The 139005-nt window shown below is 41.1% G+C and overlaps 2 protein-coding genes across 8 annotated transcripts; one reads left to right on the forward strand and one right to left on the reverse strand.

Annotated features, from left to right (window-relative positions):
• The first annotated feature begins 2269 nt into the window (after positions 1–2269).
• Positions 2270–85910, forward strand: COL8A1 (collagen type VIII alpha 1 chain). Of its 3 annotated transcripts, none has more exons than XM_061366582.1 (6): positions 2270–2392; positions 17750–17871; positions 20696–20824; positions 52239–52351; positions 82123–82438; positions 83880–85910. In XM_061366582.1, the coding sequence occupies exons 5-6, from the start codon at positions 82126–82128 to the stop codon at positions 85784–85786; spliced, it is 2220 nt and encodes a 739-aa protein (XP_061222566.1). In that variant the 5' UTR covers positions 2270–2392; positions 17750–17871; positions 20696–20824; positions 52239–52351; positions 82123–82125; the 3' UTR covers positions 85787–85910. The 3 variants fall into 3 exon arrangements, with proteins under 3 accessions (XP_061222566.1, XP_061222568.1, XP_061222567.1); XM_061366584.1 differs by lacking the exon at positions 2270–2392 and adding an exon at positions 4873–5391; XM_061366583.1 differs by lacking the exon at positions 2270–2392 and adding an exon at positions 13194–13215.
• Positions 85911–91903: 5993 nt separating this feature from the next.
• ST3GAL6 (ST3 beta-galactoside alpha-2,3-sialyltransferase 6) lies at positions 91904–137939 on the reverse strand. Of its 5 annotated transcripts, none has more exons than XM_061366595.1 (11): positions 137427–137939; positions 116143–116242; positions 115309–115377; positions 113946–114023; positions 111015–111118; positions 109617–109680; positions 102963–103058; positions 100714–100900; positions 98613–98750; positions 94926–95078; positions 91904–93276 (listed from the first exon to the last, which is right to left on the reverse strand). In XM_061366595.1, the coding sequence occupies exons 2-11, from the start codon at positions 116229–116231 to the stop codon at positions 93196–93198; spliced, it is 1059 nt and encodes a 352-aa protein (XP_061222579.1). In that variant the 5' UTR covers positions 116232–116242; positions 137427–137939; the 3' UTR covers positions 91904–93195. The 5 variants fall into 5 exon arrangements, with proteins under 5 accessions (XP_061222579.1, XP_061222583.1, XP_061222580.1 ...); XM_061366599.1 differs by lacking the exon at positions 137427–137939 and adding an exon at positions 136341–136520; XM_061366596.1 differs by lacking the exon at positions 115309–115377.
• Between the last annotated feature and the right edge of the window lie 1066 nt (positions 137940–139005).

Below are 139005 nucleotides of genomic sequence, written 5' to 3' on the forward strand. Positions count from 1 at the left end.
CTGGGGCAAGAATAGAGCAAGAGAGCTAGAGCACTTAAGTGTCGCTTGAAAAAATAACTTTATTTTTAATAGGCAGATGGAAATTGAAAGGTTGGTCATTGTTTCTAGTCATAGGAATATGAAAACCCTTCCTGCCACACTATCCACACTGAATTTACTGTCCAGCCTGGCACTGTGCCCTGAAATCCAGTTAATCCTATGTTGACCTAATCGAATTTCCCACAGATATTTTGGCAAAGTTTTCATCCACTAAAAATCTCATTAGAGAAGATAACTAGAAAATCACAGGTGCTTTAATAAGTATTAGCATAGGTCTAATACTTTTTATCTGTTTTATGTATTGGTAGGTTTATTTAATACTTGTAATAAAGTGCTTTAACATTCACTGAAGGAAAGAACTAAAGAAAAACTTCTTTAATTCTCTTATTCTAGAAGCATAAAAGGTAAGGCTACCCTTGAGTCTGCAGTACAGTAGGACACATGATCAGTGCACACAGCTTGATCTTTAGAAGAGACTGAGTTTATAGAAGTAGTCACTGATTTTTAAAAGGAACCTACAGATAGCTCAGTAATTTTGAGAGAGTAAGAACAGTTTAATCATCACATAAGGACATGGGTGCTATTCACTTTCTAATTTCTGAAAATCTTGACCTAGCTTTCTCTAAATACAAACCCATCTGATTGTTTAGATGTTAGCTGAGTAGAATTCCAGTTTGCATTCATCTTTTAATCAAATGAACCATTACAATGTGCCATAACTAAACCAAAAGACAAAGCCAAATAAAGTTGCATGCTACTAAGTATCTGGGGAGTTGACACTAGATGATCTTTAAGGTCCCCTCCAACCCAAAACATTTTATGATTCTGGTCAACTCAGTACTACATTTAAAAAAAAAAAAACACAACAAAACAAAACCCAAACCAAAACAAAAAAAAACACTCGTGGTAAAGAGAATAGGAGAAAATAAGGAAGGAAATGTTACTCTGAATCTTAAGACTTCATTAGCTTTCCCATCATAAATATCTTGTGACTTGAGACCTATTTACAGTGATCATAGCATATATATCCAGATATTAAAATATTGAAACAAGAGTCTAGCACTGAGAGTCAAGTCAGGATATTGACAGAAGTTCCCAGATTTTATAAGGATCTTACACCTCTGTATCCAGTGACCAGTTTGGCCCTTTAGTGCAAGAAGCAGTATATATCATATCATCTCTCTGTTACCTTCACTACAAACTTGCTTGTCTCAACTCTGTGAACTCAGGTTCTCACTCATTTTTCTGTCTGGTCTTTCCCAGATTTTAAATCAGTATGTACCTCTAATCTCACCCTTGATTTCATACCAGTCCTCGCCCCCTTCCTGTTCTTTCTAACTTTCTCCACTCACTAATGTTCCAATATGATATAGGTTTTACTCATATATTATGACAAAAAAATACAGGCCAGATGCTTTGTGTAGGGACACACAGAAATACAGAATTAGTGTATTCCAGATGGGTACAACTGTCTCTCTCACCTGCAGGAGCCAGTGTCTGGACACTGTGCCATCCACTCTCAGTGCCCTGAAAGCAATGAATGAGTTAAAATGAACAATGAGTAATTTTACACAGAAACCACGAGGAATGCATATTTCTACTGGTTTGCCTTTTTGGATACATTTGCCTTTTGAGAATACCAGTTGGGAAAATTGCTTAGAACTCAGAGACAGGGAACAATAAAACTGCTCTAAACTAAACTGCTAGAAAGTCAGTGTGTAGATGGAACATGTTACAGCTGCATCAACGAAAAGCTGGGTAGCTCAGCACAATGGAAACTTAGGAGGATTCCAGAGCTGAGATCTAGTAGACATTTGGAATATAAAGGAAGTTCAATCCCTGAGTAAACAGACAACTTCTATGATCAAGGGCTGCTTCTTCATAGCTCTCCCTTCTTAGAAAATGAAACAGCAGCCTTTGTATCTCACTGCTGTAAAAATTCTTCCAAAAGACAAAGTGAGACCTAGTAGTAATTAATGTAACAGTGGCTGTACAGTAACTATGACTGTAATTGGAATAATTCAGAGATTCAGGAACACACACAGTAGAAAAATCTTAACTAAATATTTAAAGAAAAACCCCAACAAATAAATCCTTCACTATTTCTCCTGTAAACACGATCCAGCTTGCTTTTTTCTCTGTGTCTCTGACCCAAAGAGCAAAAACCCACTCTACAATGCCTTCTGAAAGCTGTCTGCCTGCTATCTTCACTGCCCACCTACCGTAAGGAGCAGCTCCTCCCACCTGCACATAAAAGCCAAGTGCATGCTACCAGCAGCAGATCAGAGCACTTTCTCAGTCCTCCACTGTTTTGAGCCAGTGATCTTCTCTCCTTGGATCTTGTATACTCAAGGTAAGATTACTGCTACTTCAGGTTTCTGATCTAACCAGCTATTGTGAGGAAGTCTCAGTGAACTCTAGCACTGCCTTGCTGAGTGGTGCTGGCTTCCCCCCCCCCCCTTTCTTTTTCAGATGTAGTGTCATCTGACATTTAAGTTAGTAATACTCTGTTGGTTTAGCTATGAAATAAAAACAGACCTTGCTGGGAAACTGTGTGGCTGGAAAAAGGTTTCTCCATTTCTGACTGATTTTGAAGAAATCAGTATACCCAGATCAATTCTAACAATTCATTACCCCTCTTAGTAGTCTCCTTCTCAGTCCAGCCAAAGTTATCAAATAAACTACACTCTAAAGCTTCCTTAAATTCTGTTTGAGGGGAGGAGAAAAAAAGGGAGAAAGAGAAAAAAAAAACCAAACCAACAAACTTACAACTAATTTAAGGAAGGAATTGGTTTCTGTTACTATTTACTAGGCAGATTGAGAGAATTTGGGGACTGAAGTGAATCTTCACATGTTTCATTGCCTTCATGAAAAATCTGATGGAACTTAAGCCCTCACAGAAGCACAGTAATTAGGCTGATGTAATTCACTATCTGGCACCAAACAGTCTTAAAGTACACGTTTCACAAGCAAAGTTCTGTTTCTTGGAATAACAGACCTCGTGTGTCTATGAAATTTCTAGATCAGTTTGAATTATATTTTATCTACAGTTGCCTACATAGGCATTTTTAATGCTAGAGGAAGGAATAGTTAAGTGCCTCAGAGACAGCTACTGGAACAGTTGAAACAAATTGTGATTTCATAACTGTATTTGCACTTACCTCTATTCATCTGTCCATCCTCAGAGATTAATCTACTTGTGACTAGTCCCAGTTTCTCACATTGTGTGTCACTGCACTTTTAACACACAGTCACCTGTTTAAAGAAATTCCACTACAGAAATCCTAATCCTAGAATGCCTCTCTCCAGTGCTCAGAGAGGAGGAAAAGTATGAACTACTAAAAGCAAGTAGTGAATGCTGTCTCTAAATTGTTATTTTGTACACTATGTAATACATTCTGCAGTTGAGTGATATTTTCTTCTTGGTAGACAAACAATGCTCTTTCTAAATTGACTTTTTTTTGTTCTTTCCCCAAATATTTTCTAAAAATAAATTATGTCCACATATAGCTATACTCACATCAGCTGCAACATTTTAAGCTACAGTACTGTATAACAGCAAAATGCTGCTCAAAGCGCCTTTTCCTGCTTATTGTATCTAAATTTTTTTCTTTATTTTGCATGTTATCTATTGTAAATAATGAGGGAAAGAAAACACTGAAAACGCTGCCTTCAGCTAATTTCCTGGAAGCTTACATAAGTATCTTAAGAAAAAAAAAAAAAAACAAAACCCCCAACACAACAAACCACCACAAATGCAACTATTAAAGAAAAAGTGCAGTGATTTCTAAAGCAGGCTTACAATAAAACTATTTTTGCATCCAGGTAAACCATATAAACTGACCTTAAGAGACTGGAATAGCGCTCAATTGTTTTCCTCCTAACTCTTGTTTTACCTCTAAGCTACAAAATTTCATTCCTTAGTTAATATCTTATTTTCATAGCAAACCTCCCTTCCATCTTCATAAAGACCCCTCTTGTAAAACACAGATACGTGATTTTAAAGTGTAATGCATACAGAATTTAAGTCTACAATCTGGCAATAAGGCCTCATTGTTCACACAGAATTTTAATCTATCAGATAAATCAAAATCTCCAACAGAGCAACTTTCAAGGAAAGAAAAACCCCAACACATTAAAAATTTCAAGAAATGTGTATATAGCAAAATACCTTTTATTAAAGCCTGCTGTGAAATTTTATGTTTTGGCATCTGAAAAATGGATTGCAGGACATATTAAGAAAACCTTATCCAAAGGAATGTGTTTAATTTAGATCAGAATCTCCTCTGAGCAATTTCTCTCTTAGGCTGAGTAGATAATTCAGTTTAGCATCACTCTGCAGCAGGGGATGAAGGGAAACTGCACCCAGCAGGTCTCCAAGAGAACTTAGATGTCTAGGAATGCATTTATTGACTTCTGTGCTGATCTGTAACTCCTTTTCATAAGATCAAAGCATACAGATATTAAGATAAAAATACTGTCATCTTAAAATAGTGCTACAACTGCAATAAGAAAAAACAAAACAGCTGAAGAACAAGGAATTTAGATTTTTTTGAGTAATGACCATAACACTTTAAAAAAGCAAAATAAAGGTAAAGAGACTGTATTACTATTTCAGCCACAGACCAGTTCACAATTAAGCAGGTATGCTCAGCCATTTCTCCTGGCAGTTGCACGTAGGTTCTTTTAAGTGTTCATTTAGCCACTTAAGTTACACTGGTGGCACTTAAGCCACTAGTACAACTGCTGTCAAAAGTGTTAGACTAGGTTATTTAGATACACAGGGTAAACACATCACTGTCTGCTTATCTCTCCACGGCCTCTGATCTTCATGAATTTATTTGCCTCTCTGTGTTGCAAAAATACATTTTCCTCTGACCATACTGATATTAAATACATGGACAGTTTTTCTTACGGTCACAGTGAAAATACATGGTAGAGAGTTAGATTTAGCTTCCAGTTTTCAGTCCAGCACTTCAATCCATGCTTCATTTTGTATTCAGCCTTATAAAGCACACCCTTTGCAGCTGATCTGTCTTTGCATGACTCTTTAGGGCTGAAGGAGCAGGGAGAATTCCAGTGCCAAATCTTGAGAGGTAATTTCCTCCTAACACTTTTGAACTTCCTGTGAAACCCTTTACAAACCCATAATAGGATTTGCAAATCATTCTTGGAGGTGGTAAATAATCAATCAATCAACCAACCAACCAACCAACCAACCAAATGACCACCTCTTTTTTATCCTGTGTGGTTAAAGGAGACCAATCCACTCTTGGCAGGATAAACAAGCTGAGATCCACTGCTATGAACCAGAAACAGTGGGCAACATCTGACTGTAAGAATTCAGTCTTGGTAACTCAGTAGCAGCAAAGAGCTCAAAGAGAATCTCTTTACTGCTTAAGCAAAGTTATTCATGTAGGTCTTGTATGAAACTTTGAATAGATTCTAAAAATTATCCTGTCACTACCTACCATAGAAGGTAGGACAACTTTTATACATCCGTGAGCATATCTACAAGGCAGAATTTTCTGCCTGTTTATTCTATGTCTTTCTATACATCTCAGGGAAGGAAAGATTAAATTTTATCCTTGACACTTTAAAATATTGCTATATTTTCCCTTGTTATTTTTGCCTTTCAGTTATTCTAAGCTGAGCATTCTTTCCTTCTACAAGGAGATAATTTTTAATTTTCACTAGTGACATATTGCTAAAAGAGCAGTGGTTCAATTGAGTTATTGTAGCAAGGAACAAGAAAATACAAAAAGCGTTAGAGATGGCTTGTTCTGTCTGATTAAAACCAACAAGTACCTGTATTTGAATGTACACAAGTTTCTTACTTTTGCCATTTACACTTTCTAGAGTTTTGTGCAAGTGATGTTTTTTTGTGGCATTCTGTCCAGAAAGTGAGATCTATTCTTTATACTAACAGAATTCTCCTTCAGCAAAAGTTGTGGAGTGATGTGTGTTTAAAAATATGTTGATGCGTCCTGGTTCTGAAGCTTTTTGTGGGTCTTGAGCAATAACTCTGCCTATTCTCTGTACACATCAGTAAACAATTGTGTTCGGTCTCTCTGTACTCCTGAAATGTTGGATGTGTTTCTGTAATTGTCTTGGTGTGTGATGAATTTAATGTCTCATAATTGCACTGCAGGGGATTAATACCATGATGCAGTCTAGGGGCATCTTTTGGTGATTAAAACAACTTCATGCAAGTCCGTATTTTATAGCAAAAGCAAGATGAATGTAAGCATGTTGGTTCTTGAATGGCAGGTGAAACTGTTGAAGGGTGACTTTGTAACAGACCCTTTTCAAAAGTGAGTGAGAGTCAGTGCCCTCTCTTGGTTAGAAAAACATACATAAAGCAGCCCTATGAGAGTGTTTATCAGTTCCCTCTGCTGGCTACAAAGCCCATAGCCAGATGAGCAGCTGTGTTTGCGGAGGCGAAGGTCTTAAATTCTATTCCCAGTGCTGCGTGCATGCGGTAAACTGATGACTGTGGTGTCTGTGCACGTAAGTGGACATCATTCTTTATAGGGTCTCATCAACAATTACACTGAGTTCAACATGAGGGCATTCCAAAATAATATGGAGTTCCTGGGAGGTAAGAAACTTTCCACTTAAGATTTAAGAAGCATGCTAGCAGCTATGCCATTCATAATACCAAGCAGCTAGAGTATCCTTCTGTTACACACCATATGCACATCTTGGGCTTTACACCTCTCCAAGTAAGGTGTGTATGTGTTCATTACACTTAGTTTAAGAGACAACTGGCCAGTTATGACAATATTCTTGGCAATCCCAAATTGTAACACTTCAGAATGTCAGCTTCTGAGAACTCCACATTTACAAAAAAAAATCAGATCAATAGTTCCAACAAGAACACATCAACCCAAAAAACCACCACAAAATCCCCTAAAAAAAAAAAAAATCACAAACCAAAACAAAAAGAACCTAAAAATGTTCTTTTCCATTCTTGTAGGGAAAGGCCTATATAATCTGGTTATGCAGCTGGAGAAACAGGTCATACAATTTATGCAGTTATTCTGAAATAAAGCTGAGATGAAAAAAAGATACTACAAATTTAAGAAAGACTTTCTATTTTAAATAGATATCCATAGTACTGAAAATAGCATACTCCTGGATCACAGGTATGCTAGTTCACTTCAGTTCCTAAGTATCCATCACAGCAACATATAGGATACACATAACCTATTCTACTAAAGGGAGAATGAGTCATAACTAACAGCTTGACATACTAGATATCAAAGCTATATTAAAAGCCAGATTTCTGAAACATCTGCAGCATATGTTTCCTGCTGACTAAAAAAAGCAACTACTCTTTCCAGACCAATATGCTGCTGCATTCTTCTCTCTGAAAAGAAAGAAAGAAGTGGACAGTAGCTCACTGTGGGCTTGCCTAGGGAACTTCAAGCAATGCATTTGGCCTTTTTCACAATTTAAAATTCCAGACAGCAAAACAAGTTTCTATCAGTGTTATGATGTGAAACGACACCATATATATATATATAATACACTACAGCCCCTGAAATGGAGATGCTTACACTCTCTCTTAATTACTTGACATAATTTCCAATGGGACAGATTGGAAGATGGCAAAGCCCCAGGGAAGCTCACACCAAATACAATCAACCACTGGCAGATTTCTTCAGTCAAGTCTGCTTATCCCAGCACATGACTTACCTCTGTTTTGCCCTTCCATTCTTCCCACCATGTGTGGAGCTCCAGTGAATGCAGAATATCACAACAAGGCTCTTCTGTGTGGCTTAGAAACCAGAAACTCTTCCAGCATGCCTTAAAAAAATAATAAAAAAAAAGAAAAAAGAAAAAAACACCACCAAAAAAAAAAAGTTCAGCTATTTCCCAGAATTTCTTTGTAAATGAATTAGGTGATCTTAGAACAACTCTCAGTTGATGAACAGTAATATAAAACACATAACTAGGACCCTTGTTGGCAAATCTCAGCAAAAAGTCAAGAGGTAGTTACTTAAGGTCAAGGTTGAGCAATAAAAGCAGGCTTGTAAGGAAAGTTTATGTTGCCAACATTGATATATTTATCACACTTTAGATAAAAAAGCAAATAAGTGAAGAGTAGTTAAGCAACTACATCCCACAAGCACTAGCATTCACACAAAACGCATTTTAGAAAATGAAGGAAAAAAGAGAACTCTCAGTATTTATTTCCTTTCAGTCAGTGGCTTGAACTGAATTTACCATAGTAGCACATCACATTGTTTGCTGCAGAAAAATGCAAAGCTTAGGCCTTTAGGAGTAAGTCTCTTGTGCTTTACTGGTTCCAAAGATGTCAGTGCCTGTCAAAAGTGTTTTTGAAATAAAATCAAAACCATGTTAATAAAATGAACTTTCCAAGACAATGCTGGCCAAAACTGATTCTAAGATTTCTTTTCAGTAATAAACTGCCTCTGTGGTTGCCGAGTTGATAGGGAGAAGGATTTAAAGGGCCAAAGCCAAGTTCTGGTGAACTTAGGATAAAAAAAAGAGCTCTCAAACAGAGCACAAGCTCTCTAATGAATGGAAAGACTTTTGCTGGGGGTGGGCAGAGCTCAGCAAAATCCAGCTGTGTCTTCAAAAACAACTGTAATTATTATTAGGCTTCACTCACTCAAATGTATTCCAAGACTGGAATACTTATTGTGGGTACAATTTTTGATATGCTGCTGTAGATTACTGGACAAGACTCAGTACTTTAATACAGAATTCACAGGCTGAATATCAGTTCACAAGAGCTACCCTGCCTATTTATTAAGTTGGAATTCTCAACACAAATAAACAAGGCAACAACTGGAAGGATTCTGTCCCATTCTATCCCAGCCTTCTGGATGAATAGCTCCAAAAATATGCTCTGGTGATGGATGAAGGTGCTTATGATATTACTGAGTTCTTACTCTGCATACAAGTTACATGCAAGTCTGGGCAGTAAGATCTCCAGAGTGATTTTCTGTACGTGCATATAGGTGAAGACGCAGCAGCGATTTCTGTCTTCCACAAAAGAAAAGGTGCAGTAGTTGGATGTTCCATGCCTGCTACAGGAATTCCTGCTCTTCTCCAGTTCCAACCAGCATAGCTCAGTTTAGGAGGTCTATGCAGTACAGTCCAAGCAGGGGGTTTCTTAGTTCTTATGCTTAGGAACTCCTACAGGCTATTATTATCCTTTGGAGATCTGGGCATAACTTATTACATCAGGAAACATGGAAAGTTTTACAACTGTTCCTTGAGCTTGCGTTACTAGCCTCAGCTAAAATCACTGTTCATACTATCCTGGAAATAAAGAAAACTGTTTAACATTAAAGATTGCTACTAAGACTCATTTCAGCAGTATTTTTTTTTATTTTGGTACTACTATAAAATTATCAGATGGCTTTAAAGTTGTAGTTTAAAGTAATTCCACTTGGCTCAGTTGTCTTTTGTAATATCACCTTCATTATATTTCACTTCTAGATTGCTCTTAAGCAAGTTGCAATACTCAGTATCTAAAATCCAAGCTACCAATTAGTTTTGGCATGTGATTCTTATGGCATTATCTCTGTTCCACAGTCAGGGCAAGACAGCTCTTAGATTCAGGTTTCAAGAACAAAATCCAGCCCTACACTGAGTTTAGAATTCACTTGCAATGAGTATCTTACTCTTTTTGAAACACCTTTTTTTCAGTATCACATCTGTCACTCATATGCTGAATGCTCTCAAGAACTCAATACAAAAGGACTATGAAACACAAGCAAAACAAATTCAATTTGTGACTGCTGAGAAACATTTTCTCTGCTACATGCGATTTTGACTTTCTACTGTTTATCTCATGAAAATCAGTGTTTAAAAAATAAGTGAACAGAAACCTTTTTGGAGAGGCACTGGCACAGGGTGCCCAGAGAAGCTGTGGCTGCCCCATCCCTGGCAGTGTTCAAGGCCAGGTTGGACGGAGTTTAAGAAACCTGGTCTAGTGGAAGGTGTCCCTGCTCATGGCAGGGGGTTGGAACTGGGTGATCTTAAGGTCCTTTCCAACCCAGGCAGTTCTGTAATTTTGTGATTCAATACTCCATCAACCATATTTTGAGAGCTGAAATTTTAACTTGATGGACACTCAAAACACACAGCCTTACCCTTCAAAATGACTGCATCCATGACACTGATAGCTGCTCCCTCAGCTCCCACCAGAGCTGAAGCCGAGTAACTTGGTGTTTTCAGGGGCACTCAACACCACAGACCACCACAGGTTTTGCTGCTCATGACACAACAACACGTCCTTCCTGCCACCAAAGATGATGTGGGAAAATATTTTTGCTTGCTCAAATGCTTGTAAGTCTGAGACCAGAAAAACATGAACTGTTGTACCTGATGCCCAAAAGCTGTCAAGATACCAGGGGTTTGTGTCAGTGGATTCAATTTAGTTGTAATGTTGTATTCTACTTTATAAAAAAAAAGAAGAAACAAAACAAAACAAAACCCAAAACAACAAAACCCCTTTTTTTTTTTTTTGTTTAGAACGCTGTAAAAGAAGTGGCTGTTGGACGTCCAACAGGTCCTACATCGCGTATAAATGCCTGAAGCGGCCGCACCTCATTCCCTCAGCCGTGGGGCACATGCAGGGCTCGGCTCCGCCCCGCTCGGCAGCCGTTTACCTGACAGTAACGGCCACGGCGCGAGCCCGCGCCCGGGCCCAGGGCAGCTGTGTTTAGAGGCTCCTTGCCAGTCAAGCAGGGTCCCTCATTTTGTGGCTTCACTAACGCTAATACCATTTCTCCACATAGGGAATCAGAAAGTTGACTGAAAGTCTGCACCTCTCATTCCCAAAGGGGAGACAAGGGTTGAGAAGAGCAGAAGCTCCCCATAGCCCAGTCAGCTGAGGAGTATTTACGGAAACACAATGTGTTTGAGGTTTCTTGGGTTTCAGAGATACAGCCTGGGGGCTTTGCTTCTGCGTGCCAGCCCTCAGTGCCCGTTTGAGAAGGATCTGGGTAGCATTAGCTTGCACAGATGTGGACAGTGCTGGAAGGCCAAAAAGGGGGGCGGGAGGGGGGGAGGGAAGAGGGGGAGCCCCCACTCTCAGCTGGAATGAAAATGTCGCATCATGTGAGGGGAGTCTGCTTAGAAAGAGAAGGAAGGCTGCTCCAGTATGCACCATGGGAGGCTTGGGACCTTTCAGATTTCCCCATCTGGAAGCAAAGTTGAGGCCACTGTAAGTTAAATATATATAAAAATGCCCATTTTGAAGTTAGTGTTCCTTGGTCTTAAAACAAATACAACCCCAAACACCTGCAAAAAAAACATTACTGTATGTGGCTATCTAGTATAAGAAGAGTAACCACTCTTGTGAAGTTGAAATTCTAACTGTCTAAAACTGCCCCAAAATACCTAGTGCCTTAGTGGGAATGGAAAGGAATACCATGTGAGGAAAGAAAATTATAAAATTACTCAACAGGCAGGGAGTTCAGAAGGCAAAGAGCTGAATGGAACAGCTTTATCATTTTTTTTTTTCAATATATTCTCCCTGTCCCACTTTGTTTAACACAAAGGTTTTTCAGGGTGAGTCTTTTTGATCCGTTACATCCCCTAGCATGGCAGAGCCCTGACTCATGAACAAGGGTTTAAGACAACGAGCAGCAGCTCTTGAACCTGAAGACTTGCAAACTGTACATAGGGTGAAGCTGACTCTTGCTTGGACTCCTACTCCAGTCCCTTTAACACACTCTTGCTTACACAGATGATTGGTATGTCTGGAAAGATGTTGTACTACAAACGCATCACCTCCCTCTCCTGGCTGCAGAAGCATCCAAGTACATCACATACAGTAGATTAATGAATTTATCCTTGCAAGCACTCTGGCAACATCACTTTCATTTTAGAGGAAATTAAGGCACAGAGAAAGTTGCTGGTGTAGCATTTCAAGAGATTGCTTCTGGCCAGATTCTCAAGTGTCTTCCCATCATGATGGGGGCTAGTTGGAGAGCTTGGTTCCCATCTGGGCACCTTAATGAGAACCAGATTTTCATGACTCCTCAGCACCCAGTAGCGCTGTCAGTGACACCAGCAGCCAAATTTTCAGAAAAGTTCCTTTGATCATCTGGTCACTGCCTCAGTGGAAGCAGAGAGCTTTTGAATAATCTGATCCTGTCTGTGGGTGCTGAGCACTTTTCAAAATTCTTAAGTGACCTGGCCAAGGATGCAGACTAAAATCTAAGCAGTACCCACTTTGTCTAATCCCTAGGCCAGTGATTTAACCACAGGCGTATCCTTCCATCTTTGGCAAAGAAAGAACAGACACTAGTTGGGTCAGGAATCAAAATGCATATAACTGCCAGTACCCCTGCCTGCCAAGAAAAATGCCCGGATACTTGTGGGCAAACCAGACAGCCACATTTTGGTACTTTCCCGAGAAAGGATTATTTCTCATAGCAGTGCCAGAGTCTGGCAACCTGGATTACACTCTTTCCAGATGTACCTATTTCTTTCTGGGCTAAAACTCTTGTGAACATGCCCTCACACAGGCACACCTTCCCAACTTTTCAGAAAAAACAGCAGCTATCCAAACACTGTACTGTCTCCATTATCCTTAGAGAGCCAGGCATGCTTGGGGAAGACAAGGATATTTTGTGTAACGATTAAGCAGCAGTGGTCGCGTCAGTAAAGATTCTTGTTTTAATTGAATGTTTCATTCATTTCTGAACATAAGCAACCAGTTAGCTGCAGTTGTGCTAGATGCAGAGGAGGAAATACATGCTATTCTTGGCTGGACTTCACCTCTGTGGGAAGCAGCAGCCTCCTTGCAGCAGCCTCTGTAGGCAGCATGATTTAGCTCCATTAGAGATTGTCCTAAAGCTCAAGTAAGGACCTGCCTGTAGATTCCGAGTAATCCAAATTACTAGAATGTGTACAAGACCCCCAAAACCCAGGCTGGATCCTTGTATTTTGTGCTCTGTTTGCAGGAGCTCTATTTGCAAACAACAGTTTCCAAAGCCGTGAGCTTAAGGCCAGCTTAGAAGTTACTCTCCAGGCTGACCATATCTTCAGCTGCCACTCGATATGCTGACCTCTGTTGCTCAGCATCAACTTGTCAGACTATCACAGGACTCTCAGCTTGGAATCCAGTTTTCATTAAGTGATCTCTGTCTCACCTCTGTCCCCAGCTTTCAGACCACCTCCTGAGTTAGTATCTGACCAGTCTGGTAATGGGAAGATAAGGCACCCAGTCACTAGTGTGTTGTAAGGAAGCACAGATATCACGTGATAACTATAGAAAAAAAATGTTTACAGAAAAATAGTTTTGCAAAACGTCTCAGACTAAGCTGTTGCTGAGGGTTGAGCTCAAGCTATATAAGCCAAAAAATGCAGCTGTATCTTTTCTAGCTACAGCTAGAAACAGCTATATGAACTTTGACTGGGGGGTGGGGGGTGAGGAGCAGAGAAGATACTCTCCAAACGTGGTTTACATCTAGAAGCAAGTGTGAAATCTGTTTTCTGCTCTATTGGGTCTATACCTGTAGTAACACAAGGCAAGTGATGGCTGTGGTTTGTGTTTCAGTAGTTGAATGACAGTGCTTTCACTTGATTCTGACATCTGCTGCAGTAATTACTGGAATAACAACTCTAGTCAGAAGCTGGATTTCAGAGCAATACTCCTGTCAAATATTACAGCCTCAGCTTTATAAACAGAAAAACTGAGGCAGAAAGGGATGAGATCATGCAGCTTGTTTATGCAGATAGTTAATTGCACATGCTTTAGTGTTCCTTGTGACCTAAAAAGTAATAGGGAATATCACTGAAAGAACTTGTCCTGTCCTTGGAAGAAGCCAAGGCATCTCTATGAAAAAGCTAGGTTCGGCTGAGGGCCCAGGTCAAGAAGTCTGTCTTGGGTGTCACCTCCTCTGAACTCAAGGTCTTCGTTTGCAGAGTAGCAAGGTGATCAGGACACAGCCTGCTAGTAAAGGACTAGGAGATGTGGCGCTGGAGTAGAGGTATCAGAAGAGCCCCATGGTAGAGTCTAGCGTGCTGAACAGTCCAGCCTGATATGCCTTTGAAGCAGAGCTAATGGGCATTCCAGAGCTGGCAGGAAAGCGTGTAGACATTATCAAAGGTTGATATGCAAAAGATCAAGCCTTCTATACAGCTGGTTTACACTGGAGCCAAGGTCTTCTATTGTGGGGCTGTTGCATTTTCCTTCTAGGCTTAGATACCCTAACACTAATTTCTCCTCCTGGTCTTAAGGGTAGTTTAGGGCTTATGTCTTTGGTATTAATGAGATAGCACAGAGACTTAAAGGTGGGATACTCAACTCCCAGGTAATCAATCTCATTATGAGATACTGTTACTCTGGTAAGGTTATGTTTCTGTCTAATTTTGTCTAGAAATGCACTCCTAGAAATGAGAGATGTTTTCTTTTACAACTAATACTTGTATTTCTGCCAAAGAGCTGTAGCTTTGAATCAGCATATTCTGAGAAAAAGCTTTGCTTAGAAATTACTGCTTATTTCTTTGGGAAATAATTGGAATCACTTATTAAGTATAAAGACTTAGAAGTGGGGAGAAAAAAAAAAAAAAAAACACCATGTTCAGGAGAGGACAGTCAGTACTTCCCAAATCATTCTTCTCTTTGTTCCCATGAAAATGGTCACTTGAAATCACTGCCTACTGACATAGGTCTTATAAGAACTTGGGTATCATTCTTAGACAAGCGTTAGAGAAAACTGTACTTCTGGAAACTACACAATTCAGTCTCCCTAAACAGAAAAGTTTTATGATCTTTACAGATTCATCAGTGACAAAGCAAAACAGCTTTCAAGCCCAACTGAATTCACACAGCTAAATATATCATGTTTTAAGTGTTTAAATGTCACTGTGAAAGTGAAGAGATGAAATGTGCTGTATATCATCTCTACACAACCAAAAGCAGTTATATTATAAATAAACAGAGTTTGCTTGGTATTAGGGACATAGGAAATTCCATTCAAGAACAGACAAATGGCACATCTTGTCTGGTATCCTGCATCTGGCACAGGACTATAACAGATGCTTAAAATACTTGGCTCTCTTGGTCTCCCCTGTTCCACCTACCACCGATGTTATAAGTCACAGTTTTCCTAACCTCTGGTGAGAGTCTCTTTCCTGCTTGCTTGTATAATGTGGGAGGTGGAAGCGCAGGCCAGGGGAATACATATTTGCTCTATGTGATACTACAGTGGCTGGTACTGAATTTGCTTGAACTGTGGTTCTAGCTGTTTCAGAATGTATATGAAATTACTGACTGTATTGTCTGTGTAGGCTGTGTAGCCTAGGACTATGCTTAGCTATAGAGAAAGGAGGGAGCAAACCCCTTCTTACCCTCATTTTCATGTAGCCAGCAAGTCTGCCTAGCACTAGGCTATTATTAATCAGTTGCCTTCCTAATTGTTCCCTACTACTCAACGACATACATACCCTGGTATGGCTTTTTTAGTACTTCTGTAATTCAGTGCATGATGAATGAAAATAAAAGAGTTTATCATTTATCAAGCAGAGTTCACTTTCATCCTTATCAAAAGGTGTTATCAAAACATGCTTCCCACAGACCATGTCCCTTTATTTTTTTACAGTCTCATTCATGACAGACATTAAATTTAAGGGTACAACTGTTAAGGGCCTATAAAACACACAAATGAAAAATCCAAACTTTTCCATTTGAAAAGTTAAAGTGTAATTACATTACACCTTCTCTGTGTTCCCCTGTGAAATATAACAGCATTTTTAAAAGGCTAGAGAAAACCTATGACTATAGGCAACTACCATATAAGGTCCTTTAACATGGCATCTTAAAGGAACAAAAGAAAGACAGGAAGCTGTAGAAAATATGATACCTCATGTCTAAACTATATTGTTAAAAATTTGAATTTGAAGGGAAAAAAATTGTGTCACTCAGTTTAAGCATATCATCTCTACAGTTGCTGAGCACTGCTCTTGAAGAATGACCTAATACATCTTTACATATTAATAAGGGAAAACTGAATCCTGATGGTGTGCCTAGGTTGTTGGAATATAGTTGCAGATGTCAGCTTTCTCCATTCTCAAGATTTTTTTGATTTTGGTTCCATCGTACTGAATATAACATTGAAAGGTCTGAATCTAGAGCAGACCTTTGATCTAGTACCCTAATTTGTACCCACAAAGAACAAGATTTTGCAATATCAATCTGCTTGAAAGAATGGACACATTAAAGCTACTGTAGTACCTAGTAGAAGTTTGCATCTTTTAACATTTTCCGAATCAGCCATACATTCAGTGATGGCCAGGCTCAGTACTAGCAGAAGCTGTGACTTTTTGTACTTCTCTGCTGTTGTACAAGAGGAATCACTCTCAGAATATCCATCTTATTTCAGTCAGGAACAGAAGTAGAGGTTTTTCAGGGCAGACTAATGAGTCAGCCACTTGTTCCAAATAAATGGAAATGGTGTTCCAAGTTTCCTAGACAGCTTTAAAAGCTACACAGAGCAATTCAGCTGCTTAATATATTGTGTTCTACACCTCACATTTAAGAGGACACAAAATCACATGCTTTTTATTCCAGATACAAGTTGCTGTACACAGCAGTCCAAAACCATCTCATTTTGTCTCTGTCCTTGACATGCATGCTACTCATCTTGCTTGTGCCATTCCTAAGGACAAAAGCAGCACTCTCCAGAGTAAAGAGCAGCAGCTGAGGTTCCCAGACTGCCACAAATATCCTAAATAATACTGCCTGAATGTCTGATTGCATTTGCCCTTTTGTATACGAGGATGTTAATATTTTGCTTTCTGAGGAGAAATGTGATAAACTTTGATTAATATATCAGTGGCAAAAAGAAGGCGTGAGTTTCAAGTTTAACTGTACAGTAAAATATAACATCTATATGGATAAACAACTAGAATTAGATATATAAAACTGTAAAAATAATTTCCTTATTGCACACCTTGCCTTAACAAGAAACATGACTCCTTCCTCCCTCAGGAAAGCTGAATACACTGACTCATGTCTTTGTTTAAGTGTCATGGTAAATTTGTTCTTTTATAACATGTAGTAGTCTAGCTTTGAACTTTTGATTTTTGGAAAATGCAGAGTGGAAAAATGTTTTCATGGGAGAAGAGTGCACATTCCAGAGCTGCCGACTGTTACTCGTTAATGGGGAGGGGGAGGAGAGGAGAACTGGACAACTTAGGTTTTAGGCTTTGGTTGATGCAACTTGTTGTCTGGTATTTTGTGATCAACCAAAGAGTTCACACTGTACAATGAAATATTTGAATTCTCTCTCATTTTTTCCAGTTTTTGCATATTCAAAACTCTCAACAAGCTTGAAACAGGGGAGAGAAAAATTAGCCTTGTGTGAATAGACATAGTGATCCTTTGTAATATAAAGTAGTCCAAAGAGAAAATAATTCAGTTTACTGTAAATTACAGAGCTATGCAGACAATGTTACTCATAAAAATAAACCAGAACAAAATGTGAGCCCTTCATGATGCCTTTGCAACCTAAGCAACAGTTTTAAACACAATTTTCTTGCGCTGTTTCATGTTTATTTCATGTATTGACATTTGATTATGTAAAAAAATAATAAAATAGGATAATAAAATAAACTTTATGTAGCTTATTTAATCATGTAAAGGGAAAAATATGTCCTGAATATTTTGAAGAGTGTTAACACACATGCTTTTTTCCTTTCTCTTCCTACAAAGAGAAGAAAACGCATATCGTCAGAACCCATTTGATACTCAGCACTGTTATGATTTCTTCATTACTGGATGTTGAATTTGGATGTCAGAACTGGTACAGTGAAGTACTCTCCTATTAAGCTGAGGTAATTTTCTTCATACAGTTGAATTGTTTAAAGCATTACAAAAGATGGCCTTCCACTCCCCTATTCCAATAAAAACATTTCTGGGCAGAACATTATATCTTGCAATATAGAGTCACTTGATGTGAAACACATGAGAACTGATGCTTTTGTTAACAGTCGGAGAGATTCATGAAGCATTCATTACTATAAATTTAGCAAGAGCACATTATTTAAGATGACCACACTTCACTAGGTTTGGAAAGCAATTGCAAGTGTCAGCTCCTTTCACTTCATAGTGGGAATAGTGACATGATAGATGCAACATCCTGGATTCATGGCCTACGGAAAGACAACCATTATAGATATGTCAAAGATTACGTTCTTTGCTGCACTGGCATTAAGAGTTAAAGTCTTTGAGGACAAGAGAGTATAATTAATGAGAATGTCTAATGCTGAAACAATGCAAATTAACAAGTCTTTCAAAGTTTCATTTTATGGGGAAAAAATGCCATTGAAAAGGATCCATTATGTAAAAAATTTTAACAGACAAAGGCTAGAAACTACATGAAAATACTAGCCTGAAGCCCGAGACGAGGAGTGAACTCCACTCACAAAGCCAGAAGATGTCAGGGTGTTATTCTGAGAAAGCAAATATGACGAGGACACCAACTACTTTCAGACACACTGAGATAAGTTTCTACTTAGTGGAATGGGTTATTTCATAAATAGTATTCACTCAGCATGAAAAATTGCATTTATGAAAGCCTACCAGTCACAGATTAATAGGGTTCATGTTTTCCCTCAAGAGCAGAGCTTCACACAGTGCAGGCCTAATGTAGCCATATTATGTTAAAGGATGCAGATGGGAAGACAGTCAGTTGCAGAATTGTATTCAGAAGAAAAAAAATAAAGTAAGTGGCCCTCAGCCTGGCCACTGCCCATAAGGATGCAGAGATGCAATCAAGTTCAGAGCTAAGCTACACAGAAAACATTTTAAGAAAGCTTTCTACTGTCGCCTGGCTTTAATGCATCTCCACCTTTGCTAGTTACATCAGTAATCAAGGTACTGTCAGTTTTCTGTCCATTCCTCTAATAGAAGTGCAAACCGTTTACAGTATATTAACATTCCTTTTCCCTCAATTAAAAAAAGAAAAAAGCTTCTAGAAATACACATCAATACAGCTGAAACAGAAAACCTCAGTTACTGTAAAGAATTAATTGCTTTAGATAAAAGATTTAAGTGGGTTATCATATAATCACTGTTGCAGAGAATAAAGAATATAGAGATGGGTGCACCAGGAGATCAGCTAGAGGATAGCTACCTAAAGCCAGAAACCTGTTTTCAATACTTTCCTGTTACTAATATTCCTTAAGTTACATTTCATCTTCCCATCAAGGTTTGCTGCAGCAGTTTCTCTTTTGATGCAAGTCAACTGTACAGTACCTTGGATTTCAGCTAGAATGCATACCATGTCATATGAACAGTAAAAAAACAATAGCTCAATTTTCCCAAAGTAGGTTAAATCAGGAGTTTCATGGATAATCAAAACCATACTTTTACTAGCAAACAGAGCCAATAAGTCATTGAAGCTATATAAATACAGTCATACCAACATTGCACTTCATTAGAAAAAGAATCTCGCAACAGGAACACAAAAATTCTTGCTATGGAATACTAAATAATTTTGGATCAAATAAATGGAAGAATACATTGATCTTTGAATGAGACTGTAAAGGGGATCCCAGTAAAACAAGCTGAATCTTCAGACTTTTATAAATGTTTTATGACTTTCTTATCAGACATTAGAGACTTGAAGGACTTTGAACAGAGCAGTGTTACTTACAGGCGAAGTACATACTGGTTGTATTCTTTAAGTGAAACTTATGCATGATTTCATATACCTATACAGGCAAGTGTACAAGTGCATATATGTTTTTTGCAGTCTGTTACTAAATATTTTGGACCATCCTTCAGTGATGCCAATAGTTCGGTCCCACTCAATTTGGTATTTTATATCAGCAAGTTATGCTACATGTGACAATATTTTTTAATAGTTTTCTTTTCACTGCTAACTTAAAAAGGCCAATTGATCAATAAGTGGAAGTTATCTGACCAGCAGCCAATGTAGAACACAGAGTCAACAGCAATGATACATGGAATTCTTACAGTTTGTTGTGAGGCTTGTTTTTTCTAGGAAAGAAACTAATTTCCCATACTGTGGAATGGAAATATTGCTCACCCCCTTTTAGAATATAAAGCTGAGAAATTAAATTGATTTAGTCAAAACTAAACACTGTCCTCATCTCAGAAAGGCAGCACTGTGCAATCCAGCCAAATTGTGTCTACCTGAAAAAGGGAAGAATTTGATCATCTGTAGCTGAAATCACACCTTTTTTAAGTTATTCTAACTAATGTGTAGGCACAACTAAACTGAATGGTTTCACCATGCTGAGTTATTTCCCACGTTCCTTTATTACTCCATCAATGTCAAAAAATGCAGGAACTGGGGAGTCATATGATCCATAGAAAAGAGAATATTGTGGTTTGTAAGAAAAAATATTTATTACCAAGCAAGCTATTTTGATTTATTAAATGGTAGCTTCCCATCATAGTGTTGTTTTTGTTATGGTGCTTGAAACCACAATGGTTGTGTAACGCCAAGACTTTATTTGTTTAAAGGCATCCAGTAGTGTTTTTCTTAATAGAAATATCAGTTCACAACATTGCCAGGTTCATAGAAGCTCATCCAGGAACGCACTCTTTAAAAATTTTTTTTCCTAGAGTGTCTATTCAGCCAGTGCAGGCACTGTGTCTCACTGCTGGTCTTCTGCATTAGATTTATAGGATATTATAATTAACAACAGGTGATGGGCAGCACTACATGAACAGCAGGTTAAGTGAAAAGACTGGCAACTCAAGAGCCACTTGTGAATCATCAGAACTTTTCCCTGGATAAACTCAATAGTAATCGTGGTAGGTTTTCTGGCAATTGTTAGTTGTTTTTTTTTTTTTTTGTTCTGTTTTGCATGGTCTGCTTTGTTTTTTTGTTGGTTTTGTGGTGGTTTTTTTTTCCCCACTAGCACCACCCTGCTTTCTTCTTTCTCATGTCAAAGATTAGGGGCCATCTGTCTGCTTTTACCGTTATGTAGCTTTTCCTATGTTTACCTATCTACAAAAGGAGACAAATCATGCCTAGTCACAGAAGACTTCTTGGAGGATTACAGACAAGTGCACACACAAAATGTTGAAGTTACGCAGATTTTTAAGAGACGCTTGTGTCTCCATTATTCCAGCTGTCTCAAACTCTCATTCTGTACAAATAAACCAAAGGAAGCAATTCAAAACATGTACAGCTTTCACATCAGTTTTAAGAAATGCTGTTCTTCAGCTTAAGACTGAAAAGGAGGAAGACACTGAAAAACATCAATCAGCAAAACAAAAATATGTTCCAAATGAGTTTTCATTTGCATAGTCAAACTAATACCATTCTTTGTATTGTTTTCCTCTTTTAGGAGGCAAGGTATGTTGGGAAAGGCAATGATTTGTTCAGCTAAGTGAAGGTCTTGTATCTACCAATAGATGAAAGTTTCATGAATCATTTCCAATGTACTAACCTCATGTTATAATGATATTCATGAGTTAATTACAGGTCATAACAGAATGATTATAACAAAGGAGTGGTTTGGGTTTTTTTTCCCTAAGTGAAAATCACACCTTTGTTCTTGGTAATTGCCTCCATATCCTCATTGACATAAATACTTTAAATGCATTAACTGGTAGGATGATGTAAATAGGAATATTAAAAAAAAAAGAAGTTATTTGTACTATAGACAGGATTAGAGGTATTTTTTTACATTCCAAACTCCTGCCAATATGGTTCCCCACATTCCTCTAAAAATAACTGCAATACGTGAAATTAATTTCTGTTAAAGCCTCCCCACCCCAAAATACACTTGAATCAGTAACTGTGAAGTTCTTAGAATTACTATATTATAGAGCAATGACTATTATTTTAGCTTTATGTTACCAGGCTGCCAACAAGAATGCAAGAACAAATGTGGCTTGAAGTTTGAGTTCATTACAATACAGTGAGCTAATGTTCTCTTATAACTCCTTTTACATTGACTGTAGAAAAACATGTTCATTTTTTCCTGAGCTTATGGGATCACTGTAGGCATAGACTGGATATTGGTACTAGAGAACTTACACTGTGACCACACATAGGCTTGTATATACTAACTCACATATGTGCACTTCCGTAATGGAAAGTAATCAGTTTTAATGCCTGTTCTTTGCTTGTGATTGTACAATTGGACTACTTGTCTCAAATCCACCAGTGAACACCAAGTCGTATGTTTACTCTGCACAATCGAAAACAGTACTTACTTTTTAGATAATGTTCTGTTAACTTCATTGTGAACAGGAATCTCAACTGGTTCCATTATACTGCTTCATTGTATTGTGGTGAATTTATCCTGCTAGTTGCAGAATTTGTGCTTCATTAAAATTCACATAGCAGTACTTATCTATAGCTGAGACGTAAAGTTGCCCAAGGGAACACTTGTTAATCTGGGTAATTAATCAGAGGTGATGGGAAATTTTCCTTCATGCTCTTGCTGACCTCTAGGGCACCATCCAACTGTGAAATTTTGGCCTCACTGAAGTGGAAAGCAAGTTTCAGTAACAAGAATAGGCCAAGGCATTTCTTACAAAGCACTTAATGATCTGGTGTCATCTGGCAAAGTTTCTCTATGCAGTCTTTTTTCAGAGCTGAAGAAATAGTTTGTTCAGTATTTCATATGCATATGATACATAAACAAGTCCCTTATATTTGTAATCTTATGCACATTTTAAGGAAGGTTCTACATTTCTTTGGGGTAAATACATTCATAAAGGGTTTGAATCATCTATAACTCAAAGTCTCTCAGCTAAGTGAACTTTAAATCAATAGAAAATTTCTGGGTTTACATGGGCAGGGAGAAAATATATGATTGTCAAAATGTTTGGAGATTCAAGCACATAGCTTGAAATGGCCTCAAGACTTCTACTTTGTAGAGAGGCTAGTCTCAAAGATAATTTTATTTTTATTTTAAAAAAGAAACACTCTTTCCATCAGATGCCCAGATTTAGAGATCTGTTACTCAAAATAATAATAATTTTAAAACCCACAAACCTTCATCCAATAACATTTTATTTTTTTGGTGGCTAGGCATAGATTTTAAAATTTGTATATGTAGAAACCAATTTGAGATGTGTTATTGAAATGCTTCAGAACAGTTAATATAGTAGTAGGAATTTTAAAAAGACTGAACACATTTCCAAATCAAAAAAAGAATCCTCCCCAACACAAAGCACAAAACAGAGACAGTTTTCTAAGAAAAAATTTCACTGATTTAGATAAATATTAAACCTAGTTGAAACTGACTCAGCAATTTCATTTTAGGTATTCAACTCTTTCAGATGTGACTTTATTAATACTGAGTCTGAAAGATGAGTTAGCACTTATTTCATTTTTTTATTAACGACTCATTAGTTTAGCCTAGAAACAATATTTTTGCCTAGCTACATCTATTCAAAACAACATTATGTTAAGAGAGACAAAATACACAAAACAAACGAATAATGAAAAGTTACAGCATATAGAACAGCAGTTTATAGGCTAAATTTGAATTTGACTGATTTTCGTGACAAGGTTGGATGAGGCCTTGGGCTACATGGTCTAGTGGGAAGTATCCCTGCATATGGCAGGGGATTGGAACTAGATATCTTAAAGGCCTTTTCTAACCCAAACCATTCTGTGATTTAAGTGTTTCTACAACACACAAAACTGCTGAACATAGATATTAATGGACAGGTTTACACAAGCTCACAAAGAAAGCTGCAAGCTTCCTATTCCTTTTTTTTTTATTGACCCCCTGGCTCACAGTAAATTTGTTTTGATTAAGAACATACTGTGTTATTGCTGAATGCTCTTGTTTTGAGTGCATCATAGTAGTTTCACTGTACCAGGAGCTAACTGAATGTTTATTTTCTCAAATAAATTCATAGCATCATGAATTCTAGCAAGGTTTATTTCTTACTGTTATGACTAACTCAAGTCTCTATAGTAGATTCACAAAGGCATTAGTAAGTTTATGAGTTTAGCAAAAGTAACTGGCTTTCAGCATTAATTTCAGCCTTGAAAGTCTATCATAACAAGTTGTTGTAATATCTTGGGTCTGAAAGAGAACTGTTCTTTAGAGGTGGTTACTTAGACGGATGTACTTTCTTTATACTATTTCTTCTAAATGAAAGTTAGTGCTAGTATTTTTCTTATACTGAGATATCTTATTTGCTGAGTAATTTATAAAATAAGACATTCTGGGGTCAAGTTACCACATGTACCAAGAAGGTCTACATTTCAGTGCAGGCCTTGGATGCAGGATTTGTACCCACATTATTCAGCCACATAAATTCCACTGAATACTTCCACTGAACAGGAGTCAGGCCACCCACTGCTTGTATTAAGTCTGAGTACAAGTTTTATTTGTGTGCTTCAATTCATGTTTCTGAAAACATGCTGATGATATACTTCTTTACATTGGAGTTAGGATGATAAAGTGCTTGTGAAGTAATGACATGCTGAAGACTACCTAGCAATACTCACTGAACTCAGCAATAGAGCTATATGAATCCTATCATAAAGAACTTAAAATCTTGCTGCTCAACTGTAGGAGACATTCACACTGCCTACGGATCTGTTTATGTGTCCTATCGTGCTCATGCAAAGCAGCTACAGCTACCTCAGTCAGTGGAGTGACTGCAGTTAAAGTGAATATTTTGTGTAATACCTTTCACACTGGGGACAGAATTAAGTACCTGTTGATACTGCATCTTTGATTTGTCAATCTGAATCTTTTGTTTATGCAGGTGTACACGTGTGTGTACACATACTCATATGTAAAAGTTTCTTTTTGGGGAAAGGTGCTATAAAACATTTCAGGTAAAATCAAAAGTCATATAGAAACAATACAAACTATGCTGTATTTGGGCTGTAGGAATAAGGGATAGGAAAGAAGAAAGCTCTTTGCACAAGTAAGTATCTTAAACCTTGTATGTGAGTGGTACAACACAAAACCCATAAGATTTAGAATTCCGCAAAAATACCACCTATGTTTCTGTTCCCTTATTAAATGAATGAATAATACCAAGTCTGCTCAAGACACAGATGGTGTATGCTTGCCTTTAGCAAACTCTGCTCACACCGACTCACATCCATAGGGATACTGGCACATTTATCATTTTATCAGGAAAAAAAGTCTGTGGTTGCAAGGGAATAAAGGAATTTACGACATCAAGGCTTTTCAGAGATTATTATCCAACCTTTACAGGTTTACTTGCAGAGAATTACTAATACCAGACCACTAGAAACTTACATATGACTGCTCCCAAAACTCTGCAGACGTACACTATAGTAACCAGCTGTAACTATTTATCTTTGCCTGAGCTTAGCTCTACACCTCACATATTACAATTCTGGAAAGTAGAACAGGTTACAGGAAAGGTCAGAATTTGTTAATTACTGATGGATTAGAAGTAATAATTACTAATATTCATTTTAAAAGGAATTATTCCCAACTTACAATACTTTAGAAATTAGTAAGAAAAATAGCATCTAGAGAGATCTGGATCATTCATAGACCTAGCCAAGTTAAAGATGGAAAATAATTAGATCATCGAGCCCACTTTCCTGCTAATGCAGTACTTTTCCCAACAGTACATTTTCTAGTGCTTAGTTTCTGAAGTCCCTTGAGAAGGGAGATTCCATGTTTCCTTTGAACACATCCTGGCACACTCTGTCAGGGAGGTTTTTTCTCCCTCTATTCAGTCAAGCATTTCTTGTCTTCTTATTTCCTCTTCCACTCAAGAATTGTTATTCTGGTTGGTGCCAGGGCCCTTCAGGAATCCAGAAGGGACATTGCCAACAGGAACAGATATTTCAGAGTATGGAAGTCTGTAGCAGACAGTTCTAGGAGAAAATTGTAGTAGCCTCCTTTTATTTATAGTACTTTGTGTGCCAAAGGGAAAGAGTGCACCTGAAAGTTGCTTAGCTATCTTCAAACACTTTTAATATGATAATTCTTCAGTATGAACTTCAGGTAGAGTATCTGTTAAAACCAAACCTTGACTGACACAGATCAGGTTAGAAGGACTGCTGAAAGAATGTCCTGCAATAACAAGAAATTAACTATATACCATGTCACTAGTGATTTGTCTCTTTAAATAAGTGGACATAAGAAGGAATCTTGAAGAAAGAGCAGAAAAACATTCGGACAAGTTTTTGACCCAGTGGTGACTGCATACAAAACTAATCATCTATGCTGTACGAATGTACTCAGGATGGTATCACATGTAGGTACAATATTCTCATGCAGTAATGACAGTCATGCTATAGATGCAGCAGCCCACAACAGCTCATTCCATACAGTTGTCTTACTGACAGAGCAGTTGTGGGAAAAAAAATACTTTCTTTCAATAGGCTGTGTGCAAACTCAGCATCGTGAAATCCTTATGTGTGTTTGTGAAGAGATCCCTCCTCAGTTCCTGAAAAGCTGCGGCTCATAAAGAATCATTCAAGAAGAAGAAAAGCAGAACAAAAGTCCTGTGAAATGCAAGGTGTTTGTCCTGAGCTACAGAAAGCTGAATAATCATCAATTGACAGCAAATTTTTTTAATTTTATTTTTTTTTAAGATATATTAGCCTTAAAAAGGGGCCTTTTTATTTGTGACACAAGTAGAAAAATACATACTTGTTGCTTTTAAGAGTGGGAAAAGTCTTTCAGAATGTTTGGCAATGCGGAACATAGGGGCATTCACAAATTAGAAACATTGTAATCATTGCTAGAGGCCCATTGGGCACATCTGTGCTGCTACACTTGGCAGTAAATTTAGGCTTTCCATGAATTCTTTCATGCTAAAACATGGAAAGGCAGTGCTTGGGAATGCACTGGAAAGCTTGTCCCATTTGAGTGGGATTTGATAGCATTTCATCCATGCTACAGGTGTTTCTGACAGCGAATGATAAGGTATCCTAAACTAAGTTTCAGTCTTGCCTCACAAGCAGCCAAGTAAAGAACAACCATTGACTTCCAGAGAAGGTTATGTTTATGGATAGGACTGTAGTTTGGGCAAGCCTCCTGCTACAGCCTGAGGTAGCTTCAGGGTGAAGACAGCACAATAATACTGCAAGGTCTTTAAGATCTATGCAATATTCTCTATTTGCAATGCTTTATCCTAAGTTTGAAAGAAAATAATACTTTCTATTGAATCAACAGTCACAGCAACTGGGAAAAAAATAAGAAAAAGGAATACTCTTTTCTTTAGAGCTATGCATGTAAGTTAGCTTCTGTAATATTTCTATCAGTCACATGCACAGTCAATCAGAAAACTTGGTAAGAGAAGCACAATTCCCCTGAAAATTCAGAAGGGAGAGAAATCAGGTTTGAGAGCTTTTTCTCCTCTGTAAGCACCAGAACAGTCAGATATTTGTTTTAGCTTGTGCAAGGCACACAAAATTGGAAAGAGGAGGATTTTTTTTGGCACTTGCATCAATTCCCATCCACAAAACCCAAAAGCTTCTTTTTTTCTGCATTCTAGACCTTTATGCTCACAATATTCAAGTAACTTTTGTTTCTGCTCATTTAGTTCATCATCAGAAAAAAAAAAAAATAAAAGTCAGCCCCCCAAAAAAAACCCAGATACCACACATCCCCAAACACACCATTTGGCAATTATAAAAGAGAGATATGGGTGAGCAACATAACACTGCTTAAAGCTACCTGATTTGTACCCTCGCACATCCAAAATAGATGGAGCCTGTTTAAAAGGTAACCCATCACCTCTTAGAACAGAAGGAACCCTTTCTTAAGGTACATTTCCTGTTTTCCTCTCATTATACTTTAGACTAGAGAGGGATTGAGCTTTCTGCTTAAATTGGGACAGATAATTTAACAGCCTACGCTACTATTTTAATAAAAGCAGAGGGGGGAAAAAAGCTTCCTAAGTCCAAATTCCCATGAATCAGGACATCAAGCATCTTAACACATACTTTGCAACAGCTTCCAAACTCATTGCTGGCACTGCCTTGAAACAGTCCAGTGAATAGAATGAAATCAAGTAAATATAACTAACTGCACTTTTTATGTTGTTCCTGGAAATGCACATCGCAAAGCCAGATTACGAGCTGGTTCACTCCCTTTCCAGCCAGTAAAAGAATCTTTATTCACCAGCCAGAACACTTGCAAGGTGCTCACTTGTGAGCAGCTTCAGGAGCTTCATGACTCTGTATTCACACACGTGCAATCCACCTTCTTTAGTAAGCCTTGGGAATTTTACACTGAAAAGAGCGATTGAAAATCTCTGTGGCTCAGCAGTTGTTAGCATGACTGCTAACAGAAGATGGCTTGACATAAATCATTTCCATTTAAGCTTCAGTTGATACTCCATGACATTTATTTCATAGCTGCTACCTCATCCGAGCTCCTTTAGCTGCTCTACGTCATGGAAACAAACTTAGTAGAAGTGCAGTTTTGTGGAAAGCAGGAGAAGCTATGAAAGCTACTGAAAATTTCACTGTTATTTGTGCTGTCCATTGCAGCACCAGCTCAGCCCAAAGAGCTTTTTCAGATATTTTAGTAATGCTACTAAGACCATAGCTCTAACAACTCTGTATACAGCAACACAAACACTGTCATTCTTTGGGTGTAAAATTATTTATGACAGCACCTAACTGTGAGGAGCTGAGGGCAATTTTTTGTGGAGCTCTTAGCCAAGTCCTCTAACAAAAAAATCCAGTGACTTTTTAACTCCCACACAAAGCAAATGTAGTATTATTTGCTAGTAACACCTGGTCTCCCTCCTCTGTCAGACCTGACACTTAAGCTCTGCCAGCCACCTAATTGCAAAAATAAATACACAGTGCAACTAGTGAGTACTGTTTCCACTTCTGCTCCACCCCCATTCATGCTATCAAGACAGAGTTTCTCCAAAAGAAAGAGGAAAAAAAACCCTATAGCTTTTTTAACAGAGAAGGAAGACCTCAATTTTGTATCTACTTTCACTAATTTACCAAAGCTTACACAGAATGTAGTAATACTGTCCAGTTATTTTGCCTTGAGTGACACAGTCTCTGCAGAATAAAGTTATTTCGTGAGACAGCAGTGTGTTTGGGTACATGATGTTTAGACTCCCTCTTTGTGTTGTCTGTTTGACATGAACACTCACTTGAATGTTCATCAGAAGGACATATTTATCAGGTACACTGCTTTATTTTCTGTAAGAGTATTTTGAGATGTCAATTCTCTAAAAAGCATAGCAAAATAAAAACATACAGAAGTGAATTCCGAACCTGTTCTTACACAAAGTTGTCATCTTTCTTTCTTTCCTTCCTTTTAAAGTTATCTTGGATTTATCTTAAGACTTCATGTCAAAGTTTTATAGGGGTCATCTATTGTGGAGATAGGACATACGGTTTCTTGAAGTAGGTTCCCACTTCCATGGTAAGGTCTAGTGAACACTTCAAATGAAGTGTTTCGCTTAAACTATGTTTAAATTAATTTGTGATAGTCCACATTTGTTTTATTGGTTTTGTAGGGGAAATCGGATTCTGCTCTTCTTACGAGCATCCAATGGGAAGTTTCCCATGCAGAAACACAGATAAAGCAGCAATGAGAAGGCTTTATTATTTTGTAATTTATTTCCTGCAATTAATTCCTTAGCTGATTTATCAGATTTCTGACCAATTTCACAGGTCACTGGGCTTGCCAACACATTTATCCTTAGAGTTGCTTCCTTGGGGAGGGGTGGGGAATCTTCAAAAGGGAACAAGCTTGTCTATCTGCCTCCACTGCTGAATGCAGAACAGAGCACGAAATGTTTATAAGAGGCAACAAAAAGAGCATATGTAATTTCTGTGCACATGAACATTATCTTCCATGAAGGAGAATTTAATTCATTAAATTCTAGGAAATATTTCAAAACCAGTAATACTTGACTCTTCAGTCATGGATCAATACATCTTTACAGCATTAGCTCAAAGGCTGCTTTCTTATTATACATTTAGACTAAATCCTTTAGCTCTCCATAAGATGCCAGTGTAATTCACAAACCTGTCAATGTTACAACCCACCTTGAAAGTAAGGACAAGTGGTTTTGAATTTTAAACAAAATAACCTGTTAGCAGATACTCAGGTAATTTCCTAATATAACTAGCAAAAAAATAGAACAGTGCAGCTCCCACTTTGACAGAAACAATTAGAGGGCTGGAACACCTCTCCTGTGAGGACTGAGAGAGCTGAGGTTGTTCAGCCTAGAGAAGAGAAAGCTTTGAGGGGACCTTATAGCAGCCTTCCAGTAGCTAAAGGGGGACTACAGGAAAGCTGAAGAGGGACTTCTTACCAAGGCCCATCCTGATAGGGCCAAGAACTAATGGTTTTAAAATTTTAAGAGGATAGGTTTAGTTTGGACATAAAGAAGAAAAGTTTTACAATAAGTTTTACAATAAGGGTGGTGAGACACAGGAACAGTTTGCCCAGAGAACTTGTAGATGCCCCATCACTGGATGTTTTCAAGGTCAGGTTAGATGGGGCTTATACCAGACTGATCTAGTGAAAGATGTTCCTGCCCACGCAGGGCAGGGGCCTGAACTAGATGATCTTTGAAGGTCCCTTCCAACCCAAACCATTCTGTGATTCTGTGAAGTGCTCCCTGAGAGAAGGCAAACGTCATCTTCGTAACATGATAGCTGCAGATTAGACAATGGTTTTCACATCATTTGTTGGGGCAATGTTTGTTTTTTACAGATATGAGCCTTTGAAAATGTTAGCATTTTTTTATTTCTACCCAGACTTCAGTTTGGTCTGCTCATAAACCAGACTGGTTTATTGGCATCCGTAAGATCTTAAATTTATTAAAGGATAAATCTATGGTGAGTTTAAATGCTAACTCAATTAGGGTGCTTACGTGGGGTCTTTGCACAATGTTTATTAGATGAAGTTTGAAGTAAAACCCAGACATGTTCTGTTTCTGCTTTGTACCCACAAAGACTGCAGTACAGCTAGGAAACATACTTCAGTGAGTCACATCTTGGAAAAGAAAATGGTAGATGGCTAAAAATGCAATAATAGTAGGATATCAGGAAATAAACACCAACTGTAGTCATTCTTGCAATCACTTCTAGTGTTCTTCAGCTACCAGAAAGAGATAATTGCTTCTCTTTATAACATTACATCCATTCCCAAGGCAAAAAGCAACAGAATTCATTCATGTTGCCATCCTGTATTCTGATGAGTAAGGATCCCAAAACTGACACTCCAGAAAGACATTTGCCATCAAGTGGGCTGATCAATAGCCCTTAACATTTTATTTCTGAGATCCTTGGCAAACATAATGAACATCTACCACTGCTTTAGTCCTGAAAGATAAATAGCATTACACCAGCTTCCCCAGAAAGCTGGGGAATTGAAGCTGGAATTGAAAGGGTCTAACTCCCTACAGCATATTCATGCTTATATACTTACAGTAACAGAAGCAGAAAGGATAAGCACCAGCAATTCTACTGGTATCATTATACACCTACAGCATTTTTATTTGCCCAGATGTTATCATTACACATTTATACATACATACCAAAAGGAGAAAAGGTTAGTCATGAAATGCTATTTAGTTGTCAAAATTAAGACCCTTGATGGGTTCAAAATCTTTGTCTTGTGATTTTAACTTTTTACTTCATCCCTACTTTTTGGCCAGGGTAAGAATGGTGTAGGAAGTCACAGTCCAGTGCCTTTGTAAAGCAGAGGTAAGTAAATAAGTTAGGTTCTGCAAGTAACTCACTGGCAGTGTTAGGTTCTGAATGTCTCTCGTTCCCCTAAATACATTCCCACAATTGGAAGATTTTGAGTTGTGACAGAAGTTAAGTCCTAAGAAACACTGCCTTTACTCATCACCTGTACCTCAAGGCAGTGGTTTCCTATCTTGCAGAGGTGGAATAAGAAACAGGACTAAAATGATCCTTACCTGAAACAACCTTTAAAAGTATGCTAATAGAACAGCTGTTTGTTGCATCCATTGCATTCGTAAGCATATACTGTCATCTTTTTTAAGTCACTAGGAATTTATTTTGAAGCAGAAGCAAAGGGAAAGATCTCCAACAAGTCATACGATTTATTGCAGTAACCCTCATATATGCAGTGTTAAAGTGATCATATGGTTGGCTGCAGAAATGCTAAGATTTTCAGTTCAGTGGAAAGGTCTAAAGGAATATGTGATACACATATGCTTTTGTAATTACATCAGTATGTTTAAGAAAAATAGCTTTAAAAAATGTGCTAAATCACTGTATAGTATATGCAAGCAAAGCCAAGAGCTTACTTTAGGGAAAAAAGTGAAATGATGCATCCTCCAGCCTAGATAGCAAAAATTTTGGCACTTCTGAGGATCTGGAATGCTTCTACATGTAGGTGTGATTCAAAACAGTATACACACATTTCCAACAGCAAGATCTGTAATTCCTCACCATCCTACCAAAAATGCTAAAGGAGGCTTAGTTCATATGCTACCTTGGCTGAGCCCATGTGTTCACTGGTGCCACATACCATTCCTAGTGTTTGCAGCCTTCTACATGGATTGCAGGACTTTTTATCCGAGAAGTCCCTAATGCTGCTGCAAACAATGTTATTCTTGAGAAGTACCACATGCAGGGCTTACCTTTATTGTTTTTTATGGAAAGCAGAGTTTATCTCAGTATTATCCTTCTATGTTTATGAATCTCTTCCTCCCCCTCCCCGATTAGCTTTTGGCCTTGCTGGGCAATTTGAAAGTCTTAGACTCTAAGAAAAGATTAATACCCTTGCACAAGTTCCTGAAAATAAGTGTGTGAGCAGTGGGTAGAGACACAACTTGGCATCCTCACAGTGGGAAAGGCAGACAAGATTCATCTGTTAGTCATTCAGTTTGGCCTCAGGAAAGCAAAGAATGAAAATCCAGAAGAAATCAAAACTCACACATTTTGCTGCTAACATAGCAACTTGGACAATCCAGTTGGTTTTTACAGTAAAGGAACCTGCTCCCTCATTATCAATTGAGGTAGGAAGAGAGCCTCAGTGGAAATACGATGAGGCAAGACAGTTTAAGAGCTTGTTCTCACATTCTTCTCCCACACCATATCTACCAAACGCCAGTGTGTTAGGTTTTTGTGATTTGTTGTTGAATTTTTGAAGTGTCACAGGGCAGTTACAAGTTCCAGAATAACACAATGTTACTCAGGGAATACCTGCTTTAAAAGGCTACCTCTCAAGGACCTAGTTTAGACTAGTGATACTGAATAGCAACGGTAAGCACATAATTCAGTTTTAGCAAGCATTCAACTCTGGGGTGATCTAAACAGAAAAAAAAAAAAATTATTTACATCAATTTTCATGGCCCTAACATCATGTAAAATCATGCCAGGATTCTTTTATTGGCTAATTCAGACTACTGCTGTTGGGGTGTCATCTAAAGGTAACTTTCATTAACAAAGCAGACATTTCTCCAGGTAGACACTAGACTGAGCAAAGGAGAGGTGGGAAATGGAGTTAGGAATGGGCTTGTCTTAAGGGAAAAAAATCCAGGAACAGTCTAGTTTGAAAACAAAACAAAAAAAAATAATCAGACAGGAATAGGAGCTCATATTTTGTTTTGAAACTACCTTTTGCTAATATCATTGGCTCACAAATTGGTTTAAGCTTTTAGGCACATGGATGTTACATTGGTTTTGAGTATGACAGAGGAATTCACCAGCTTCAGTCCACTACACCTAGTTTTGACTCTATATTATTTTACTTGAGGAAAGATGAAACCTATGACCTATAGCAACTTGTGTCCTATGGGTAAAGGAGAAGTGCTCAAAGCTGCCTTACTGATCAGAATTTCCTAAACTTTTTCTAGGTCTATTACATTCTGCGTAAATGCTTTGACAAAATAGGAATCCCGTAAAAAAATCCTAGCTAGAAAAAGGGGAAAGTTTTCCCCTTCACATGTACTAGATTATCTGCTACTGCTAACAAAGTGTTTGCAATCAGTATGCAATCAGAATTTTAAGTAGTGTTCAGTCATCAGCATGTTCACGATTTGTTCTTTCTGATAATTTGCTTTCAAAATACGAGTTGTCTTTATGGCATACATTTATTTCAAAGATAATTTCTTTTTGACGCAGTAAGGGAATGCTTAGCCTTTCATTTGAAGGGCCAGAAGTTGCGCTTACAGGTTTAAAAGATTGCTTTTAGCTGGAACTGGCTGCTATGAAGAACACATCCACTAAACACATTTGTTTTTTAGAACTTAAGCAAAGAAGCCAAAAGACACTCAAAGAATTCAGATGAACAGTTCTAGGATGTTTGGTGGTTGTTTTTCTTTCCATAGACTAGTTAATAGAATAGTGAAATATTAAGTCAGATATGACAGGGAGAAAAAACAAACCAACCTATTCAGAGAGACAGATGTACCAGGGTGGCTGAATAAAAAATCCTGGTTGTCATGTAAAGAATACCACTGAAAATGGTATATCCAACATAAATACCACACTGTTGCTATTGTTCTGAAATAGCCACGTTCCTGTCTAGCTTCACTTCCTATGAACTGTCTGCATCCAGCCTCAATGGCATGCAAACCCCCCTGAAGAGGTATGGGGAAATAGTAATTATTCAGATCCTCATAATTATTTTTTTCTTCTGCAGTGCACATACTAGCGCCTGGTCCCTCACTCATTATTAGCTATGAGATTCAGCTACTTTTCCATACACAAAGTCCTTTGAATATTGCCCTCATCATCACCACAGCAAATCATAGAATCATAGAATAGTTAGGGTTGGAAAGGACCTTAAGATCATCAAGTTCCAACCCCCCTGCTATGGGCAGGGACACCTCGCTCTAAACCATATCACCCAAGGCCTCGTCAAACCTGGCCTTGAACACTGCCAGGGTTGGAGCATTCACAACCTCCTTGGGCAACCTATTCCAGTGCCTTACCACCCTAACAGGAAAGAATTTCCTCCTTATATCCAATCTAAACTTCCCCTGTTTAAGTTTTAACCCATTACCCCTTGTCCTGTCACTACAGTCCCTAATGAAGAGTCCCTCCGCAGCATCCCTATAGGCCCCCTTCAGATACTTGAAGGCTGCTCTGAGGTCTCCACACAGCCTTCTCTTCCCCAGGCTGAACAGCCCCAACTTTCTCAGCCTATCTTCACACAGGAGGTGCTCCAGTCCCCTGATCATCCTCATGGCCCTCCTCTGGACTTGTTCCAACAGTTCCATGTCCTTTTTATGTTGAGGACACCAGAACTGCACACAATACTCCAAGTGAGGTCTCACGAGAGCGAAGTAGAGGGGCAGGATCACCTCCTTCGACCTGCTGGTCACACTCCTTTTGATGCAGCCCAGGATACGGTTGGCTTTCTGGGCTGCAAGCGCACACTGCTGGCTCATGTTCATTTTCTCATCGATCAGCACCCCCAAGTCCTTCTCTGCAGGGCTGCTCTGAATCTCTTCTCTGCCCAACCTGTAGCTGTGCCTGGGATTGCTCCGACCCAGGTGTAGGACCTTGTACTTGGCATGGTTAAACTTCATGAGGTTGGCATCAGCCCACCTTACAAGCGTGTCAAGGTCCCTCTGGATGGCATTCCTTCCCTCCAGCGTATCAACCGAACCACACAGCTTGGTGTCATCATCAAATTTGCTGAGGGCACACTCAATCCCACTGCCCATGTCACCAACAAAGATGCTGAACAAGACCGGTCCCAACACCAATCCCTGAGGGTCACCAGTCATTACTGGTCTCCAGCTGGACATTGAGCCATTGACCACAACTCTTTTCGTGTGGCCATCCAGCCAGTTCTTTATCCACCAAGTGGTCCACCTATCAAATTGATGTCTCTCCAATTTAGAGACAAGGATGTCATGTGGGACAGTGTCGAAAGCTTTACAAAAGTCCAGGTAGATGACATAAACTGCTCTACCACTGCCCATCAGTTCTGTAGCCCCATCACAGAAGGCCACCAAATTGGTCAGGCAGGATTTCCCCTTAGTGAAGCCATGCTGGCTGTCACCAAGCACCTTGTTGATTTTCATGTGCCTTAGCATGCCTTCCAGGAGAATCTGCTCCAAGATTTTGCCAGGCACAGAGGTGAGACTGACTGGTCTGTAGTTCCCCAGGTCATCGCTTTTCCCCTTCTTGAAAACGGGGGTTATATTTCCCTTTTTCCAATCTTTGGGAACTTCACCTGACTGCCATGATTTTTTAAATATGATGGCCAGCAGCTTAGCAACTTCTTTCACCAGCTCCTTCAGGACCCGCGGATGGATTTCGTCAGGACCCATGGACTTGTGCACGTTCAGATTTTTAAGATAGTCTCGAACCAATTCCTCTCCTACAGTGGGCCCAAGGTCTTCATTTTCACAGTCCCTGCCTTCCAGGACTTGGGTGGTGTGGTCATAGCCTTTGCCAGTGAAGACCGAGGTAAAGAAGTCATTCAGAACCTCAGCCTTCTTCAAATCCTGTGTAGCTAGTTCTCCTGAGAGCTTCCTGAGGGGGCCTATGTTCTCCCTAGTCTGTTTTTTATTTGCTATGTACCTGTAGAATCCCTTCCTGTTATCCTTAATATCCCTAGCCAAGTTTAATTCTAACTGGGCCTTAGCTTTCCTAACCTGGTCCCTAGCTTCCCAGACAACCTCCCTGTACTCTTCCCAGGCCACCTGTCATTGCTTCCACTTTCTATAAGATTCTTTTTTCATTTGAATTTTCCTCATCAGCTCCTTATCCATCCAAGGAGGTCTCCTGGCCCTCCTGCTGCACTTCCTTCCAGTTGGGATGCAACACTCCTGAGCTTGTAGCAGGGACACATGTCGCCTGGGTACATGTCCGATGTTAATATAAAGATGTCTGATGTTAATACAGAATTTGTGGAAGCAGAGCAACCTGATATTTTGCCTTTTTAAAAGCAGAATCAGTCCTTTCCACTGCTCATTTGGTATTCCTCCTGCACAACCTTCCATGTAATAACACATTCTAATCTGCAGACAATTTAAAGCACTTTGGATTTGGAATGAACCAGATAAGAAATCAGAGCAAATGTCAGTCTAGGCTACACATATGCCACTGTAACAGTTGCCAGTATCAACCATTGTCCAACAAGATGATTGTGTACTATTTCACTTGAAAGAACACATGCCGGAATCATTGCTCTGTTGCCAAAGACAGACTTGCCAAAAAAGCATTGTACAGGTAGTATAAACCTGAAAGTTTTATCATTCAATCAACTATATTTACTACTATTAAAATACCAGATTCTGTGTTGTTGTTTTTTTTTTTTTATTCCGTTTTACTCATACATCTTGGGGATTAAGCAAAATGAGTTAGTAACAGAATGCCTTATAAAATAGTAAAACATCCCTTAAAATGTTAAAGTCCACAAATTTGGAGATAAATAATTGCCAGAGAGTTTAGCCAGACTGCAGGAAAAAGATGAAGTGGTCTTCAGACTGTCATGAGCAGTATTGCCTTTATTTTAACATAATGTCAGAGTCCCTTCTGTCCAATCTTTATGGCCTATGATCTAAACCAGATCCACCACAGGCACGTTTCAGAATTTTCAGACATTTGTATCAAGTCCTTATGCTTTCGCTAACATATGAAAACCATCCACATAGGGCACAGTTTAACACTTAGCGTTCAGGTAACACTCCTATTTACTTGGTGGGGCTTTGCTTAAGATGAACAGTGGGGTACAGACACCTTTCACAATATCCACAAGTGCTGTCCCACCTGAGGTTATTGTCAGGTACACAATCTCAGTCCATACAGCAATATTAAGAGGATGAAAACAAAAACAGGGAACTGCACACTTTAAACTAACTCTTTAAAAACAGAAACATTACAGTTATGAATGTTTTATTCTTCATCACAGTATTTGCTGTTATTAAATGAGAAAAGGAAGGAGGCAGGTGGCAGCAAATCAAGGTGTTTCAAAAGTCTTTAGCGCAACATGACTCTTCATGTTTTGTAAATCCACCTCTGCAGCCTAGAAAACCATGAGAAATATCGGGTACATTACTTTGCACAAAGGTTAGGAAGAGATCCATCAGAGTAGGAGCACAAGCTACTTTTCTGCCCAACCCTGGCAAAAGACAGACACCGCAAGTAAGCACAACAGGTTTTAGCTCTCTGTGCTCTACCCTCACCTGCTGAAGTAGCACTGGTAATGTCTGTGAAGTTTGTATGTCATCAAAATGTATAAAGCTCTTGGTCATTTTCAAAGTTGTTGTTCTAACCTACTCAAAGACTATTGCATTTGGGTTACAGTTCATATTTTTCAGGGTTATTTAAGGCCTTCCTGAAATGTGAGGTTCATAAGCATATTTACTAAATAAGATGTAGAATTCCAATGTAATTCCAGGAAATGGGGAGCTAAGCAATACCTTTGTAACATCTCTGCTTTCATTTTATCAACAGGTACGGGGGGGAGGGAAGGGGGGGTCTACACATGTATGTGTGCATGGAGTAGAGAACAGTAAAGTTGGTAAGTAAATTCAGAAATGGTTAACTGCTCTTGCTGACCCACCCCACTCCCCCTTCTCCCTGTACCCCCCAAGCAAAAATAAACCCACAGCCAAGAACCAACAAAGTCACAGAACTTTTTAGTAGGCTAAAGATATAGAAAAAGCAAAGGGGGGGGGGGGAAGGGGAGGAAGGTTAACTATCAACATTTTGGAAAACCTGTAAATAAATCCTGAGAGATTTAAAAGCATTTTTAAACTCAAGTAAATAATTTTTTTTTCATTCCCTTTTATTCATACACATCTAAGTCCCGAGTAACCAAAGTTCATTTCATAGGCACAGATACAATATATATTTCCAAGTATTAAAAGAAAATCTTTCCTCAGTTAGTGGGTTTTTTTCCAAGCTGTGGTATGGCAGAAAACATTAACAGCATGAATCTTTAGAACTATTTTTATGTATATGTGAGCTCATTATTACTTTTCCCAGGAAGAGTTACACTTAACAAATACAAACCCACTTCAAAAGCCTTAGGATTCCTTCTGGTTCAGAAATTCAGATATGGCATTTTTTATTAAGAGCTAGGGGTTCTCAACAGACTATCTGATTTTTTGCATTTATAAACAGAAAAACAAAAAGAACCAAGATATTTTAGATTAAAACATATTTACATAGAAATAAAAGCACACGGGCTCAAATAATCCTACAGCATCAGGCTTCCAAATCACTTTAACACAAAGTGAAGGCAACAACCTACCACAGAACATCAGCTGTAGGTAGGGTTAAATGAGACCAGGTGTATCTCATTACAAAGGCTTAGGTTTGCACTGAGGAGTTAGCAAGTGTTTTCTATCACCACAATACCCAGTTTCTTCCTGTATCTTTGTTTTTTTCTGGGTTGTTTTATTACATTCAGTATCAAAACCAGTTTTTTAGCATTTTTCAAATGCTTACAAGTTCAAACACAGTAGTAAACATAGGATACTTTCTCAGAAAAAAATAAAAAAAAGAAAAAGAGGAATAATTACCTTTGATTTTATTTTTGAAAGATAGGAGTAGATAAAAGTGTATTTTAATGGGCATTGTAAATAAAAGTGTCAGATTATCTTACAAAAAGTTATCAATTTGCTTATCAGAGAATAAAATGAGGCTTAGATGCAACATGAATGCTTTTGACTGAAACAGCAATTCTGAAAACCACCCCTGAGCTGCTACACTGAACTCAGGACATACCTAAGCATAGGAGGTCCTAAATTTCATACATGTGTTCTAGATCTTTTTCCAGTGATGAGGCCACTTCACTGGTAAAACATTAAAGACAAACAAATTAATTACCAGATTAGTGAAGTTGACTGAAAGTAAGAACCTATGTCTGAAGAAAGACCATTCCAAGGTGCTTACTCCTACTTTGTGACTTAGAGAGGATGTTCTTTTTAGGTAATACAAGAACTCTTCCAAGACAGCAGGGCTCAGGCCGGGCATTGGCAGTCACTCCTTCTGCCACCACAAATGAAATCATGCCACCACTGAAGTACTCCTGTCCTTATGCATGAACTCATTCCTGAAAGGTAATTAGCACCTACTGTTTCCTCTGAAGACAGTCAAAATGTAAAGTACCTGCAAGACAAACTAGCCTTATCCACAGATAGTATGTCCATAGAGTATTACTGTTATCATCATAGAATCATAGAATAGTTAGGGTTGGAAAGGACCTTAAGATCATCTAGTTCCAACTCCCCTGTCATGGGCAGGGACACCTCGCACTAAACTATCTCACCCAAGGTTTTGTCCAACCTGGCCTTGAACACTGCCAGGGATGGAGCATTCACAACTTCCCTGGACAACCCATTCCAATGCCTCACCACCCTAACAGGAAAGAATTTCCTCCTTATATCCAATCTAAACTTCCCCTGTTTAAGTTTTAACCCCTTACGCCTTGTCCTGTCACTACAGTCCTTAACGAAGAGTCCCTCCCCAGCATCCCTATAGGCCCCCTTCAGATACTGGAAGGCTGCTATGAGGCCTCCACGCAGCCTTCTTTCCTCCAGGCTGAACAGTCCCAACTTTCTCAGCCTATTTTCATATGGGAGGTGCAAAGGTACCCATAGCTGATGTTATTTGTTTCTTTGTGTTATGTTTTTAAGCATCACAAGTTTTGGTTTTCCCACTCTATGGATTAAATACACAAAGTCCTTTATAACACACCTCATGGCTCAAATTATGCATTTGCCAACATGATAGGCAGCACTGTGAAGAATGGAAGAGGTTTTAGAGCAATTATTAGACAATCAAAAACATTTTTAGAAGAATTGTTAAAAAAGGAAAAAGCTCAGACACTAATGTACCCTATTTACTTGAGATTTGACTTGTTTCTCTTTAGCAGCAAATGGTTCTTTTGTTTAAAATTTGTAGGCATTGTTTTTGCAAAAGCAGAGATATCCCTTTACCCATCGTAGTTTTCACTAGGTTTTTTTCACTCAAGATAGTATTTTTTTCTTGACCACTTGTCACAGTCTTGGTGACAGTGATAATAAAACTGATTGCATTTGTTAAATGCAGAATTATGTTTACAGAGTTCCTCACCAATCTTTTATTTAGTTTAGTTTCCAACCTCAAAATGTAACTTATTTTTCATTTGAACAATCAGTGATAATGTATAAAACTGATTTCCGGTTTTGTTCAGTCAGTCATTCACAGTTTGTAGGCACAAATTTAGCTGCTTTGAATTCCACACATATCTGATGACTGGTATACACATTCAGAGGAGAGAGTGATTTTGAATATTTGGCTTTCCAAGTTGCCAACTGGAGACAGCACAGCAAGGCCAACCTTCACCAAGTGCTGACCACCCATTTCTGAGGACAAGATTGCCTTGAAGTGTCTCAAATTGAGGATTAGATGCTTTTTAAAACTGTCATGTCATCATCATATATATCAGGTGTTATACTGTAGTTGCTGTTAAAAACAAAACCCCAAAAACAGTAAGAAAGGTGAGACATAAATATTCACTCCTTTTTAAAAAACAGGTTGCAATTTTCTGTTTGTGACAGCATCATAAAGACTGAAATCTTAATCAGACAAAACCCTTTTATTTTCCTGCTGATTGAAGATGGAGAAAGGGGAATAGAAGAAATCTATAACATATGAGTAAAATTTTCTCTAAATGGAGTGTTTAAGAATGTTTCCATCAGGCATCAGTAGATGGGTCTTTAAATGAAAGCCAAGTATTAAAATGCCATCTATTTTAAGTCTTGCATTCCAAGAAAGAAAATATGAGCCAGATAAGTAAGTCTGTGTTGAAATGTAAAGTACATCACTCCCATTAGAAGGGCTGATACTGACCCAAAAGATGTTCCGTGGCTCAATGGAATACCAGAGAGTGGAAGCATAAACGAATTTGAACATTGGTAATTTAATTGTAGTCACTGTACTTCTGAATCAGCCTGTATATAAACTTCCACTAGACAGAAAACACCTGGAAAAGCTCTGCTAAGAGAGCTTGATTCTTTGACAGCTTTGGATGGTAGCCTACATAAACAGAGAGGCAAAAAAGAAAGACATTGTCCTTTTTTTTCACTACAGCATTGTTTTTATGGTTGCTTCCAAAAGCCTAAACTTACAATTAGAGAGCCCTTTCTACAAGCTCACCATGTAATTACATGCTTGGTATTTTCAATATATGCCTGATAATTTCAGCACCAACTCATGCTGTATTTCTTTCAGTGTTTATACCTCATTCTCCCCTGAAAGCTCTAAAATTAAAATTTTTGCATACATGAAAGCTTCACTCCTCAGCTGTTAATTTCATGTATGATATCACTTCCTTTTGTTGTTTATAAGCAAGAAGATTGCTCAGAAATATCCTGCATTTGTGCAATCTAAGTGAATTGAGAAAAAAAATATTTAGACAAAATAATTAGAAAATCAACATGATGTCAAACGGAGACTGATTTCAGTAGTAATGACAGTAACTGATTAACTTCAGTCTGCTTAACAACGCTGTTTATATTTTCCTGCCTCTCCTTAAAGTCCATTATTTCAAAACTCAAAGGATTTCTCGTATGCACATCTGCAAATTCAATGTCACTTCCAGATTCACATTTTGGTGGTGAATCAAGTTGGCCTTAATTCACCCAATGAGAGGCCAGTTTTTACCAGACAAACAAATTGAGGTGACTTAATACTTGTGGGGCTTAACTGATGTATTTACTTACTTTCACTGTCCTTTTTTCACTTCTAATGAATCAAACATATTACTACACGCTGTTCACAAATTGAAGATGATAGGAGAGACGAGATGAGATAGACATTAACAACTTTAAACCAAGGACGCTCAGCTTAACTTCCTAGTATCAGACACCACCGGCTCTTCAAAGGGAGGCTTTCATTTTTTGGAAAGGACTGGGAAAAACAACTAAGGTTTAAGGATTTTCTTTTAATTTAAACTAAATTCATGGGAAACTAGGCATGGTATAAATATTCCAAATTACTGCACCTTCAAAATTATCTTAGTGGCATACAAATCATTACTTAATGATACAGGTAAGCTAATGGTTCTTCAGCTCTAAAAAGCATTAGTACAAAATTGTCTGAGAGGCACTTCATTTTGTTGAGAATAGAAACATTATTTAATTTTCCCCAGATGTGGCACTGCAGCATGCTCCCAAATTGTGATACCAACCTGCAGCTGTTCCTAAACCCTGACTGGAAAACAGCAGTTTCACCTGCTAATGCTCCTTTCAGTGGACTATTTCCACCTTTACATGCATTTGTTATCATACTGTCAATTCGCATGCTTTTCCACTGAGTAGGAATGAGATATCTGAGCAAAGATACTTGTCTCCAAATAGACCTGAGCAATAGCAATTCATGAGACCTAGACTGATCTTGTGCCTCTTGCTTATGCTGGATTATGCTGACCACTCCCCAAGTTCTTTCATGAGTGGCACTGAGATTAATCTCAGGCTGAGAGAAGCAACAGAATCCATGTGTAGGATACAGAAATGCAAAACACTAAGCAGATCACTTAGGCCAAATAGGGATAATTTCCCCATGTCACTTTCTAATATTTTTAGCAGCATTCTTCTCTACACTGCTTCTTAGCTAAATGTGTCCTTTAGCTTCTATGAAAATCTTTTGGCTTGGTAAGTGTCCTTGTCCATTCTTGACTGCCTGTGGATCTATCTTCACCCCCACTGCATAGGCCACAGTATATATGTTCTTACTTGTGCTACCTTTGCAGAAACCATATTGCCTTTTTGCTGGTGATCTGGCACCTTGCTGTTGCAACATAACATGCTGGAGATAGATGGGAGAACAGACCATGTCAAATTACCCTACAGGACAGATATCTTGCATGCTGCGAAACACACTGTGCGCATCCTTTGAGTCTCCTGATCAAATATCTTGAAGATGTGTTTTTGTAAAATTGCATTGTCACTGGTACCAAGATCATATGCTACAGCATACCAGTTCAGAGTACCTTAGAAGATTATCAGTAGATGCCGTGAGCTCTAGTCCCCAGAATTATCAATACTTTCCTAAGATATGGCTGAAATTGCTGTTTTGTCCCTTCTAAAAGACCTGTTTACCAAAGATTTTCAACTTAGTAGGCTGAAGTTCAGTGTAAGACCCAATATCTACCATAAAAATAGTGTAAGCAATACTGATAGTTTTCTGCTGTAAAGTGAGATTTACTTCAAACATTGTAGAATGCTTTCTTAGTCACATGGGGAACAGTTTTCTGCTATATTACTTTATGCAATGAAAAAGGTCAGAGGACTAGTTCAAACTGAATCACACACATTTCTGCTGAGAAAGCAACAGCTGCCTCAGAGCCATTGAAGAATGAGGTCTGCTTTGAATAGCTAATGTAAGTTTATTAGGTCTGCAACATAGCAGACCTTCAGTTCTGATTTTTTTTTAAACATTCTTTCAATAGTTTAGCCTGGGTTTTGCACCTTTTCAGAATTAAGCACCCTGCCAGACTGCTTCCAACAAAGGTTGCTTAATTCCTCAGTGAAGGGGGAGTCTTATTTAAATAAAGTAGCTACTGTAGTAGATTTGCAGATATGTTAAGAGTATTAACTTAGGATCTAGAGGCAGACTTAGGAAGAAAATACTATAAAGCAGAAAAAAATTTAAACAGTGTATTTATTGAAACGTAAAAGACATTACAACATGTGATGTGATTCCATCAGCTAAGAGCAGGTGGAACCATTACCCATATATGCAATGTAATGCATGTTGCAAAGTGACAATTATAGTTACACTTTCTTTTAAAACACTGTCACCTTTTAAAACCTGGCTGGCCACCACCACCAATTACATTAGGGGAAGACAACAGAAATCACAGGATTCTCCTGTCCCTTTTTATGGTCTGCAAAACACCATGCTATGTTTTCCTAAACACCAGTAGATAACCCAGAACCTTTTCTGTGAAACTGGTCTGGTGAATTCACCTGCCATACATTCACTGTGACAGAACAGCGGCTGCTGCACTTCCTGAGGAATCACAGCAACATAGATTATCTAGTCTAGGGCTTTCATTGAGTGATGGGATCACTTTGCAACAGTAATTCTGGAAACAATTTTCAAGGTCAATTCAGTTTCCATTCCTCAGGTGAACATAAGTTTTCATTCTGTTTTGGTCACCAAAATGGAAGTACCTTGTAAGTACTGTGGTATTGCCTGGTGAGTTCCTCCAAAACCAGGATTTAAGTAGACATAGAGCAGATATGTAGCTTCTCCAGCATCTCTCCATCTTCAGAGAGAACCTAAGTGCCACAGCCAGGTACAGAAGGTATTGACAGTTTTGAGTTATGAAGCACTGGGAGGGGGAATCTTTGCCGCTGATCCTTCTGCAGGAGGGGAGTTGTATGACTTCCACCTTAACCTTTCAGGATGTAATTCTCAAGGGTAGACAATTATTTTTTACCAGGGTATAAATTATACCACACCAAAGCAATCAGACACTATTATGCAAGGAGCGTAAGTAGGAAGAGCCCAACAGTGCTTTCTCATTGGTTTTCTTGTCTGTGGTCCACAGTATGTTATAGCAGATTGGCTGTCTCTTGCTGCAGATAAATGGATGACTATGCATGGTCTGAAACAAGGTATTAGGCTTGTCTCCAGGCGTTTCATAAAAGCCTCGCATGTGTCTGTGTGCTGAGCTAATAATACATACCCTGGAAGCACACAACCAGTCTAAGTTTTTTCAGCTTGTGAAAGTTCATCTGTCAGATCAGCCTCTTGAACAAGCACTCTGGGATTTTTACTGGAAAAAGTTACTTCAACAGAAACATTCTCTCAGCACACTCAAAAACCTGCATGCAAATTTGCTCGCATTAAGAGAATAAACATGGGTGTTTCAGCAGACTGAGCTGCAGAAGTTTTATTGGCAGCTTATTAAAAACTTCATTTTTAAAATATAATTTCAAGAAAAAAATGTAGACACAGAACGCTGATAATACTAAAGTACAGAGTAAGAAAGAGACACTGGGCAAAATACTCAAGCAAAAAACAGAGCTGTCTCTCCTCAGAGCTTGCTTTGGACAAATTATTTTTGATCTCTATCAAAGCCCATGGATTTGTATAAATTTAAAAAGGAGAGAGCCAATTTATTTACTTCATAAAGTGATTCATAGGATGTACAGGAATTCCTTCTACCCACCCAGATTTTTGGACAATGTCCTGCCACTACAAGTTACAAACCATCTCAGCATTGAAAGTGCTTTTCACCAACCACCAATGCCACTGAATGGTCTGTTTTATGACTTTTGCATGAGTCATGATGAGCATCAGATGATTGATGTCATTTGAAAGAAAGCTGGAACTCACCTAGAAAATGCTTTTATAACTGACATACCATATAATTTCAAATTACTTAAGATTAAAATACCAGGAATCTAAAAAAGAGGAATTAACTCCTATAGTTCTTCTCCTGAATGCAAGCTAATTTGATTTTAGTAGTAATTCCAGTGTAAACTCCAGAACGGAGAAGTGCTATTACCATATTCAGATAGCTACACTATGGAGAACAGTTTGGATTTAGCCAATCCATCCCACTATATCAAAATCCCTCTTGCCAACTCTAGAACAGGCAAACATTAGACTCAGTTCTGTATTTATGAAAATGTAAAATTAAATCAATGAACTAACATCTTTATGAACTTGTTCTTAATTAATCTAAATTTGATTACATACTTGGGATCTGATTTGTACTTGGGAAGATTATTTCCAGTCTTCCGGCCAGAATGTTGACAGTATCATATAATCCATCTTAATTCAGGATCTGTACTTTCTACACACCTTCATAATTTCTGAAGTTTTAGAATTATGATTAGCAGCCTTCTTATCCTCAAAATCTTTCTATCTAACTCTGAAGAGGTATCTTTCCTTATAATTAGCATTAATATATCCTTTTATTCTCTGTAGAATGGTCTTAGAAATTCATCACAGCCTAGACTCCTGTGGCTTTTTATAGCCGAATTATTTCTAGAAGCTCTGCTTAGTTATATTTCCATCCAAATGTTCTTTCTGTTTCTAGATTGTCTTTAGGACTTCAGCTAAGTTGAAGTAGTTACTGTAATCTGCAGTCCTTTGCTGTCTCTTACTACACAAATTTGATAAAATCTTTAAACTCTTCTTTTAATTGGTTACTGTTCTCATTTTTACTAGACCATTTTATTAATTGAATATATTCAATGGCATTTGAAATGTTTCATTACTCATACATGGCATCTGAGCATCATTTCTGACTTCTCACACACTCACCTTATAACTGTGTATTTTTAAAGCCTTTAATTTGCATAGCAGTACAGCTATCTACTGTCTACGACAGTCACATACATAAATACCACCTACATAGCCACATCAAGTGACGAAATTTTGGAATAGGAATTCCAATCACGGTAGAAACACAGTGTGTACTGTAAGTTTGAATTAGCTAAGATTTCATGGGATAAAAATAATCCAATACTTGGAAAAGTGCAGGCTATGCTTTTTGAGGTTAGGGAGGCAAAGGGCAGGGGAACATGAGATCTGGCTGAGCTCACAGGGCAAATCCTAAGAGAAACACAGTGTCATGATTTCTTCAAACACACAGGCAGTGTTTCTGCTGCTGGCCCTGGATAAAGCTTCCTACTCCTGTAGAAACGAAGGCTGACCCACTGACTAAGGCACTACCCTGAGTCAGGGAATACTTCCTTCTTACGTCCCACATCTCATACACGTCTTGGCCAACCTTGATGGAGGAGATTTATCCTCATTCCAGCCACAAAATGGGAGCAGTGCCTCTTCTCTACCCCACAAGGTACTGGGAAGATAAATATGTGAATATTTAGGTACTACTGTAATGATAACTAAATAAACCACTGGCATAAGCTTATTGGGTACTATATTACCATGGAGAGGAATTCTCCTGCTTGCCTGTAATGGGAAATTCCTAAAATCTTGCCTTAAAAGGAATAGACAACAAACAGCATGAATCCCTAAGGAGATGAAAGGGAGATCTACAGTCCACAGAGGCATTTTACTTCCAAGGGTGGCATTTTGAGCATATTCTCAGTAATTTTCTCTATAAACCTGGAAGCATTTTACTTTAGATAAAATATACAAATATAATATTTCTACTTTTTTTATTAATAATAATAGACCATGTTCTTTTTCATTTACTCATCCCAGCCTGAGCAGAAAACACTCATCTGTTTTAGCATGTTTCATTGCTTTGATTTTACTTAAGAGAAAAATACTGATAAAAAGCCACACACACAAATTTTCCTGCAATTGATATTTCCACCAGTTTAATTTAAGCCCCTGATTCAGCAAAGGAACTAATCATGTGCACAACTCAACTTATAATACTCTCAAAATTAAATGAGATACATGTTTAATTACTTTTCAACTCAGTGCTTTAGAGACTTGAAAAGTTTTTATGATGTGAGATTCTGTAATGCTACCATATAAACTATTTGGCAATTTATTTTTCTTTAAGCTTTTCCATTTGCCAAAGATCAAAGAGGTAGAGTGTCAAATCAAATATTCTGTTGTTTGCTATCAGCAATGGATTATAGAATTTACTTTTCTTTGTTTCTGCCTATGCAGAACTGCCTATGCCTATGCATATGCAGATGTTGTTTGCTCTGATATTTCATTATATTTATATTGTAACAATCCTTTCAAATAGGATATCCAGAAGTTAGCACAGTCCTTATGGCTACTATTTTTAAAGGTAAATTACGTTAAAGGATGTGGTGTGGTTCAGAGTTTAGCCAAAAAATAAAACAGCAAAAAATTGGCTGGTGCCAATCCAGGGAAGTAACACTACCTATATCTGTAGTAAATAGAGCACATTGGTCATTGCACCCCATATTAGTGAGTTACGCATTCTGACTTTTAAAAAAGGTGCATTTCACTTCATTATTATAATTCACTTTTCATTATAATATGAGACTAAGCTGCTAAAAATTCCAGGATGGATAAAGAATTGGTTTGTTGATATTAGCAGCAGTAAGGAACTGGAAAGTTTACTTTTGGGTTTTGTTTTTGTTTTTTAAGAGGCATGCACACATAACCTGACTAAAATTACACAATGCACTTTACACCTTATGTTTCCTTTTACAGGTACCTCTCCCAGAAATAGCTAATTTTGGCTGCCACTAGCAAATCTTTGAATGTATTAGGCAGAATAAGGAAAAACTTCAAGACAGAAATTCAGCAGACTTAACACAGCTTAGATTTCATCATAAATTTGAAATTCTGTCCAAGTTCATGGTGTAGAAACATACCAGAGAGAAACAGACAGGGATACATAATTCTGTCCTGAAGGCCTGGCAAAATTTCCATCTGGACCAGTAATACCTCCTTATAATCTTCTTGGCACTTGACAACCATGACAAATTCAATGTTGTGGGTTTTTTTTTTTTGTTTTGTTGTTTTGGTTGTTTTTTTTTTTTTTGTTTTGTTTTATTCTTTTGTGAAGGAATATAAAAACGCTCTTACCTCAGTGTTGCTTAAAGTTTTGGTTATGTTTCAAGCATCTCAAAGCATTGAGAATAATTGCAACATTGTGTGCTGCCAGCATTTGCAGTACAAAACTCTCTGTGTTTCTCACACATTATTTGAAAAAACATTTTGCACCTCAATAGATAGTTGTGGGTTTGGATCATAAAGCACTAAGGGTTTTGATCTGTTCTTATTCCTACCCCTTGTGTCTCATTTTTTCTCATAGCTTTGAACAAAATATTAATGTGACTCATCTGTCACAAGTAATTTTCATATCCTCTATCCTCTATTTTGGTGTGTGACTACAGGGAAGCTGCAGCTATGTAAAATGATTTGTGTATGTTCCCTCTAATCCCATGAAGTCAGTAACAGCAGCATGGATGGTACAAACAGGAGGGAGGAATGAGCTGTTTGGCTGAAATGCCTAATCCCTCTCTCCTCAGGCTCAGGCAAAGTAGCTTGCTATCCCCTTCAGTGTGGCAGCTCTCCATTTTGCTAACTATTCAAAGCTACTTCTCTGACTTAGTAACTTTTCCTTCACCCACACAAGCAGCTGAGCCAAAGCCCCTAAACACCTGCAAGCTGAGAGAAGTTTGTATCCAAAGCTGAGCTCTATAGCTCAGACCCATCTCTGGAAGTGCTGAATGGGTGTGTAGATGTGTTCTGTATTACTGACTCATTGTTTGAAGGAGAAGGCCTGTTTGGCAGGATGAACAATAAATAGCTACTCTTCATAAAAATAGGAAGCAAATGGCAATGAGGCTCTGGCAGTTTCTGTTCTCCAGGCTTCAGAATCCTCTCAGACAGATGCCAAATGCACATTTTTTGTACAGCTCAGGTGCACTGGATGAAACCAACTGCAAAAAATCGACTGCATTGTCTCCTATTGGTTCCCCAGGTGGCAGTGCATCTTCTAAACTGCACCACAAACTGAACAGGGTCCCCTTGTGAGACGTGTTGGGAATCAAGAGGAAATTACCATGGATTATCTACCAAAACAAGGGCATATTGAGGGCCAGGTCTGGTATTAGCAGAGAACTGAGTTGGCAATCATTACAGAGACTTTTTTAAAATACGTTTGACACCAGAAGCCAGAAAGCTTTGTCATCCCTAATCTAATCCCTCATCTAAACCAAAGGGCCTGGAAAGCAGTTACTTTCTGAAAAGGCTCTGGGCTTTGTGAGGAAGGCACCCACCTGGTTGCCACCATGCAACAGCTCTCAGAGCCTGTGCTGGGGCTGGGTGGGCAGCAGAAGCCACCTGAAATGGAGAAACAAATTCCAGCCAGCAACCAGAAGTGCAGGAATTGGTTGGAAACAATGTACTCTGGTACCTGGGCTGATGTTCTGAGGTATCTTTTCTGTCAGAAAATGCTCCTCTGTCTACAATATTCAAGCTTCTTTTGTGAAAGTGTATTGTTATGCCCTGCTACCCACAGGTTTCCCTTGTGAAACTGGTACTCCTTTTTGGCTCTCTTTCCTCTCTAAACGCTTCCTCTCTCTAACATCAGCATAGTCTCGTGGTGGCCAGGCCACCTAGGGCAGAGCATCCTGGGTCCCACTAGGTCCTGGGGTACATGGCACTGCTGAAGCTCACCTGTGCAGAGGTTAGAAGCTGTTATTCTTCATTTTTCATTTTACTCTGGCTGATAAAGCCTTTGGGTGTTTTTGGCTCTCTGGAGTTACTCTGACTCCTGGGAAACCAGTAGCACTAGAGAGTAAAAACACAGGCAAAGAAGATTTTAGGAATATTTCAATTTTAAACCACAAAGCCAATCAGCACGTGAAGAGGATCACCCTGCTTATCAAAGAGCTGCTTTTCTAGTAGTTTGTGGGTTCATGCACATAGACACTGAGCAGCAAATGGAGCATGTCAGCAGCTGAGGACAGGGGCTATGCAGAGGGGTGCTGTGGCCCCCTTAGCTCTTACCTAGCAAAGCATTCAAGTGTGTGCCCACAATCCAGCAGGAGCACAGGTCTCCAGAAGTCACCTTCCAGGACTTTATTACACACAACCCTAAATATCTCAATGACAGCTGAGCCCACCAAATCACAGAGACTCTTCCCAGTCAGGTCAGTGTGATTTGGATCAGGTGAAGTACATATGACTTGTTAGCAGCTGTCTGAGAGTGATTAGCCTATAAAATAAATAAGGATATTTATATTTACATAGGACACTAATGTTGCTGTGTCTTCTTTTGTTAGCACCCTCACATTACAAATGCGGTCATACTTGGGTCTTTGTATGGTGATTCCAAGCACATTTTATCAGTACAAGCTTCTTGGAAACATTGGACTTTATGTTGCGTATTGCATGAAGGGTTTCTATGTACATTTTCATGGGGGCAAAACACGTGGAGAAAAATGAAATTAGGTAAAGGGTTTTCAGCTGTCCTTCAAACTGAAAATGTTATACCTAGTAATCTGGAAAAGCTATGCAGTGTCTCTGCAGAAGGGTGTGAACAAGGCTCAAGACACTTTTCTTGAAATCTAAACCCGTATTTTGATTTACAGCATAATTATTACCAGGTTGCCAAGAAAAACACCAAACATTCAGATTTTTAGTCCATATTCAAACTGCTACGTAAGTTTTTACGAGCATTGAGTAAATAAACAGACTACTCAAAGTGAATGAGTTGCCAGGTTTTCATGCTTCTGAACAGTAGACCTTGAATACAAACCCTGAATATGGAGTTAAAAGACTATGTTAGGCCCCAGAGTCTGATGTTCTTGGTCAATATTCCTTAATATTTCTGAAGAAATAAAAAAAAAGGATAGTGTGCTCATACATTTCTCATAAGCTTTCTTTTCCCCCTAGGGACCAACATAAAATCAACAAAGTAACAACGGGCCTAACACAATCAGGAAATCTAGGTCTCTTAAAGTGAAAAGCAAACAACCTGTCCTTCTGCCCTTTCCTGAAATCTAAATGTAAGTATATTCAGCTTTGAAATACTAAGTAAGTTCTACATAATGCCAAAACCAAAGCACAATGGCTTAAAAACTGAAGTTGTCTTAAAGCTGTCACATTCACAGGATGTGATAAGCTATTCCAGTGTTCTTTATATAACAAAGATGTTGAATTTTGAGTAGAAAAATATGTAGTACATAAATTTTGGTGATAACCCTCAGCAGCATTTTTTTTCCTAGGTAATTAAAGAAATCTACCTTTTCAGTCAATTCACACATTGTTTAATAAGAGAGAACATGTAATTTTGGTGTGTCATGCTTGTTTAAAGAATGTTATTCTAACTCTATTTTTATGGTCAGGAAAGAGTAAGAGCTGGTTTCACAAAAAAAAAAAAAGAAATGTCAAAAAGCAGTAGACCCTGGGAGTAGAGTGGACCATGCTATTGGTGTGCTTTTGACATCTGAAATGCGTTTGTACATGTATCTGCTGCCATGTGCACTTGCAAAAGTAAACAGCAGCAACATTAATTGGGAAATCCATGTTTAATACAATGTTTAGTTTAGCTCAATAATGGGAAGAATATTTAAACATCATTCTGAGCCTTAATGGAAAAGTTTCTGACAACGAGACATTAGCTCATAGTATCCACAGTCATCTATGCTTATGAGTATTCTTTGTTATCAAGTGTGACTGTTGGAAACAAAAATGCATTATTGCTTAACAAGCTGCACTGCAGTAGTGCCCTGCACTTTGTTTTGCTTTCTAGATAATTAAAAGAATCCACATGTTAAGAATTAGATACATTCCTCAGACTTTCTGAACATTAATTTATTATGTTTCTCTCATGTGGAGAAATTCTGCTCAATTTGTCTGACACCAAACTACTAAAATCACAGAAACATGACTCTAAAAACACATAGCTCTAGACTGTCAGCCCTGACAGAGGTCCCACTCTGTGAACACACTGAACTTCTCCAGGCAGCGAGGTGGACTGGTGCAGGACCAGGATATTGGGATCTCTGGCAGAGTCCACTGGACACTGGAGCTGTCCCTGGTAACTGTTTCACTGTTTGAATTGGCTGCTGTTTGAATTGGCTGCTGTGACCCACCCTACGCAGAGTGCTATAAAGTCTAACAAGGAAAAAAAAAAACAAAAATTAAAAAACCAAATTATATAGCCCAAGGCTCTAGCCCACAAAATATTAATAAAGAAGAAAACACTACCCAGCTAGTATTTACACTCTCCCAGAGCATCCATAAGAAAGTTTTAGAACCCAGTCCACGTAGGAGTAAAACACTCATCTGTGAATGGCACTGGGCTTTGATGAAAAGACTGTATAAGAACTGCTTTTTTTATGAGTAATTTCTTCAACCCTTTTCATAAAGACTTTATGGTGTTCTGTAATAACACAGATCATGTTAAAGAAAGTATCACATGTTCAGTATTTTAGAGTCCTTTACCTACCGGAGGTGAAACAGTAATATGGGCAATTAAATATACTTATTAGATAGAAAAAAGCAACAGTTAAGCTAAGCATTACAAATTAGCATCAGCCACTTTTCATGTGTGACAGAATTGCTTTGAGGAAAACAAACAGTGTCTTCTACTATTCATGGATATCAAGGAAGAGGGAGTTAAGGGGGGAAGAGATGTTGAAAGCTGTGGAAAATGTTATTATTTCCTTTTCTTTTTTTTATTTATTTATTCCAGTGAATAGAGAAGAATGTCATCAAAACATTCAGATCTGGATAGAAATATACTTCAAATTACAAGGAAACAAATCTGTAGCAAGAATACAGAAATCTGTATTCTATATCTGTAGTATTTAGTATCTGTATCAAGAATACAATGCTACTGAATGTAGCATTCCATATCCGTAGCAAGAATACAGAAAAGTTTCAGACTAGAGCATCAACTGGCAGATAGACTTGAAATGCATTTGGGTCCAATAGAAATCCTGAGCTACTACCAAAATCAACAGCCTAATTGTATCATCTGAACCTGGGGCTAAACTTTTGGGTTTCCTGTAATAAAATCCTGCCACAAACAGCTCTGCTGTTTTGTCTCTAATAAAATAAAACACAGAAAAACTAAGATAAATACAAGAGACAATGAAGATGAGTATGTAGCTCCCAACATAAGGTTAGACAAAAATCATGCAGATACTAAATAATACTTGTCAGTTCTAAATAGCTGATATGACAATTCTTTAAAAATAAACAATCAAACATCTGAAAGTAATTGCTAGATTAAGGGATTTATTTTATTTAAGCAATTAGGTATTTAAAAAATGTACTCAGAATGTCTAGCTTGGTTCAGATTGCTTTGGTTTTCTCCACGGTGTCATGGTAGTAACTACCCACCCAAATGTGGTATTTTAATAATTCTTTTAAATTTAAAAAAAGAAACAAAACAAAACAAAAGAAAACCATAAACAACCAACAACTGAAACGAAGAAAAAGGACGCAAAACTATTCAAAAAGGTTACCAGAACACACAGTTTTACTTCAGACACTTTCTAATCTGATCAGGGAGCAGAATGACAAAAAACGTCCTGAATTCAGAGGCATTGAGTCAGGTGATAAAGTTATACAACTTTTATCTCAAAATCAAAAGAAAACCTAAGAGCCCAAAAGTAATGTGGTCAGTTTATGAAGTCCAATATTCCTTCTGTCTGTCCTTTTTCCTGTTGAACTGCCTTTTATGCCTCTCAGTGCATAAACTTGCTGAACACAGTCATCTACTCTGTCCTCTGTTTCCTCCTCATTTTCTCTTACTTTATGTTCCTCCATTCAATTCCTGCTTATCTGATAATAAGGATTATTTTACTGCTCTGCCTTTTCCCTGTCTGATTTGGGGAGCTGAAAGTACTGGATGATTTACAGTGAAACTTAAACCACAAATTACTCATGTGTTTATGGAAATGTTACCTTACATTTCCAGGACCACTGATTTTAAACAGGAGTCAGTTACTGGACTGCTTGAGTCACTCATGAAAACCTAGCTTCAGATTCCTCTCAGCAGCTCTGTATGGGAGGAAATTAAGGGGGAATTACAAAAGAAAAGTCCTTTCCAAACATAGCAGTGTTATTCAATAACTTAGAAATTTACTTCTCTTTTCCTGTTGGTGAATGTGGTTTCTTTAACTAATCCAAGCAATATTGTGAATAAACCCAATGGTTGCTTTTGTTTGTGTTTTGAAGAAGAGGGGCTTGTTTAGGGCTTTAGTAGTGATAACTGACACATAAAGCTCTAGTACAGAAGAACACAGACAAGAAACAAGAACTTGCCTCCACAAATCATTAGAATTGGGGATGTTCCATGGATACCTCCTACTTGCTGTTATTAACCATGATGACAAGTTTATGATCCCAGCCTGTGCAAAGCAGAGACCTGAAGGACCTGATGCCCATTAAATTCTCTGCTTCTCTAGTCCTCTGTTCCCCAGACAACCTCACGTGCACACATGTACACACTTACTTCTCGTCTTTCCATCAAGTTCATCAGTACTACTGTGGTGATACACAGTGACTACCCCTTTGCAAAGTGGGGACAAACAGCTAACTCAGGGTTGCTCATGGTGAAAAGAGACTTCAAGCCAGTAGGCAACAGCCTTTTATACTGGTAACAGGAAGTTCATGGAAGACTAGAGCAATGTACCTGTCTGATTTGGGAAACAGTTGTACCAGGCAGTAAGTCTTCTTATGGGTCTTGCATTAAGCACAAATCCTCCTGTTCATGTGCTGAAGCATCTGGTTTATTAACAGCTAGCCCATTAACAGCAACATATAGAGCATATAGCTGCAGTCATTACTTTGCAGATGTTTTCCACACATTTTCCATAGCTTCCATGTTCAGGGAAAAGTAGCATTAAGTGAACAGTCTTCTTTCAAAAGCCTTATTGACACAATTTGTCATATAAAGAGTCCTTGTGAATTCACTGAGTTTCTTTAGGAAACACCAATATATTTTCTATGCAGGAGTCTCTATGGAAATGTCCCCTTTTAAGTCAGTTTTCTAGACCCTAAAGAGTTCAGACACAGAACTCACTAATAACTCTGTCTTGTAAAATTCAGGGAATGCTACCACAGAATTAAATTAAATTTGAAATACAGTCAGAAGAATTACCCAGATAAGAATGATAGTTCAGCTAAAATATTTGCTATACAATTCAAGTTTCTGTTTAGTTTCAAAGGAGTTCAGTGTAGTCGTTGGGTTTATTTAACAGGTTAAGGATATAATTTTTCAATTGCAAATTTTAAGCAAATAAATTCAGAACATTACATTTCATACTAGTCTTGCACAGAATCACAGAATGGTTGAGGTTGGAAGGCATCTCTGGAGGTTATCTTATTCAATACCTGTGTTCAAGCAGAGACATCTGTACTGGTTGGCCAGGACCAAGTCCAAACGGATGGAGAATCCACAACCTCCCTGGGCAACCCTTATCACTGCTCAGTCACCCTCACTTTTCTACTCACTCCACACTCTCACAATTTCTACTTTATACATGCAAAATTCCCCTTGTACTTGTTCACTGCAACAGTGTAGTTCATGACTAGTTGGGCTGATGCCAACCTCATGAAGTTTAACCATGACAAGTGCAAGGTCCTACACCTGGGTCGGAGCAATCCCAGACATAGCTACAGGTTGGGCAGAGAAGAGATTCAGAGCAGCCCTGCGGAGAAGTACTTGAGGGTGCTGGTCGATGAGAAAATGAACATGAGCCAGCTTCAGTGTGCGCCTGCAGCCCAGAAAGCCAACCGTATCTTGGGCTGCATCAAAAGGAGCGTGACCAGCAGGTCGAAGGAGGTGATCCTGCCCCTTTATTCTGCTCTCATGAGACCTCACTTGGAGTATTGTGTACAGTTCTGATGTCCTCAACATAAAAAGGACATGGAACTGTTGGAACAAGTCCAGAGGAGGGCCACGAGGATGATCAGGGGACTGGAGCACCTCCCGTATGAAGATAGGCTGAGAAAGTTGGGACTGTTCAGCCTGGAGAAGGGAAGGCTGCGTGGAGACCTCATAGCAGCATTCCAGTATCTGAAGGGGGCATATAGGGATGCTGGGGAGGCACTCTTCATTAGGGACTGTAGTGATAGGACAAGGGGTAATGGGTTAAAACTTAAACAGGGGAAGTTTAGATTGGATATAAGGAGGAAATTATTTCCTGTCAGGGTGGTGAGGCACTGGAATAGGTTGTCCAGGGAGGTTGTGAATGCTTCATCCCTGGCAGTGTTCAAGGCTAGGTTGGACGAGGCCTTGGGTAATATGGTTTAGAGCGAGGTGTCCCTGCCCATGGCAGGGGAGTTGGAACTAGATGATCTTAAGGTCCTTTCCAACCCTAACTATTCTATGGTTCTATGATTCTATGATTTACAAGGTGTGAATGAATGTTGGAACCCAATGCTGAAATCAGCATTTTAGTTGAGAAGCTAATGCCATAGTTTACTGAATGCATTTTTGGACCATTTACTCTGTAAGTCACCTGTGTATTCCTTATGTAAATGGGAGATAGCATAAATTGGGTTAGCTGTGCAGCAGCGTGGCATTAGCATACAACATGGGAATGGAAGCCATGCCAGCTGATGGCAAAGCCAAGTCTTTCCATAGAATACTTACTTTGGGTGCAAACAATATATTTCATACTAATTTGCTTGCATTATAGCTATATTTAAGCAATCCACAACATGGAGACTTAGTATTTTGAACCTGCAAAAGTATTTTGAACACCAGGAATGTGCTCAGGTTTCCCTTCCTGTGCAGTGTTTGTGAAGCTGTCTCTCGATAGATGACAAAGAGGAAAGGCAAAGAAAAGGCAACAGCATGAAGCCTGTGCTGACAGTGTAAACAGAGATTTGAGTTTAGTGGAAAAAGTTCACAGTTTGCAATGAAAGGTCATGAGGATTTCAGGCATTTTTGGTATTTTGTCTCTGCTTTCTGCACAGTATCAAGCAAATAAAAAAAACCAAACCCTGATAGACAGCTTCCAATTCTGTATACTTGGCATCCCTGCTCAGCCTGAAGGAACATGGGAAGCTCTGGGTTTGGCATTCTGCGATTTTTGGAGAACATGCCATCCTAACAAAGCTCTAACACTTACTCAGCCCCAGCTTCCCTGGTATTATTTTGTGTGACATTAAATAAGCTAAAAGGCTTACCCGGCTTCAGTTCAGCCAAGTGGCCTGCTTCAGAGTTGCTGAAAGTACAGTTTCAATTTTAGCATGATGAAGAAGAGTCCTAAAACGTTAACTCTCAACATGTTGTGTTCTTCTTTTCTCAGTCAATATACAGTCACATTAAAATACCAAATGCTTTAATGAGAAATTTCCTTGAAACAAAGGATTCTTCAGTCTGATTTTTATTACTATTTTTATTATATTTTTTGCCTGGAGTTAGTTCATTCCCTTCTCTAGACGACATTATAACATATCCTTTTAGGAAATGTTTAGCTCTGGCCTGTGAAACATTGAGAATGACACAATATAATTTCCTAGACTCAACTGAAGTTAAACCAAGTGGTTTTCCTGGAAGTATGTAGCCTCAGAAATCCAAGGAAGAGTTAGTTTTATTACCTAGGTACCTAAGAAGTGAATACAATTACTGCTTTTTGTGAAATCACTACTTCCAATATTCAAGCCTGTACCACAGAAGTAACAAATGAGGAAAAAAATGTTCCATATTAATCTTGTCTTTGGGTGCATCTCTCCTGGACTCAGAATATTCACAGATATCTTAGAGGGTGAATGGAATTCAATAGTCAAAATAGGACAGTAGGTGAGCCAGGTATTGGCTTTTTTTTTTTTTTTTTTTTTTTTTTGCATAGTGTATTCTCTTAATCTTCCAAATGAGATTTTTCTTTGCATTCCTTAGCTATGCATCCCCTGGTGTATCTCAGCATGATCATGCATTAGGAATTTGTTGTGCATGCTATGAATGCTAAATACTTGAGCCCATGTTGTGCCTATAAGGATGAGAGACATCTGATGAGCTTTTCCCTGTAACTCCCACTGGCATACCTGACAATATCATGAAGGATCTATTTCCAATCTTGGAAATACACTTTGCACACCCTATCCTTCAATTTCAGGCATTATATGTGTTCCAGCTAATGTGCAATATATACATTTATACCCTTCTTGAGACATATCTTTTGTCCCTTGACATACAAAACATATTTTGTTGTTGGGTCCCTTCATTAAATTTTATTTACTGTTTGAAACCTGATCTCTCTTCTACCTGGTTTAAAAGTATAGTAGTTACTCACTCAAGTGTGCAGCGGTTGTGAAGAGCTGGAGATAGGTCTCACCAGACAATCCTGACTTCCTTTTCTTTTTAACTTCCTCTCCCTCCTCAATTTTTACCTAGATACGGATCACTGCTCAGAGGTTTAGTGGTGCTGAATGGAGCAGAATAGACACCTGATCATACAGGTTTCCTCCTCCTACCATGGTCCGTGTGGAATGCAAACACCATTTCACATGTGATTAAGCCTAGCTAGGAATGAATATAATCCTGAAATGATAAGTATAACTGCACAGGAACTGTAAGGTACACTCAAAACTAATTCCCTTTCTTCCCTAAATAGAGAAAGATTAAGATCAATGGACCGGTGCTCACCATTTTCTACCTACCAGCAGAAAAATTGTCAGGTTTTTATGTGCTCACAGCAAAGCACATTCTAACCTGATAGGGTAGCTAGAAAACAAAATCCGTTGCCTTTTGACAAGCAAGAGATAGGGCCTGAAAATCTAGAGAGAGACTAAAAAGACAGGAAGCAACAAAGAACTAAAAGGGAAGGTATTTCTAATGCTTAGCTTGTATCATATTTGCCCTGGCCAGTAGGAGGAATACACTGTAATGAGCTGTCTGTAGGTGATTAAAGTAACTGGGAGAAGACTCTTCTTCAAAGGCACAGGTGAACACCATGTCTTTAGATAAGATTTAACCTTTACCAGAAATAAATATCTTTATAATTTATCACGACATGATAGTTCTGACTCAAAGGCAGTGTAACACAACTGTGTCCCAGCCAACACAGACCGTAGCACCTACATAAGGGACAATTACGTGAACATGGTTTCACAAAAAAATGCGAGCAGAGCTTTAAGCCGTGCCTGTGCTTGAGTGGATGGCTCACGCCACCTATGGGGCAGCTTCATCAGCGAGACATGCCCGTTCTCCAGGATCTCCCGTAGAAACCCAGTACACTTTCCATACTGATCAAAAAGGGCACCAATGGACATCTGAATTGGCTGTAGTACCTGTCAGTATTTAAATACATATACATCAGTAAGAAATATTTGACCTTCAGATGCACTGCTATACCATTTGACATTCAGTGAGCTTGATTTTATAAATATACTTGCTAACAATCTGGGTTTTATCCTGGTTACAAATAAGGATGCATAAACATTGAATTCTCTTTTGATTATTGCCAAAAATTAGTTATGGTGACTGTATCTAGAAATAGAAAAATTACACAAGATGTATTTTAAATGTCAAGCCCATTTTGTCTACTGAAGGCTGCAGTAAGGAATCTAATAAAACTCCAAACAAAGCTTACAAAGCTACAATTGCTTGTAAGAGCTGACTACCCCTAAACAGTGTTTGCGTTAAGCCTACATGGATACCAGTGTGTGGCTTTTGTGCTGAAGAGAAAATGTCTTAAATTATTGCTATAGAAATAGTATCTGTTCCTGAGGATTAACAGTATTTCCTTTATACAACCATGAAATTTCCAGCCTTTCAGAGTCTTATTTTAATTCAGCTTTCAGAGTTTTATTTTAAACACCAACTTCACCTCCATTTTCATTAGCACTACCTAGTCATTAAGCCATAACAGGTGAGATCTAAAGTAGGGCACAGCCTGAGAAGCTGAACCAGAAGGTGGATGCTACTGATGGTGGTGGGAATCCTTCCCCCAGCCCCAGAGCAGCAAAGGGCTAATCCACAGGGACTGGGGCAACCTTTGGGACAGCAGACCCCAGGCTGGCTTGCTCTGCCATCCTGGGAGAAGGTGAAGGTGGAAGAACCAGCAACTGAATGAGTGAAGGCAGCAGCATCCCTTCCCAACCCAGCTGGAGCACTGGAATCAGCCTGCAGCAGAAGACCAGTGCATGCAAAAGACATGGCCTCCCCAGGCAGTTCCCTCAGATCATGCCCTGTTTTGCTTTATTTTCTTTCTTCCTTCAGCAAACATGGCTAATTACAGCATGACAAGGATTTATGTAATTAAAACTGAAATTAAAATAAACAATTACTCCAGACCTTATTATCCCCTTTTCTCTTTTTAATGGACTAATCTGCACCAGGCGAGTGCAATTTCAGGTCAGTGCTTCTTTTCCCTCTTCACCTTCTTCTCCCCAAGACTTTTACAGTCCCACTAAATGCCAGTATTGGAAAGCTGGCAGTAAGGAGGGTTCCTGCACTGTTTCTCAGGAGACGGACCACCTATAAAGAATCAGTTATTTCTACGCAGAGACATTATCCCAATTTTACACAGGTGCAATGCCATCAATACAAAGGAAGATTTTTCTAAATTACACTACTCAAACTGAGTATCAGGACCTAAAACTTTATTCCTCTCTCTCCTTCCAGTAAGACCCATTCCCTGTTACAGTTTTCAGGTTTGATTTGCTTTAAGTGAAGCACACTTTTTTTTCCTTAAGGAATTAAGCATTTCTGGAGAAGACTCTAAAAAAGGTTGCTCTGGTGGTTTTAAAACTGGAGTGAAATAGGTACCTTACACAAACTAGCTAATTTCAGGTGGCTCTGCAAAATACTGATCTAATCCAGGATGAACAATAATGTCAAGACATAGAGATGTGTTCCTTTAATTGTAAAGTACTATTCGATTTCCTTATGGCATTATAGACTGCAAATGCAAATGCTCTTGAAAGCTTTGTAATTAATGGCATAGAGAGGATGCTTATGTGGGGGTTAGAATAGAGTTGATGAATTGCATTTACTCAGACCAAGGAATCAATCTAGAAGAAGCAATAACATGTAGAATTTAAGTAATGCAGCGAGCATTTAAGAATAACTGGGGATAGCACCTACAGTTTCATATTTACTGCAACTACAGTTCTAATTTGTATGGATGAAGTAGAATAACTGATGTGAATAATTGCTTTAGACACTATGTTATATACAAAAGCAAAGCCAGAAAAAGAAGAGTAGGCAAAATATGGCACCTAGCGCGCACAAACACACACGCACACACAAAAGCAGTGCCAGTCCTGGGGTCTCCAAAGACAAATCCATCTGGTTTTGCTGAAGCAAAAAATGTGGGGCGGATATCCCGTTTTCAGTTTTGGCCTCCACTATATTGTTTATCTTGAGCACTCATCTTCTTGACAAACATATTTTCAGGAAACTATTCTTTTGGGCCTCATCGTCCTGAAGAGAACGTGGATAAATGTGTCTGCTCATCAAGACTGACTGTGGCTTTATTTAGAGGTTAGAGAGACCTGTAAACAGTCAGCTGCAGGGACCGGAGACTGTGAGGAACAATGTAGTACACGAAAGTTTACTGCCACCTAAAGTTTCTACTCACTGTAAATTAGTGTGTTACATGTCATGAGCATAAGAGATAGAGAAGACTGATGACTTAGTATAGCCTCATTAAAATACTCAGCATATATCTTACAGCATTACTCAGAGCTAAGGAGCTTCAGACCCATTTTGCAAGTGAGGAACTGGAGGAGCTCAGCAAAGTGACAATACCTACACAGCAGTCTCAGAAGCATCTGCAATGTGTTGCAGAGGTGCCAAAGATTCAACTTTAAATCAGGTAGCATGGGGACCACTAGCCAGTGAGACTGTACCATCTTGATGCTCACCACAGGTTGGCCTGCCAAGTTATTTCTGTTCCTGCATTGTAGACCCCATCTGAAGTCCTGAACTCCAGAGGTGTGCTAAATGAAATGTTTGAGCTGAGGGACCTTAAGATGCTACATGAAACTCTACTGCCTATTGGTTTGCTACTCCTCACTGCTACTTTCCTTCTCCAATACCAACTGTAATGCTTAAGGTGGAAGAAACTTATGAGCAGGGGTTAGAACACACCAAAAAGTAGGAGCTGGGGAGTGACAGCAAATAATATGTACATAGCGAACAGGGAGCAGGGCTGGTGGATCAGGCCTGTTGTCCATAGGAATGGAAATAAGTGGTGCTGTAAGTAACTTGCTGAAGGTCATAGAGGTAGTTTTGAACATTACACACATGCTTAAAAAATCTCTAGTTCTATTAAAACCTGAGCCTGCTGCTTGAGTGCTGGTGTCCAGACATATCAGATCAGGAATCTGAACCAGAATTCTGCCATGCCCTAAAATAGTCTTGAGATGTGAGTAAGCAGGCAGGATTCAAGTCCAACATAGGAGTTTTTCTCAGAGCCAGGGGCCAACCCATTATTTAACTCAGCAATACCAGACAGTTTATAATGTGCCTTTGGTCTTTTTCAGAGATGCTAGCATGTCTATGCTTAGGAATTCATTGGGAAAAAGTAAAAGTCAGAAATCCCTTAGTTCTCTAGGGGCAGCATGTCCTTGGAGGAGGCAGGAACGGTATTTCAGAATTACCATTTTCTAATCCCTTCCCTGCCAGCATTATGGGAAAGAAAGTATATGTTAGGAGAATAGTAAACATTCAGTAGGCGCCTGTTTCACCATTGTGATTCAGAGCTTCAGCCCCAGATTCAGAGACAGCAACTGCTGGGAGTCTGTGTTATATTTACAGTAAAAAACGTTGGCTTTTCTGGATCTGGACACTGCCACCTCAGCTCATTTCTAGTATGCATGCTTTGGCAGCACACAGCTGAGCAAGAGCAGAGATATGCATTTTAAAATGTGTTAACCTTCACACTGTGTTTTTCTTGAGAATCATCTATACTGTAATTACAAGAAAAAAAAAAGATGGCACCACTGCATTTCTCTACAAAACAGTTCAGTTTAGGACTATAACTTTTAGTCAGTGAGGCATCATCACCTACAGTGAACTCGACTGAACAATGAGTAAGCTTAGTGTCTTTGTAATGAGTTTAAAATATTTGGAAGCCCTGGGATCCTCATATGCCTTTTTGTTTTCTTTTTTTTTTTTTTTTCACCAATTTTCTGTGGTTGGACAAGGATCAAACATAATAATGTGTGCAGCCAGCACACCATGCATGTGATCACTTTGGTTAAATTATAAAAAAGGCTAACATCTAACTTGTCCATGTCATGTTATTTGGCAAAACTAATGATATAATTAAACGGGCTCAAATATAAAAAAACATACGTATCTGCTTACATTTATGCCTTTTATTTCGTTTACAAAATAATGCTTTTGTTAGAGAATAAAATTCAATGAGCTTCATATGTACTGGTGGAGTTCTACAACTCAGTTATTTCTTAATCACAATGGCAAGAGAAACTCCAGAACAGAAATAATCTAGAAGATTTATAGACCTGATTGCAGTGCTGACACTTGGCTTACAGAGCTCCCTAGCAGGCCAAAGAGAAGTAGTCTTTTCCGCAGGTATGAAGCAAGTTGGCTGATAGTATCAGCAAAGCCATGGTGAAGGATATGAACAGAACATTTACAGCCCTACTTCCAGCTAAACTAAAAAATCTTTGAGGTATGATATGTTGATTTCATGAGTGTTTAAAGCAAACTCCTGCAGGAAATGGGATCCACATGTATGTTTTCTTGAGAGCTCCTTGTGAAACAATAGTCAAGTCTGAACATATGTATTTTTCATTTAATAGATAGGTTTACTTTACAGGTTCCTCCCATATCCTCCTACTGGCTCTGTACGTCAACAGAAACATCTGAAGTTTGCTTTCATTTAATTAAATGGGAACTTTTTCACCAGTCAAAAAAAATAAAAATAAAAAAAATATATCAGATATACGAAATAGTGTCTGTTCTCATGACATTTCCAGCACAATTTCCAGGAAGAATTTGGGTTAGCTTTGAATAGATTAAAAGAATGATAAGAAAAACATTTCCTTCAAAAAAAAATTTAAAGGAAAGCAGCACTCCCACTTATCCTGCAACTCTTCCATCCTTGGAAGTTTTCCTTTTAGCTCAGAGGGGCTAGGCAGGTAAAGCTGTTGATCTGTGACATCCCACTAAACATCATCAGTAGCAAGATGCGATGAAGTAGATTCAATAACAATCACTGCTGTCCACTTCAAACCAGATACATTTAACCACTGTGATAATTTCCATAGCAGAAGAATATCAATATCAATAAATTGAGGATGTGGAAAAGTTAGGACTCAGTGATATTGGTTATTCTGCTTATAAATAGGAATTACCTCCACTATGGTCAAAATGCTACAATAACTGAGAACAGAATCTGGGCCAGTAGTGGATACCTGTTTACTTAGCTACACAATTGTAAGCCAAGGGTTGGGTATTTTTTAAGCTAATACAAACCAGAGTGATTCTAATTCCACTGTCTGAAAATGGGAATTTCATAATTCTAAATTGACATTTGTTCCTTGCCAAAATATTTTACACTGGCACTTACTGTTGGAAAGACCAGTTTTTATACTGCCAAGAATTAAATAAAATGCAGTCAAATTCTTCAGTTCTTAATTGAGCAAAATTCTTATTGTAGTTTTACTTGATTAAGAAAAACAGGCCATAGTCTACTGCATGGGTAACTGTCTGGCTATATATAGGTTGAGATCCATTTAAAAATATTTAACAACTAGAAAACTTTATACAGATTACAGTTCTCATTAAAAGTTAAAAGGGTTATCTATATATGTCACATTGCCTGTCTGCACAAGTGACCGGTTCCCTGCCTGTTGAATTTCCCAAGCTTCCAATGTTGCTAATTGTCACATGGAAGTAATTAATTGAGTCACTTAGGAAAAAATCTGTTCCAGATCATGTAGAGTTTTTCTTTACAATTATGGAGGCCCGAGTTACTGATCTCTTGGAAATATTCGCCAGTGTAATTAATGCACAGGACCTGATGGGACAGAAGTTTCTCAAAGTTACAGTCACTACTGCACATGCTTTTCCATCATGTCTGTTCAGATTTCTGCATTTTATCTGAGTCACAGATCCTCCCAAGGAGAATTACAAGATTTCACAGTCAGGAGGATTCATAAAATACTACACTTCTGCAGTAATTTTTAGCCCGAGGCAGCCAAGGGGAAACTATCCAGGAAAACTCTTCAACAACGTTGTGTTAATAATTTTGCATTTCCAAATGAAAAATAAGTAGGTTTGTCTTCTCTTCTGTAACAGTTAGCTCTACATTATGAATGTCATGCCAGTGTTGTATGGTCACAAGATACTGATGACTGCAGGTGGAGGAAAACATATCTCTCCTCTTCCTCTGAATGATCTGTCATGGCTTAGTCCTCCGAAGACAAGTTCATTCCAGGTGTCACATTTAATCAAGATGAGGACTTTGTTCCAAACCAAAACCATAATGGCATGTAATCATTATTACAGTATCAAAAAAGTAAGTAATTTTCAACTGCCCACTGTTAAGAGACTCTGCATCATTTGGGGAATAAATATAAGAAAGGATAAAAAAAGGAACAGCTATAATTCATAATGAGAAGAGAGATAAAATAAGAAGGTGATCAGGAAGAGGAGAAGCGTGGGTAGAATTTAACAGCAGTTCTCAAAGGTGATTTATGAGATTTGTACACACATTAGGAGACAACCCAATCTAGAGCCTAAATAGGGAGAAGAAACAAACTGCCAAAAAATGAAAGCTATGGAGTTGGGTTGTTGGTTTGCTTTGGTTTGTTTGTTATTCTTGGTTTGGTTTTTGTTTTGTTTTGTTTTGTTTTTTCATTTCTTAGTGATTTTGAATACTGCTGCTACCTTTTAGGTTGAAAAGAAGAAAAGAGAAGGGTGATATTTTTTTTCTGCAGATACCATTTGAAACTAATTAATCCAAATCTGCATTTAAAAGCAATGGCATTGTCATGTGGCACTAGTTTGTACATTTCGTCCCATATGCCTTAAAAGAGATGAAAGTTCTTGGTAAGTTTGCCTTACTTCCCTTCTCTGAAATGTTACTTTCAAAAACTTGTAATGAAAGTAGTACCTAATGAGAGAACAAACATGGATGCTATACAATCCCATGGATTATAAAAGCTCTTAGATTCTTGTCCAATATGGTCACTACTGATTTATTATTAAAGCTGAAATCAGTGAAGATACTATTACAACTCAATCCCCAGCAGACAGCTGCTCAACCTCTGCTATCTCACTTAATTCCTTAATGTATTCCCCTCCATTCATAACCTAGCTTTCCTCCAGGCACTTCTTTCTTTGCCTGCTGTGAAGCTGCTGTGCTCTGGAGTCCCATCAGCCAGTGACGTAAAACCTTTGCATGACCAGAAGCTACTCAGATAGATGCAGTAATGCAAGCAAAGCTGACTTGGCAGTTTTTAATTTCTTTATTTTAATTCTTACTGATTATTTCAGTTGTGTACATATGCTCACATGTGCGTGCATGGGCAGGGCTTACTATCCCAGCAGCACACTTCTCAGAGTTGCTGGTATGGCTGCTTCTCAGCTAGAAGCACTTTGTCATTTAGTATTCCTTCAGCAGTAAAGTGCTCCTACTGTATACATAGCCTAAATTGCACCCTGTATCCAGTACTGGCACTTGCCAAAGTATCCCTCAAAGGTTTTTGGAGCTCACAAAGCTGCAAACACATCTTTTGAAAACATTAGTCCCTGGTTGACTTTACTCGCATAAGTTGTGAGTACAGTCTTTGAAGCAGCTTGTTCCTGTAGGACCTAATGCCTTGTTACTTAATTTATTGAGAATTTTGCAGTGATTTTCAAGGAATACAGCTCAGACCTACAACTTCTCCCCCTGCCCTCAATCTCTGAGCCTGCAGGCTATAATAATGTAGTCCAAATTATCTCTTTTCTTAATATGGTTAAACAAGCCTTCCACAAAGCTTATCAGAAGTATTCCTATTAAGAATACATGATTTCTGCTAACATCTGAAAATCTGATCAGATCTCTTGACCTAACACTGTCCCATCTGGCAGTCATATGAAACAAACAAAAGAAAAACCATTGTAAGCATTGCTGATAGCCATTCTGCTGTTTGGAGCAACAAGACTCCTTTTTCCTTGCTAGAGAAATATCTGCCTAGTGGATTTATTTTTTATTTGGTTAAGCCATGGCCTGTAGGTAGCCACGAATCTTTGGTTCTGATGTTCATAAGTAAACATCTAGTGGCCAAAATTTGCGGGGAAGAACATGATTTCATTTAAGTGATTTTTATAATGCTAGATTTTGTGATGTTAGTCATTGTTGTCTTAACTGCACCAGCCTGGGAATAGGTAGCACATGCCTTAGCTATTCCTTTGCATAAATACAATAATAATTTTTAAAAATTAGTATCTAGATTTAAAAAAAAAAAAAAAAAAAGACTGGGCATGGGAAAATGGAACCCTTAGTTGATTGACAGTACAGGTTATAGAACCTTTCAGATCCTAATCCATGATGGGATGTTTGCATCTGGCACATAATGGGAGTCCACATGCCTGAATTAGATGCCTGGACTCCAGTGCATGGGGTTAAGGTGAGTTAAGTGTATTGGAGGGGGATTCACAAAAAAAACTGTTCAGGGAACTGCCTAAGCCAGCCAGATAGGAAAAGCTGAAGATCACAGTTCATCCTTAATTTTAGCTCTCCTGGGTTTAAGTGCCTTCTAGTGAATGAAGTACACAGGCACCAGTCCCTCCACTTTCAGCTCATAACCCATAATCCTCTTTTGAAGGTAGATGCCAAATTTTTCCTTCAAACTCTGAGCAGCCACAGTTAATCAGGCTGCAGAAAAGGAGTCTAATTCCTTCCTTCAGCAAGGGGCAGTGAAGTGTGCATTTCCTACTTCCCAGGCATACCCGAGCCGGCAGGCTACAGACATCAGCTCCCAGGAGGTGGGTGGGAGCTGGCACAGGTCACAGCAGAGGCCTGAGGAGGAGGAAAGCCAGGAAAGACTTTGAAAGCTTAGGAGGCATCAGCAGACAAAGGGAGGCTCAGGCTGAAGCCCTCCACTAAGGAAGATTTGTGCAGTGGGACCAAATAGCCCTTGAGGAGGGCTTTAGTGGTCTTCTAGCTCAGGAAACGGTTCCTGATCAGGTACTTGGATCTTGATTATGGACTGAAGTGCTTCAGTTTCCCCCTCCAGTCCTACTGCCTCATGTGCTTCCAGCCCCACCTCTTGCCTTGTAATGCAGCCAGCAGCTGAAGGGAGGCTGGTATACTCCTTTGATCCAGTTTAGTTGCTGGGTAGCAGCAAGTTTGTCAGTCTGCTACTGCTGCCATAGTCCTTCATTGTGGCTGCAGTACTGATCAAACGCAAGTACCAGCTCCCTATAACAGTTAGACAGGAGAGCTGAGCACTGACCAGCTTTATAGCTTGTATATTTGCTAGTCTTACAGTTACCAGTGATCATGAGTCCAAATGGCAGCACCGAATGCTGCATATTGTTTCTTTTGGAGTAGACTTGAGATACGTAAGTGAGTGAGTGATAGTATTTGCTCTTCAGTACCTGGCTTTGCTTCCCTTTGGCCTCGATTGGGTTATTCCATGGTGACAGATATGGCCATTTCAAGTCCTTTAAACCATAGCACATTGCATTGCATATAGGAAATTAATTCTGCCTCGTGGCATCTTTGGAGTGAAAACGACTTTGGAGTTAAAATGACTTTCATAGATCCAGGATAAGGGGGGTGGGAGGGCGAAGTCTTGTGTGTGTGTGTTTCAGAAGTATTCTTTTTCTTTACTGTACTTTTGAGTGTCGTGGCAAACATTTACTCTAAGTATTCACCGAATCAAACCTGCAAGGAGTTATTTCACAACTCAGGTTGAAAGTTGTTTTGGTGGTGTCACACTGTTTCTGCACTTGCAAAGAGACTGGTTAGCTATGTAGGCCTGTACATGATACTTGTTATTTTGTACATTGTTACTTGTTGACGGTGATTTCAATCTTCATCTCTGCTCATCCAGTAGCCACGTGGTTATGTGTTGAAGCAGAGTTCAATAAGAAGCATTTCTTACCTGCTGCACAAGAGGAAAAGGCAGAAGGCTGTTATGGGCAGATCTGTCTGGCATTACACAGGGATCTATGCGTGCAGTTCAACCAGGATGGCAATGTAGAGGAGTACAGTAGAGGTTCTGGTGGTAATTGCACCCCAGGGCCAGATTATGAAGAGACGTACATTGGCAGATTCACTGTCAAGCATCTAGCAACTTCCAACTTCATGTCTTCCCACAGATGTGACCCAGAGAACAAAGGCCCTTCTATAAAAATTAAAAGCCAGTTCTGAAACCATTTCAGCCAAGTGAGTGTTCACTTGCAGTTACTGTCATCTTAGTCTTTATCAAGAAAAGCAGCATAAAATATATAATTTACCCATTTAGGAAATATGATCATGAGGTAATATCTGCTTGATTTTTATTGATGGAATAGTGTCAGGTCATGACTAAGATCAGCATATCCTAACAAATATAATGATATCTGCAATATTTTATAATAGGAAAATAATTGTTGCTAAAAACATCCTCCTGATTTCTCTCTAGCTGGAGTAGCCTAGCATGTTTAACCTTCTAAGGCAAAATCATTTCTTCCACTCTTTGTGCAAAGGTAGAAGTATGCAAAGGGCAGGAAACTTTTTAATGGCAAATAACCTTCTGATAAAAATTGTCTGAGACACATGAGGGTTTTTTCAAGAAAAATATTTTACAGGCTTTTGTTATTGCTTTCGTATCTCCCTTGGGCTGGGACTTTGGGTTCCAAAGACCTGCAATGTTAGAACATAGCAAATAAAAGTAAGGGAGAAAGAAGCTGCTCTTTCTCTCGACAGGCTCATCAGAGTACAGTGAACGGAAATATTGTAAGTGGTAACAATCCATCGCTGAAATAGAGCCTCCACAGCCTTTTGCTTTTGTAAAAAAAAAAAAAAGTCATGAAGCAGCATGAGGGTGTGAGCCAAGAGAACACATTTTGTACACCATCAAAGTAAGAAAAGGAAAAGAAATGCTATGCTATGCCAGTTTCAGGAGCAGGCAGTCAAGCAAATTCTATGGCAAGAAAGCAATACGTAAGGCCACAGGATGGCAACAGGAGTGACAGAGTACAATAAATTGTTTCAAATTAAGATCAGGCCAAGTACTTCAAAGTCCCACACAGATTTCTTGCTCAAGAGCTCCCAGGACTGGTAAAGTAAGCACTGTCCAGGTTGCAAAGGCTAGAGTATGATCACTGCAAAGGGACACATGAAGTAGAGCTTCGCTATAAGCAAAAGACTTCAACCAAAGAACTTCTGCACCCAGAATTAGACTCTCTTTGATGCCTTGGTAGGGGTCGTGTTAGACCCCCATCTAGATCACTTTAAAGCACTTAAATTTAACCAACATGTGTGTCGTGCTAAAAACAGGAGCAAATAGGAAGGGAATTACAGTTCTAAACCTCAGAGAAGTCCCTGCTTCATCACTGATGATACAGAGGCTAAAGCCTACCCTTTTCCAAAGAGCCAGCCTCCTGCCTGCCTCAGGCACCCAAAAGGTGCCAGGAACCCTCACCTCCCAAAATCCCCCACTGCAGAGCACAGACTGGACCTTGGTGGTAAGGGAGACAGACACCTGCCTTTCCCAAAGCTGCAGCTGGGCTCTACCCAGAACACAGTGTGGCCTTTTTACTCCCAAAATGAAGACACAGCTGTAGCATGGCAGGACACTGTAGCACAGCAGGATGCGTGCAGGTGGACCACAAGCTGTGCAAGGCAAGTCAGGCCTCAAGTGGCATCAGCAACTGCAACAGCACTTGTTACAGCCTTGGGATCAAGAGAAGAACAAGATCAGCTTCTGGCCACTTTTCCCTCATTTCCTCGGGTTTGGCACCAAGCATAGCTTAGCTAGGCTGAAAAGTCAAACCTGCACAATTATTACATGTGCACACACTTGTACGGCTTTTCATAATGTTTAATCTAGTAAAAAGACAGATTATGGTCATCCCTGTCGCATCTGTAACAGTCATTGTCACTACCATGGGCACTTTTATAATTAGGATTTTCCTTTCTATTGCCACTTCTTGGGAAGCATTGGAGAAAAATATGCACTCTAGCACCTATTTGTGTCTTGTAGATGTTAATTAATAGGTTTTTTGCATAAACAGCTTAGATGTTTTCCTAAAGCTTTCCTAAAGGTATTGAGAGCTACTAATTCACACAATGCTTCCCCTCTAAGCAGTCTTCCCAGACACATGAAAGAACATCCTACACCAGGCTGTATTAGAATAAAGTGTATATAGCCTGAGTTATCTTTTGTCTCTCTTTAGGACTCAGCACACATTCACAAGGAATACAGTTTATTTTTTCTGAATACATTTGATTAATTGCCACCGAAGGAGACAGTCTTCTGCCCTCACTTTTGTCTGCTCCATGTGTCTGGTAAGATGGAGCATTTCACTGATTAACAAACTTAACGGTGCAGATTATTCACTTGTCATTTAGAGCCAGTTGCTAGCTTGTGGCTTGTTCATGAAGCTGTAGCTGGCTGAAACAAGAGGTAGCAAAATGGAAACTTTTTACACTTCTACCAGCGATTATAATTCATAGCAGCACTGCTAGAGACACTGCTTTGGATTAAAATAGCAAAATGCTGTGCTACGCTTTGCAAACCATTGTACCATAATAACATGCAAACAATTGTACCATGAAAATCTGGGAGGCTTCTACTGCACGCAGCCAACACAGCCTATCTCAGGGCAGAGTAAGGCCAAGAGCGATGAATGACAGCTGAAAACGGAGGTTTCCAAAGAAAGCCTGTTGTTCCCTGTTCACACTGTTCTGCAACCAGCAATCACCACAGTTCATTATCAACACCCTGAAGTTAAGACTACAGGATCAAACACTTCAGTCTGAAGCGCATCTCCGGTTGTTTGTCTTCACATTTATTCTGGGGTAGAGGACTGGCAGTAGATAAGAAGCATTTCCACCAAAACAATCTCAACACTAACAATGCCCCTGGGAAACGGTTGACTATAAAAGAACTTCCATAAAAACCAGCTTCACTGCCAGTGGGTTACTTGTGCACAGAAAAACCATTACATCTGATAAGGCAAATTCCTTGGACAGTGTCAGTGCCTGTGCCCCATGGATTGCTCCTTCTGCAGTGCCTGGTAGCACCACCGCTTCAGAGAGGGAGCCCTCACGTCAGTTCCTATGTTGAACAAATAGTCTGCGCTCGGACACACGGACTGCCACTCCCAGACTCTGCGCCAGGAGGGCGCTTACATCCCGATAAGCGTAAGTGAGGAGTCAGCTCTACGCTTTGATCACTTTGTGTGTTTCATATTATCAGGTCCAGGTTTACGTGCCTCATGCAGCCGGTTGCTGAACAGGGAGCTAGTGACAGTCACTTAACTGTCTCCACCAAAGCTGCCTGCGACCAAGACTGTAGGCAAACTGTCCAGAAGCAAGCATTAGGCAGAGGATTCAAACACATGCCGTATTGCAGAGAACAGGAAAATATATTCAAAGGCAGGTATTTGCTAAATCCTACCTATAATTAATTCTAATCCCATAATTAAAGTCACATGCTTTTCTGCAAACATTCCTCCATGCTGGCCCTTCCTCCCCACCCTGAGGTCAGACACCAACTCATGCTAACAAGTACATGCCACCACGCAAAAGAGTTGCATCCTCAGGGACTATGGTTACCCTGCCAGTGATGCTCAGCTTGCTGATCTTGTCATGGCTCCCTGCAGTCTGACTGCAAGTAGCTTTCAGGCATTTTCCAGCAAAGAGCTTCTGGGCCAGATCCTCAAAGTCATGCAAGAGACTAACTCCCCTGGGCATCAATTATTAGTGCCAGGCATCTGAATACCACCGTAAATTGTGAGCTTCGTGCTTCTGTCAAGTTGGTAGAGCCCTGTGCCTGGGAGTTAGGGGTTGAGGAAATGCCAATCTAATAATGCCCAGATTTGCAGAGAGAGATGGAGATGCCTACCCAGGCCCATGTAGGTAGACCCTCAGCAGATTGGGCATGGGGAGAAGACAACATAATTAGGTCTGAGGGCCTAATTTCTCTCCATCATCATAGCTTCTTCCAGTTTCAGGATACATGTTTCACATATGTGTACACATAAATACCTGCACACAGACAACTCTTCTCATATGTAGATACAGACACACATGCAAATATACACTGTTCAGAAGTAAGAAACAGGGGAAGTCCAAGGGTGCCATTTTCATACAGTGAGCTGAGTGACCATCCAGACTGAGCACACATACGAATGTATTCACAAAGAGACTGGAGCAGAGGCAGCTGCTTTGTCTTTGGAAATGAATTTACAAATGGATAAACAGAGATCCCCCCAGGCATTGCAAGAAAATAACATTCAATTATCACTGAAGCCAAGGCCATTTTACAGATTATTATCAGTTTTTAAGATTAAGGCATTTATTTAGATGTTTTCACGCTTCTCTAAGAAAGCAACTGTAGGCACCACTTTGAATTAAAAAAAAAAAAAAAGAAATATGCATCCACCACATGTTGAATATTCCCCATTAGTAGCAGGTTTATACATGCATGCATTTTAAAATGTTGTTATGACAGTCCTTGCTATGACTCTTCAACTTGGTAAATACCACATGATAATCAGACACAGTTGTGAGACCTTGAGCAAAAATTCAATTTATTTTTAACATACTAAACAATAGATGTTTCTTGTTAACCTAAACTGAACTCAAACACTCAACACTGCTTCCTTGAAAAGGACAGTGAGAAAAAGGGGAGACTGGGGAATAATTAACCTGATCTTTCTGGGAGAATTTCACAACAGGCAAGAAGGCAAAACTACATTTACCTGCTTCCCTCCTTACTGAGTGCCCAGGCCATCATAGACCCTTTAGCGAGGTAAACTCTTCACCTACTTGAGAAACAGGTATCGCCTTCAATGAAGCTATAGGCACCATTAAAAGTAAAATGGTGTGGAACCCCAAATCTGGTTGGGCTGAAGTCAGGCATGGAGCAACCACCTCCTGCTGATGGCATAGCTGAGCCCCTGCACAGAGGCTGCATTCTCCCTTGCCATACTCCTGCTCTTTACTGCTGAAAATAAGATTAAATCAGCATAGCTAGTCTTAATATGCATTATGAAACTAGTTAGTTTTCAGAGGAAAGTTGTGCCAAGTTGCATTTGGTTGCCTTCACTCCCTGTTTTTATGTGGAGTATGACTGAATGTTCAGAAAGAAACCCCCCAAACTGAGTTTAATTGCAAATTCGAAAACATCTGTCCAAATGACATAAAATCTTGCTTGGCACAGAAAGGCAGAAGAGTGCTTTACATACAAGTGGTAATGTATGTATTAAGTGGCACCCTAAGCTCTGAGCAAATACAAAACTATTTGGCAAGCAGAAGGTTGTTGGGTTTTCCTGCCCTTGAAAATACAAGTTCCCACTAAAATTCAGTCTCTGTGCAGGTACAGGGTATCCTCAGATTCCTTCAGAAAGTACTTGCTGACTGACAAGTTAGTCCTTAACAGATTTTAACGATCCAGAGATTGATTTTACCTGAGATTAACTTTTGAAATAGGGTCTTTGAAAACTGAACAATGTGCAGGAAGATCACAGCTCAAGTCACCTACGCATCACAGCACTGCCACTGGGAACTGCAACCAACATCTGATTGACTTTCCACATCTAAGGACATCCCCACTTAAAGTCACCCCAACTATTCATTGGTGTTGACTGACCACAGGAACTAAGGCTTTGACAGCTGCTGTTCACATCTTGTGCTGAAATTTCTTAGAAGAAAGGTAGCTGGCTAACAGAATTAGTTTACAAATGCCAAAAAATAAATTACATGCTCAGTGATTCATCTAATGCTTTTCAGGTGGTGGGGCTCTAACAAAAATACATATGAAGTGGGTGCGTGCACATGCTTGCACATATAACCCAGTGGTTTAATGGAACCATATTGTACAAACCAGGAACAGTACAGGTTATTTGTACCAAAGTAATGCTAAAACTGAAAACGGAAAAAAACAAAAGAGTTTTCACTTTATGAAGACTTTGCAGGTTTCTCTTACAAGCCCTTCTTGACCCCTCATGAGCTGAGACACACCTCTGCCTGCGAGCTGGGGTACAGTCAGGGAACACCCCAAGGAGGACTACTGTGCATCTAACCCACCAGCTCTCTGCAACACAGCACTGTCAATCCTTAAGCACAGTAACATGTTATTTGCCATTTCCATTGCATTATGCTATCCCTGCATATGACCAAGACAGACTTTAGTGGGGTTTATAATGTTCCTGTGGGATTGGGCCCCTCCCTCCCCAAGAACAGAGCCATCTGTGGATACACTGTTGTAGGTACTTGTTAATATGATCAGTTACCAAGGTTACTCCAAAAGTAACCGTGCTCCTAACCACTTTTGATCTCTAGTAAAAAAAAAAAAATCCTAGAGAATTTAATTTTTAGCATCAATATTTTTAGTAGCCCTTTCTGGGCACAGAATCTCCTCCAAAGGAGGAGGGTTTGTGCATTTTGCAGTAGTCATTTTCCATGTGGAAACCTGAGTACTAGCAAGTCCAGTGGGGAATGGGTTACTGCAGCTTTAGGCAGCCCTCACGGAAGGGATTCCAGGGCAGAAATGTTCAGGTCACTGAGATCTAATCAGGCCTTATGCCTCCTTGGGAAATACAGTGGTTTTAAAGCAACATGTGGTAAATTAAGCCCAAAGGTAAATTAAGATACTGGGCAAGTATCTTAGAGATTCTGAGACATGGGTGAATTTCAGTTAACTCCTAAACTGGTTGCAGAGCAAACACTTTCCTGTAAAAAACAATAAATCAAGGTCTGGCTTCCACCCTTTGCAAGACCACCTATGATTTCAAGTCCACTTGGAGAGGCATCACTCTTTCCATACATTCTTTACACAATTAGGCTAAGCCAGTCATTATTTCTTCACACCAATTTAAGAATTACGACTGCTGGTACTTTTTGTTTTGTCTTCCGTTCCTACTGACAGATGCAGATAGCCAGAGGAGGGTCCTTTCTAGTTTTCTCAGGAGAACAGCTCTACTAAAGAGGTTATTGAGAAATGTTCTCACTTGAGCTTTGCCCGTAAAAATGTGCTTTTTCAGGGGCTCTCTCTCACCCCCAGAGCCAGCCACACACATTCACACAAAGCAGCTGAACACTGCGGTTTAGGATAATTCTCCTTCATCCTCGCGTGTCTCACTCCACCCTAGGTAAAGCAAAACGTTTCTTGTGCCTTAATCTGTATGACTGGTGCAAAATGTCATGTCACACACTATGAAGGCACAGTTGCTTCTCCAGTATTTTCCTTCAGGTGATCAAACAGTTTGCTTTCTCCAAGCCTTCGGCTTCTCTACAGGTGCATGCACGCACCAATTTACCTGCCATAAATACAAAGACATGTTCCAATTGCTTTCTGACAGACACCGAGGAAAATCCCATTCCAACACCAACCTATTGCTCCACTAACAGCACGTTAGATTGAATTACATGAATGTGTTTGGAGGTGAATGGATGGGATTTGGGTGAAGGGTCTGGGAAGCCTTACAATTTGGCTGCATCTTCAGCACAGATTTTTGTCCTCCTCACCCTGGTATTTTCCTTAAGTACTGTCACCCCTGGGAAAATCTCCTTTTGCTGTTTATAAGCTCTGGAGGACCTATCCAACATTTAGGATCTATACGCTCCTTTTAAAAAACAAGAGCAAGATTTTCATTAGCTTTCAGGCATTTAAAGATGCTTGTGGTTTCCTAGCAAGGTCTTTAAACAATGAGAGCTGTACACCCAGGGATTCAGAAACAAACTGCAGGGCAGAAAAAAAAAGACCTTCAACTTCTCTCTCTCAGTACATAAATAACTTTCTTGAGAAGCTGAGTAGGATGAGACAGGCAATGAGTAGAAACACAGAAGGTATGCCTCATGCTTCAGGGCAGGATTGCCTTACAGTGCCAGTGTCTGATAGTGATAATCCAGCTGGACCCACTGCTGGGAGGCAGCAAGCAGTAGCAGTCACACCCATGACTACCACACTTCTCATCAAGACTAATTTGTCTGATCCCTCCTTCCTTTGGGACCAGGGGAAAGACAAGCTGTACAGCCAACACTGAACACAGGATGCTTCCCAGGTACCTGCGGCAGAGCCCAAGACTCAGACAGCTCACATGAGGCCACCAGGGAGCCTCTGACCCCTTCCCACAGAGACAACAGCCAAGTCCTATGTAGCCTAAGGTTGTTCAGTAAATAAACCCCTGCCTCCCACCTCAGCTAGTCAGAGGCACTGGCCCCAGCCAAAACCAATAGATCAGAAGCAATATGTCATTTCCAGGCCACACTGTTTTGGTTATGATGAGTCAAAAAACATTAAAGGGAACACAGATGTAGAGAGATCACCTCATTTTCTGGATCCTTCCTATCTCTAGAAGTCTGGCCTGATTTCCCTCAACATTTCCATGTGCACACACAAAAACATCCCTTGTGCTGCTGGTCATGCCTCTTGGACCACAGGTGTGTTGCGTGACACTTGGCAGGGCTGAGTGAGCTCGAGCTCACCCTGAGCTGCAGGCAGGATGGTGTCTCCCTGTAGGAAACTTTATTCAGTTATTTCAAATAGCTCCCACTTGCACACAAAGCCATGTTTTGTAATAAAAACAAGCAGGAAAGTCACATCCAAAGGAATTTCACCTATTTCCCCCCTCCACTTATTCCACTCTAGTTATCTTTTTAAAAAAAACAAACTCCAAGAAACCGACCACCAGAACAACAAAGTAGCCAAGAAGCTGATGTAATAACCTCATCCTTCAAAGTCCACCCTGCCTTTCATACTTGTAGGGTTCTGCAGCAGTCCTAAATCATCTTTTCTTTTTTTCTTTTTTTTTTTTTTAAAGTTTCCCTGCATTCTTTTCCTCATACAAGCAATGTTTTAATTTAGGAGAGATGCACAGAATGCTGCAATTTTTCCAGTAGCCTGGACTTTCCCAGCAAACTGGGGCAGGTGTTACCCTACTCAGCTACAGAGGCAAAGCTGCAACCAGTCACTCCTTACAGTGCAGAAAGGAACAGAAAGGGCATCAGAGACAAAAGTGGGGATCCCCAACCCCCTGCCACTCCCCTCAAAAAAAAGGTTGCTTGTGGTCCAGATGACGCTGCAGCAGGATCAGGTTAGTGAGTTCCCATGTCCTTGCTGAGCTGTGGTAGCTGACCAGGCACAGGCTGTCCTTGCAGTCCAGTGTCATTGAGCTTTAAGCAGAAATACCATGTCCTAAGGCCCTGGTCCTTCAGATGACAGCAAAGCAGGCAGCTGTGGGCTAAAAGCCGCATTGAACTCCCTGGAGATGGAGCTGAAATGCTTTGCAGAACAAGGATGAGTGACTGTGCTTGGGCTTTAGCTATGCTTACAAACTCCTCTACATCTTGGCTCTTGTTTTCTTTGCCACATTGCAGCTGGCTACATCCAAGACCTTAAATTCCTGGAAAAGAAAGTGACTCCAGAAACTCAGCTGTGCAACAGATGCTCCATCTAGTGTTTATTACCAATATTTCATTTTCTTCAATGATTTGTTTTGCTGTTAACACTTAGCTCCATCTTTTATGTAGTCCATTTGTCTATTTATAATCATTACTGAAAATACTAACTTTCTGATGGTTATTTTAAATACACAGTTTTGATTTAGCCTCCATTTATACCTTGAGTAATGATACACTAACTTCTATTGAGAGATTAGAGCTCACAGAGCAAAATGAAGGAGAAATGTTTTAAAAGAGCAGCGAGCATTTCTCCAGGTGCTTTGCGAACACAAAGCAAATGGAGAACTTGGAGTAGGAGTAAAAAAAAAACTAAATGACAACCAGGGTTACCACCTGGTCTCCACAGGTCCACAGGACACCGGTTTCTCAGGACATCCATGCCAGCCTGCCTGGTGCTCAGGCTGAGCCGTACAGCAGTGAGTGAGCAAAATGTGAGTCGTGACCCCACGGCTCAACTCCCCTAGTGCCACTGACCTGATCCCTGAGCTCAGTGAGTTTTACTCACACCTTCTGCCCACCAGGCACAAGTCCCACCCTCCCAAACTATTTTGAGGCCCATTTTGAAGGCCTGCTGAACGCTATGCAGCATGAGAGAAAGCAAGCAGAGCCGGTGACTCCTCCCACCTCCATAAACACATTTCCTCCCTCCACCTCTCACACTTTCCCCTGGCTCTTGGTGGTGGTGTTACCTATCTGAAGCCAGGTCTCTGCAGGGTCCCTGCGAGGACACATTCCAGCCCACCACGATGTCCCCCAAGCGCGGGGGGGGGGTGGGGGTGGGGTGGGGGTGGGGTGCACATTCACCCTGTGCAGCAGAGCCAGGGCTGTACCCCCTCAAGCAGCTGGACTGAGGCGAGGGACTGCCACAGCAAGGGAAAATTTCTCCCCAGGCACAGGGTCGTGGTGCTGAGCCCCTCTGCCACAGACCCAGCTGCTTTGTTGTCCTCTGTGTCCAGCCCTGCTGTTGGGGAAGGACAGCGAAATAAGCAGGTGGCACAAAGCCCTCGGGGCACCTCAGCACACCTGGGCTCAGCAGGGCCCAGCAGCTGCTGGAAATGAGTCCCAGGGAGGGAGCTGTTTGGCAGAGCCCCGCCGGTGTACGTGTGTGGTGATGGCTCTTCCGGGTGCCCAGGTGGACTGCAAAGCATCTTTGGATGACGGAAAATCAGGGACAAGCAGGACAGCCATCAGGCCCGGCAATTGCCATGTGTGTTTGAAAAGTGCAGGACTTGCCTGCAGGGCTTGGTTGTGGGACAAACAGCAAAATACCCAAACACATGGAGAGGCTCCTTGTTATCCCAGGCTGCACCAAATTTGCAATATTTTAGGAGTTCCTGGTTCTTGATTTGCTGCTCACACAAAGTGAGCAGTGCTTGTGATGTTCTTACTGCAGAAAGCCAACAGCTGATGGGACAAGAAGTCCCAAGCTCATAGTTTGATAAAGAAGAAAAAGAAAGAAAACCACTCTTGATCTGTTGTGTTAGTAGGGCTGGAGAGGCACTGGGATGAGCTGCCTGGGGAGGGGACAGGGTCTGCAGTGGGGAAAACCTTTAGAAAACAGTTGGGTCGCAGATTCTGACTGGAAGCAGTGATGGCCCTAACAGCCCCTACATGGCCCTCGTCTTCCAGGTGAGGTCTGAGAGACACTTCAGAGGAAAGCTGGCAAGGAGCTGCAGTAGAAATGGAGAGCCCCTGGACCCCACAGCCATGAGGCACAATCCGAGGCAGAGATCTAAGCTGCAGAAACTGTGCTTTCATTGCTATGGAAAATATAGCAGAAGGGGTGCTTTCATGGGCAGAAAACATTTAAGAGGCACCACGTGCCCCCCTGCCGGCTCTCCGCCTGTGCCACAGCTTGCAGCAGAGCTCCACAAACCTTGTGCCGCAGTACTGACATGAGTGGGAAAGCAGCACACTGCAGCTTGGGGATGGGAAGGTGAGGTCCCACTATGGAGAAATGGCCGATGGCACTGCCTGGTTTGGGCAAGGTAAAACTACATGCATATGAGCAGTATAATGGTACTATTTGAGTAAGAGCTTCCAATAAACCAGATAGAGGCCTGCTGCAGGATGTCCTCCAGGGCAACACAGGAACCAGAGCCAGTCTGCAGAGCTTTAGGTCCAGTTTGTTGCAAAAAATGAGAGCAGGTCGACACTGAGGGAAGACACACAACACTAAAACACATTTTCTGCTAACTGTGGTTTTGTTGTGGTTTTTTTTGCAGGTGATGGCTGTGCTGCTCTTCCCGGTGCAGCTGCTGGCAGTGGCTGTCACCATTTACTTAGAGCTGGTGAGGTCTGCTCAAGGCGGCGCCTACTATGGCATCAAGCAGCTGCCACCCCAGGTGCCCCAGTACCAACCCCTTGGACAACAAGTACCTCACATACCACTGGGCAAAGAAGGCATCCCAATGCAGCACATGGGCAAGGAGATGCCCCACATGCAGTATGGGAAGGAGTACCCCCACCTGCCCCAGTACATGAAGGAGGTCCCACAGATGCCTCTGCTTGGCAAGGACATGGCTCCCAAGAAGGAGAAAGGTAGGCTCAGCGTGCCCCTCGCCACTCCTGCACGGCCCTGCCTGGTGTCCCACAGCACCATTTGCCCAAGGTGTGTGTGGAGGAACTGAAGATGGGGAGATTTAAAGGTTTGCAGATGAAAACATGCAATTCCTGTTCTGACTCTGCAGTCCTCTTTCTGTAGGTTATTTATGAGTGTAACAAAGGCATTGAAGGTACAAGCATTACTGCGCAAGTCTGCACGTACAGGCACTTTCATTACCCAGTAAAGGAAGTTCTGACAATATTCGGATATCTAAGAAAACTATATAAAGTGTCCAAAACACAAAAGGCAACAAGGAACACCCAGTATTATCCCATGCCATAAAATTTTTGTGGGAGCAGTGAGACTTCAGACAAGCTGGTTACTTCTTTGTCTTATTGAGGGTCCAGCTTAACCACAGCCTCCGCTGGCTTCAGAGGGAAATGGAAGTGTTCAGGGCCTATTTTTGGAGTGTCTGAACAAGCACAACGGGCTGTAGTAAAATTAACCCATCTTGTGAGAAAGGGAGGTTTTGTACATGCAAAAAACACAACATGTGCAGAGAGAGAGGAGTTCTGTCTCTCAAAGAACAGTTAATCCCCCTGCCCCTAAACCTCATTGCTGTCCCTCCCCCAAACCCCTCACTTCTTTATCCATTTTAGAGTGAGAGAGAAGCAGACTTTCCACTTAACACAAAGAACCTGCAGTTTGAAAAGCAACCAACCCCAGCACAACCACTCTCATGCAGCAACACCCTCACCCTGACCTGCAGTGCTAAGCAGTCACATACACAAAATATGGTTTTGGATAATAAGAACGTTTTATGCAGTGTTTAGAACAGCTCTATCAAGATGCGGCTACACAAAAACCTGTGGGAGCTTAGCAATGCTGGGTAAGGGTGTAGGTTTCCAGTAGTATCATGATGGGAACCAAAGGCTTGGTGAAAATGCAGTCGTATACACGTACAAACTTCTCATTGATACCATCTGTTTTAAATGATCTAGCAAGTCCCTACAGCAAAAGCACTTTTATGCCACAACTCCTGTTACAGCACAAGGGCACCAAGCCGCTTCCGTGTCCTGAGAAAACTCTTCGAGTAGATTAGCCTACGGCAATACGGTACAAAAAGCAGATCTTGCTGCTTAAGGTTGTAGAGGTGAAAAATGCTAGTAAAATAGCTTTTGCATAGCAAAAAGTAAGCAAATATGATATATTTATTTTATAGAAACAGAAACACATGCAAGTTTGGGACATCCTCTTTGATCCAAACACCAGTCTGTAACTTGCTGTCCAGCTCTGCCTCCTTGCCCACCACAAAACCAGGAGGCACCGCAAGTGCATTCATTTAAAATGGCCTTTGTGTTTCTCAAAGGATGAAACTGGAATCACCTTTTGATTCTCCAATCCCCTTTTCTTCTTTTCCTTTTCTTCCCAACCCAGAAATACCCATGCGCAGTCTGAGGGGCGAGCAAGGTCCCCCTGGTGAGCCTGGACCAAGAGGGCCACCTGGGCCACCAGGATTACCAGGCCACGGTGTGCCAGGAGCCAAAGGAAAACCAGGCCCACAAGGATATCCAGGAATTGGGAAGCCAGGTTTGCCAGGAATGCCAGGGAAGCCGGGGGTCATGGGGCCCCCAGGGCCGAGAGGGGAGATGGGGCCAAAGGGGGAGATTGGGCCTATGGGGATACCTGGGCCACAAGGACCACCAGGGCCCCACGGGCTTCCTGGCATAGGGAAAGCTGGTGCTCCAGGGCTGCAGGGACAGCCAGGGCTGAAGGGTGAGCCCGGAATGAAGGGGCCTCCAGGAGCTCCTGGGATCCCAGGGCCAAAAGGGGAGAAGGGCGTGGGGATCCCAGGATTGCCGGGGCTGAAGGGTCCGCCTGGACTGCCGGGCCCCCCTGGCCCCGTGGGGCTGCCAGGGGTTGGCAAGCCAGGCATGGTTGGCTTCCCTGGCCCACAGGGACCCCTGGGCAAACCCGGACCCCCAGGGGAGCTGGGGCTGCAGGGGCCCCCAGGCGCCCCTGGAATCCAAGGCCCTCCTGGCCTGCCTGGAGTTGGCAAACCTGGCCAGGATGGCATCCCCGGCCAGCCTGGCTTCCCGGGTGGCAAAGGGGAGCAGGGCCTGCCAGGCCTGCCAGGGCCCCCTGGCCTCCCTGGGGTTGGGAAGCCAGGCTTCCCTGGGCCCAAAGGTGAGCGTGGAGTGGGTGGCCTGCCCGGGCCCCTGGGGCCAAAGGGGGAGAAGGGGCATGCGGGGCCACCTGGCATGGGGGGGCCCCCAGGGGAGCCAGGCCAGCCGGGGCTGCCAGGCATCATGGGCCCCCCAGGGGCCGCTGGCTTCCCGGGACCCAAAGGAGAAGGTGGCGCTGTTGGGCCACCAGGACCGGTTGGTCCTAAGGGTGAACCTGGCCTGCAGGGGTTCCCGGGAAAGCCAGGCTTCCCTGGGGAAGTGGGGGCTCCTGGGCTGCGGGGGCTGCCAGGCCCCGCAGGGCCCAAGGGGGAGGCTGGACACAAAGGCTTGCCGGGGCTGCCGGGTGTCCCAGGGCTCGTGGGGCCAAAGGGCGAGCCAGGGCTTCCCGGTGCCCAGGGTCTTCAGGGCCCCCCAGGCATCCCGGGCATTGCAGGACCCAGCGGTCCCATAGGCCCGCCAGGGCTGCCGGGGGCTAAGGGGGAGCCCGGCATGCCCGGACCCCCCGGCTTCCCTGGTGTAGGCAAGCCTGGTGCAGCGGGGCTGCAGGGACCCCCAGGGAAGCCCGGAGCACTCGGTCCCCCTGGCCAACCCGGACTCCAGGGGCCACCCGGCCCTCCCGGGCCCCCGGGTCCCCCGGTCATGATCCCACCCACTCCACCGGCCGTGGGACAGTACCTGCCGGAGGTGAGGCCGGGGATAGAGGGCCTCAAGCCCCCCTACGTCTACAAGGGCAAGAAAGGCAAGGCTGGTGGTGCCGTCTACGAGATGCCAGCATTCACGGCAGAGCTCCTCACTCCCTTCCCCCGGGTCGGGGTGCCCGTGAAGTTCGACAAGCTCCTCTACAACGGCCGGCAGAACTACAACCCCCAGACAGGGATCTTCACCTGCGAGATCCCCGGCATCTACTACTTCGCTTACCACGTGCACTGTAAAGGGGCCAACGTCTGGGTGGCGCTGTTCAAGAACAACGAGCCGCTGATGTACACCTACGACGAGTACAAGAAGGGCTTCCTGGACCAGGCTTCGGGCAGCGCCGTTGTCCCGCTGATGCACGGAGACAAGGTTTACGTTCAGATGCCGTCCGAGCAGGCGGCAGGACTCTATGCCGGGCAGTACGTTCATTCGTCTTTTTCAGGATATTTATTATATCCCATGTAAAACAAAAGCCAGCCACACACACACAGAGTCAAAACCTTTCTTCTCTACTTCAAACTTTTATACTATGAAAGATGCATTTTATGACTGTTTCAGACCATCTTGTACCAAAAAATAAATAAATAAATACAAAGTTTAACATTATGCACAGCTAGTTATAAAAATAATAATAAAAAAAGGTGTGGTGAACATATCTACAGATGTTTATCAGGTTCAGAAGCAGTATTTTGCACCCAAGGGGGGACATATTAGCTGTACACTATATATGTCTGTGATGCCATGCTTACTTCATTTCATCCACAATAATTCAGTGCTAAGGTTCAGATCAGTGTGCATCACTCACTCCTGTTGTGTGTTTCACTGATTGTAGTTACAAGATGAAAACCGGTGATTTAAACCAGAATAGGTCAGTCTCAAATAATATGGAAAAATTTGAGTGGCTTTTTATTTGTTTGGGTGGGGTTTTGGGGAGGTGGGTTGACAGCAGGTCTGCCCGACAAGCATAGGTCTCTTAGCTGGGGACCTTAATTTCCCTTACCCCCACATAACATATATTCCTGCAGGTGTGTTTTTACTGAATGATTTATTTATGATGGAAAAGGGGTATTGATGGTGTGACTATTCCTTGGGTCCTCCTCCAGCAGTCACTGAGACCCAGAATGTACCCACTGACATCAGCAGGCGGTGGGTTCACCTCCCAGTGCTGCAGCACTCGAAGAGCCTCCATCTGCATTTGTACAGTTGAAGTAGCTGGGGTAGATCAGAGACAAAACTGAGGGGTTCCCCATTTGCTTTGTGCCACATGATGGAGACACTGACCAACACACAGCAAAGCAGAGGGGCGGGTATAAATTCGCTCAGATTTCTGTGCTAGTGATAAGAACCTGAATCTGTTTGGCTTGACAAAAGAGACACCTGTTCTGCCACTAAACACAAGTTACATCAGTTTCTTCTTCAATGACTAGGCAAAGCAGAAGTAGCTCTGCTTGTTAATTAACTTTTAGTTTGTTGAGATCAACCAGTAACTTTACCAGCAATACTGATCATGCAAATTTATCCAAGAACTTCGTTTTATGTAAAAGCTGATTTCCCATCCCTATTTATATGCTACCTGTTGCCAAGGAGAACCTGCAGGCCTCCATCTTTTCTGTACATGAGGAGAGCAACTTCCCTGTGAAAGCTGTCTGCTCATCAATGGTGCTAATCTCGCCTCCGAAGTATTTGCTTCCAAAGGGCGGGGTGCTTTGCTGTGGTTCCCTGTGCGGTGCTGCACATCACACACTGTTATGCTAGCTGAGCGAGTTCAATACTCATCACTTCTTCAATGACTTTAGCTAATGCTACCGCTTTTGATTCAAAAATGAACTAGATTTTTCATGCAGAACTAAGATTGGATTTAACTGGCATTACCATTATTTAAATGCAGAGTTTAATGCAGTCTAACATTGACTAAGGACTCCAGTGATATAATGTGGTGCTTTATCTCAAATTCTATGGAACAGTGGCAGGAACAGTTGGACAGTTTACCAGGCATTGGTGACTTCAGTGTGTTCTCAGAATATGAGAGATGTCAAAAGCAAATAATTTTGTATTTAAAATTTTTGTACTGATTTGAAAAAATATCTTATTAAATATCTTAAAAAATTAAACAAAATCCTGTTTTCATTCAGCAGAAGCATTAGAAGGAACATTCAACATGCAGGAAGCCAAGAAATCAGGCAGCATAGAGGTACATCGCTAAGGGTTTCTGATCTCCCAAAAACTCTGGTTGGCAGCCCAGCCTGGGAGACTCGCACCATGACCCTGGCTCTCCCTGGGATCTGGAAACAGCTTTTCCCATTACTCCTCATTCCCATTTTTTACCTGCAGCATAAACCTAGTGTGAAAGCAGCAGCATAGCTGTCACTGATCTACATCACTATTCAACTGTGGCTCCACTGAGAAACTAGATGTTGTTCTTCGCTATGAGTGTGGTGAGACACTGGCAAACAAGCTGTGGCTGCCCCATCCCTGGCAGTGTTCAAGGCCAGCTTGGACAGGGCTTTGAGCAACCTGGTTCAGGGGAAGGTGTCTCTGCCCATGGCAGGGGGTTGGAATTGGGTGATCTTTCAGATCCCATCCTACCCAAACAGTTCTATTATTCAGTGTGTAAATTATAACCCATGGTGTGGCTCCCCCAGTCTCACTCCAGACAGGCATTCCCTCCAGGCTGGCAAACTCCTAAACTGTCAGTACCAAAATGAAGGTATTTCGTACCTACTTGTGTCAGGTAATCCTTTTCTAAACCTCCCTTAAGGCTCCCTGAAGCTGCTGGCTAAGCAGCTCCCTACTCCCCAGCATCTCAGTTTTACCGTACAGAGAGAAAGAGAAAAGAAAGCATGAGTGAAGTATCACAATCCCACTTTCTATCTGAAGTCTTTTCACCACACACCATCTTCCTAGTTAAATATCTTTTATTTTAGCAATCCCCTGGAAGTCCCCCATAAGACAGGCAAACTGAAATCAGGAGCATGCTGCTCTGGATCATACCCACAAAAAGCTATGTCCCAGCCTTGCTTTTGCTCAGCCTGGAGCGAGCTCTCCACCCGCAGTACAGCTCAGACCTCAGTTCAAACATCTTCAGCTCTGTTTGCTTTACTAAGCACCAAAGCTTGTTCTGAAACTCAACCCCATATCTGACAACACTGTGTGTACTTTACACACCATTAAAAATGGGGCTGGGCATGCCTGCGCATCTGCGCATGCAGAGCATGCTGACCTTGCAAAAATAAGCCTGAGGGCACTGTCTTTAACAGAGTTTATTCACAGGAAAATAATCTCTTTCCATTTGTAGCATTCAAAATTTCACGCAAAACGACTGCAAGGATGTCTTCAAAATACAGCTGGCACTTTAAAAGCATATAAAACTTAAGACAAATGGTAACTAAAGTATTTACCGATACCAGGAAGAGATGTGGGATTTCCTATGTTCTTAAAGATCAGACTCCATCTAAAAGTAATTTTACCACCTCCCAGGGAATTGTTAAAAACGAAAGTATAGCCTAGGAAACAAGGTACCAAATACTCATAATTAGACACCAAAGTTCTGTATTATTATCACCAATACAGTCACTGGAAATGTCATTTATCATGTCTTTAGGGCACTCTCAGGTTCATATTTAGTGCAATAGTCTGAAACCTTCCTTTTTCAGTCAGCTCTCAGTATTTCCCTTAGTTATTACAGCAGAAGAAAAAAAAAAAAAAAACACTTTCCTGATAGAAAGCAAAAAAAACCCCTGAAAGTCTGAGCTGAAGCAAGCTTTCAGCTGACACCTGCCATCCTGCATACTCCACTACCTTAGAGCTGGGTCTTTACTACGGTGCAGCGTTTTCAGCAGGGTGGCAGATAAAATGCAGGAGCACCTCTGCTGTAAGGTGCTGCGGTCTCAGACCTCAGCAGGCTGCTGGAGAACAGGACAGAGGAAGATGGGCTGAGAGCACCTGACTTTGCAATTGATACAGGAAGAAAATGGACGGGAAGTACTGGGTACCCATGCAGTTAGTTACACTGTTACCACTCATGGAAACAGAGCTGGCAGCACCTTGGCATTCAAACTTGGCAGCTTGGCAGATGACGATGTGATTAAAAACAAAGGGGAGCTGTTAATGGGAAGTTTCAGTGCAGATATTTCACTTTCAGGAATGACAAAACTAGAAAAACAGAATCTTAATAGCAGTTCACTCTCAAAAAAGATCAAAGTTTTTGGAGTTAGTATTACTGCTTTTTCCAAAAATCCCAAGGCAAGTCTTTGGTTCTGCAAAGTGCCTGTGGAAACATGGCTGGATAGAACAGGCACCATCATCTGTGAAACGCTCACCCAGGTATTCCTGCCCAAGTGAAGCTGATGGAAAACCCCCTCAAGGCAGTGTAGCAGAAACGACCATGTGATGAAGCAGGGCTGTAATACACAGAATCTTACCGAAACATCTTACAGGAGGGAAAATTAATCACTTGAGTTGCTGCTTAGTATTGAAGAAAAAGCTACTGGCCTGCAAGCTGTGCTTTCCAAAGCCCTAGTGCCCAGTGGTTTGGCAACAGTACCAGCTCTTGTCTCGGTCCCAAGTGAACAGTTTGGCTGTAAATGCTCCCCAGGCACCCAGAACAGTAACCTTGGTATACACGGACTTGACACCCCTGCAAAAGCACAGGAGTAGGGGGAAAACATCCCTGGGAGTATTGCTTAATTTCCAAAATGTCAGTCATACAAACGGGGAGGCTTACTAAGAAGAAATACAATAAAAAGGGGCAGCTGATAGGGATAAATGCTTGTGGACAGCATGTTAAATGTGTTGTGAATCCAAAAACATTATTAAAAAGCCCCAAGCAAACAAACCAACCAACCCAACAAAATTGTTAGGGAGACCAAAAAAAAAAGCTGACATGGTAGAAAAAGAGCAAAGGAGCCTAAGTAAAAAGTTTGGGGAACACCATTTGTTTGCCATGAAGCCTTTTTTCCAATTACTTTCCTTGGATTCTAATCATAACAGAACAAAACCCAGCTGTGTCCCTCCCCCTTCCCCCTAAGAAAAGAAAAGCAGAAAGCCTCCTAGGAAAATTAGAAGGAATCAAGTTTACATTAATTGGAAGAATCTCTCTGGAGAGGCAGTACAGCATAGAAAATATGCACATCCTCAAAAGCAGAGCTCCCTACCCACCTCCTGCTACTGGGAACAGGGGCTGCAGAAGCAGAGGGGAACAGCAGCACCATCACAAGAATAAGGGACTATGGGGAGAGAGCAAATTCTACAGCTCTCTTGGACAAAATCCTCATGGTCAGCGTACAGAAAGACGTAGATGTGGCTGGATCCATGGCTGCAGCCCATCCCAGAGCTGGGGTGGGGCACATCTTGACGGGCAAGAAGCAGCCCTCCACTTCTACCTGGCTCTGTTCTCAGCAGTCTGAGATCTGCCAAGGACTTCTACACAAAGAGAGCTCATACGACACGGCCTCTGTGAAAAGCCTTACATACGCATTTTCTTTCCCACGGAATTACTATGTCAGAAGTCCAAATCACTGCAGTGACAAAAAACCTTTTTAATGAACTGAAATTGCCATGAGAAATAAATGCTGGTGGAAGCAAAGGCATAGCATCACTTTTTGTGGATGTAAAACCCTACTTGTCTCAATTCAGATTTTTTTTAACCAACTATCTCCTCAAATCCCAGAACAATGAATGTAAAAAAACAAACAACAAAACAAAACCAAAAACAACCCAACAACTTAGAACCCTTCTGTCACATAGGGAAGAAATTCTGGTTTCCTCCATTTCCAGTTCTGGTTTCCCCCATTTCCAGCACCACAGCCCCACACTGCCCATCTTCCTCTCCCCTCCATGCCCTTGCCCTGGGCACAGCTGGACAAGAGGTCACCCCCTGCAGCATCACCTGCAGCAGCTGGGCCCAAAGGGCACACATCCAGATCGCAGGACACCATGGCACAGCCTGACTCTTGTTGGGGAGACATCTGGGTCTTCCCCAACCCTTAACACAGATTCTTATAACACTCAGTTATTTCAGATATGTTCCTTTTGCATGAAAGGGACCAAAGCTCAGGAGTCATTAGGTGAAAGCACAAACCTCCTCCTCTTTGGCTGTAGCTACCCCTCAAATCACGCAGCCCTCACTGATTCCCAAACAGCAGAGCCAAGGAGCTGAAGTGCACATGACAACTACAGGAACACGAGGGTTTTAAATACCTATTTAAACACCTATGTATCACTCTACAAGAGAAACAGGAAAAAAGAAAGATGACTCTTTGGTCACTTCAGAGCTTATTTCTCTAGGTTGCTGCAGCAAAGAAATTGCATTTGGTACTCTCGCAACCCTCAGCTTCTAGGAAAAAAAAATACTGTGCTCTCGACCTGCTAGAGGCTTGTATTCGTCTCTTAATTGTTTGGACTGCTCCTAAACGCACTAAAAAACTCTCTATATAATTTTATTAAAAAGCAGCAAAGGTTTTTCTACCAACTTTAAAGACTTCTTTTTTCTTTTTGGACTTCATTGTACTTTCTTCAGGTGTGATTGATCAAGAAAACACAAGATCTGCAAATCTGACACAGTTAGAAGAAAATAATACACCATTTGAGAGAACTGGAACAATGCATTGCTTGTTCTGCTTTGACAGCTGTCAAGGGCATTTCCAGGCAGATTTGACTCATTCAGCTGGCTTGTCTGAGACAAACCAGTACAGGAAACAAACGTCCTATCACATGTTTCAATTAAAAACCACTAAATGATTTAGTTCAGCCACATCCTTTAAACCTAAATGTCAAGACAGGACAGGTAAACAGAAGCCAAGTGATAATTCAGCTGAGGCACATCTTGGTATTCCCAAGCACACTCTATTAAAAAAATAGAAACATTCATTGCTCAAATTGATGCATTTCAAAGGTGGAAGCACACTACAGCATCTGAGAAAGGAGACTGTTCTAGCCTGGAAAAATACACCTTGATTCTTGGGAAGCAAACAGGAAATACAAAAGATCCTGTCCTAGAGATCTAGGAATCCAACAAGCATTGGCTCCAAATTTAAACTCAGGCATGAACATCTGTATCCCAGCTCACATTTCCACTGTAGTCTTGGGGAAGCTGTTAGGACAACTCTTCAGTCTTCATACGCCCTCTTTTCCAAGTCACAAACTGCAAAATTTACTGGATGTTCAAGGTGGGGAGTATGATTTTCCCTAAACTGGTTACACCACAAACACTGTCGATACGAACACGTCCATGAATGGGGCTGAAGGGTTTCCATCTTTGGCAAAGGCAGACCGCTGTTCAGAGATGATGGCCAGTGCAAAATCTGTGGCTTCTTTGCTGAAGAGGGACGACCCATCCTCAGGAGTAGGGCAGACCAAAACCTGCACACTCTGTGTGTTCCCCCTTCTCCCAGACACACAGTAAGGACTTATAGGCATCGCTTTACAGCCGTTTTCATACTACAGGAGAGACATTCAAGACTTTACATCCATCTACTAATTAAACACTGGTGGGTTTTTTTTTTAGTTTTGACACGGTAACTCTTGGAGGACAACATCAGAAACAAAAGTATTCCAGAGAAGTAACTGTTTGTAAAGAGTTCTTGCTGATAAATAAGTGATATGCATCACATTTTTATATATCCCTGATACCTTCAGATGAAAGTTTCATGGTTTCCCCATTATTAGACAGCTTCACAGAAATTCAGTTAACTGTTTGCAATAGAGTCTTTTACCCCATGGGTTTAGAAGAAGATTCTGCCTTAGTGAGGTTTCTGTGTGTCTTTTAAACAGTAAACAGTTATGCTGCACTTAAAAAATAAAAATGTCATACAAAAAAATATATTTTTTTTAAATCTTGAAAATAGTGATTGCTCTTCATATGTTCCACTCAGCTCTCACGTCAAATTGACCACAAAGTTCTTGTCTATAAGCTTCTTCAAAAATTTCTGTTCAGCATTGATGTTGTGGTATTCATTCTAAAGAGATGAAAGGAAATAATAAAAAGTTAAATTCAAACTATTATCAGAAGCGTCACTCTGTTGTTCTTTCCTTTTAATTACCTGTGGTACTTGGAAGATCTAAGAGTAGGAAAGCTCTGGGGAAAAGGCTTCTCAGCAAAGCTGCAGCATAGTCTTCCAAGAAAACAGGTGAGGGACTTTTGTTCAAAACTACATTAGATTTTCCATTAGAACAAAAACCAAATAGGAAGATCCTTCAGTGGCAAGAATGGGTGAGATGTGGTCTCAGAGAAGACCTTCCATTGCTACCTCTCCCAACTCCTCCCTGTGCTGAGAGGGAACAGCTGCATAACCACATTTATGACACAAGTGGTGAAAAAATGATTAATTCTCAAAGCTCAGTGAAGGTTCTCGAAAAGCACACATCAGGCATCTGGAAATCAGATGCATGCCGCCAATCAGCTTCAACAAGCCAAAACCAACCCATCTTCTGTGTTGTACCCAGGTCCTGGATACACAGAGACCTCTGAGGCTGGGGGAGGACAGCACAAGGGAAGTCAGTTTACTGACAATCTCAGACACTGAATCCAGTAAATTAAAATGAATACAAATACTGCATAAAAGATTGTACACATACAATATTTGCAACTCAATTCCACTAAAGAATTAATGACCAGGTTTTGGTTTAGTTATTTATTTTTTAAAGTTTCAAGATCTGAGGAAGCTTATAGATGTCTATTCAACTAATGATCGACCTTAGCCAAGCTTGGTGCACATTGCAAAAAAGTGCCTCAAAATGAAGCAAGTTCACTGTCAGAGCAGCAGTCCAGAGAGACACAAGAGGCTCCTACGAGCATTGTCCCTGTCCTTCCTCTCCAGGAAAGGGAGGATGAGAGAAAATGGCGCCCATACACACTGAGCCATATCCACATGGAAAACTGGTGAAATTGAGGTAAAGGGCTGAGATGGAGTTGCTCATAGTGCAGAACTGAAGACAAGAGCAGAGACATAAAAGGAAACAGAGGCATGACCATAGCAAAGCAGGAGGGAGGAGAAGGCACCACAGATGTCTGCCAGCCTCCTGCTGCTCCTCTCCTAGTGAGCTGTGGCTTCCCCCTCCAGGAAGCAGCTCCTCTTCCTACCTCCCTCTAAGAGCTGCTTAACTTTTCTGCTTTCCATTTCTGAAATTCAGTTCTTTTCCTACCTGCAAGTGTGTAGGTCTTAACTCCTTCAGTTTCCCTTTGCTTTTATTTCTTTTTTTAAAGAATTTTGGCATCTGTGACAAATTGTGCAAGTAGGTGCCAAGGAAAAAGAGAATGCAAATAGAAACAACACTATTCATGTTCTGACAGTGCTAGCTAATACACTTTTATGAACAAGAGCTGTGTAGCCAAAGGATAACACCGCAAAGCAAAGAGAACATACAAATGGTCTTATCTCATGCAGACATTGCAGAATACAGCGGAGCACAAGGGACACAAATACCATTATCCATATTTTTCAGAAACAAAAGTAGAGATTAAGAGATTCAAGCAGTGATAACCCATGAGCAGCTGACCCAGCATCAAACAGGAGGCCCGTGGACCTGGAGTCCACGCTTTTATCTACTGAATTGACTTCCCCTGTTACCAGCTGTATTTCTCTTAACATAAACAATCGTTTGTTACCTGCATCATTTGAGACATTGTGTCATTGCCGTAGTAGTGCAAAGAACTGTTTCTGTCAGTGAAGTCATACTTGAAGCCTGCCAGGTGAACTTCATGGCATATGTGAAATGCCAGCGTAATGGCAATTAGCCCCGTTGTTGGATGCTTGGGTTTCTAAAAGGAAACACAAAAAGCACACATACATAAATAACCAGCAGCTTGATGGGAACAGCAAGAATAAAGACAGCAAAAATCAGACAGCCTCGCTCTTCTACAGATGGTTGGGTTTGTAGTTTGATCCACTTGTGTCTCCTAAGGAGTAAGGTACTGCCTGCAGGTGTTCCATGACTGAGGTGTTGCCATACTGGCCTTTCCTGGGATTCTCCGTTTCTAGTGAGGGCTGAGCCCATTCTGTAGCCCTTCCCTTCACGCAGGCATCAGAGAAGTCTCCCCATTGCTCTGCGCAGCTTGGAGCAGGAAACTGGTCAAGCTTCAATGTACTGGAGACCATTTCACCCCATCAGATTTCACAGGGTTAGCATATGTGTTCAGAAGTTTCTAGATAATGGAGATCCAGATGAACAGAACATGACATGGCACCAACCTAAGAAAGCATGAAAGCTACTGCTACATAAATTTCACTGCATTTGAACTTTCTCAAAGAAAAAATTCCAGAAGACCACAGCTTTAGACCTCCCCCCACTAGCTCCATTAATAAGAAACTTTAGATGAAATCGCTTATTTCTCCCTACAGCGAGATAGCTCAGAAGTAAATGCAATTTAAAATATCAACAGCAGCTCAGAAACAGGATTTAAGTGGAAAATTATGAGCATCTAACTGAAAATAAACATTTCTTACAAGAGCATGGAGCAACTCATTGCAACCATCTGTGCTGTCTTGTAATCAAGTATATCATGACTGTTTTAGCAGCAGCAGTGGCTAACTTGATCTGGGGTAGTAAAAATGAGGCAAGGCTTGCAGAGGTGAACTCTTTCATTAGACCAACATGCTAAGGGGATGCCGGTCTAACAAAAGCTGAGGGGGGGGGAAAGCATCCCCAGAAATGGATGAAACTTTCAAGCACTGATGTCCTTTGCTAAAATAACAATTTTCTCAGAGACCAAATGAGCTGCACACTCTCAGTATCTGCAATCAAATCTCAAACTGAGTGCAAAATCATGTGCTTTTCTGAACTCCTACCCAAGGTTCAGTTAATTTGCTTCTGAAAACAAAGCTGACAAACCAGCATGAGACAGCTTTGTACAGAGAGAAGGCAGATGCACTTGATGATACAGAATATTTTTCTGTATTGTAAGATGAAAGAGCCCCAAGAAAAGGCTACTAATATCAATTCTGTAAGCCTATTTAAAGTCACAGAACTGAACTATCAACTTTTATGTAGATTTTTTGGTACCATTATACAACTCTTGGAGCACTCCAGAAATAACATCAACTTAAAATGCACACTACTGTCTAGGGCTCCTGCCAGTTAGCAAAATAACCTTTTGTCCTCAGGGCCCAATACCATCAATTTAGTGGTGACTCTGTTGCAATGTCCATACTAAACAAAACTCAAAAATGATGGCAGGAATGTGACATGTCAGGATTAGTGCCATTTGGAAATAACAGGAATTCCACAGGTTGCAACTAGCTGTTTAACTTTAGCTATCATAAAGTTCATCTCAAAAGAATAAAATAAGCAACACTATTAAAATGTATTATCATGCTGGCGTCCTAGCAATATCCAGATATCCTTGGCTTGTAATTAAACTTGTTCATATTTAATGGGGATAAGCACAGCCTTGGAATGACTCTGCAACACTTTCTGACTCTACTGGAGCAGCACACCTGATTTTGCAGTTGTTCTCCCAGGTCTGCTAACACCACCACAGCTCCTAACAAAGAAACAGAAATGCTTGCTGGACTATGCGTAAGTGCCACTCAGGGAACATGAGGTTGGCTTAATGCAAAAGGCAGACAGCAGTAGTGATCTTCCACATCTCCTGCAGGCAGAGGGAGCTGAAGTGCAGGACAGGAAAGGCAGCACCAGCACTCCCCAGGGACAAGCTACTGGACAGAAAGCTCCTAAATGGGTCCTGCAGAAGTCCACCCTGACAACGGGAACCCCTGAGGCACGACCTGCAGCTTAAGTGAGCAACTACAGATGTGCAGGTTCCTGCGACAGCCAGCTCCCGAGATGGAAGAAAAAGTATGCCTGATCTTGACCATTTGCTGTCACTGGGGACATCTGCTGCTACCAAATGCCTGGGATAGAGCAAGTGCAATGTAGAGGTAGCAGAAGGGGGCTCCAAGCATGGATGTGCTCTACCTAGCTCTGGGCAGGAGTGCCCAGGGAGCTAGAGAAGAGCAAACAGCATGTATGCTATGCAAGCAACTGAGGGTCCTGTGCCTCCATACTAGCTCCAGGACACCACAAACATTAGTAGCTCAGCAACAGTACTGTCTCACTTTTACTCCCACTGAGAGAGGAGAAATTTCTGAAGCCATGGAGGCCATAAATGTTCTATGGCACTTTAAGAGACAGTCAGGCACCCAACTACTATGCTGCTTTCTTCCCACTCTTGGCTGAAGAGCTGAAATGCCATGGATCCCCAGCAAGCACGCAGTCAAACAAGGTATTCCAGTTTTGAGCGTTAACAAGGGAAGGAAAAAGCCACTGGTAGGCTCAAAAAACCAGAATTTTACAAAGATTTAAAAAAAAAAAAAACCAACAAAAAAAACCCCACACAAAAAGAACAAACAAACAAAAACAAAGGGCACAAAACCTCCCCAAAGCAAAAGACCCTCAACTCCCTCAAATATTAGAAAGTTTAAACCAGAAGAAGTTGTGGCAGACACTGTACAGTGACAGCCTGTCAAATGTTTCTGCACATGTCAGTGCTGATCCTGATGAGGCAGCTCTGTGCAACGATGTGACCCCAGGGAACCGTATTTGTGCTACACAGCATGTGGTCAGTCCTGACTGCTAAGAGAGGTCTGCAGCTTGAAGCCTTACCTTTCATCAGAAACACTCCTCAGGCATAAATTGACAGTTTTTGTGTGCAAATTGCCAGTTAACTCATTACAATGCTTGGCACCAAATCAGTAAGCACACAAATGCTGCTAGACACATGTCATTAGCGCAGGGCTGGAATATCCTGTATGCTCCCAGTCCTTACACACCCCCAGCAGTGGGAAACTGCAGCAGTGTTAGAATTACTATAAGTTGGGTGTGGGGCTTTTATGGTGTTTTGTTTCTGCTGGGATTTGGGGGGGGTTTGTGTGCTGTTTTGTGCAGTTTGGGTTTGTTTTTTTTTTTTTCAATTTTGTTGTTTTGGTTTTGTTTTTAAGGAAAAACAAACATGTAACACCTTGCATTTAATATTTCAAGACTCCTTAATATTTCTAGAGGCTCTCTAGATCTGCCATGTTCCAATACCTGTCTAGTTTTCCCAATTATGTAAAAGGCATTATGTCTGTCTGCAAAAGCAGTCTCATTTAATACCAATTACAGAATGGGTGTACAAGGCTACCCAGTCTTTCTGGATTCCATTTTTCCATCTTTTCTAAGCACCATTCTAAATGCAAACTACTGCAATGTGAACCTAAAAGATGTTCTAACATAGTCCACTATAATAAAGAGAAAATTACCTCTGAGTATACATTTGGTTGCACGAAACTGAAAGGCACAGAATTAAAAACCCTACCTCCTTCTTGGGAAACCTTGTTGGGAAACGAAGCCATTCATAAGCTGTTTTTCTGGTGATGCTGGGATCAAGAATCCTGATTTGACTAGATTTGTATATCATGTTCAGAGCCGGTTTCTTCCAAAAGCCTTTAGCACTCTGTAACAGGTAAGCAAATACCCATTTTCAACAGCTATAACTGGTTGATTTTGGTTTTTTAGCAACTCTAACCAGAATAAAATCCAAGGGCAGGAGGCTGAAGAAGGAGTGCTGAACCTCCCAAAGTTCAGCAAAGACGTTCAAATTGTACTCCTGCAATAGGATAACCCACTGCAGCACCAGAGACTGGGGCCAGCTGCCTGGAAAACAGCTTTGCAGAGAGGTCCCTGATGGACCAGCTGTATGCCCTGGAGGCAGTAAATGCTCATTGTGTGCTTGGCCACATTAGTAAGAGCATAAGGATATGTAGACAGATGTTATCATTTTCAAGCACTTTGCATTGTGCTTTTCCGAGATCTCACAAATGCTGTTTTGGGTTCTCCCCTTTTGTGCAAGTGTCAAACATAGGCAAGCTCAGCAGAAGGCCACTAAAATGGCCAAGGGGCCAGAGAGCAGGGAAAACAACAGGGTCTGAGAAAGCTGTGTTTGTTCAGCCCATCTTAACTATTTGGTCAGGGTTTACAAAAAGAGCATCAGACTCTTTTCAGATGCACACAGTGAAAAGACGAGAAATTCTTTCATGTGAAGGCACTGCACCACTGAAACAGAGGTTGCAGAAATATCCTTGGAAATACTCAAAATTTACCTGGAGCATGCCCTGAGAGCCTGGCATGGCTTTGAACTTGGCCTTCCTTTCTTTCAACAAGGTTTTGCACTAAAGACCTCCAAAGAGAGGTCCCTTCCAACATTATTCTGCAATTCCACCAAGTGTGCAGGATAAAATAATCTGGGAAATGGCTGGAACATGGCATGCCAGAATATGAAACAGTGCTAGGAAGAGGATAAAAAGTTATCTCAAAGAGGAAAAGTGCTGTTGAATGAGGAACTGATTAAATATTTGTTCAACTATATTGTTCTGATCAAGTATGCTGATCAGCTATATTGTTCAAGGTCAGGCTGGACAGGCTTGGAGCAACCTGGTCTCTAGTGGAAGGTGTCCCTGCCCATGACAGGGGGGTTGGAACTGGATGATCCTTAAGGTCCCTTCCAACACAAACCAATCTATGATTGAAATACGTGTTGTGAGAAAGAGGCCAGAAACATTTATGGGAAACGGATAACTGAGTAGACCAACTAGGAGATCCAGTGCTCCCCCCAGCTAGGAGGACTAAAGTTCAAAGCAAAACAGGTATTTTAAATGAGAGGTGTGTGGCACGCTGAAGCAAAGTGCATGAATAACGACCTGTTAGAGAGCAGTGTAGGGGAGAGGGACCTGGGGGTCCTGGTGGACGACAGGATGACCATGAGCCGACACTGTGCCCTTGTGGCCAAGAAGGCCAATGGCATCCTGGGCTGTATTAGAAGGGGGGTGGTTAGTAGGTCGAGAGAGGTTCTCCTTCCCCTCTACTCAGCCCTGGTGAGACCTCATCTGGAATATTGTGTCCAGTTCTGGGCCCCTCAGTTTAAGAAGGACAGGGACCTGCTGGAGAGAGTCCAGCGCAGGGCAACTAAGATGATTAAGGGAGTGGAGCATCTCCCTTATGAGGAGAGGCTGAGGGAGCTGGGTCTCTATAGTTTGGAGAAGAGGAGATTGAGGGGTGACCTTATTAGTGTATATAAATATATAAAGGGGGAGTGTCACGAGGATGGAGCCAGGCTCTTCTCAGTGGCAAACAATGAAAGGACAAGGGGAAATGGGTATAAATTGGAACACAAGAGGTTCCACTTAAACCTGAGAAGAAACTTCTTCTCAGTGAGGGTGATGGAACACTGGAACAGGCTGCCCAGGGAGGTTGTGGAATCTCCTTCTTTGGAGACATTCAAAGCCCACCTGGACACGTTCCTGTGTAACCTTATCTAGGTGTTCCTGCTCCGGCAGGGGGATTGGACTAGATGATCTTTTGAGGTCCCTTCCAATCTCTAACATACTGTGATACTGTGATACTGTAATAATTAAACTCACTACTTTCTGACCACCCAGTATCTCCCAAAGCCACTTCAAGTCACGTGGTTTGAAGACAATGAGAACAACAGTCGTATTAGGGTCGTAGTGGATCGGATCTGAGAAGATGGATTCCGGGTAAGAAAGGCGGAAAGTCGTCCTCCTCCCAACGTCATCTTCATACCCTATAACAGGGCCATTATTCATTCTGCAAAGGACAGGCAGAGAGATGGCAATGACCACCCTACCCACAAACCTTACTGTGCACTGTCTGGCGCACACGTTAGTCTGTCAGAAAGACAGTATGTCCCGGTACAGGAGGGTTTATTGGCCAGCATTTCGTTATTACATTACATGGTAGATGAGCAATTATCAGGTACACTCACCCTCTAACTCAGAGGGATCAAGCACGTATGGGAACTTGGCCAAGATTGTTTAGAACACAATCACACAATTGCTTATCACGTGTCACTTGAGCAGACAGCCTTCTGATTTGGCTCAAACACAGAAACTAGAGAAGACCAAAGAGAGCATCTGGCTTGGAGAATTACCAATTACTCCATTCACACTACTAGATGATCCGAGTCATACAGGAGGCAACTGAAGAATGTTTTAATATTCTTCACTATCCTCAGCATACAAGAACAGGGATTATGACTGCATACCTGATGCTGACACAGCTTTATGTCTGCCTTTTTTGTTTGCTTGAGGGGTTTGGGGTGTTAGGTCTCTGTTGTTTTTTTTCTTTTTTAAATATTACTTGCACAGCTGCCACTGCTTTGGGATACAGCAGATTAATAAGCAGTGAGCAGGTGGGTCAGAGCGGCTCCATTTAAGCCTCCGCCTTGCAGTTTCTGCTTGGTAGGTGTGTTGAGTATTCTTTGGAGAATCCAAGTAGTCCCTTGCCAATGTGACTGACTTCTCAGCATTAGAGGCATGCTGCTTAGAAACAAATGTTTGTAAAACAAGGTATGCAGACAAGGGAGTATTTCAAAGTTTTATCAGAAGTCATCATGAAATACAGAATGCAAACATGACCTCTTTGTTCCTTCACAGTAAGTAAATGAGTACTGTATTTCTGAAGCAGTTTTGAATTTAGATATGTTTTTAAATGTGTAACAGTAGTCAACAGACAGACCACTGAGGAGCCCAAATACTTGAAATAGCTTTAAAATAATCTCTGGAGCTTCCATGCATCATCATACTACAGAGAAAATAAATGCAAGGCAGGTTTTATTTGCGAAGCACAAAGCTGGCAGGCAAGTGAAGCTTCCTAAGAAGAGGGACATTACCTGGAGTCTGAGCTTTATAAGAGGAGCTTCAAGTGAAGAATTCCATGTATTCATTTCCACCTTATCAGTGTGTTTTCAAATGCATGTCAAACCCCAGGCTTTGTATAGAGATTTTTTATGGTAATGCCTGACGAGTGTAACATGACTACGAAAATGAGCATTAGGACTGATGGCAAAGCCACAAAAACAAGAACACAGTGTTGAAGCATGAAGCAGACAAACTGAAATGGCAGCTCAGATTTTAGCAAAAGAGGGCTTCGGTACACTACCTGACCAACTAAAGGCAAAAGGGCTGTTTAACCAGTTACAATCTCAGTCCTTGCAAAGCAGAAACTGATTTCTCTTTTTCTTAATGTGCAGGAAATTGTTATAATTAGCCAAATACTGCATTTTCAGTTTGCTTGGCATTTGACCTTTTTTCCTGCCCTTTTCTCGCCTGTTCCTCTCTAAGCAGTTCCCCAGTTTCCCTAGCCTAACCCAGTCTTCTTCAGAGCACAGCATCCTCTGGTCTGTCAAAGCATCTTATAAACTTCTAATGTGAACTAACATGCTTGAGAAAAATGGGCAGACATCAACATCATCCTCCATGCACAAACGTTTAATTCACGCCAAGCAATGCACAAACCAGCACAGGGGTAAGACGTGTGATATGGAAGGTCAGAGGCAGGGCTGACCAGGATGCTGCTTACAGTGAGGGCCAAGTGCTTGGACCTATCCCTCATGGCAGCATCAGGGATACCTCTGTATTTCTGTACATGAGTCAGACCTACCACCCAGTGATCTCTCCTCCCCTGTATCAGTCAACTTGGGTAATAAAACACTGATCCATTTTTTCCTAATTTTTTTTAAATGAAGGCTGTGACAGGACAAATAAATCAGTAAGGTTTATACATTTGCACTTATATAGTAACTGAACTCTAAAGCAAAAGTTTGTTAATTCTTTGCATGCACACAAAATGAAAAGGAGATACCATTTACCTGATTATCACGTCATATGAGTCAATTTTCTCCCCTAATGTCTTATTTCGAAGTACTCCTCCATTACCGACCACAACACAGCGGTGACAGGCAATGCTGTGGAACAAACAGAGCTTTTAATATGCATGACTTCCTTTGCTTCATGTTGCTTTTCATGAGATATTTGCATTTAGCTGGCTTTTTTACTAGTGGAAATCCTGTATCTTTTACACTCCTTGGCCTTTACAGAGTACTCTCTATCCTTTATCATATACTAAGGCGGCTTTCAAAAAAATAAATGCAGTTGCATTATTTCAGGAACTGCCAAACTTGGGAATTGGCTTCTCTGAAGTAAAACCAGTTTTATACATGTTCTTCTTCTAGTGGTTTGCTGTTTAAGATATCTAACCCAGTTGGTGATACGGGTAATGGCCGTTAGATAAATTATCTTCCACAGTGCTTCAAACTTGTCCCAGTCTGAAGGTATACCAACCAGGACAGAGTATGTCTGAAAAAAACAGCTCAAATTAATGTGCTTCTGCAATACTGACAACATCACAAGTCTAAAGATCTCTAACACAAGCTAAAGCAGTAAGATTTATGTTCACAATTTACCTTCCATGCCTCTGAATTGTACATGTGGAAAACTTTAGCCCAATGACACACATGATAGCCATTCAAATACTGATTTTTCTCCCTCTACTTGAAAGTGCTGCCTAAGCATGTACTAAGTGCATGCTGTCATGACTTAAGAAGGATATACTTAATTAAAAGTTGCATTCTCATACGACTAGATTCAAATTAGACACATTAAGTACATAAAACACCATGAGCTTCAAGTTAGATCTTACACTACATGCAACCAGAATAGCTATTCCTTTCAAATTTAGAGTGTAGAGTTCAAAAGCACCCCAAAAAGCTATTATGAAAAGCATAAACTTACAAAAATAGATTCTAAAGGTAAGACTCCCTAAGTTCTCCCTCATTTTCTAAGTGTATTTTTCACTCCCTACTGTCTTATTTTAATGCTAGTAAAATGTGTGCTTTGCTTAAAATAAAGAGAAAATGCACAGACAGGCTTGCTGGTTTTTTACTCCAGAGATTACGCCTCTTTCAGGAAGGTTTACATCAAATGTATTAGACTGCAAACTCCTTCTTACAGGACAAGGACATCATTTTTCGTTCTAAAACTGCTTCTTCATTTAGAGCATTTTGGCTGCAGCAGGAACAATGGCAAAATGAAAAATTTGGTACTTTCTTCAGACACAAAACAGGCTCACAGCTTACTGGGAATGAGCTATCTCCCAACATCCCACTCCCACAGTTCTTCAAGCAAGCAAAAGGATCTTTTCTTACCATAGGGCACCCCACAACTATCCCCCAAATACTATAATCTGTATTAAATGCCCAGTGTGTCACTTTATGAAGACTAATTAATATGTTCCTCCTCAGACAGTACAACTTGTTTTTTCAGCTGAGAGTATTGTTCAACATCAGTGAAAATAGCTTGTTCCAGCCAAGACTGACCAACACCTCAATGTACAAAGCAGTTCCCTGTGTCTCCTACAGAGTTAATGCAGTTACGCTGTACTGCATGTAGGCTATGGGAAAACTGAGCCTCATAGTAATGCTGAAAACCTGAAGCTTACAGGAAAGGTGAAATGTGAATAAATGCCAGAGATAAAAGGCACTGCATTTCAAAAGAAATGCTGGGATGGCACCTTCTCACCTGCTGCTCCAGAGCCACATCAGCAGAGGGAGTTGCCTCTAAAAATTTATATATACATGTAAATACATATTTAAATAGTGCTGCTAAACACAGCTCTTAGGGTGGGGTGACATGGAAAAACCTGGCACACCTGTCTCTAGTGTTTCTGCAGCTTAGCAGAAGCCAAACATTCATAAAAAGATTTCCAGCTAATACCACAAGTCTATGTGACTCAGTACCTTGGAAATCAGAGCGGTGAAAACCTGTTACATTAATGTTCAGATGCCAGAAAGGGACTCTTCATCAAGGACTGTGGCAATAGGACAAGAGGTAATGGGTTTAAACTTAGAACAAGGTTAGATGTAAGGAAGCAAGCTCAGGTTAGATGTAAGGAAGAAGTTCTTTACTGTGAGGAGGGTAAGGCACTGGACCTGTGGAGAGAGGAGCCCACACCAGAGCAGGTTTGCTGGCAGGACTGGTGACCCCAAAGGGATCCACACTGGATCAGTCTGCTCTTGAAGGACTGACCCCACACTGAAGCAGTTCGTGAAGAACTGCAGCCCGTGGGAAGGACTCGTGTTGGAGAAGTTCATGCAGAACTGTCTCCTGTGGGAGGGACCCTGTGCTGGAGCCGGGGAAGAGTGTGAGGAGTCCTCCCCTGAGGAGGAAGGAGCAGCAGAGATAACGTGTGATGTACTGACAGCAGCCCCCATTCCCTGTCCCCTTGCTGCTGCTGCTGGGGTTGGGGAGGTAGAGAATTCATGAGTTAAGCCCAGGAAGAAGGGATGTGTGTAAGGTGTTTCAATATTTGGTTTTATCTGTCATTATCTTATTCAGACTTGATTGGTAATAAATGATACACTTTTTTCCCCAAAATTTAGTCTGTTTTGCCAGTGATGTGATTGGTGAGTGATCTCCCACTGTCCTTACCTTGTGGTAGTGGCTTTGGTGAGCATTTAGCATCCAGCCAAGGTCAACCCACCTCAGCTGACTAGTACTGCTTGGATGGGAAATCGAATTTGATTCAGAATTTGAAGTTTGATTATGCTTTCAAAGTCCAGTGCCCTTAATAACACAACACTCAAAAATAAAATTATTGGCTGCCTGCAGATAACCCATAAAGCATCTAACATCAGTACACAAACTTTTCAAGTGTATAAAGTTAACGAGCAGATCAAGTATTCCTGATGAATTGTACATGAATACAATCATAAATACAGTCAAACAAATTAGAAAGACCAGCTTTTAATCTCTGTCAAGCTCAGGAAGTCCACATAGGCCAACTCAAACAGGAAGTCTGGCACAAATGCGCTATTGCTGAGCTGTATTCTCTCCTTTGCCCCCTTTCTCTGTATTCAAGTGTACTCAGTTACAATCGTAAGTCTGGGTCCACAGTAACACAGATTTCACCGACAACGATAAGCAGGAAGGGAAATGGTTTATGCTAGCATAAGAAAATTGAATATAATATCACAGAAAACTGACATATTAAATTGAGATAAAGAATATGTAGTCAGGCTGGACTGCATTCAAAGATACTTAAGTTAAATAAACTGACCTGTACTTACTGTCAGACTGTTACTCCCAGATACTTTACCAACCCTACTTACACAGTTTCCTTTTTCTTTTTTTTTTTATTAAAAAAACTCCATTCACCCTAAAGCGTGAATAACACTCACTCTTTCTCCAAATCAATAAATTGGCAAGAGGAGAAATAAATTCGTATGTCCTTAAACAACATCAGGTGTGCTACAAGTGAAATGTAGCAGACTGACATGTCTGGAGGTCTAGCTTACAACCACCAGCACAATACTGATGAAAGTGAAAAACAGTAAAACCTCAGCTACAGCAATTGCTAAGGGATTGCATTTAGGTGTTCAAGATCTACTTATGAGTATAAATGGACCCTGATGCAATCACATGGTAACTCATCTCCAACATCTGAATGCAATCCCATTAGTCACTCAAACTATTGAACTATTGCCCTATTCACATAGTATACAAAAGAGCATCTTAACCTGAAAGCCAGGCATTGCTTTACATATATTGTTTATGTGGTAAAATACTAAAATAAATATTTTCCTAGTCTATGGAAAAAAATAAATGTTAAATGGAAATGTTTAAGGGTCAGCAGGTTTGCATCTTGCACATTCCACTGAAATACTGTTTCTCTCAAAAAGGAAAAAGATGATCTCAACCTCAGCTTCTTTAGTACACACCCCCCGTAGTCAGTTGGGGAATGCAAATTATTGCCTCTGAGGTTATTTGGTAAAAGGAAGATGCAGAGGTCACATTTTCTTGACTCAGAATTGTGTAAATGCATTTGTAAGAGTTCACTGCTGTTGACCAGAAGTCCTAAGAGTGCCCAGCAAGTAATCCTGAGGAAAGCAGAGGAGTCAGTGTTCAGAGGTTACTTTGTGGATATACCCTTAGCCTGGAAACCCTTTTCCTACAGGCTATTCCACTGAAGTCAGTGACACTGTTCACTTCCAGAGAGTTTTAGAGAACTAGATCTTTACACAGTGAGAACACCTAAGTTTGGAAAATGGCACTGTTTGGAAAGAAATCCTTTATAGCTCACACTATGTATAGTTTTACCTAAGCTGCACAGAAATACAGCTATGTATACAGCAAACCATAGATTAGGTGCTCATATAACCTAATATTTGTTAAAACACTTCACAGCAGGTTCCCCCAGGAAATGCTCATAGGGAAATTCATTTCGCATTCTGCCAGGAAGGCTGAATTAGGCAGCAGCATTGCAGAGTTGCCCAATAATTCTGTATTACCAGAGAAGGTTGTTAGGATTAATTCCCAAAGTGTTTCACATCTAAAAGTCACTGTATCTCAGATAAATGTGTATGTATAAAAGCTCTTCCTTACTACTGCAGTTCATGCCCTAACAGTGCTATGCACAAAACCTGATAGATCTAGAAAGAATAAATCATTGAATTCATCATATTTTTGTTTATACTACTGCCTATTAAATAGTAATAGTTCTCATTTTGCTTCAGTACTACTGAACTATATTACTTTTATTAAAATGAAGCATACTTCATGACCCATGAAACATATCTATATCTCAGAGAACCTACATTCATTATACCAATTACCTTACTTTTGAGGACAAACATTTCCATTTAAAAGGTACTATGCTGTACTGCAGGCATCACAACAGCCAAAATGATTACAGTGTTGAACTTGTGATATCGGGAAATTTATAATACAGCATTTGGCATTCTCTTTCAATCTCCAGAAAAAAATAGTAGCCTTTATCAGCCAATTCTGTATAGATTTCCCCAATTATTGTACTCCTGATAGAACAGTTTGGGTTAGAAGGGTCCTTAAAGATCACCTAGTTCCAACCCCCCTGCCACGGGCAGGGACACCTTTCACTAGACGAGGTTGCTACAAGCTCCTGTGTCCAACCTCGCCTTGAACACTTCCATGGATGGGCCAGCCACAGCATCTCTGCTTCTCTGGGCAACCTGTTCCAGTGTCTCACCACCCTCATAGTAAAGGAGTTCTTCCTAATATCTAACTAAATCTCCCCTCTTTCAGTTTAAAGCCATTACCCCTTGTCCAATCCCTACATGCCCTCATAAGAAATCCTTCTCCAGATTTCTTGCAGGCCCTCATAAGTTACTGGAAGCTGCTCTAAGGTCTCCCCTGAGCCTTCTCTTCTCCAAGCTGAACAAGCCCAAGTCTCTCTGTCTTCATAGGAGAGGTGCTTCAGCCCACTGATGATCTTCAGGGCCCTCCTCTGGATGTGTTTTAACAGGTCCACATCAGTCTTATGCTGGGTTTTTTTCCCCTTTCCCCACCCCCAAGAGTAAACCTGAACATCCTAGAAATAGACACTAAACACACTGGAAGAAAGGACTACAGTAGGTAAAGAAAAGCATATAAAAGGAAAACTGGGTATTAAAAACAATTATTTTGCTCATATTCCACCCAAGTTAATTAAAATGTGATCCTACCATTTGGCTTGAAGCAATAATCTTCCATTTGATCTCCTTGATTTAAAAAAATCCCCAAAATACAGCCAAGCACAGCATTATACGCATTCAACTCTATTAAGAATTCTCACATTAATGTGACATAGGGCAGGTTGTCAGCCTGTTTGCTAGACTGCAAACCTAAGAAGTGATTTGCATCACTTGGTAAACACATGATTTCATTATACTTTCCAACTTTAGTATACTACCTCCAGCAAAATAAAACAAAACCCCAAACCAAAATAAACCCCAACAATCACACACACACAAAACCCTCCAAAACTAAACAAAAAAAATGGGCAGAAGTAAATTCTAATCAAGAGATTTAAACAGTGCAATATACATAGGAAGGGAGTTACCTAAGGCATGCTCCAAACTATGCCACACCCTGGTTACTCCCAAAAGGCCAGAAGAGCCTTTCCTGGCTGCTTAGGTCTCCCTTATTCACAGGAAAAGGAAGCTGAGCACACATACAAACAAGGGCATGCAGCACGCCAGCAAATGCAGCGGAATAGGGCTATGCATAAGATTTCTTTTGCTTAGAAACGGTCACTGGTCTGCATATGCTTATCTCAAAAATTATCTAGCTTACACTAATAATGATTCTGAAAAAGGACATCACATTGAACTTTTCAGGGGTGGTTTCACTTTCCTGCAGCATGGAAGGATACTACAGGAAGATGGAACTGCATTTGTTAGCAAACTCCCAATACACTTATAAAAAGAAATCTGTAAGTTCAAGTTCTCTCACAGAAGAATTATTCTTGACTGCTAGTGCTATGTATGTATAAAACCAAACTTACTTAAATCTTGGGATGAGTTACAGATATCAGATACTGCTTGACAGTGGCAATCAGATCTGCATCTTGGCTAATTAGAGCAATTGCAGGATAACATTACTAATTACTTTTCAGATATTTAATATTTAAAATGCAATTAACAGAAACAGTATCAAATAAACCATCTCACCTGTCATCTTCATTGAAAAGTCCACAGTTCTGCAGTCTTGAAAGGGCTAAACGAAAGAATTGCTCTAGAAAGCAAATATGAAGAAGGTTAATGAAAATGTTCAATGCTTTTTGATACAAAAATAAGCCTGCCACCCTGACTACAGCATTTTCAGATACAGCAGTTTTTACACACTGTGCATAAAAAACTCAAAATAAGAATACTTGTCATTTAGGGCCACAGGTCACTCAATGATGCCAAAGAAAATTGGGTTTGTAAGAGCTCCTCTCCAGGAAGCTTTTTCTTTCCCAACGTTCCCCTGTTGGAAAATAGCAGGGGATTTGTATAAAAAAAAATAAAAATAAAAAATAAAACTCTAACAGTAAACAATTGGAAGAATTTCCAAGTCCTGCATTCCAGTTGACTATGTTTTTTTGTCTACCCAACTTCAGCTGGAACAGAAGCAGCCAAGAGGGGATGCACAGCCAGAGACAGTAAGAGCATTAGGTATCTTGGGAGAAGACATCAATCCAGCCTGTGCCCACTGGCAAAGCTGGGGAGAGGCACTTTCCCAGCTCTCTCACGGTGGGCAGGCACCTGCTGGACACTCAATGTGCCTCAAACTGAGAAGGGGCTTCAGCTTGTTCCCAAACATACTTTTTCTCACTGCAGCCCCAGAGATGCAGAAAAACACATCATCCTCTTTATACTGAGGTAGGGCAAACAGAGCCTAAAGCCCAGATCTGCACAGTACTAGGAAGGTACACAGTTCAGTATTAAAAACTACGGGATTTGAGACTTACAACCCTTTCCAAAAGGATGACTAAGCCCCTTAGGGTCTCTGCCTCTGTTTACTATGTTTACAACACAGGTAGCAGACATGAGCAAGTACACACAGGCACAGCAGCTGTGCAATGGCAGGAATACCCCTTGCAGCCACAGTGACACCTCCCCTGGTGGTAGAAGCTAGTCCAGTAAAAGGGAAAATATGATGATACAACTGCCCCAACCTGGGGACTTCTGCCTCAGTAGGGCTCTTGACCCTGAGCAGCTTAAGTGGGTTGATCAAACCCCATCATATTTACCCAGCTAATACTTTGCCTAGTAAGGTGCTAGCTAAATATCTTTAGCACTTCAGTCCACACACAAATGAAAAGAAGCTGAATAAGCTCCATTCTTCCTCACCTCCACCTTTTTGGAGCTTCTCTGTTAAGAGGGGCAACCCCAACATGGTGATTTATTTGTTAAAAACAGGAGGGTGCCAGATCAGAGGGACTATATGAAACCGTTGAGTCACTGCTAAATACCCCCAAAAGGATTTGCATTGGTGAACAGGAAAGACCAGAGCCTGAGATTCTGTGGCTTTACAAGCCATTTAGGTATTTCTGTTTAAAAACAAGGTACATGGATAACACAAACCTGCTCTCTTTATTCCATAAGGTAGTTCAAACTTATCACTCCCGTGGAACTCCGCCACTCTGATAAAATCATTAGCACACAGGAACGGGTATATTTTGTCAACACTAATGAAAGGGAAAAAGTTTCAAAAATCCAGATTATGTATTTCAATTAGCCAGCAATTCATGCAATTTCTTTAAAAAAAAAAAAAGCTTTCTTCATCCTACTGCAAGTATTATCAATTTTTAAAAGAAGAAAACTCATGAACACAGGGAAAGAAAGCAGGTGACAAAAGGGAAAGATTTTGTATTGGGAAATACAGGTAAAGCGTGAAATAAAAGGATACTCTCACTTTCTCTGCTACTGCAAGTTATAGAGTCATTAAAAACACATGATTGAAAGCTTAAAATGTAAGAACATGCTTAAGAGAACATGTAACCCAGAAAGACAATGAATAGCTTCAGGTCTGGAAAGTATGTAACAGAGGCAAGGAAAATTAAGTTATTATTATAAACTGCATTTTACAGAATTGGATTTGAAACAAGGTGTTTTAATTTGAAAATACCATCTCCTGAAGACTTCAGCTTGAGATACATTCCCATTCCAAACAAGAGGCTGTGTTCACATTAGTGAGTACTCTGCAGCAACAGAGGTATACCCATACAGGAAAAAGTATGAAGTTCTCGCATTCACATTCTACACATCTCAGTTTGTTTTTTGTGCTAGGCTAACTCCAGTAGGGTGCTGCAGACTGAACACTCCTTAGCAGCTGCAGCATGGCAGCTGTGCTCCTGCAGTGCATCTCCTGGCTTAGCCAGATATCCGAAAGGAGCCCAGACCACATGTGCCAGGGTCACCCTGTGATGAGAAGAGTGGCACATGGGGATCACAAGGAGGACTGCCTCAAAAGCACATTCCTCCTACAAACTAGAGTATGATGGCATCATACTCTATAAGCATCAAGACAGAAAGAACGGGTCATTTCTTCAAAAGACAGCAACCACAGACAAGGGCTCTCTTAGGGAGACACTCATGTTACCATACCTGCCAAGTCAAGTCAAATAAATGAACAGTAGACCCAATCCTGTCACATGCCATCATGCCCTTGGCTTTACCTTGGAGTTTGTCACACACTCACTGAAATGGCTTACTGGAGTGATCTTGAATACCAAGTCTAATATTAAAGTGTTAACACAGTATAGTCACAGCAAGAGAGCCTAGTGTTTATCATAAATACCCACAGCTAGCACATGACTTGTTTCTCTGTGAAGAATATTAATAGCTGTTAAAAAAAACCTCCATTTCAGCTTTACAAAGCACTAAGCTCTATGTATTCAGAAGATACCAACAGTAAAAAGAAAAAAAAAACAAAAAACCAAAAGCCCAACAAAATACCACAGCCCACACACCGAGAACTGGGCCATAGGTTAACTAAGCAAGACCAGCTAACGTTGAGACCACATGCACTGAACACCCGTATTAAATGTAGTAACTTGCCTTGCTGTTCAGAAGCAGCTGGTAAGCTTAGACATAATAAATAAATAATGCATCTACTGCGAAGAGATTCTTAATTCTACCTCTTCTAGCTCTGGTTCCTGTCCAATAAATAATTCTGCCAGGTTAAAAATCCTTGCAACCTCCCCAGGCTATTACCAAAGTGCACAGATGAGCTCTTCAGCTCACACAAACTATCTCTGTAAAGATGTTGTGGAAATATGCATGAGATTCTGTTCTAGCTCTGCATCTTTTTTCTTGCTGCACATCCAAGTCCATCCCTGCCCCCCTTGCTCAGCACCAGAGCTATCCTGCTGAGCCTGACATAGAGACAGCCTAGCCACGTTGGGGGAAGTAAGGAGGGAGCTAGGACAACTTCACTGGGCCAGGCAGCTAATTAAAACTCAAAGACCACAGGACTGTTTTGAATAGAAAAAACTTAAGATTGTTCCATGTTCTTTAAAATAATAATAGCACCTAATCAAAGCCATGTTTTCTTGTACAGCAAAAAAAGCAATGGTGTCTTTGCTTAGAGCTTTAAGACTCTCTCAGCCAGGACTTGGGTCTAAATATCTTCCCAAGCTTCCCCAGGATGACACTCAATGTCTGCTCAGGCAAAACACAAAGCCAACAATATAGCCTGTCTGCTTCTGGTCCCGTGGTACTTTCTTGACCTCTCATTTAAGACTTGTGCTTCTAATAACAAAACCTCCTATTATTTCCTCACAAACCTCTTGGATGCACTTTTGTGACCAAACACCTCCTTCGTTTTGGGTTAAAGCTCTTCCTTTTTTCATATGATGACTTCTTTACAAAGGAAGCTTTCTACGAGTGTACTAAAACGGAGAACACCTACACACAATTCAACAATACTATTAAAGGAACAAAAGCATGAATAAACTCAAATTTCATTAAAACTCCACTGAAGGGGAAGAATCTTGTATCATTAAAGATTAGATGAATTTTCGCACATTTCATTCTCCATTTTCCAAATAAATAGAAGAAATTTTCAAAACCTCTCTGATTCCTCGCTGCTACAGAAATACTTAACTATCAAAAACGCTTTAAAGTGCAGATTTTTAATAACAGAATGACTGAGTTTCAGTCTTGGATATGAAGACCTTTTTACATCAAAAACATGGACCTGAGGGAACCTACGGCTTGTATTTCAATCATTAAAATAGCTTCACTGTTACTAGCTAGAATATCTGAACAGGAAGTATTTATTTACTCACTACAAACACCAGCATTTTGATCTAGTTGTGTGGTATTGCTCAGATGCTGATCAGTGGCAAGCTAAACAATTTGTGTTGCCACAACCAGGAAGAGTAACAATGAAAAAGCTGTACTTTTCAAGGTAAATCAAAATGTGAAATAGGCCAGAATACGTACATAGCTCATTTCTACCTCAATCAGCACAGACTTTCTTTTTCCCTCTACTTCCCACATAATACTCACCCCAGTAAAGATTCAAATGCTGGTTTCAGGAGACAAGTGTCCAGCGCGTTCCTTCTCTCCACAGCCGTAGGTGGCAGCCTGCAAAAGAAGAATTTCAAAGAAATAGCAGTAACAGGAATCAGTAGCAGCAACAAGGTAGGGAAACTTGGACAAGCCAAATCAGTAAAAGCTGATTACTGAGTTAACACAACATTAAATTTTCATGATTGCCTTTGTATCCTAAAGATGGATTTTTATCATTGCAGCATACAATTACTAGCAAAGGCTTGTACCTCGTGGCACTGTTCCAAAGGGTCTGCAACCTCCCTTCTCAGTAACTATCAAAGCATTCATAACCAGGTGAGATTTCAGACCCACCTGCAGAGAAGCAGGACACCTGGGCTGAATCAATCCTGCAGCCATACCAGATAGCATCACCAGTGCTCCTCAGAGAAGAGTCTCATTTAGAGTGGGGAACTGAGAGAGTACCACATAGGGTACTTCAAGGAAAGTGAGATTCTTTGGGCTTAAGTCATTCCTCTCATAAGGCTAAGACATTTCTAAGAACATTCCCACCTTGGTGATTTAGCCCAATTAATAACAAATACGAAGCCCAGAAGAGAGGACAAAGTTCAGCGTGAGCAATGCGTGCATCTGGGCTTCATTAAAAACAGAAGGATGAAACCACCACACTAGAACCACAAGCCAAACAGACCATTAAGGTTAATTGCTTTTAGTAACCCCAAGTTGTCATGTGAATACTGACACTAAAAACGCACCCTGTGAAACGTATCAGCTGGGCAGCTCGTTGCTTTCCAGCATAAACCTCACAGATGGCATTTTGCAGGACGGCTTCACATAGAAGAGGCCCGCTTTTAAATTTTAGCATAGGCACTTATTAGTCCCAGAAACCTAACTACAGGAATTTACTAGCATAAGATATGCTTATACATGCACTTGCGCATCACACATTAACCACACCTCTGATTTATTAAATTTTAAGCACAATAGCTGCCCTCGTAGCTCTGCTCATTTTATTCAGGTGTAACTCAGAATTGCAGAAATTTGGAAGTTGTAAACAAATGTCCTTCCATCAATTCACTGCTTGTTATAGACAGTCACTGTAAATGGCCATAAATATTAACCGAACACTGGAAACATGACATGGACAAACTCCCTTTGTCAGACATGTTACAATTGTGTTCATAACAAAAACAGCCAACAGACAATAACCAGTACAATAACAATGGTGAGCCTACAGACAAAGGCTACTGATTTTAGTCTCAATGCCTCCCACCTGCCCAAAAAACCAAGCAACCAAAAAAAAAAAAAAAAAAAACCAACAAAAAATCCCGCCACAAAAATACTCAATTGCTGAACTTACTGAGTAACTCCACTAGTCTCATAGGAAGGAGAAGCCCTCACAGAGGAAGTCTGTCCATAAAAGCTAATCCTGCAAAAAGGGAAATGTCACAACACTCTGGTTTGCTATAAACAGAAACCACACCAGAAAGCCACTCTATCAATTGTATGCTATAAGCAAGACAAATAGAGTCACATAAATCACTACTTTTAAAAGCTATCACTATTATCTTCATAACACAAACACACTGCTCAGTCCTGGTCACAGCTATGCAAAAGGCAATGGACACTCAACTTCTTCAGTAACTATGCTGAATTTTAGGTCCCAAGACACCTGTCCCAAGGAGCCTGGAGACAATGAAGGTTCACTTCCCACAAGGATGTCACTGGGGCTCGACAAACTTCAGCTTTTCAAAAGGTACCCACTACAACTGCAGTTATTCCCATGTGAGGAGCAAGCCTTTCCCATGACATTTATCAGACACCTCAATAAACAAGCTAACACTAAGCATGTGTGGGGTGGGAGGAGTTATGGAGATGACACACAAATAGGACTCTCTTCTCACCTAAACTCCTATTTTCCTGAAACTCAGAGGGGCTATCCCTATCTCTGAGGTCCTCACCTCTCCACACAGTCAGGCTCAAATCAACCGCTGGGTTTAAAAGTGACATGAGAGAAGGACGACAGGACGGAATAAATCACAGTACAAAACAAAACAACCACAAAACAAAACACAGAGTAGTATTCACTTCTGCTGATCACTATTAAACAGCTCTTCAGCAACACACCAACTCCCAGCCACATCTTACAGCCATGAGGGTGTTTGCACTGTCATTGAACAAAGCATCACCATACCAGTAGAGGTTATTTCTCCACAGATTTCCATGCAGTATACCATACATAACAGCAGCAGCCAGGATAAAAAACAGAAGAATTCGTTTCATGACTGGTAGATCTGAAATATAAGAAAAACAAGACATTAAAATCCAAATTATGCTATTAACATGAGCTTTTATAAAGCATCTTGAAAACCGTGAAAGGAAATCATCATTATTACAAGCATTCATCACCACCACAAATTTGCCAGAGGTTTGATTTCTCACACAAAGTCACAGTGACAGGAGCTGAACGCTGTTTTGCACCTATGACACGTACATACTCTGCACAGAAGCATTGAGAGGGTCTCACTCTAGGTTCCCTCCGAAGGCACAGGAAGAAGACGAGCTCTTCCAGAAGCCTATCAGAGTAAGAGCTCCTTTCTGCCCATTTGCAGCAAAAAGAAACCAGCCTCTTGGTTCAGAAGTTGGCCTTTACAGGTAGGTACCTGTGCTTCTCCTCTTTCTTGCGCCACACGCTATCAGTATCCATAATTACACAATTAAATAAGCATCAGCACTTTGCAGGAGGTAAAGAGGCTGATGCCAATGAAGCAGAACAGGGTATCAGCTACCTAAAATAGCTACCAGCTTTTTTAGGACCACTGGATATTCTTAAAGTCTGGTTTTGGTCATCTAAAGCTGTACTGAAGCTATCTGCTTATGCCATCATGTCCTGTACAGTCTCCAGCTCCTAAATGAGGACAGACTTCATAGAATAGTTTGGTTGGAAGGGACGTTCAAAGGTCATCTAATCCAACCTCACTGCAATGAGCAGGGACATCTTCAGTTTGCTTAGGTTGCTCAGAACCACATCCAGCCTGGCCTTGAATGTCTCCAGGACTTCATTGCTCAAGTGACAGAAAAACGCTATTTTCACACATCACAAAGCAAGGAAGACAAGTTAGGATTCAATCTATGGAACTTACTAATCATGGAGAAATAGTGTTCCTTTTTTAAAACACTTTATTGCACAGTCTACTAAAAGAAAACCACAGATATATCAGAAGCTGAGGTATCTGGCAAGAAACACTTAAGGAAAAGAAACTTCTGCATTGCTCACATCTAACACACTGAGCTGCCCTACTAAGTAGTTATGAATAAACTGTTATTGCTTAATCTAGTGGAAGTCCAAAATAGCTATTCTGCCCACAAGCTAATGTGGAAATTTACTCAGGAGCTATACCCTTCTGTTATTTTCACTTCTTCCCCTACCATGGTAAGAAGGTTCAATACAAGCAATGTGTGAATACCTACTTGCATATCTATATTTTTTATAGTGAAGGTATGAAACAGCTGTCCAGCAAACACAAGCCATATCCAAACATACTGCTGCATTTTTCTGCTGAGCAGAACCTTTGGATTTATGGTTTGTTTTTTTTCCCTCCTTCTGTTTGTTTTGGGTTTTGTTGGGGTTTTATTTTCTTTTTTAAAAATTCTGTGTTGATTTTTTGAATATTTAGAGTTGCTCTTATTTTAAACCTGTGTTAAACAGCCCTAAGGCAATAAAACTCAAAACAGTTACAGTCCAGATGATTTACAGCAATATGCTTTATGCTAGTAACATCTTAACATCATACCTTGCATTAAAGACCAATAAACTGCTAGAGCGGACTGCATTTTGTTATCAGAAACAGAGACACAAACTACTGATTAAGACATACACTACTGCCACTCACATGGACATTTCTTTGAGGTGAAGCTAACAGTGAACTATCTGTTACAATTACTTGAGTGCAACAAGACACCACTTCCTTATTTACACACACACCCCTTGCCCCATCCTTCATACAAGCTTCACTGTAGGGTCAGAGATGGAGTTTTATATCAATATCTAACTGCAACAAAGCCACATAATTAACAAGCTATCCCCTATCAACCTTAAGTATACCCTCCAGGCTGTCCTGCTCTTTTCTGGACGAACTACACAGGCTGTAGCTATTGTGATTTCAACCTTTCATCCCTCCCTGGGAAATAAAGTAACATTGCCTCCCTTGCAGCTCCAATTCCCTTAACTCTTCTGGAAGAGTTACTACAAATTTTTTTGACAGTCACTCTCAAATTCTAGAGCAAACCTTGCGATTTTTGCAATAATTTTATACGTCTTTCCCTAAAACGCAAGAATACTGCCAAAAACCCCTTACCTACTGGGTTTAGTCTAATGTCATTAACAGCAATCAGCTCATCATGTTGAGTACCATCATGTACACATGTACAGGACAAACAGGTGATCAGGCCCATTCAGCCTGTGCTTATGAAAGGCAGATCCTGCTTGATTAACCTGATCTCCTGTGATAAAGGTGACCCGCTTGGAGAATGAGGGAAAGGCTGTAGATGTTGTCTACCTAAACTTTAGTAAAGCTTTTGACACCATTTCCCACACACAGAATTCTCCTGAAGAAACTGGCTGCTCATGGTATGGGCAAGTGTGCTCTTTGCTGGGTAACAAACTGGCTGGATGGCCAAGTCCAAAGAGTGATGGTGAATGGAGTTAAATTCAGTTGTCAGCTAGCCACAAGTGGCATTCCCCAGGGCTCTGTACTGAGGCCAGTTCTGTTCAGTATCATCATCAAGGATCTGGATGAGGAGATCAAGTACATTCTCAGCAAATCTGCAGATGACACAAAGCTGCACAGGCGTGTTGATCTGTTTAAGGACTGAAAGGCTCTACCGGGGATTTGGGCAGGCTGCATCAATATTCTGAGGTCCTGCACTTGGGTCACAACAACCCCATCCAATGCTACACACCTGGGCAACAGTAGCTGGAAACCTGCTTGTCAGAAAAGGGGGCCCTGGGGGTGATGGTCAACAGCTGGCTGAATATCAGGTAGCAGCATATCCAGGTGGCCAAGAAGGCCAATAGCATTCTGGCCTGTATCAGAAACAGTGTTGCCAGCAGGGTCAGCGGAGTGATGATGCTCCTGTATCCAGCACTGGTGAGGCTGCACCTCAAACCCTGTGTGCAGTTCTGGACCTCTCACTGCAAGAGATATATTGAGGTGCTGGAGTATGTCCAAAGAAGAGCAACAAAGCTGGTGAAGCCTTTGGAACCCAAGTCTTACGAGGAGCAGCTGAGGGAATTGAGGTTGTTCAGCCTGGAGAAAAGGAGGCTCAGGAGACCCTATCACCCTACAACTCCCTAAAAAGGAGGTTTGTAGCAAGGTGTTAGTCTCTTCTCCCAAGTAACAAGAGAACACGGCTTCAAGTTGCACCAGGGAAGGTTTAGATTGAGTATTAGGAAAATTTTTTTCACCAAAAAGGTTGTCAAGCATTGGACCAGGCTGCCCAAGGAAGTGTTTGAGTCATCACCCCAAAGTGTTTAAAAGATGTATAGATGTGGCACTTGGGGACAAGGTTAATGCTGGACTTGGCAGTGCTGGGTTTACAGTTGGACTCTATGATCTTAAAGGTTTTTTCCAATCTAAATGATTCTATATTTGAAAAAGATACTGCTCTCCTTGGGTTGTTTTGTTTGAATTTTTTCCATTGTCAGTATTTTAACCCCTCCTGGTTTGCAGAAGTTTGCTGAAATATCTCACTGAAATGGAAATTAACTGTTTATTTTTATTCCCTAATTCAATCAATGCAAACATCAATTAAACAACAGAACATAATGAACCGGCTCTTCAAATAAAGTTGCTAAATTAGCAACTGATTAAATTGCTGATTTTGCTGACTTTAATGGAAGAGACCTTGCTGAAGGGTCAGACCAAGGTACGAAACAGAGCAAAGACAAAGCAAAGTGTATTTAAAAAACAAAACATTATGAATAACAGTACTATTCAGAGAAAAAAAAACATGTTTGTAAAGTATTTACAAAGATATTAATACAGCCTGCAAAACATTCATTTAAACAAGAAAATGTAGGTCAACATTCTTCAAACAGGATCATAAGGAATCTGTGGCAGCTTTCAGTATCACATGTAGGACAATCAGCACGGCACTCACATGAGAATGCTGGGTGTACCTAACTCAGCTCTTGGGAACATAAAACAGCTGTAGTTACACAAGTGTCTTCTCACCATCCCATTCCCCAGTGCCTGGCTTCATCCAGTTTGTTAAGCAGAAAGTTCTGTAGTCAGGAAAGACAGTCTTTTTAGTGAAGACTTTCTTAACCTGGTTTAGTAAACGAAACCATTGCCTTGTTTATGGAATTATTCTGGCTGCATTTTTAATGGTGGCAGCATTTTCCAGCTCTGCCTATTTTAAAATAACCAAGTGTTACAGAAAGCTAATCAAAGGAAAACAAACTCCTACAATGTAAATATTGCACTAGAAAATTCCCCCAGTCAGAGATGCAAGAAAATAGGCAATTGAGAAGACACAGCTCAGATGTAAAATGACAAGCCCATTCCTGCTTATTTATCACAACACAAAATCCTGCATCTTGATTTAAGCTCATCAACCTGACTGACAGAGGTCATGGTGCCCTTAGGCCAAGGTCAGTCAGGGTTAAGCAAAACAAGGTGGACAAAACTGGAACTCAACTATTCAATTCCCTCCTCTTTCCCTCTGAAAAGGCTATGGTGATCCACACAAAGGAAGGGGTGAGGAGCCCAGCATGCCAGTGCACAATGTTCATAATGTTAGCTGGTCAATTTTCTAAAAGTAAGCAAGCAATAGAACGCATAAGCATTATAAAGAGATTGATGGGTATTTTTTTTTAAGAATCTAAGCCAACTTCCACAGTTCAACTTCATACCCCAGCCAAGGCAGAGCTACAATTACAGAATTATCAGACCCGCTATGGTATTAACTGATCTCAAGATCAGCTTGCATCTCCTATGGACAGATGGGTCCATTCCAGCTCCCACCAAAACACTGAGTACATTGCAAATTTATTATATAACCCCAGAGGCTAATATTTTTTCCTTGGTGGAAGTGGAAAACCAATGTCCTTGTGAGAGCTGCACCTTTACATACATTTAGTCTTTATTTTGCAACTTCATCAAGTGTGGTATCTGATATGAGTCACCACCTCAGAGCTCCAGTTTATCTTTCAACTTACATATGCAGTTGATGCATCCATGCTACAGAATAATCACACAGAAAACTACAGCTGTTGGACTGGGCAATCACATGACATTACAAGCACCTTTTTTCATTACACTTGTAAGCCTTACTTTTGCTTTCTTCCTTGAAATTAGGTTGCCAATAATACAATGCAGGAGACTTTTCCATATGTGCCACTCATTTTATAAAGCACCTTTGACTATTACTAAATATTTAACTAAAAAGTGTTTATTGCTAAATTAAAAACTAGTAATCTTAAAACAATGTTGGCTCCATACCTAGTCCTGTAACAGCTTAACTCCTTGCTGCTGCAGTTAACTGGCAGCATGAAAATTTCAGCTCACTCAGAACTCAAATTCCTAGCTCTTGTAGTTGTGGGGGAGGAAGGGAAGTGAGCTTGAAAATATGGTTTGAGTGGACCTTGAAATTTGAAGGGACAGCAGAAAAAGCACAAAAAAAACTACTAAAAAGTTTAAAAAGAAATATCAGGATTAAGATGTAGCTAGTCTCTTGTGGGTTTGCTTGTGATCACCAGTACTGCAACACTGCTTCCTTCTGATCGGGATGTAGTGCACGCCTGGTAAAACAACTACACAGCAAGATTACAACCAGGGAAGGAGTTTCCTCATCATTATTTGTCTCAAGTTATGTGCCTTAATGTACTCGCATTATAGCAGGTTATCTGTATCTTCTGCCAAATATTTACAGTATTCATCATTAACTTCCAGTTCTTGCTCTTGCACAGTTCATTAATTCTTCCCCTCTTCAGGAAGGAAACACTGTAGCAGACAATACAACAGCACTGCAGCAGAATCTTCAAGGCACTGAAGTAGCTGAGTCAGTCTAATGCCTTCCTCACACACTCATTATTTTTTTATAATTTGCAATCCTCCTTTTGATTTCAGTTTATTAAGAAACAGAAGACCTCAGGAATATTTAGTTTCAAAGAGGATATATTGGGTTACCCTAGCAAAGTGGTCGTGAATTAAAACTGTATTACTAACTCTCTTAACAGTGGCTCAGTTTTGAAGTAGCAAGTTTAACACCATCTTAATTGGAAAAGATTCTTGCTAACCTGCCCCACCCCACACAAAACCAAAGCAGATATTTCTGTTCCTGAACGCCTGTGCAATCCATGACACCAAAAAACTAAGGTTTTTATTATGTTAAAATGTCATTGGGGACTTCCACCATCTCACAATATCTGTACCAGCAGTGGAATATTCTTCCTGCACTGGAAGATATGATGTTTCTCTTTCAATGATGAGGGTTTAAGCAGTTGAGAAAGAGTTGGTGACTTGGTATGAAATCCAGAGCCTTCTTCCCCTGCAACAGCTTACCAAACTAGCTATTTACTTCAACAGGATCCTGGTAACTGTGAAAAAAAGATGACCTTCCTCTAGAGCTCCTCTTTGTTAAGGAAGGTTTCCAATGTTTCTCTAACATTTTCCCTCTCTAACACTGCATAAGGCCTGAAAATAAACAGCAAAATATTTTTTTTTCTCCATGTACTCAACTGCAAGCAATGATGCCCAGTAAATTTTATATCACAGTAGTAGTGATGTTTAGTAGATTTAAGTCAACTGTTGCTCTTTACCAGCTATTACAGCCACAAATGTAGCCCCTGCTGACACTAATCTAGTGGGAAGAGATGTAAACTAAAGCTATGCCCACCTCTGACTTTTTGCATGTTTGCATGCTAAGTACTGCACATAAATTCAGGACAGGCTGTGTGAGAGTTAACAGATCTGGTTTAGGAACTAAGTGCTTGCTGCCTCCCTTTCATCATTCTACTAACAATGAAACCTACTAGGTACCACAAGAGACAGCAATACGTTTATTTTGTGGACAAGTCATCACCATTTTATTCCATTTTTGCCCTTCAAGTACAGACACTAGTGTTTTGCTTCTCACCAGATCATTCCCAACAGCTGGGTCAAGCAAGAAGGAAAAACAACTTAATCTGTATTTTTCAGTGACAATCTTCTTTTCAGTTTGCTTCTGTCTAAAATATTCAAGGAGATCTCTACATCATTTTCCCTTGTGTGCCACTCTCCAGTTTTACTTAAAGCTCAGGAGCACACCTAGACAGGACGGCTGGTGGAAGAGGGAGGTTAGTTCCCCTAGAGAAGGCTGCAGGCGGGTCTGGGAACAAGCACAGTTTATCTCTCCTTTTTGGGCATTAACAGGCAACACAGCATCTACTCCCCTCCAAACCTTCATCTCCAGTCTCATACTCTCACCAATTCCCATTACTTTTTCATGCAAGAAATCAGGTATGGCGGTTTGTTCTAGCCAAACCTAAGCCTTTCAGTATTTCAGGCAAGATCTGAAAGACACAAGTTCATAGCTCTCCAAGGAAAACATGCCATCAATAGGGAGAGTATGGCAAAAGCTGCAAAAAGCCTGTAGGTCCTGACTCACTCTTGCAGTCATTACCAGGCTCAGACCCTCTTGTTCTTATATCCTTTTTTTCTAGTGCAGAATGATCATCTGTTCAGTGGCATAACCCCTTTTTCACTCCTCTTCCCTCCTTCTGCCTTACCACCCAGGAGCTTTTACACGTGTCCCACAGTGGGAGCAGGAACAGAGAAAATAAAAAGGTCAGAAGAAAAAAAAAAAAAAGGGGGGGGGGCAGGCTGCATGCACTCAAGACTGTTTCTTGGCTAGCAAGAAGACACGTGTAAGTCTAGGTCAAGTTACTACAAGTTTTTTAAAGCTTACTGAAACAGCCTCCCTTTCAGCTGCAAAAAAACTGCTGTGATAACAGCAGTTCTCAGAGGTACCACAATGAATGATGTGCCTTGTTTCACAGAGATGTATCATTTTTTGATCTACCAGCGCAAAATATAATGTCACTTAAACTGGCACCAAATACTAGATCCAGAGATGAAAAACAAGAGTACGCAGCATCAGCCAGTGCATCCTGCCAGAAAAGCCTGACAGCAAAATGTGTATTGGGTCTCACTGAGAAATGGCCTTCAATAGAAGCAGTATTTGGTGCAACTGCCTGATGCCGAGTTAATTAGCCATGCTGAGAGACAGAACATGTTACCTCCAGCTTGGGGCTATCACAGGGTTGCTATGTCACCCTTGAGATCCAAGCTAGTATTTTGGCTCAGATCACAGTGCAATGTGGATCCCTGGCACCAGGTCAAGGTGACAGAACGCTCCATTGCACGGTGTAAACATACAATTAAATCTGCAGGCATAAAAGAGCGAGTTTGATATATCTCAGCTGGTGAATGTTGTTTTCAATTATTGCTCCTGGGGGGGGGGCCCCCCCCCCCCCCGACAGAAAACAATACTCTTTAATGTTCCAAAATGGCTTGGGGCTCCTCCCAACAACAGACACACTTTTTGTAACACAGTTAAACACTACTAACTTGAGTTTAAAAGCCCTGGGTAGATCCCAATCCAATTTGTGGCTTTGAGGGGAAGTGGAACAAAAGTAACTGCTGGAGTCTCATCTAACTGGTGCTTTCTAAGTACCACAGAGGTCCAGAAACCTTGCCTATAATTACAACCAAGAGTAGGATTAAGTCCACAGACTCAGTTTCTTGCCTGCTTTTGTGCCTTGAGACAAGGACTAGAAGGAAGCATCCAATTTATGCAAAGGTGCACAAGTTGGGAACAGATGTTTCCATACATTTCCCTGTCGTGTCTCTCCACAAGCCTCCTCCCCCAACACACTTGACCCCCCTCCTCCTCCCACCCCCGGCTCTTTTTCTTCCTCCAGTGCACTTAACACAGACCAGTAGTTCCTGACATGCCCACCAGCCACAAGGACGCAGTGCCATACAAAACCAGCTACTTTGGATTCAGTCAAAAAGATAACTTGTGCATGGAAAGAACAAAGCTGGTATCAGCTGAGCACAGATGAGCTCTGCTTCGCCTCCCAAAGCTTAAATCAAGGCAAACATCAACTCTAACTACAACTTTAAAAAAAATAAAAAACAACAAAAAAAAATCAGTCACAAACGCAGCAACACAGCCTTCGCTGAAAGATTTCTTCCAGCCCTGTTGAGATGTCCCAGACTAACCTTTAAAGGTTTAGCCAGCCTAACCTAGGCTGCTATTTATATATTACACATCACAGGTGTTGGTATAATACATGACAGAATAAAATACACAGAGAATGGATGCCATAAATCCACACAGCTCCTCCTGCATACTATGGTGACAACACTGTTCCTTCTCAGCCTATACTTTCCCCCTCCCTTCAGCTCTTCTTCCAGAAAGACTGGAATATAAAAAGCCATCCAATGCATTCTGGGAGTCAGAGGTCAAGTCTTTTTCTCCTCATACCTTGACTTGCCTAACTGACAAGGTTTCTACCAACTTGAGCCACTCCTCCTGAAGGAACACAGCATCATGGCTTTGAATTGCTCTGCTGCTTCACCTCCTTTTAAACCAGAAAGACAAAAGACATGCTACATAACAGTTCAGAAAACACAAAACCATTTAGATCCCACTACAATATCAGTAACTCATTCACACCCACTCTTCTCTGTCCATGAGTGGCTGCAGAGCCAGAGGCTTGAGGTCAAATGAACAATCCTTCTTAGGTTTCCCAGAGGGAAAACATGGAAAAAAGCGGAAGGAACAAAGGACAGAAATAGTCAAATTAGTCAGGTTTCAAACAGGTCAGTTAAAAACCATATCAGCTCACCGGTTCCCTCCCTTCCTCCCCTGCCTTGAAACCATACCAATCTAAATAAATAAATGTCCAAAAGGAGAACTTTATCTATATCATGCATTAAATTCATTCAGCATTACATTCTGCAAACATTACATTCATTCACTACAGCATTAAATTCACGTTAAAACAAGGCACACTTGGTCGCCTTATAATGCAAAACTAAAGCATTCAGCTCCAGCTGATTGGGAGCTAGTGACTTAACCTCTGCTCTCACAAGACTGGCTATTAATTACAAAACTGTATCTACCAGTCATCTTGGGGAAAATAAAGAATAATCTCAACCATAGGCTAAAATAAATAAATCACACACAAAAAAGAACAAACAAACCCACCCCACTCACAGGCAAATTAGGACTCTCAAGGGCAGAGGGAATAAAGTTGGGGGTGTGGGGGTGTGTGTGTTTTTAACAACTGTGTGAGAGGACTAATTTACTTAGTTCCCTACCAGCACCTAGAGAATGAAACACTCTCTATCTACATCAACAGTAGATACCAAGTAAATCAGACTAATTTCTCAGTCATAATAGTATAAATCCTGATGACTACCCATCTCAGAATGTGCCCCTAAGAAACACCAGTGCTTGCTACATGACTAGTCTTCACAGCAGCATTTGCAAGCCCTAGTTATAATAAAGTACAAAAGAGTAAGGAGTTACGTTATGCTGGTTTGTGTGGATTAAGAGGCCCAGCACACAAAACTGAAGAGTAATTTTCACTTAGATAACACACAAAGCATGTCTGTGGTCAGAGCTCCAAACTTAATGTTTGCTGATTTTTGCTGTGTTGCCCCCGATCTTGCCTCAACTGCTAAAAAACAAAACCAAAATAAAAAACAATACACATAAAAAACACACATTAAAAAAAAAAAAAAAAAAAAAAAGATTCCCAGCTGTCTGAGATGGAATTTGCCCCAACAGCAGATTCTGCAAGTCAATCTACTGCAATGCATATGTGCCAACAGAGAGCTCTGGGATTCTCAGGAATGCAACAAAACGAGTTAGTGAAATGTGTAAAACTGAATTAATTCAGGGAGGGAGGAAAATGAAGACAAGTGGTAGCATTCACCCCACATTACTAAATCCTGCAAGTTTCCTTGGGCAATAATCCTGCCAGCCCAGGTGTAGTGGGCTGGCCCTGCCTGGACACCAGATGCCCACCAATGCTGCTCTATCACTCATCTAAGCTGGACAGAGAAGAGAAAAATACAACCAAAGGGTCATGGGTCCAGATAAGGACAAGGAGAGATCACTCACCAATCACCATCATGGGCAAAATAGACTTGACTTGGGGAAATAATATTAATTATTATTTATTAGTATTATAGATTTGTTATATTACCAATCAAATCAGATAATGAGAAATAACACCAAATATTGAGAACACCTTCCCTCCACCCATTCCTTCTTCCTGGGCTTAACTATACTCCCAAGCTCTCTACCTCCTCCACTCCAGCAGCACAGGGGGCAGGGAATGGGGGCTGCTGTCAGTACATCACACATTGTCTCTGCCACTCCTTCCTCCTCAGGGGAGGACTCCTCACACTCTTCCCCTGCTCCAGCGCAGGGTCCGTCCCACAGGAGACAGTTCTGCGTGAACTTCTCCAACACGAGTCCTTCCCACGGGCTGCAGTTCTTCATGAACTGCTCCAGTGGGGGTCCTTCCAAGGGGTGCAGCCCTTCAGGAAAAGGCTGCTCCAGCATGGGTCCCTGTGGGGTCACCAGGCCTGCAGCAAACCTGTTCCAGCGCAGGCTTCCCACAGGGTCACAACCTCCTTGGAGCATCCCCCTGCTCTTGCATATGGTCCTTCAGGGGCTGCAGGTGAATATCTGCTCCATCTTTGGAACTCCATGTGACACCTGTATGCAGACTGCACCACAGGCTGCTCTGGCACTTGGAGCACCTCCTCTCCTCCTTCTTCAGTGACCTTGGTGGCTGCACAGCTCCCACATTCTCACTTCTCTCTCCAGCTGAAGTTGCACAGCAGGTTTTCCCCCCTTGTTAAACATGCTACCCCAGTGGTGGTACCACCATCATTGATGGTCTTGACCAGCAGTGAGTCCATCTTGTAGCCAGCTGCCCTTGGCTCTATCAGACATAGAGGAAGCTGCCAGCAGCTCCTCAGAGAAACCACCCATGTGGGCCCCTACCAAATCCTTGCCATGTAAACACAATAGGAGAAAGCTGGAGTTCACCAACAGCTTGAGCAGCTTCTCTGATAATGTTAATGCCTTAATTCAGCATTGCAATGAATACATTCACATTGCCTTTCGATTTTGACATTTAATCAGAATACACACCTTAGCTGCTAACTGCTATAAGAAAGCTATATCCAAACTGACAGTGCCAAACTAGAAAAACTTGAATATTGTAAATATTAAGGCTATTTTCAAAAGCCCTTTTTCATGTGCAGCTTTGTTTTCTTAACACTAAAGCTCAAAAAAAAAAAATAATATTTACAATAACAACAAAAACACCCATAGGAAGAAAAAGAAAATGAGCAACTTCGTAACTATGAGAATGGTTTGTGGACATGAAGTGTTTTTGATCTAACAAAGAACTGTTGTACAGGTTGCAGCAGAGCCTGTTATCTGATCCCTAAAGGCGTTTAGTGCTTTGCTTCATTTCTTAGATGTGAATAGAGGAGAAACTACCACATACAATATCCAAACAGTACATCTGAGGATTTTGAGAGCTATGAGATACATAGCATAGTTGAAAAATGTAATCCTGAAGAACATTTAATGCAGCATGAGAAATCTTGTCTGAATGGGAGAGGTTGTCAGTAAGCGTACATATGTTAAAAAAAAAAAATGAAATAAAATATTTATAAGGTAATGAGCTTTCCAAGGGAAACAGACATATAGGTGTATCCAGCTTAAGCATTCAGAGTATCATTGTGCTTTTCTTTAGACAATGTTAAAATCAAATTCACAATAAAAGCCCAGAACAAGGATCAGTCTAAAAGACAAAACCAGAACTGGAATTCTTCACAGACTGTTAGTTGCTATAAGGGAACTCAGGTCCTTATAGAAAAGTTTACGTAAGTTCATTTATGTATTTCTGTATATAGAGAGCTATAAAATAACACTACAACAGGCCATACTGCAGTGCTAACTTTTAGTGGTTATCCAAACTACAGTGGAGCTCACAGCCCTGATCCATGCACCTTCATTTCCTTACCTATATATTAGGAAAGCTAATTATCTCTGACTGTAATCTTCAACTGCCATCTGTCTGGGAGGAAAGCTGCCTAAGTTAGTCCAGTACATAATGCTGGGAAAGCTTATATGCTACACAGAGACACCCACTTAGGGCTTTTGGACCTCAGTCCTCTCTGAAGGTTAACCACAACCCATTTCCTCCCCAAAACTGAAAATCAGTGTATCACCGCTCAGAGGAAGGGAGGGGTGTTGGGTTTTTAGGTTTCAGTTGGGTTTTTTTAAGAGGACAGTCATCCCTAAAACTGAGGGGAGTCAAAGGTGCATTTCACCACACCCACACATCCTCTTTCAGGGTCTCACAGCCCTCCTTCTGGGGTTACCCTACAGTGGCTAAAATGCCTACGGTCCAGCTGAGAGCCAAAAGCATGCAGGCAGCTGGGCAGCCTTCCTGCAAGTGACAGACTGCAAACATGCAGTCCAGTCCCTGCTGCAGTGATGGCTTCACACAGGACCTTCTGCTACATATCATCAGCACCCTTCAGTTTGATCTATTCCTTTCTGAGCAAAGTCTGGCTGCTGTAGGTGAAACAGGGTGTCTCTTTCTGCTATTTGATTCTCAGTTTCAACAGTCCTGAAGTGGTACGCAAAGCAAACAGCAGTTCCTTCAGGACTACAGTATCCTTAAACAGATCAGCCATCCTCCCTTACCTGAACTTTGCTGAGCACCAGATTTGACCTGGGCTGTATGTGTGAATACCTCAAGACAGTAAATGGGTAAGCCCTTAGACAAGACAGAGTTCACCTCCCCATGAGTCACCAGCAGGGTGATGGATTTGTCATGGAACAGATCTGCTCTTCCTGCCAAATTGGCCCACTCTGCAGCAGGGATAAAACATAAGGATAAAGTCTGATATTTGCTTCAGCATAAAACTGGAAGTCCTCTAGAACAAGATACACAGTAAGCATGGCCTGCCTTCTTGCCTATTGACATCTCCTTCTTGCTACCCTGACCACATCAAATCCACCTCAGCCTCCAGCACCACCGTGTCCTCTCAAATTGTTAAGTCATGCCACAGACAGCACAGAACTCCATTAGAGCATGAAATGCAGTACAGTAAAAGGCTTTTTGTTCTGTTAGAGCACATGCTGTTAGCAAGAAATGGAATTTATGCAATCATATCCTGTATGCATGCATACATGTCCTTTCCTTCCTTCCCTATAGAACTTTTGAACCCCTCTGGCTAATTTCAGTCAAACTTGACAGATTAGGAACTCGATGTCTTTGAGACCTACACAAACTTTGCACAAATAGACAGCTTAGTAGATCAAAGAAGCACTATAAGCTCATCTTTCATTAAAGATCAGAAAGTCTACATATAGAAAGACATCAGAAAACTGGTTTCATTGTATCTGCTTATCACACAATTGTGGCAGATATTATAAAAGCCTCTGGCCATTAAAGAAGTGCTAAAATTTTGAAAAGCCTTACACAAATATTCAAGTGTCCAAATTTCACAAAACAGTGGCCTGAAGTTAAACATTTTAAATACCCCTTTCAGTCACTTAATGGTGTTAGCTGACTTCGATCACACAACTTCAAAAAGTCACTGACACCAGCTAGTATTTATCATAGGAAATATTTGCTGAGAAATCTGAAGAATGAGATGAATAGTGTATTTCACCATTCTTTCTGAAAAGCTCTGAACAACATTCTCACTGTACATTAAAATGTAGATTAAAAATCCTTAAACTAAGGTTTAAGGCTTAAGCCATCAAAGAGCCTATGTCCCACACTGAAAGCAAGTTATGGCATGCCATTAGCACAAAAGAAAGAAGGAATGAAAACAGCTATTCTGTTCAAATGGCTCCAATGAAAATGAAGTAACAGTGTTTAACATGTTTTGCAAGAAAAGGCAGTCAATCCTGAGAAACTGTACAACTGCTGTTTACACTGACCAGTAATTTTAACCACCTGCATACTCAAAATCCAGCTTACATGCATGGCCTGTGCTCCACTACACAAAGTGAGCAACACAGGCACAAGAAACACTGCTATGTCAGACCAATGTTCGTCTCACCCACTAGTCTGTCCCCAGAAGTGACAGAGGGAGATGCTATTTAGGGACAGCACATTGTGGACTTCCTGGTTTGCTCCCCTTGCAGCATCTGCAATTGCTTCGTACAAGATCTGGAAGATAACATCACTGCCTACTCTTTTTATCATCCTCTTATCGACCCACCAGTGTCTATACTTGGGAGGCAGGGCAAATAAAAGGACAGGAAACCCACCAAAGGACACTGAAGTGGTACTGCTACATCACAGCTGCTGAATCTCAGGGCGCTTCACTACAGACACAATCCTGAGGCCCTGTTTTATGAGTGGGGAATTAAATCTGCTGTGGGTGGCTATAAAATTAGGGGGGAGGGGAAATAAGCTTATACAGCCTTCCAGAGTCTCATCTGAGGCAATTAAGTCAATTCTCAGCTAAGGCAAGCAAGTCACCCTGCCCCATTAAATATTGCAAAACATTTGGGCAAGCTGTAGTTTCCCCTTAACAGTCTCCCAGCTAACCAAATGAGAAGGCAGTAACTTGTCTACACTAGGGGCATGATAAAGACTAGCTACCACATGCTAGCAAGCCTTGTACACACTCACCATACAGACAAATCCTAACTTGTTCTCACACTTCAAGTGGATTTATTATTATGGCTCCACTTAATCTTGTGCAAATATTATGTTCAAACAAACCTTACAGGGCATCTCCCATCTATACCACTAACCCTCCTGTCCTCTTCTCAATCCCACACATTTGACTTCAGACTCCCCTAAAGCACTGTGAAGATGCAAGTGATAATGTTTCCAGGGTGCTCTGATATGACACTGGTGGAGGACAGAGACAGGCAAGTTCAAGAACCTCAAAGAAATAGGAACTATCTATTTTGACTCTCAAAAGATGAATGAGGTTGTGCCTTCATTCAGCAATAACACCTCTTCAGCAGCAAGGAACTCCCTCTCTCTTCACTGCAGTGAAGAAAACCCAAAGTTCCTTCCCTGCACTCTCCCTTTTGTTATGCTAGGATACTTGTATACTCCTTTACCTAAACAGATCAGTGACCCACCACAGCAAAAAATTAGTTGCCCAGAAGAGAGACCAGTTATAATTAATATATATATACTAGAAAAAAAGAAAAAAATAATGGCAAACTGACAAATTCTCCCCCGCAACCCTCCATCCCACTGGGGTATAATTTGTATTTTATATACACATTTTGTATTGACTATTAAATAACCATTGCATGTGTATTATTTCCTCTTCCAAGGTTCCAGGTAATCCAGTGACATGCCCCTCACACCATTCTCATTTTGCTGCTGGCCATAGGGCTCTGAAAAGCACCAATGAAAGAAAGCAGGGGCCAGCTACCACTGCGCAAGTGCCAGTCTGCAGATCCAGCCTAACAAAGACCTCTTCTGAGCTCTGCAGCAGCTGATCCTTATTTCAGTGTTTCCTGAACCTGTACTCACAAGGACTAGAAACTTTTCTCAAAGTGAGTTGAAGACTCAGTGGAAATCCAAGACTGCTTGCCACCCATCTCACAAAGCTTCCTACTGGCCAGAGGCCCAAAAGAAGCAGTATTCCCCTATGGAATAGAAAATTGCACTCTAAATCAAGAGATGTTAAGAACAGGCTCAGTAATTAAGTCTGAACTAAATTTCATTTCTGTCAGCTCTTAAAACCAGTTCTTTCATTACTTCATTCCTGCCCTCCTAACAGGAGGGAGGATCAGCTTTGTGGCTCCTCAGACTTTCCAGCCTTCCCTTCCCAGTCAGAGCAAGTGGGGGCTATTCAAGTTTTTGCCTTGCTCCTCCTGGCTCCCCACGGGTGCTGGAATGTAAAGAATAGCTCTAGCACAATGTACTCCAGTTTTGCTGCTGCTGCCAAGGCTGGAAGCAGAGGCAGTGCAGAACAATTACACGCAAAGTTTGGGTATTATCCAGGGGAAGCTTAAAATTCGCTCATTCTGTTGCAGCACTTCCTCTTGAGATATCAAGGCTTTTGCCTTCAAGACCAAAGAATGAGCAACATTGAAAGCTGAAGAGACACCCCCCCCAAACAAAATGAACTTTAAAAGGAGGTGGTATTTGAAGATGACAGGTACAAAACGCATCAAGAAGCAGTACCACAAAGTATTTTGCAACATTCTGCACCTCCATTTGCTCAATGCACTCTTCAAAACGCACCAATATTACACACAAGCCACATGTTCACTGTTTTTGTTTCATAGCACACCTGAGCTAATACTGCCCATCACTTTTCAGCTTTTCAACCTTTCTGCACAAACAGTAGCTACAGATATCAGCGATTACTGCACTGAGCCACAAAGCGAGAATAATTTTCACACACCACGGAAATGTGACTTGTAAAGGAAACAACAGCTTGCACCTCATGTTTTCCTTCCAACCTCAGTGCACATCAAGAAAAGCTGAGGATTTTTTTTTATTCTTCTGTAGCAGGATGAAAGAAAGATTTAATGCTTCAAGTAGTTCACACACCAAATAGTAAGAGAAGTTTTAATTTCCTTTGAAGACTATGGATAGGTACAGAAGTAGCCACACATAACATAGCAAAAATGGAAGTAGGAGAAACTGGATTAATGGGGAAGTTTGGGTGGAGGGGAAGGTATTCTGCTACAAAGCTCTTGCTCTTTTGAGTACACAGGTGGTAAAAATTAGAGACTCTGAAAACCAAAAAACCGTGTACATTCAGTTACCCCATAAATTAATTTCCCAATATTATTTACTATCTTCCCTATAAGGCCAGAGAAATCAATGAACAAATTACTCAAAAAATGACAAGTTGTCATAAGCTTGATGAATTTAACTCCACTTAAACACACAGTGCACATTTCAACTGATTTAGCTAAAACATTGCAACCATCTGTAAGGAAAGATGTTTGTAAAAGGTATTTCAAGGAATCTTGAGCCTGTTCCTAAAATGCACTTAACTAGGGAGACACAGCAGAGTATATCTCATCATACACATGGTAAAAATAACCTTTCATGCCTTAGTAAAATAACCTTAATGTTAAGGTAGAAAGACAAATAAACCAAGATGCTGTGCTACAGTTCAAGCTATACAGTGGAGAAAAAGAAACGTCAAACAAGAGCCTTTCCCCACAAGCCCTTTGAGTCAATGATGTGGACCACCTCATGTACATGTTCCATCTTCAAACAGCCAATCTCACCGCATCCTCTTCCAAACCAAAATACTTGAACCAATCTCCAGCAGCTTATGAAGCAACACGTAAGAAGAAAAAAAAAAAAACCAACAAAAAAAAAACCAACAAACCCAAATCAGTCAAAGCAGTGTATGAGAACTTTACCAAGCCTGTCTTGGGAGAACAGATCAAACCTTTACTGAAAGGCACTAATCGTGGTGTGCCCAGAAACTAACAATGAAAACAAGCCAGGATAAAAGTGTTAATGACACAAAGAAGCTATCATTAAAAAAAAAAAAAAAAAAAAAAACCTCTTCACAGTCCCTGCCTTCTATCCAAAAACAATAACACGGGGAAGAAAGCAATCATGTGAAATGCTCTAAAACTCTCTGCATGTAAGCTTTCAAAGGTCTGAGGAGACAGTGAAAGAGAAGCATCTCAAGCACTTGCCCCTGCAAATGAGACCCACCACCCCATCAGCTACTGTATTTTCCTCCTCAGTGAGGCAACTCCCCTGTGTAGTTGCTAAAGCTACTATTCAGCAGCACACACAGTACATACATACTTCATAACTACACAGTTATACTACAGTACATAGTATCTCACCAATCACCTTTTATAGCCAGAACACCGTAACTCGCCTATTTCCGCACTTGCTCACAACTCAGAACTCAGGCACTTGTGATCTTCCTGCCAGCTTTCAGGTCTGGCTGTCCTGCCTACATGCTCTGCAGCTGCTCCCAAAGGCACCTTAGCAACAAGGAACTGATCCCACAGAGAAACTTTCCTGCTAGTTTTGAACAGGGGCATATTTTAACATGGGGAGTCTCACAAGTCTCAAAGGAGGATTCATACATCCAACAAGCAAGAGAGGTCTCCTACAGCCAGAATGACCGTTAGGGAGATCATGGATTTACCCACGTTTAAAACTATAGCCTTAAGTTTAAGAAATAAATTGACTTGCAGAGAGACAGACATGCTAAAGAAGCAGGTACTGCATCAAGAAAGATGCAAAGGAAGATTCACAGATTTATTTCACGTGAGAAGAATAAAAACAAGGATACAGTTGTGCTATCTTACATGTGGATGGAAAGTAATTTTAGTTTCAGTTCTATGAGCTAATCAGATAAGAATATATCCTATTCGGAAATGGACGGGTAGGAAGCCTCACTCCATACACATTTCCTTTAAGCCTACTCTGAATGTAGCTTTTTAAGTCCAGTACCATGGCATTCACCACAAAGTATATATATATTTTTAATGAGCAATCTTTTTAGACAGTCCAGCTAAAACAGAATTGCCAGGTTAAAACAAGCAATTTCATCCCATCACAAAGTCTGTCCTTTCTAAATTGTTTTGTAACCATATACTATGGAAGAACAGATTGGCATAAAGCGGGTAATGGGAGGGACAAAACCTGAAGAAACCTGGACAGAAAGTTTCCGTTGGGTAGCAGGCGCACAACAGTTGAGCTGTTCATCTCGCTGGAAATTTTAATTTGCGAGAGGACAGCAAGCCTGACCTCACAGTTTGCGATACCTAAAATAGAAGCACCACCCCCACTGCCAGAAAATAATCCAAAGACTTCTTTTTCTTAAAAAAACAAACAACAAAAAAACAACACAATCCCCCCCCCCCCCCCAAAGAGAACATAGAACTCCCAGGGTTTGTTTCTTCCCTAAACTACAAGCAATGGATTCGCATAGCTTCAGGCTGAGTCTACCCACAGAGCCATTGTTCCTTCCCCTAGGCCTTGGGCATTTCCAAGGGGCAGTCAGTCTCTCCCTTTCGGTGCCCCCAGTAAAAGCAATCCTTTATCAGAACCTGCCTGACCGGCAGCCATGGCAACACGCTGGGATTACCAGAGCCAAGCATCTCAGCAGAAGCCACGAGTCTCCCCTTAAATTCCATTTACGGACCGCTGCCGGCCGCCGCCGCTAGCTCTGACTGGAGACTCCCCCTGCGCGGGGCTGCGCGTCTGGCTTGTGCCCGCTTTCCCCTTGCCCTGCCCAGCTCTTGAGCCCCGCGCCCCACCACCACCGGCCCCCGCCCCGTAAACACCCGCCGGGCCCCACCGCGACTCACCGCTCGCGGGGGCCGCGAGGCCGCCGCGGGGCGGCTCTCGGGGCCAGCAGCATGCGGCCCGGCGGCTGGCCGCGGGGCTGGGACCGGCTCCGCCTGCCTCCCACCAGCGGGGCTGCTCCAGGAGGCCGGAGAGAAGCGAACGGCTTTCCCCCCAGCCAAACTCCTTCCCGGAGGAGCCGCTGGGGTAACAGGGACGGCCCCTCCCCTCATATCCCCCAACCCCGAGCCGCCTACCTGGCTAGGTGACGGCCGGCAGCCCGCCGGACCCTCCTCGGCGCTGCCGCTTCCTCCTGCTGCCCAGCGGCGGCTGGAGCGAGGCCCTGGTGCCCGCGGCTGCCCCCGCCGCCCGCTGGGAAGCGCCCCCCCCCAGGGGGGCCCTTTGCCGACCAGGGTCGAGAGCCGGCCCCGCATGCGGCCCCTCAGCACAGTCGGTCCCTGCACCGGGCGCGTGTATGGGGAATCAAGCGCAATCAAGCTCCTCCAGCGAGCCGGGCGGCGGCAGAGCTTCAGCTTCAGTCAGGGTCATCCCCAGCGGTAACCGGGTCCCTGCGACGCCGCGATGTTAATTTTTACCAGGAAGTTCCCAGGAACCTCTGGGAAAGGTCTGGGACATCTCATCTCACCAGCCCTCAAACCGATTAAAACTGTATTCCCTTCAAAGGAAGCTTGTAGAGGCAGGCTTCATCTCTTTGGAAATTCAATTAATTCCTTGAATGCTTTCACCCAGAAGCACGCTGATGTATTCGAATAGCCAGCTCTTCCTTTGAATATGTAGTCATTTACATTAAATAACAATTTTGTTGGCAGCTGCTGCCATCAGTACTTACCTGAAGGAGGTTTTAAAATTGGAAACACACGTAGGCTTTACACGAGGGTAGCTGGAAGGTTTCCCGGCTTGAAATAACGCAAGAGCGTGGTGGGAAGGAAGATGGATGGCTCACGGCAAGAACACCGGCAAACCCGAGAATAAGGGCTTTCGGCGTGCCCGATCGTACGGGTTCGGGCACCATCCACGAGATCCTCTCACCCAATGCTCTTTACAGAGCTCGCTACGGTTTATAAAGTAGAGGAGAGGTGTTCACTTACCAGTTGTCAACACACCAGATGTTTTAAGTCATCTGAGCAAAGGGGACAGGACTTGCCGCTTATCAGGGCCGCTCAGGCTGCTATCGGCCTTAATCCCGCCCGGCGGTGTTTACCGTGAGGATGAAGAAGAGAGCTGGTTCCAGCTGAGCCCCGTCTGCAAAAGAAAACGTCAAAGGCAGCACGTTGTGTGTTTAGACAGACATGATACTCAGCTCGAGTCTGCTGAAATTCCTCCTCGAATTATAAAACCAAAGCCCTCCAGGGAGAGGAGAGACTCACGTGAAGAAAACTAAAGCGTTGCTCCGTCTCCCCTCAATAATGACCGTGTCTTCTCTGACTAACTTCAGCTGCAGACACTCTTTCTCTTTCCTCCTCCCCTGGGCCGCAGCCGTCCCCCTCCGCGCCTGCTCCGCCAGCCCGGGGGAGGCGGGAGACCCACAAAGCGAGGGGCAGAACCTCCCTCAAACCCCTCTGAGCCTTTCCCACCCCGCCAGCCCCTCCCCAGCCTCCAGGAATTAAACTGATTGTCACCTAGGGGAGATAAGGGGAGGGGGAAACCACGCAAGCTGAAAGCCACAACGGTTATTTCAGGTGGAGGATTCTTACCCGATACCTCGCCCCCTTCTAGCCAAGCCCCAGCGAATGCCATTAGGGGATCAACTAATCCCCTGAAGAGCTCGAAAAACGGAACCCCACCCTGTATGACCAGTACAGGAGAGGGTCATGGGGCTCCTGGAAAACTCTTCACACTAGGACAGCCAGCCACGCGGGCCTGGGTGTTACTGTTTGAAAATGAAGGTTAATAAGTAATTCTGTCAGTGATAAAGGGGGTGGGAAAAAAAATATTTTATCCAGAATCCTGTGCTGCATCAATGTGGTATTTTGCTAGAAGTCTGAGGGGTTATTAATAATCTGATTGTTCTCTCCTGTTGCAAATGTAATCCTGACCACTTTTAACCCGGCAATTTTCTATATTTTTGTGGTATGGCTTTAGCATTGTTATCAGAACAAGATGCTCCCTTTATTGGAAGAGCAGCTCTTGGGGTTTTGGTAACTGTCACTGGGAATGACCAGAGGTGGAGTCTCTTCTCAGCAGCAGTTTTATACAGCCTACATGTAACAAAAATAACAGATTAAAAGCAGGGAAATTTTTGCTATTCTTAAGGGACTCTCCCACTCTGTAGCCTGCTGAGATGGCTTTCAGTGTGTTGTGGGCTGGAAACCAAAGGTTGGTTCTCTGTAATTTGTCTTCCTTTGAGCTGAAAATACTTTCATACATTTGCCCCCTTCTCCCAAGAGATTCCTCTGGTCTTTACCCTTCACACCCTGGTCTTTACAAAACCTAGCTGCTTCAAAGTAGCTAAACTACCTGCCTTCTAAAATCAGTTTAACTCTGCTACATGTTTTTCCTATTAGCCCTCATCTCTTCTGTCCTTACCCTTCAACTCACCTAAGTATTACAGGCACAAAATCAACTAAAAAAAAAAAAAAATAAATTAAGGTTGCACAATGAAGGAGTCAGAAGTTAGGAAATACCAGAAGATGGGTTATGTGACCTCACATCCACCGCCTTGCTTAT

The sequence above is a fragment of the Neopsephotus bourkii genome, unplaced genomic scaffold (assembly GCF_033783945.1).
Source record: "Neopsephotus bourkii isolate Nb327-2 ecotype Australia unplaced genomic scaffold, CSIRO-AGI_Nbou_v1 NB_1350, whole genome shotgun sequence".
Lineage (NCBI taxonomy): Eukaryota > Metazoa > Chordata > Aves > Psittaciformes > Psittacidae > Neopsephotus > Neopsephotus bourkii.

Bases quoted from the DNA above. Each gene is read 5' to 3' on its own strand.
- ST3GAL6 (XM_061366595.1), bottom strand. From the start codon at position 116,231: ATGAAACGAATTCTTCTGTTTTTTATCCTGGCTGCTGCTGTTATGTAT. The intron at 115,378-116,142 runs GTATGGTGATGC...CCCTTTTTGCAG, and splicing joins TGGAGAAATAACCTCTACTG to GATTAGCTTTTATGGACAGA. The intron at 95,079-98,612 runs GTAGGGTTTTTA...GTTTCCTTTTAG, and splicing joins CAAGGTTTCCCAAGAAGGAG to AAACCCAAGCATCCAACAAC.
- COL8A1 (XM_061366582.1), top strand. From the start codon at position 82,126: ATGGCTGTGCTGCTCTTCCCGGTGCAGCTGCTGGCAGTGGCTGTCACC. The intron at 82,439-83,879 runs GTAGGCTCAGCG...TTCCCAACCCAG, and splicing joins GGCTCCCAAGAAGGAGAAAG to AAATACCCATGCGCAGTCTG.